The sequence below is a fragment of the Oncorhynchus kisutch genome, linkage group LG21, assembly GCF_002021735.2.
Source record: "Oncorhynchus kisutch isolate 150728-3 linkage group LG21, Okis_V2, whole genome shotgun sequence".
Taxonomy (NCBI): Eukaryota; Metazoa; Chordata; class Actinopteri; order Salmoniformes; family Salmonidae; genus Oncorhynchus; species Oncorhynchus kisutch.
In genome coordinates, this window is record NC_034194.2 from 20,915,067 (window position 1) to 21,059,245 (window position 144,179).

The window sequence follows — 144,179 nt, forward strand, 5'->3', positions numbered from 1 at the left end:
CATTTTCTCTGATGAATCCCTTCCGATTGTTTGGGGCATCCGGAAAAAAGCTTGTCCGGAGAAGACGAGGTGAGCGCTACCCTCAGTCCTGTGTCATGCCAACAGTAAAGCATCCTGAGACCATTCATGTGTGGGGTTGCTTCTCAGCCAAGGGAGTGGGCTCACTTACAATTTTGCCTCAGAACACAGCCATGAATAAAGAATGGTACCAACACATCCTCCGAGAGCAACTTCTCCCAACCGACCAGGAACAGTTTGGTGACGAACAATGCCTTTTCCAGCATGATGGAGCACCATGCCATAAGGCAAAGGTGATAACTAAGTGGCTCGAGGAACAAAACATCGATATTTTGGGTCAATGGTCAGGAAACTCCCCAGACCATAATCCCATTGAGAACTTGTGGTCAATCCTCAAGAGGCTGGTTGACAAACAAAAACCCAGAAATTCTGACAAACTCCCAGCATTGATTATGCAAGAATGGGCTGCCATCAGTCAGGATGTGGCCCAGAAGTTAATTGACAGCATGCCAGGGCTGATTGCAGAGGTCTTGAAAAAGAAGGGTCAACACTGCAAATATTGACTCTTTGCATCAACTTCATGTAATTGTCAATGAAAGCATTTGACACTTGAAATGCTTGTAATTATACTTCAGTATTCCATAGTAACACTGAAGCAGCAAACTTTGTGGAAATGAATGTGTGTGTCATTCTCAAAACTTTTGGCCCCGACTGTACATAGGAGGAGCGGCTTCTATGGAGGAACTTTGAATGTCCTTTGAGCTAGCTAGCTAACTATGCCTATAGCATCCTTTACTAGCTCTGAAATGTGAATCCATTCTTCTCTAGCTAATATAAAAAAATGTCCCTATCTTCTGTATTATGCTCGTAACATCAGTACAGTAGCCTGACGTTCAGAGGGGGGAGTGGCAGGTAGCGTAAACATGCCCGCGCACACACTGGCAAAGATTTTTAGCTTGCAGGCAGACACTGGAATATGTTTCTGAGTGTCAGAGTGAGGGCTTTGCATGGGCGCGTTGTTGCGTTTTTTTTTGGGGGGGGGGGGGCTAGAAAGAAAAGCCTGGGACATAAAATAATGTTATTAACCGGTTCCCATGCTTTTAAAATAAGTTATTGTCCGGTACACTAAAGATCACTTTCATTCACGATTCTGTTCCTTGGAAGAATGTCATCCTGGTGATCTGCAAGGCCCTGTGCCCTCCCTCCCTCTGCAAGGTTAATAGACTTGGCCTACAGTGAGCTGTGTTTAATACCAACCCACCAGACTACTGACCTGGGCTGGACCGGGTCTTCATTCTGTGTTTTTAGCAGAGCAGGATGTTTTTAACCCAGGACAAAAGGACACACACACAATGTGTCTGAGAGGCAGAAGGATGTCTCCCTAATCCTGAAAATCCACTGGCCCATTTCCCTGCGTTGGAATGAAAGGGCCACGTCACCATAGAAACAGGATCAATGGACCATAAGGATAAAATGTTAACTGGGGAGGGAGAGAGCTCTTTTTATTAAGTAGTGATATATTTGATCGCGGTCTTAAGACAGTGACTTGTTTATTGTGTTGGTGGGTTTTTGTTTCAGTCACAGTTGCCAGTTTCTCCTCCTCTTATTCTCTTCAGTCCACTCTCATGGTGTTGCCGTCTTCCCCATGGATACAGGAGAAAGGAGGGTGGGTGGGGGGGGGGGGGGGGGGGTCAAAATCTACCCTTAGATCACTGTCTATGGGCAACTTCATCCTTCTCTGGCAAGGATGCCACAATAATTTCAACTTCTGCAGTCTGAGGGTCAGCAAATGACAACGTATTAATGAATCCTCTTACAATAGTTGTGAAGGTTTAGGATGGGGGGCCAGTGGCCTGCCCTGCTGAGGGTTCAGTGAGTATGGATTCTATTTAGGACCCCAGTGTTCCTGTAAACTCCTCCTAGCCCTGGCGGTCTGGAAAGGAACCTTGTGACCTTTTGGTCCTTGACATATAACACACTAAAGTCTTGACCCACATTTCCTATTTGAATTAGGTTGGCCTTTCAGAATGGAGTCTGATGAATCAATACGATGAGGCAGTGCTTCACACTCTGTATGATAAGACCTATATCATGTCTCTCTGTGAGGTCAAGGGTCTATCATTGTCACATGGTTCCATTGATTTAGCTAGAGACTTGGACTAAGTTGGGTGATACTGTATGGCCAAACTGATACTCCATGGTGATACAGCTTTTCTGACAAATATACATTGGCTTGTCCGTCAGTCATATCTAAAATGTCCTCCTTGCTCACCGGACCAACATATCAGAGCGCTGTACTGCGAGTGCTAAAGGGTTGTTGGGCAGGGGGTAGGATGGGTTTGGAGCAAGGGAGGAGCCCTGAGAGGTGAGAGGTGAGGTGGTGGGGTGCTCTCTCTCAGAAAAGCCCCTGGACAAAACCGTCCCAATGACGCCTTTCAGTCAGCATGTTTATTCCTGGGGTGAGGGATTCATTCTGTGGGGGGCTGCCTGAGCGCCCGATTTAGCCCCCTGGAGGAGGGGTCATAGTGACAGCAGGCCCGTTGGAGCCTCTAGTCTACACAGTCGCCTCACTGTGCTGTCGGGCAGTTCTTTGGGCACCTCTCTGGACCTCGCAGGACACACACGAAGGCAGACCCTCTCAGACAGACAGACGTTTCTCAGTTGTTGTTGCTGGATACACCTGTTGCTGCCTCCACCGCCATGACACGTGACTCGTAAGTCCTTGCTGTGGCGATTCTGTCGAGCAGGGGAAGAGTGGGAAGGAAACGTAGTGGGTTTGAAATGTTAGCAAGCGGTTTCCTTTGAGTCCTCTTCCTCCATATGTCTCTGTTTTAAGATGGCTCTAGAGTTGACCTAGTCAGTGACTACATTATTCCCAGTTTGGATTAGGGCAGAGTCTGTCTGTGCTGATTTCATAGCTGCTGACTGGTGAGCCTCTCTACTCTCCATCCCAGAACTGATTCATTAATAGAGCCTAGTCTAATAGGGGCTTCTTTCTACCAGCAGAATAGCTCATATTAATAGACCATGTCCTCCTAGAATCTATTCAGATCTAGTTCCTGTCCAGTTACAGGACAGTATTTCTCCTGTGATGAAGTGACTGGAGCATTCAGCTGCTTGCTGCTGTGGGTCTATATTTATTGATGCACACTCGGTACGAGTTCATAAAAAGCCTTTTAGTTAAGTCCTACCCTGGGGGTGTGCATGAGTGTTCATGTATGTACTGTAAATATGTATGTACACTGCTGTTCAAAAGTTTGGGATCACTTAGAAATGTCCTTGTTTTTGAATTATTTATTTTTTTGTCTGTTAAAATAACATCAAATTGATCAGAAATACAGTGTAGACATTGTTAATGTTGTAAATGACTAATGTAGCTGGAAACGGCTGATTATTAATGGAATATCTACATAGGCGTACAGAGGCCCATTATCAGCAACCATCACTCCTGTGTTCCAATGGCATGTTGTGTTACCTAATCCAAGTTTGTAATTTTAAAAGGCTAATTGATCATGAGAAAACCCTTTTGCAATTATGTTAGCGCAGCTGAAAACTGATGTTCTGATTAAAGACTAGTTGAGTATCTGGAGCATCAGCATTTGTGGGTTCGATTACAGGCTCAAAATGGCCAGAAACAAAGACCTTTCTTTTAAAACTCGTTAATCTATTCTTGTTCTGAGAAAGGAAGGCTATTCCATGCGAGGAATTTCCAAGAAACTGAAGATCCCGTACAACACTGTGTACTACTCCCTTCACAGAACAGCGCAAACTGGCTTTAACCAGAATAGAAAGAGGAGTGGGAGGCACCGGTGCACAACTGAGGAAGAGGACAAGTACATTAGAGTGTCTAGTTTGAGAAACAAACGCCTCACAAGTCCTCAACTTGCAGCTTCATTAAGTATTTCCCACAAAACACCAGTATCCACGTCAACAGTGAAGGGGTGACTCCGGGACACTGGCCTTCTAGGCAGAGTTGCAAAGAAAAAGCTATATCTCAGACTGGCCAATAAAAAGAAAATATTAAGATGGGCAAAAGAACACAGACACTGGACAGAGGAACTCTGCCTAGAAGGCCAGCATTCTGGAGTCGTCTCTTCATTGTTGACATTGAGACTGGTGTTTTGTGGGTACTATTTAATGAAGCTGCCAGTTGAGGACTTGTGAGGCGTCTGTTTCTCAAACTAGACACTCTAATGTACTTGTCTTCTTGCTCGTACAAATTAAGGTGTGTTTATCCCTATTTCGTCCCGTTCGCTTCATTTAAGAATTTTTTTCCCCAACCGAATTGCCGGAATGAATACACCCCATATCACACGCAAACACAGTTCACTTTCATAGCAGCCACATATAAACAGTATGATAATTTTGCTTGTTGTGGAATTCCTTCTCACATGTACACTCTTCTCACCTTTTCCCTTCACGTGTGGATAGCTGTAGCCAGTTCGCTAACATAGCATCCCTCTCTGTTTGAGCCATATGTTTGAGTAGGCCAAACTAACTAGCTGCATTGGCTACACCATGGTGCTACCCTGCAGAGTTCTATTGAGGCAACTGTAGACCTTCATTGGAAAACAGTGTTTTAATACATTATTTGGTGATGTTAATATATCTAGTATAGTTTTATCTAAAAAAAGATCACTTTAAAAAAAAAAAATCACTATTTTTATGATACTCTTCCTCCTCTGAGAAGCCTCCACTGATGTATATGTACTGTATGTTCAGCCATGTGTTCTATATGTAGGTGTTTTACATTCGTGTACAGGACAATGGGACGTGGTATAATGTGTATATTGCCTTTTGTTGTGTGCTGTGCTGTTCTACAGAACACGTGTATCAGCTGCTGAAGTGTAGCTGTAGCCTCCCCCGGGTTTGTGGAATCAATTTGACTTAATTGCCTTAGCTGTGTGTTTTGTCTCGCTCCCCCGATGGTCATGTTCCTAACCAGCTGCACTTTAGAGAGCCCTCCCCGGTTGCCTCTGAGGAGATGCAGCTACAGAAAATGGGACACATTGCCATATGTCAAAGGCATGAACAGATGGCGTTAGGGTGGTAGTCCATTTAATCAAGAGTTAGCATATAGATCACCGTAGTTTTATGGAACTGGTGTGACAGTCAACTTCTTGTTATTGAGGGACTGGTTGGGCCATTTTCTCAAGACACGTTTTTAGGGGGGTTTTATTCCTGGTTGAGATGGTTATGAACTTGTTCGGCATGGTTGTTTTTCTTCTTGCATCGCTATAATTGTTTATCTCTTCATGGCCACACCATAGTGAGAACTTTGTTGTTTTTTTTCTTCCCCCACAGACACTTGTTTCAAAGCAGTCTCTGGCTTATGACAACAGTACCTAGCAACAATGACATCATCGATCAGACTGGAGCTGGAGAGGATGCCAATAGAACAACAACAACCTCAGGAGTTCGATATTGAGCTAAACATTAGCACTAGCGATGTGGGGTGTGGTAGTAGTCCTGTCCACCAGCCAGCTCTCTAGCAAATAGCCTGGGGACAAGGTTATGTAGCTAGGGCATTAAAACTGAGCCTTCTCTTCACATCAGGTGAAGGTTCCTCACCACCGTCATCATTCTGACAGTTCCCATACACAGGTAACAGAGCTAGCCCGTTGGCAATAGCGGGTTCTGTTGGGTGACACACCTGTGTACATAGCTGTCGCCTTGCATCAATGTTGGCAAGAGACGAGAGTCGAGACATACCCATTAGGTTCCATCACTCTGGATTGGCTCGGAGATGCTCACACCAAAGTCGCTGCGTTAACAAGCTTTGGCTGAATAACAATAAAGTTGAATGAATAAACAACATTACTATGCAGATCTGTCTCTGTTGGGCGACCTTGTCAGAAATGAGGAAAGTTATTGCTGAAATGAGAGAGACTCTTTATAGCACTCCACGCCCGCTATTCAACAGATTTGTGCAATTTCTTTGTACTTTTTCTGCATTTGTTGTCATTGATCCAGAGAATATTATTTGTCTCAAAGGTCCCTGGGGGAAATGTGTGAAAGGAGAAAGACTGCTTCCTGTTCCTTTAGGTCAAAGGCTGGAACTCAGTCTGCATAATAAACTATATGTGCCCAGGCTATGACAGATGTCTTGTTGTCTGTCTGAATGCTGCCCTCATTGTCTCTTTTTCCAAAGGCCTAATTTTGGCCTTCATTTAAGCAAATTGATGACAGAGTGTAATTGATGTACACCTACAGTACCAGTCAAAAGTTTGGACACACCTAATCATTCCAGAGTTTTTCTAAACTTTTTTTATTTACTTTTTTTTCTATTTCCTAAATAGTGAAGACATCAAAACTATGAAACAACACATATGGGATGATGTAGTAACCAATTTTTTTTTAAACAAATCAAAAATGGATTCTTCAAAGTAGCCACCCTTTGCCTTGATGGCAGCTTTGCACACTCTTGGCTTTCTCTCAACCAGCTTCATGAGGTAGTCACCTGGAATGCATTTTAATTAACAGGTGTGCCTTGTTAAGTTAATTTGTGGAATTTCTTTCCTTCTTAATGCGTTTGAGCCAATCAGTTGTGTTGTGACATGATAGGGGTGGTATACAGAAGATAGCCCTATGTGGTAAAAGACCAAGTTCATATATTGGCAAGAACAACTCAAATAAGCAAAGACAAACGACAGTCCATCATTACTTTAAGACATGAAGGTCAGTCAATCCGGAAAATTTCAAAAACTTTGAAAGTTTCTTCAAGTGCAGTCGCAAAAACCATCAAGCGCTATGATGAAACTGGCTCATAAGGACCGTCACAGGAAAGGAAGACCCAGAGTTACTTCTGCTGCAGAGGATAAGTTCAGTAGTTATTAGCCTCAGAAATTGCAGCCCAAATAAATGCTTCACAGAGTTCAAGTAACAGACACATCTTAACATAAACTGTTCAGAGGAGACTGCGTGAATGAGGTCTTCATGGTTGAATTGCTACAAAGAAACCACTACTAAACGACACCAATAAGAAGAAGACACTTGCTTGAGCCAAGAAACACGAGCAATGGACATTAGATCAGTGGTCCAGATTTTTGGTTCCAACTGCCGTGTCTTTGTGAGACGCAGAGTAGGTGAATGTGTAGTTTCCACCGTGAAGCATGGAGGGGGAGATGTGATGGTGTGGGGGTGCTTTGCCCGTGACACTGTCAGTGATTTATTTAGAATTCAAGGCAAACTTAACCAGCATAGCTACCACAGCATTCTGCAGGGAGTCGCCATCCTATCTGCTTTGCACTTAGTCTCGCTATCATTTGTTTTTCAACAGGACAATGACCCAACACACCTTCAGGCTGTGTAAGGGCTATTTGACCAAGAAGGAGAGTGATGGAGTGCTGCATCAAATGACCTGGTCTCCACAATCACCTGACCTCAACCCAATTGAGATGGTTTGGGATGAGTTGGACCGCAGAGTGATGGAAAAGCAGCCAACATGTGCTCAGCATACAGTGGGGAAAAAAAGTATTTAGTCAGCCATCAATTGTGCAAGTTCTCCCACTTAAAAAGATGAGAGGCCTGTAATTTTCTGGGTGAACTTGCACAATTGGTGTCTGACTAAATACTTTTTTGCCCCACTGTAAATGTAAAAACCGTTGCAGCACAAATGTCTGCAGAGCTGTTAAAGGCATCTGGTGGAGCAGGGAGTCTTTTCCATGTGTTGGTTATCCATTACCTCTGTCTGGGCGTGTGACAGCCCTAATACTTTGAACGGTGTCGCTAAACCAGCTTGGCGAGCTCCTTTTAAAACCCAGCCTTGGCAGAACTTCTACCTCAACTCTCTCTCACTCTCACACTCTATCTCTGTCTTTACCTCTCAAACCCTTCTCTCTTTCACTTTCCCCACCTTGCTCTTTCTGATCATTCTTGATATCATGAATTGTCTCATGCGTTCTGGCCCTTTCTATCCTCCTTCCTAACTTCTCCCCCTTTTTTTGTTGCTCCTGTCTCCACACTCTCTCTTCTTCTCTCCCTCCCTTCCCTTCTCACTCTGGTTATGATGTCCTGTAGTGAGGTGACAGTGTAGGCGTCTCTAGCTTTCGTGGTGATTTGCTCTACTGATTTGATTGATGCTGAAGCTCAATATAGTCTCCTCCATATAGTCTCTTCTGTGTCCGGGAGGCCTAGGCTTCAGGGGAGCTTCAGGGAGGCCTGGGGTCTGATGTTACACTGCAGCAGGGCTACGTTCGCCACCAGCGTGGCCACTGACACAGTAATGTTTAACAGCTGTATGTACTGTAACACAAGACCCCACTTCTCCTCCTTCCCTTGCTCCCTCTTTCCCTCCATCTTTTCCTCATCTACATGTTTCCTCCTCTTGGTTGTGCCTTCCTAAAGTGCAGCAGAGATGTTGATCTGATCTCCTAAGGCCCCTGGACACCTGGCGCATCTCATTTGATATATAATGAATAGTCCCGGTGCTTTGAAGTCAGTGATGCCATGATGCAGTGCATTGCGTTGCCTGGCGAAGTGGCAAAGTTAAAGGCAGACGACTGGAGAATTGCCTAACACTTTCCTGATTCACTCTTTTTATCACCCTTTTCCTCCCCAATCTGTTTTGTTATTCAGGCCGGGGTCCCACAAGGCTCGGTAGCACTGCCACACATTACTGTTTTTGCCAGTGTGATCTGAACAGCGACTGACTTGGCTTGTCTGTACAGAGAAATCACAAGTGAACGAGAAGAGCATTTGGGCAGCTGGGTGTCGTCCTTAGTTTAGCAACAAAAGACACATTTATTCAGCACTCTGTAGTTTCCCTGCCGTTCTCTCTCTGTTATACATTTCCTTGTGAACTGCCTCGGTTGCCTGTCACTGGTCAAACTCAGCCGTGACCCCTTTCCCACCCCGTGGGCAGAAGAATGCTGACTTACTGCTTGATTACTCATTCTACTCTTAGTTTCTCAGCTTTCATCCAGACATGCTCAGATGCTGGACAGATAGCGGGGAAGACAGAGGGGATTCTGGTATATCAGTCCTGATGTATGTCCCTTCAGTGGGCTAGGGTTGAAGGGCTCCTTTAAAGGGGTATTGATTTCCGGGCATTCGGATGTCATGTAGTCATGGAGCGCAGCTGGAAAGGGTGAAGGTGATCTAAGCAAGGTGTCGGTGGTCCTGTACAGTTGAGTGATGAATGGCTCCTCGTCAAGCCTCGCCCACAAAGTGATAACGCTGAAGTAGATCATGTGTTCATCTGCCGCCTGCATGGTATTGGTGCTTCTGGAAATAAGAGCCTCCTCAAAGTCCCTTTGGGATTCTTTACTTAAGATCCAGGAAGATCTATGATGTTGTCATCCTCAGCTGCCTGCGCCATTCATTTGACTGAACAATTGGTTCCTGTCAGTGATGTCATGCTTGTCTGAATGTGTTTAGCTATGCCTTCCCCCTATCTGTGAGGTACTGGAGTCTAAATGGCTGTGATTATTGTGAACATGACCAATGGAAAAACACTCATTTGTTTGTGCTTTTAGTAAGGACCACCATCTTCTTTGTGACTCTTGTATGGTCAAGGAAGGAGGAAAATCTTAATACTCCATCACTGTTTCAGGCCCTGAATCCCAAGGTGAATATAATGTTCAATTTCAGCTTTTCTGACTGGCCACAAAGCTTTTCTGACTGTCTGGCATTGTGGCTGTGTCTTAGCTGCAGGCTGTAGAAGTGAAAAACGGAATCATTCATGCCTCCTTGATAGTGGTCTTATCTCTCTACACTTTGTTTTGCCTCCGTCTTTCTTTCACTCTTTCTCTCTCTTCCTTTCTCTTCCTGTTCTCGTTTGCTTCTCTCTCTCTCTCTCTCTCTCTCTCTCTCTCTCTCTCTCTCTCTCTCTCTCTCTCTCACACACACCTCTCACCTCAGTCTCTCTCTCTCTCTCTCTCTCTCTCTCACACACCTCTCTCACCTCAGTCTCTCTCTCTCTCTCTCTCTCTCTCTCTCTCTCTCTCTCTCTCTCCCTCTCTCTCTCTCTCTCTCACACACACCTCTCTCACCTCAGTCTCTCGCCTCTTTCTCTCCCTCTCTCGCACTCTGTCTCTCGGTCTGGCATATTAGCTGCAGGCTGTAGAAGTGAAGAACTGAATCATTCATGCCTCCTTGAGTGGTCTTATCTTTCTCTACACCTCCCTCCTTTTTCTCCCTTTCTCTTACTATCGCTCTCTATTTCTATTCTTCATCTCCTCTCTCTCTCGCTCTCTCTTTCTTTCAAGGCTGTGGAGAGATAGATGGCTTTGACTGAGTAACCTGCCAAGCATGCCCCAGCCACCTGTTGTGGCACTAAACTCAAAATACCATCACATACCCAGGAGGTTGGCACAGAGGAGTCTCACCCCCCCCCCCCCCCCTCCCTCGCACCATGTGTGCTCCCGAGAGGTGGTGGGGGAGTGAGGGGAGGCAGGGGTGGGAGAAGGCAGAACTCCTTCTCACATATGGTCAGCCTGGCTTGCCTAGCTTTAGGGGCTTGGCATTACACAGGTGAATATCACTGCCTGCTGTCAGTTTATGGCTGTGGTGGTTGGGGTACCAAACATATGTGTGTTGCGTTTCATTTATAGATCATCTGCACACACTTTTTTTGGCATTCTGTGACAGTAAACGTGTCTGTTGTCAGTACATGTTTGGTACTCCTTTGTGAGTGCAGGCCCTAATTGAATCGTACAGCTCTTAATGTGAGACCAGTGTTTTGACAGTTATTGCCTTTGCAGGTTGCTGAACGTGTGAGGAGTAGCTCTCATGTAAGTGCTTGTATTCATCTTTGAAATGAATTCCCAGGGCAGATGTATTTTTTTCTCAACCGGGGTTTTATACTGTCCCCACGAGGAAACAGAAACCGAGGTGGACAATATTGTCACAATTCATTGTCTTTTTTTGTTTAGCATGTAAACACACTCTGTGCTGCTCAGTGATTTAGTAATCTATAGATCACTGGTTCTCAGTCCTAGTCCTGGGGACCCAAAGGGGGGCACATTTGAGTTTTTACCCTACCAAAAGACTTTGATGATTTGAATCAGGTGTGTAGTGGTAGGGTAAAAACTAAAATGTGCCCCCCTTTGGGTCCCCAGGATCAGGACTGAGAACCAGTGATCTATAGTGAGATGAGTCTCATAAACGAGGTATGGAAATGTTTCTGGAAATGGAAATGCCCAATCAACACTCAGATTAACAGCAGTGTTTATGGGTGCAAGGGTGACTGGGGTCCTGATTAACGACTGTGCATCTGCTGGGCCAGCCCTGCTCTGTCCTGTGACCGACTGGGTCCTTATCCTGCAGCTGATTTAACACTCACTCCCGTTCCCATGGCGAACCAACAGCCGCTTCACATGCGGTGAGGTCTGGAATCCCTCCTCTCTCTGCCGCCCACCCTCGCCTCACGCCATGACCAGAATGCATCTGTTCTGTCAGACCTCCTGGGGCCTTATGGACAGGGGAAGTAGAATCTTTGGAGTTGGTAGACGTTGTCTCAGACCACTGATACAGGGCCAGATATTTTTCACCCCTCTAATGCTTAGACTAAGATTAGGATTATGGGTCTGGTAATCTGATCCTAAATCTGTGGTTAAAGACAACTTTGACCTCAAGCTGTTAAAGCGACGGTGAGCAAGTGGTAGGGTTCTATGGTTTAATCAGCCAGGGTTAAAAATATCCCCCCTGTTGTAGGGGCTACGACATGGTTAATCCTGTCCTCTCTCACTGTGCTGACAGACTGTTTATAACAAACATGGAGTAGCCCGTATGTAGCCTTTCTTTAACTAGGCAAGTCAGTTAAGAACAAATTCTTACTTACAATGATGGCCTACAGGAGGAGAAGTGTGTGTGTGTGTGTGTGTGTGTGTGTGTGTGTGTGTGTGTGTGTGTGTGTGTGTGTGTGTGTGTGTGTGTGTGTGTGTGTGTCCAGGTGAATGTTGTTGGCTGAAGGTTGTGTGTGGGAGAATGTTTGCTCAAGGGTGTGTGTTGACGTGCAGAGAAAGGCCAGTTTCCCGACCCCAGGAGCAATGCCTTACCCTTAGTGTTCTTTCTATACTGGAGCCTACATGCAGACATGTTACATAAGCCTATAACACAGATGATTCTGGTCAGGTGCATTCATTTTCAGACAACGGCTCCTCCTTAGCTTTGTAGTTTTATAATCATTATCACCTGCAGGAAGGGAGAATTCCTCCCCGTCAAACGTGTCATGACAACGCTTGGTTCAGGCTCGTTAAGACGCTACGAAAAACAGATAATTCTGCCTGGTTATTATGGTGAGTGTATTCTGGAGGGAGACGCAGATGAGAGAGGAAAGACTGGGTTGGGATAGAGAGAGAGGGGGGGAGGAGAAGAAATCTCTGCTGAACCAGTGTGTGTGTGTGTGTCGTGATTTCATCTTCTCCAAACGTGATCTTCCTTTAACAACTGGCTGCCTGCGAGGGATGGAGAGGAGAGCGCCTGTTGCCAGGTTACCCCTCTACCACTGTGAAAAGCCGGATTCAGCATCAGCAGCCGTTCACATCACAACGCTAGGCTAGCATGGAGGAGCATCACTGACTGGCTGGTTGACTGGCTGACTGGCTGACTGGCTGACTTGCAGCACCCATGCATCGCTTCATCATGACTCACGGATGCCTTTTTAAGAAGTGGGCATCAACATGAATCAGACAGGGTGGTAGAGCGGAAGGTGGAGGGAGGGACGGACTGCATCACAGAGCGTCTGGCAGCAGTAACAACCGTTGGGCACTGAGTCTTGGGGAGCGTGGAGGGGGGGTGGAGGGGGGCCTGGGGGAGAACCATGCAGCTCCACACACTGCAAGGCTTCCAGCTTCATCCTCAATGAAAGAGCATGCGTCTTGTCTTCCAAAATGGACATCTACCGGTAGGTACTGTAGCCTGCCTGCCTGCCTGCCTGCTGTACTGTCTAATATAGTACTAGATGGGTTGTCTCTCAGTACAGAATGTGTCTTGTCTTCCTCATCAAAGCAACTGTTGCATATTCATGCCAAGCAGAGCCTCTTGGCTTTTGTTGTCTTGAACACATCTTCATGGGTTAGACAGGAGTGGCTTCACATGAAGCCTTGATGTATGATAGAGATATAGGCGAAGGAAGAGTTTGGGCCGTTAATGTCTATTGTGAAATGATTCCCCTGGCATGATGTTGGATATCTTTTTTTGACGCGGATGTTGTTACTGTTACAATGAGTGGTTACCAGATGCTGCGGTTTCTCTGTTCATCGTATCATTCTGCTGCATCGCTCCCTAAGGAGCTGCGGACATGTACTCTACTGCATGTGGCCGCCGGAACATTAAGCAATACATCATGGTAAGCAAAGGAGGATCCTCGTCAAATATTTATATCAGTTTATTCACATATCAGCCCAATGTGCGCTGACACAAAGTCCTCGTTTGTAACTAGGCATATACATTTGGGATTGTCACTTCAGGCCTGTTTTCAAGTGACATTTTTCAGGCCTCACCAGTGTTCTCTCCCTTTCATTTGAACGTTCCACTGTGGATTGATGCATTAGGAACGAGTCTAGCTTTCGAAATCCCATGTTCAGTAACAACAACATCAACAAACAACTTGACTCTGAGCCTAATGAAAACCAGTAGTTCCCAGCCAGTTCCCATGCAGCCCAACAGGGCCTGCTCTGTTAGCCCACGGGGTGACGGGAGATTGATTGCTGTCTTCCATGTGAATCCCTCTCTGTGACTGGCTGAATGGCCAGTCTCGTCCAGTGAAAAAACTCCAGAAGAGGAACTGCTCACCTGCTACTTTCTCACCACCCCGCCAGCCACCCTGTAAACACCTGATGAGGTTGGCGGGTTCACAAACACAGTGCTGCTGCTGTCACTCACACACGCTAGCAGTGTGCTCACAAGGTCAAAGCTTCCGGTGGGTTGTGGCAGCATGCAAACTAAGTTTCCCCCTCAAACACCTTCTGTATGACGACATGTTTTTCTTTGGGTTGCAATTGTCTCTGTCATCATTTTGTTGATGTGGAACCTGTTTTGGGTTGTTTTTTTTGCTTTGTGATTTGAGTTATGATTCCGTCACACCTGGTGAACGCAGAGGAGGACAGTTTTGGTATGACAAGAATGGATTATGATGTCTCTCCCACGCCTCACCACTAGTCCCTTTCTGGTATTCAGAACCCAGAACGACACAGTGTTTCCTCCGCCACTCCCCAGGGGGTCTTTCTGGCGCTCGTTGGCATGGTGCTGTCGAAGGTCAGACCAATTACAGCCAATGAGAGCCGTCTGTCTACCTGTTGATCACACCAGGGAAGGACCCCAGTAATCTTGTGCTCCTCTGGGTCCTATGGTGAATGGCTTCATTAGGGTGGAACTGAATCCACAGGAATGTTTTCAGTGTTCTTCACATGATGTTTTTTCCCTGAAAAGGTCCATTTGAATTTGACTAGCTTCCTTGGACCTGACGCAGTTACTTGAATCCAGTGTTACTCTGTGTTGTAAGTGTTGAGGTTCCACTCAACAAGCTTGCTCAGGTGAACAAGAGAAGGTACTGACTCTTGTCATCTGGCCTGAAGATGCACTGAGAATATCACATGTTCAGAACGAAGCTTCACAGAAGCGAATCAAGTTGAGTCCCATTTCCACTAATCTCCTGAAAGCAAGCAAGGGCCTCCTGTTCCAGCTGAGCTACATTTCACATGTTAATTGTGCCCAAGTACTTTGCGCTCGCCTCTACTGCATGAGGCCTAGTGTGAACAGCCCACAAAGTCATCGTTATGAAGGTATTAGCGCTCAGTCAGTCGCCTCCCAACGGTCCCTTTTTTAGAGTGTGTTCCTGTCTGTGTGCCAGTTGACTAAGAGCTGCCTCCCCTGGCTCGTCAACACAGCCCATCTACTGGAGCTGTGGCCCCAGCATGCCAGCTAGAAGAGATCACCTAAGGGGCCCGCCCGCCTGTTTTTACAGTGATCATGCCTCACATTGTCCTGCCTAGTGAGCAGCATGAATGAACACTGGCTCTCGCTATCTCTCCCTTTCCATCTTTGTCTATCTATCCCTCTCTTCCCACCAAATCTGCTGGTGTTATGGATGACTCATGGCAGTGAGTGTTTTTAAGCCGTCAGCTCCCTCTGTGCTGTACTGGGTTGGGTAGGGTTGGTGGTGGGGAGGAGTGGGCTGCCTGTGTATGGCTGTCGTGGAGGATAATCAGACTGCATTGTGTAATGATAGAGTCCAGGCTGTGGCCATAAGTCTTACTCGCTGTGCGTAGTAACAGTTGTTTTACATTCTCTCAATTCTTCACTCTCCCTCCCCACCTGTGGACATAGTGACACACACACACTGTCACACACAAAGGCAATAGGTCAGTCCCTCCTGTCTGATATTCATCAGGTGTGTGTGTGTGTGTGTGTGTGTGTGTGTGTGTGTGTGTGTGTGTGTGTGTGTGTGTGTGTGTGTGTGTGTGTGTGTGTGTGTGTGTGTGTGTGTGTGTGAGTGAGTGAAATAGTGAGAGATTAATGGTTAAGTCTAGGAGTGTCTCACTCTCACAGCTATGTGGAAGCAGCCAGGGATCCACATTAAAAACCCACCCACATACACACAGTGTTGCTAAGGCGATGGCTGTAGTTTCTCTCAGCCTATTAAAAGACTGGAGGAAATGTCAATGAAGGATTGTGACTAGTGTAGCAGGGCTGAGGGGAGGGGACTCACTACATATTTCTACAACATGCAATTAGACGATGAGGAACTGACATTTATCACGCATAGTCTACCCCCCTACCCCAATAGTCTACCCCCCTACCCCAATAGTCTACCCCCCTATCCCCATAGTCTACCCCCCTACCCCAATAGTCTACCCCCATAGTCTACCCCCCTACCCCCATAGTCTACCTCCATAGTCTACCCCCATAGTCTACCCCCATACCCCCATTGTCTACCCCCATAGTCTACCCCCCCTACCCCAATAGTCTACCCCCCTACCCCCATAGTCTACCCCCCTACCCCCATAGTCTACCCCCATACCCCCATTGTCTACCCCCATAGTCTACCCCCCCTACCCCAATAGTCTACCCCCCTACCCACATAGTCTACCCCCCTACCCACATAGTCTACCCCCCTACCCCCATAGTCTACCCCCTACCCCCATTGTCTACCCCCCTACCCCCATAGTCTACCCCCCCCTACCCCCCTACCCCCATTGTCTACCCCCATAGTCTACCCCCCTACCCCCATAGTCTACCCCCCTACCCCCATAGTCTACCCCCCTACCCCCATAGTCTACCTCCCTACCCCAATAGTCTACCCCCATAGTCTACCTCCCTACCCCAATAGTCTACCCCCCTACCCCCATAGTCTACCCCCCTACCCCCATAGTCTACCCCCCTACCCCAATAGTCTACCCCCCTACCCCCATAGTCTACCCCCTAACCCAATAGTCTATCCCCCTACCCCCATAGTCTACCCCCCCATCCTCGTTACTAGTTTCACCTGGTGAGATTGAATGGCGTGCAGTGAAAACTCAGAGGGGGATATTATGGGAATGAAAAGGAATTTATTTTCTGCTCTCTCTTTCCACTGGGAATGTTCCCCCTGCACTCTGACATGCTGTGGAGGGGATGGAGAGCAACACACATGCGTAGGCACACACACACACACACACAACCTTGTCTTTTAGGGACCAGTCAAAGTTGTCAGTATAAATTGTAACCATTTTAAGGCAACAGCTTGGACTCAAACTCCTGAATCTGCTGTTGAGTAATGCTACTCCTGATGACCAAGGCTATTCTTTCTATTTCTGTTACATTATTTAGTCAGTTCCAAAAAATGTAGTGTATTCATGGTATTTCTTTCTTACACTGGGACTGACAGTGCTAACAAGACCACAAAGTGCTCCAATGCTCCTGCTAGAAACGATCCTGGCTACAGATCGCTATGTTGTCTAGCCAACTCTTATAACGATCTGCCACGGACTGTTGTCATGCCAGACATGTTTGCTAGAGCACATACAGATGGGACCAGACTATCGATGAACCGTTTCACGAAGCAAATGAATTCCTTATTGATGACATCGTCACTCGGGTGTCTTAAGTTGTATACACGTCGAAGCGGAGGGAGAGGGCACGATGTTTCCGTGATTAGCCTGCTGGCGTCAGCCTTGATACTTGATCTCCCATATATTTCTCAGCAGAGGCCAGGTGCTGTTGGTCCTACTTCTAGCTGAGGGGAACACCTCCACCTGACTGGGACTCTACTAAGACCTGTGTGTCACCACTGTTTTATGTCAATGTGAACTCTAGTGTTGTTGTGTTTCCATCAGGAGTGGGACTCTAAAGACTTGTGGTGAGCAGAATGAACTACCTCTGCATCAACACTGTTGCTTTGTGAGAAGGTGTTAAAGTTCACAGACATGGTTTGTTATGTAAACGCCACTGAAGAGCACCAGTGGCCCGGCATTGGCCCAAGTCAGAGCAGGTCCACCCGGAGCCATGGTCCAATGAGACAGGCGTGCCGGCCCGCGTAGATGGAAGAATACAAGTCTGAGCCTTTTGGGTTAAACACTAGGGTGATAGAAACCCAACATTATGTTGAGGCTCTGAAACCCAACACCTCCACCTACAATGGGCCTCTATCAGTTTGAGGACCAGCAGGCTTCTGGCACCTCAATCATCACTGAGTTTTCAGCAGTGGCATTTCTCACTTTCTCGCTTCCCTTCTGCTCTTCTACTATATGCTGAGAGGAATGTAGAGTGTTGTCTGCTCCAGGTTTGTAGGTGGTGAACCGGAGGAGTGTATAAACTACCTCTGTGGATGTTTGCTGAGCAAACAATCGTGCCACATTCTGTGATCTGTTGAAGGAAGAGCTCTTGAAATGGAACAGTCCACTATCTGCACACATGATAAGTTGTAAGGCTAAAGTGTTGTCCCATCTCTAGCCAGCAGTACTCTGGTGTCAAGCTAGCCCTGAGCTTCTGCTCCTCCTCACTCCTGTGTGATTGACACTAGCCAGGGGCCAACTGAAAGGGTCTGGTTGTAAGGCAAAGTGGGGACTAGTACTGTACTGGCATTCTCACTCTGCTGCACTGAATGCCCATGTGGGGAGGTGTGCTGTCCTGCTGCACACTACAGTTGCGGTGTGTATGCGTTTGCACTTTCTGGGTTTGGGAAATATCTTGGCAACCAGCCGTTGGTGGATCAAAGCGTTCTAGGCTCGCCCCAGTGGTGTTTGTCTACAATCTACCGTGCATTGGGAAAGTGCTCAGACCTTTTCCACATTTTGTTACATTACATCCTTATTCTAAAATGGATTAACATTTTTTCCCCTCATCAATCTACACACAATACCCCATAATGGCAATGGAAAAACAGGTTTAGATTTGTTTGCAAATTTATAAAAATAAAATAAAAATATCACATTTAGATAAGTATTCAGACCCTTTACTTTGTTGAAGCACCTTTGGTAGCGATTACAGCCTTGACTCTTCTTGGGTATGACACTACAAGCTTGGCACATCTGTATTTGGGTTGATTCTACCATTCTTCTCTGCAGATCCTCTCAAGCTCTGTCAGGTTGGATGGGGAGCATTGCTGCACAGCTATTTTCAGGTCTTTCCAGAGATGTTCGATTGGCTTCAAGTCCGGGCTCTGGCTGGGCCACTCAAGGACATTCAGAGACTTGTCCGGAAGCCACTCCTGCGTTGTCTTGGCTGTTTGCTTAGGGTCGTTGTCATCTTTCCCTCGATCCTGACTAGTCTCCCAGTCCCTGCCACTAAAAAACATCCCCACAGAATGATGTTGCCACCACCATGCTTCACCGTAGGGATGGTGCCAGGTTTCCTCAGACCAGATCAGTAAAAGGCTGTCGTGCCTTTTACTGAGGAGTGGCTTCCGTCTGGCCACTCTACCATAAAGGCCGGATTTGGTGGAGTGCTGCAGAGATGGTTGTCCTTCTGGAAGATTCTTCCATCTCAACAGAGGAAATCTGGAGCTCTGTCAGAGTGACCATCGAGTTCTTCCCTGATCAAGACCCTTGTTCCCCCGATTGCCAGACAGCCAGCTCTAGGAAGAGAGTTGGGAGTTCAAAACGTTTTCCATTTAAAATGATGGAGTCCATTGTGTTCTTGGGGACCATCAATGCCGCAGACATTTTTTGGTACTCTTCCCCAGATCTGTGCCTCGACACAGTCCTGTCTTGAAGCTCTGTGGACAATTCCTTCGAACTCATGGCTTGGTTTTTGCTCTGACATGAACTGTCAACTGTGGGATCTTATATAGACAGGTGTGTGCCTTTCCAAATCATGTCCAATCAATTGAATTTACGACAGGTAAAAACATCTCAAGGATGATCAATGGAAACAGGATGCCACTGAGCTCAATTTCGAGTCTGATAGCAAAGGGTCTGAATACTTATGCAAATAAGGTATTTCTGTTTTTATTTGTAATAAATTTGCAAACAATTCTAAAAACCTGTTTTCGCTTTGTCATTACAGGGTATTGTATGTAGACTGATGAGGGAAAAAATATAAATTTTAGAATAAGGCTGTAATGTAGAAAAATGTGGAAAAGGGGAAGGAGTCTGAATACTTTCCGAATGCACTGTATGTGTCAGTGTGTCCCGTAGGAGTCCTCACTCAGACTCTACTGGAATTTCTGCGTCCAGTTGGAGTCTTCAGCCCTAACTTTGAACCAGGCCCTCAATATGTCTACGACTGCCTGTCGGCCTCCCCTACATCCTTTCCCATCCCCTAATGCCTTACAGATGGACTGGCTGGCTGGAAGAAGGCTCTTGTTTCCCCTCACTGACATGTGGTTGACATGTAATCATGTCAGGCAGAATGCTGAACTGACACATCCATATTGTGTTGGTTCACTGTGGAGATGATAAATCCCCCTGGCGTGTTTCATGAGACCCTCTCCAGGTAAATGAGCCCTCATTAGATGACTGAGATACTCTGACTACTTATCTGACTGTTTCTAGGTAGCGTCTAGTAGGGTTGTACAGCCTCCCTGTGTTTATTTCTGGATGCTACTACGCCCTTGCCATCTCTGTCTGCAGTGGGCAGTGAATCTGCCCCAGTGTTGAGTGTTCTGTGGACGGGTTGGAGCCGGATGCGCCTGTCTCTCATCACTGCTCCATGAACAGCCCCCCAGCCCTCAACCCTGGTCCTCTCATCCAGCCACAGGAGCCACATAGATGTGGTCCCCAGCATCCTCTGTGAGTCAGAGCAGACACCATGGAAATTCCATTCTCTTCTGTCTTCGGGCCTCAGAGCTGAGTCAAAGCCCAAAACAACCATGTTCTATCGAAATCTACTCAGAGCCTCAACATTAGTTGTGGGGGAAAAACACTGTCCTTCGTGTTTCTTTGTCTTACTTTGTTTTGTTTATATTTTTAGGGTTTGTCCTCTTTTTTTCAGCTTGGAAACGGGCCTCTGCCCAGACTATGAGTGTAGAGCCTAGTTCAGCCTCTTATTAAAGCCAACAATAGCCATGGCATTAAAACTGCGAACAGATACCTATGCCAACATTCCTGTTTGTTAAATCCTAACCACTGCATGCAAGTACACAATTTAGAGATCAGGATTTCCTCTGCTCTCTCTGTGGCCATGTGGAAAATACACAGCCGTCGACCAAGGCCTCTCTTTGGTGTTGCGCCTACAGGGGACAGAGGAAGCGGTGTAGGGAGTGATGTCTGTCTGCTGATGAACTTCCATGGGGTCTGTTCATTCGACTGTGTTGAAGAAAATAATGATTTGGAGCCTTTTACAAACCTAAATATTGGAGTGTTACTTCAAAAAGTATTTGCCTTCCTGTTCTTAGCAATAACAATCAGAGCGGTGATCCATTTGCCATCTATTCTTTGGTAGGGATATAGAAGGCAGGCGCTGTATTGCATAAGCAGGCCTAGCTAGTCCCTGGAGCGCCTCTCACAGCTCTGCTGGCTCTGACGTCAAGAGGCGCTAACTGCCTGCTCTCTCACAGCTCTGCTGGAGGCGCTAGCTGGCTGCTCTCTCACAGCTCTGCTGGAGGCGCTAGCTGGCTGCTCTCTCACAGCTCTGCTGGAGGCGCTAGCTGGCTGCTCTCTCACAGCTCTGCTGGAGGCGCTAGCTGGCTGCTCTCTCACAGCTCTGCTGGAGGCGCTAGCTGCCTGCTCTCTCACAGCTCTGCTGGAGGCGCTAGCTGCCTGCTCTCTCACAGCTCTGCTGGAGGCGCTAGCTGCCTGCTCTCTCACAGCTCTCCTGGGGCGCTAGCTGGCTGCTCTCTCACAGCTCTGCTGGAGGCGCTAGCTGCCTGCTCTCTCACAGCCAAACCCTTTGTTATATTTTGATAGAGAGACATTAGCATTAATGAAGGAAGAGAAACCCTCTGCTATACCTGTTCCAATTCCACCGCCTCAACGTTACAGCTTCATGTGTGTGTTTATACATGTGTGTGTGTCCTGTACTGTACGTGTGTGTGTGTGTGTGTGTGTGTATAAGGGGATGGTGTTAGTGGTACTCAGAGTGGAGTACTCCACTACCTTGTCCTTCAGAGAGCCCAGAGGCAGCTGTATAGGTGTACTGAGAGCAGACTGAGAGGAACTAATGGGGAGAAGAGAGGCTCTGAATGGGATCAGGACTTTAATGAGGGAGTCTGGGTCATTAAGGCAACACGATACGAGAGAGAGAGAGAGAGACAGGCCACTGTCCTTTCGCTTTGTTTTCCTACACAGCTAGCGACACATCTACTAGGTAGGCAGGACTCCACAACAACCTCCATTGAGAAGCTAGCTTCTTTTCTTTACATTTGCTTGGCTTTACAGCCATTCTTCCTATTCCCATTAGCTTCACAGTGATGTGAAGAGCCTTTTGGGGTCTCTCAGTCTCTGTGTTATGACAACAGTAAGCCGTGGTACACTAACACGCATTACTCAACCCATATGTGTTTGGGAGGGTGGTCAGCCAATGGCAGCCATTGCTTAGATGACTGTGCAGATTTTGGGGTGAAAGAAGTGAAAATTAAGGGGTAATGAGCAACCTCTGATCCGACCGCTGATTTTTATGGGGAAGGGCAGTCCACCACCAATGCCATGTTGCTGCCTCAAGCTCACTCACTCGGAGGGCTGAGAATGCACTAGAAGGCATGTTCCCCCTGCCTTGGACACTTGGTTTGGGGTTGGATTCCTCTGGGTTTCAGTTTCCTGTGGTTGGAAAGTGGTGGTGGATCGGAGCCAAAGGCCTTAGTTAGGTTCCAGATTCTCTCTGGTGGTTTAGAAGAGAGCACTATACTTTATTACACGACTCCTACAAGAGTCCCGTGAAACAAGGAAACCGGTGGAAATGTGGAACAAGGGAATCTTGATATAAGAGCTTGGTTATCAAATGTATTTGAGTACTGATTAGAGCAGTAGCCCATGAATAAATAAGTGTTTTATTTCCATTGTTCTTCTCCATTCATTTGCATTGTATATTATGCCCCAGTTCGTGGTCGACGTGAGAGTATAACTGATTTTGACCATGTCCTTTACTATTCCATGTCACCATTATGTGTTATTCACCAGTTCTACTGAAGACTGTAGGGTTTCTATTGTTGTCCATTAGGAGCATATTAAGGTGCGCTGTAGTGTCAGGTGTGTTCACACTGGGAAGGTGACTGTCGTGTGTGTGTGTGTGTGTGTGTGTGTGTGTGTGTGTGTGTGTGTGTGTGTGTGTGTGTGTGTGTGTGTGAGAGACTAGGACGCTGGCTGTGTATTGGGATAAGTGGGTTCATGTCTCTTGGCAGGTTATCAGTACTCTGTCACTACAGACAGACTACAGCAGGCAGGCAGATATAGAACTGCCTGGCGAAAGCAATTCAGGTCTGAAGATAGTCAGGGTAGCTAATGGAAAGCAAAAATGGAATGATGATTTTCTCGGATGAAAGAGCATAGATCACCTAGCGCCGCCACGAATATAATGCGCTTTAGTTACAATACTGTTTTTTTTATAAAAAAAACAACAATCTGTGAGTGTTCTTAAAGAGTAATTGGTGCTGAGATTCAGGTTCCCTGTTGTTGACAAAGCAATTTGCTTGTTGCAATTACCTTTTAATGGACAGCCAGTAACCACAGCTGTTATTATGTCTGTGCCTACCCTGCTTACATGGGTCATCGTGTCGTAGATGGAGTGAATCTTGTCTCAGTGAGCAAGAGGTTGCTTTGTGTTTATAGCTGTTTTCCTTTGAAGAGAGAGGCTGGTGACCTTCATGGCTATGTCTGTTTGGCAGGGCATAGTTCATTTGTTATACTGCTATATGCTGATGGGTGCTGACAGTGAGGCGTGGGTTGGGTTCTCCCTTGCAGAGGGAGTGAGATGACAAAGGTACTGCTGAGTAAGAGACCCTCCCTCTTCCATTCCAAAGCATCCGCTTCCCACATCAAGTCTGGGAGCTCTGCGCCTCCCTCTAGGGCCTGTTCGTGTTTCGCCAGCTTTGCAATTCCTCTTATTCTCTTCTTTTCTACCTTCGAGAGCAATTCCACAAAGTCTCAGGTCTCTCTGCCATCCCCGGTCTGACTAGAGATCAATAATCAGGAAACGACCGCTAGATGAAATTGAGTCTGATGTATCACGCTGCGGAGAGGAGATGCATGTTTCAAGCCTCTTTCAAAGACAAATGTGGAAAACAGGCTTTCCCCTGCATGGTTTAGTGTTGTCGAACAACACTCCCTCCTCCCATGCTGACACTCACCTGAGAGAGGTTATGTGGCGGTTCTCTTCCCCAGGGCCTCTACCCTCTCTCTTTTTCGCTCTCTCTTCGCTCTCTCTCTCCTCTGTCTTTCTTTCTCTTTGCCTCTCTCTCTTCACATTCTGCCCCTCTCTCTCCTGTCTGTCTCCTCCTGTTGGAGTAGTTGCTATGGAGTGGGAGGGAGGGTGAAGGATGTTGGTGAATAATTTACTGCCTGACAGGGCCTTGGCCTAATTGTTTTGTTCTGCTGGTCGGTAACAGAGTTGGCCAAGTCTCAAATGACACCCACTACTGCAGCCTATATAGTGCATTAGTTGTGACCAGAGCCCTTGTGGGGATGCAGGAGTGTGGTGGTGTGTGTAGTTACCAAGACTCTGTTAAATACTAGGCCTAGGCTGAATTTGACAAACATTGGCAGTAGAATGGTCTTAGTGAAGAGCTCAGGGACTTAAAATGTGGCACTGTCATAGGGTGTCACCTTCCCAACAAGTCAGTTTGTCAAATTTCTGCCCTGCTAGAGCTCTCCGGTCAACTGTAAGTGCTGTTGTTATGGTGAAGTGAAAACGCCTAGGAGCAACAGCAGTGGTAGGCCACACAAGCTCACTGCTGAAACGCGTAAAAATGTACTGTCCTCGGTTGCAACACTCACTACCAAACTACCTTTGGAGCAACGTCAACACAAGAACTGTTCGTCAGGAGTTTCATGAAATGGGTTTCCATGGCCGAGCAGCCGCACACAAGCCTAAGATCAACATGCGCAATGCCAAGCATCGGTTGGAGTGGTGTAAAGATCGCCGCCATTGGACTCTGGAGCAGTAGAAACGCAGTAGAAACGCGTTCTCTGGAGTGATGAATCACACTCCGATGGACTAATCTGGGTTTAGTGGGTGCCAGGAGAATGCTACCTGTCCCAATGCATAGTGTCAACTACCAACTATAAAGTTTGGTGGAGGATAAATAATGGTCTGGGGTTTGGGCTAGGCCCCTTAGTTCCAGTGAAGAGACTTCTTAATGCTACAGCATACAATGACATTCTAGACGATTTTGTACCTCCAACTTTGGGGAAACAGTCCATTTCCTCTTTCAGAATGACAATGCCCCCGTTCACAAAGCGAGGTCCATACAGAAATGGTTTGTCGATCGGTGTGGAAGAACTTGACTGGTCTGGAACCTGACCTCAACCCCATGTAACACCTTCGGAATGAATTGTAACGCCGACTGCGAGCCAGGCCCAATCGCCCAATATCAGTGCCCGACCTCACTAATGCTCTTGTGGCTGAATGGAAGCAAGTCCCCGCAGCAATGTTCCAACATCTAGTGGACAGCCTTCCCAGAAGAGCTGTTATAGCAGCAAAGGGGGACCGACTCCATATTAATGCCCATGATTTTGGAATGAGATGTTTGACTAGCAAGTGTCCACATACTTTTGGTCCTTGTAGTGTATCTTAATGGATAGTTGACACCCCCTTAGACCATTCTCCTTTTAATCATTTCAGATCCCATCATGTAAACGACTCCTCCAATACCATTATCCTCTCAGACACCCACTCTTCCAGTTCCTGACTTTCAGGAGACCACAAATGTTGTTGTACTGGACAGGCTTTATTAACTCTGATCAACTGTTTGGGCTAGAAACCAATATCCCCTTGGTGTACTGCTGTTTAACGTGTGCCCCCCTGTTTCTCTCTCCTCTCTGCAGTGAACAGAGTATCTGTCAGGCGCGGGCCGCTGTCATGGTGTATGACGATGCCAATAAGAAATGGGTTCCAGCCGGCGGCTCCACGGGCTTCAGCAGAGTGCACATATACCACCACACGGGCAACAACGCCTTCCGGGTGGTGGGACGCAAAATACAGGACCATCAGGTGAGTCAGTGGGGACAGCACAGGACTGGGTGATTTGAGGAGTATGTAGTGCTTGAGAAGACTTTCTGAATGCAATAGAAATACTGTAGAAGTTGTCGTTTGTTTGAAGTGGGACCAGGATTTCACATGGCTGAACCCTGCGCTGGTTCTTTACGTTATTCCGTCTCTGACGTGTTTCATTTGGGGTAGTAGCCTGGCAGCCATCTTGCTTGTCTCAGTGTCTCTCAGGAATGATCCAGCTCTGTAAACAGATAGGAGAGCTCTGCTGCTCCACTAGTCACCGTCACATCACTGCCGTGACTGGACTGCTAGAGCCAAGCTCTCACAAACATACACCTGTCAGTGTGTTTGTCCCTTGTCCTAGAGTAAAGCCCACGGTCAGCTAAAGCGTCAACAGACAACAACAGCAATATAGATCCATGCCAGAGAGGAAACGTAACAGTCTCCTGTATTCCTCTCCTCTCTCTGACTGGTTTACTGCTTTTACTCTGTACGATATGATCTGGCCAGGCAGCCAGAGATACACATCTGCATTTAATGAAGGGAACATTTATGTGGAAAATGAGTGGATGGCCTGTTTTTTAGGAAAAATAGGATACATATTTGGAGAAACAAGACACTACTAGGTGCTGCTGAATTGTTTCCACGGTACCAGACTACACCTCTCCGATTGGATTAGTGTTGGCGCTGATTGTTGTCTGTTTGGTGTTTGTTTGGTATTTGGTAGCCCTCTGTGTGTGTTGCTAGCTTACACAATGCAGCTGACCCTTGCCCAAACCCATCTCCTGGGTTTTTAACTGATTTCGCCTCTAAATTCAGTTATGTCAGCGGGATCTCTTGTTTTCCCTCTTTGACGCCTGTTATTCTCATTACAAACATATGGGTTTCCCTTAGAGTGGTTTCCCTGAAATAGACTTAAAGGAAGCCATGATGGGCTGTTTTCAGCATTGAGAGTGAATAGGTTTTAGTAGAGGTTTATTATACTGCCTGGGTTGGGACTGAACAGATGGTTAGCTTGGTCTGATGGATCCTGCGTGTGTCCTGTAAGAGTTAACTCTACATGTCTGGGAGTATCTCTCTGTCAGTGCATCAGACTGTTGGGATTTAGTAGATTTCACTGTAACGGTGCTAGCGGATAAACTTGCACAGAGAGCACTTCTGCCAGTCCATTAGTTGGGGGATGATCACTATAGGATCCAGTCTGTTGCATCCCAGAACATCAGTGCTGTTTCCCAGGGCCTCATTGCCATGCAAGAAGAGTGTTTGTGGAGATGGCTGAGTGCAGTACTAGTGTAGTCCACTGAGGCGCTGTCTACATCCAGAGCCACTGCAGGCCAGGGGCCTTTTCTGCAGTAGCAGATCCTGTTAAAAACTCCTGTCTCAGGAGAGGCCAATGGAGAGATGGAGCAGCGTAGGACAGGTCAGACGAGTGGAGAATAGAGGCACTGTTTGTTGGCCGGTTAACTCTAAAAGCATATTTTCTTCTGGGTCTAATATCCTTGTTTATTAGGATTATCTTACTATCCCAGAAGCATTATGAACTGAAATAAATATTTGTATGAACATAACAAGATTCAACAACTGAGATGTAAATAGAACAAGTTTCACAGACATTTGACTAACAGAAATGGAATAATGTGTCCCTAAGCAAAGGGGGGGGGGGGGGGGGGGTCAAAATCAAAAGTAACAGTCATTATCTGGTGTGGCCACCAGCTACATTAAGTACTGCAGTGCATCTCTTCCTCATGGACTGCACCAGATTTGCCAGTTCTCGCTGTGAGATGTTACCCCACTCTTCCACCAAGGTACCTGCAAGTTCCCAGACATTTCTGGGGGGGAATGGCCCTAGCCCGCACCCAGGTCCCAGACGTGCTCAATGTGATTGAGAACCGGACTCATCGCTGGCCATGGCAGAACACTGACATGTCTTGCAGGAAATCACACACAGAACGAGCAGTATGTCTGGTGGCATTGTCATGCTGGAAGGTCATGTCAGGATGAGCCTGCAGGAGGGAGGAGGATGTCTTCCCTGTAACACACAGCGTTGAGATTGCCTGCAAAGACAAGCTCAGTCCGATGATGCTGTTACACACAGCCCCAGACCATGACAGACCCTCTACCTCTAAATGGATCCTACTCCAGAGTACAGGCCTCGGTGTAACACTCATTCCTTCGACGATAAACGCGAATCCGACCATCACCCCTGGAGAGAAAACTGCGACTCGACAGTGAAGAGCACATTTTGCCAGTCCTGTCTGGTCCACGCCCATAGGCGACGTTGTTGCCGGTGATGTCTGGCGAGGACCTGCCTTACAACAGGCCTACAAGTCCTCAGTCCAGCCCCTCTCAGCCTATTGCGGACAGTCTGAGCACTGATGGAGGGGTTGTGCGTTCCTGGTGCAACTCAGGCACTTGTTGTTGCCATCCCATACCTGTCTTGCAGGTGTGATGTGTGAAGTCATTTAGATTTTTTATTAATTATCTTTGAAAGACAGGGTCCTGAAAAAGGGCCGTGTATTTTTTTTGCTGAGTTAGATAGCTACTGGACTCCGTTTAGTCCCTCTGACGTGTTTCTGGTCAGGACCATGCAGTGATCAAGACAGAGCTGTTGGAGCGTAGTGGTCAGAAATGAACATGCAGGTCACAGTGGGCCTCTTGGTGCACAGAACTTCCAACAGAACCTCCATTCTGCGGGACTTGCGGGCCCTGACGGAGATCATTGCAGTGCAGTCTGCATTTTTCATGCTGCGGACGGTCAGACGACTTTGAGATGAAAATAGTTTTTTTGTGTCCCGCAGATTGTTTGGAAACGGTCTTCTTACTGCTTTGCTATTATGTGTTATCCTAGGCTTGCCTATTGTATTAAAACCACCTCTTTGTCATGTTATTCACACACTCAGTAGCCTACCTCCTCTCCTAGTTAGGCGTGATCAACATCAAGTGTGCCTATACAGTATTTGTGGTCTCCTTGAAATGGAGTAGGCTGCCTATGCATGGGCGGAGAGCCAGGTGGCAGTTGTCTTTCCAAGGAAATGAACTTCCTAAATATGATTTAGGCTAAAGTTTACTAAATTGCCTGGAATGAAATATTGTATATTTGTCTTCGTCTGAAAACCGCCCCACTCCTAAAAGGTAGGCTATATTCTAAATTTAGCTTGAGAGAAAGTGCAGAAGTGTCCTCTCTCTCACCCACTCTGCGCTCTACGTCTATCCTATTGGCTGATGTAGCCCAGTAGTACCGATAGCCTAATATAATGGGCCACATGAGAATTGCTGGTAATTGAACAACTCTTGATATTGCCTATAGGGTGCAAAATTCCTGGAAACTGGCTGGCAAGTTAGCTTCGTTACATATGTCTAAGATAACATTGTGGGACTGCGGTTGGGTTCGGGACCAGTTCTTCCGGGAGCGGGTGGGAGTCGGACAGAAAGCCTGAGGGAGCGGGTGGGAGTTGGACAGAAAGCCAGTGGGTGGGAGTCGGACAGAAAGCCAGTGGGTGGGAGTCGGACAGAAAGCCAGTGGGAGCGGGTGGGAGTCGGACAGAAAGCCAGTGGGAGCGGGTGGGAGTCGGACAGAAAGCCAGTGGGAGCGGGTGGGAGTCGGACAGAAAGCCAGTGGGAGCGGGTGGGAGTCGGACAGAAAGCCAGTGGGAGCGGGTGGGAGTCGGACAGAAAGCCGGTGAGAGCGGGTGGGAGTCGGACAGAAAGCCAGCGGGTGGGAGTCGGACAGAAAGCCAGTGGGTGAGAGTTGGACAGAAAGCCAGTGGGAGCGGGTGGGAGTCGGACAGAAAGCCAGTGGGAGCGGGTGGGAGTCGGACAGAAAGCCAGCGGGTGGGAGTCGGACAGAAAGCCAGTGGGTGGGAGTTGGACAGAAAGCCAGTGGGAGCGGGTGGGAGTCGGACAGAAAGCCAGCGGGTGGGAGTCGGACAGAAAGCCAGCGGGTGGGAGTTGGACAGAAAGCCAGCGGGTGGGAGTCGGACAGAAAGCCAGCGGGTGGGAGTCGGACAGAAAGCCAGCGGGTGGGAGTCGGACAGAAAGCCAGCGGGAGCGGGTGGGAGTTGGACAGAAAGCCAGTGGGAGCGGGTGGGAGTCGGACAGAAAGCCAGCGGGTGGGAGTCGGCCAGAAAGCCAGCGGGAGCGGGTGGGAGTTGGACAGAAAGCCAGTGGGAGCGGGTGGGAGTCAGACAGAAAGCCAGTGGGAGCGGGTGGGAGTCGGACAGAAAGCCAGCGGGTGGGAGTCGGACAGAAAGCCAGCGGGTGGGAGTCGGACAGAAAGCCAGCGGGAGCGGGTGGGAGTCAGACAGAAAGCCTGTGGGAGCGGGTGGGAGTCGGACAGAAAGCCAGTGGGAGCGGGCTGGTGCGGTATGAAAAGCTGAGCGTGGGATGAAGAAATCAGTCCCGTGCAGACCACTGAGTGGCGCAACACTCTAAGGCACTGCATCTCAGTGCTAGAGGCGCCACTACAGACCTTGGTTCGATTCCAGGCTGTATCACACGTGATTGGGAGTCCCATTGGGTGGCGCACAATTGGCCCAGCGTCGTTAGGGTTTGACCAGGGGTAGGCCGTCATTGTAAATGAGAATTTGCTCTTAACTGACTTGCCTAGTTAAATCAATCTTTTTTTTTTTAAATAAGTACTTTCTACCATAATGCCAGTAAATCCAGGAGGTTTGGAATCCCAGTGCAGCACCTCGCTCCCCTCAGAACTTACACCACAGAGGCCAGTTAAGGATGACATCAAACCCGGCCCTGATGCAGGGTGTCAAGTAATATTTCACTCTGGGATGGTTTTCTTTCTTTGAAAACTTTATTTTTTTTAAACTCAGTAGTCGCTATTTGTTCCCCCTGAAGCAATAAACCCTGACCACTTTTTAAGAATCTAATTTAGAGTTCCATTAACTTTGAAGGCCTTATTTCTGTAATGCCCGACCCTGTTCCGCCTGTCTATTACTTAATGTAGAGCAGCAATCTGGAGCAGAAGGATTTAACGCAGTGGAAAAACCTCAACGTTATTGATTTAATTTGACCAATCCAATAAAAAGCTATTGCTGGCCCCCTCCTTCTCTTGGTCTCACACTTGTCCTTACAATTGCTGTAGACCTATACTGTGTGTGAAGGACAATTTGATGTAGATATCAAAAACAGACGCCACAGTTTCTAAATACTGATCCAATAGTCTCATTCCTGTGATGAGTGAAGTGTCTATAGTGTTTATAGTGCAGTGTCTTCAGAGTAGGAAGGTCTTGCTGTTGTCTCTACAGCCGCTAAGCGTCGCAGAATCCATACCCTCAAGGCCCTGCAATGTCTTGTGATGGATGAGTAAGGTGACCAAGGTGCAGCATGGTGAGCATACATTTCTGTTTATTTAGGTAAATGTCGCCAACAAAACAAAGACACGACCGTGAAGCTTAACATAGGCTATGTTGCCTCTAACAAAGTCAACTACCCACACTGAAGGAGGGGAAAAAGGGCTACCTAAGTATGATTCCCAATCAGAGACAACTATAGACAGCTGTCCCTGATTGAGAACCATACCCAGCCAAAACATAGAAATAAAGAAAAATAGAAAACAAAACATAGAATGCCCACCCCACATCACACCCTGACCTAACCAAATAGAGAAATAAAATGGCTTTCTAAGGTCAGGGCGTGACACCAGGAGTGTGTGTGTGTGTGTGTGTGTGTGTGTGTGTGTGTGTGTGTGTGTGTGTGTGTGTGTGTGTGTGTGTGTGTGTGTGTGTGTGTGTGTGCGCGCACAGACATGGAAGGCTGTTTGTCCGCTGACACTGTATGACGGCGAGGCGGGACTGAGAATCCATCTAACACACAGCATTCCTCCTGTAGGAGAGGGCGAGGGAGGGCGAGGGAGTGCTCGCCGGTCGGCATGTGCTTCATCAGCAATCCCAGAAAAATAGAATAGAGAAATAAAACGGCTTTCTAAGGTCAGGGCGTGACACCAGGAGTGTGTGTGTGTGCGCACACAGTCACGGAAGGCTGTTTGTCCGCTGACACTGTATGACGGCGAGGCGGGACTGAGAATCCATCTAACACACAGCATTCCTCCTGTAGGGGAGGGCGAGGGAGTGCTCGCCGGTCGGCATGTGCTTCATCAGCAATCCCAGAACCCTTCTCCCTGACGTCTCCCATCCCGTGGGAAGAGAGGAGGATAGGTCATTACGAGGCCCCGCTCTCCTGCTGTTGTTGTTTGTTTCAACACAATGGGAAAGGTCCTTCACGCCACCCCTATAGACACTCACAGTGACATTTGTGTCCTCAACATGTAGGAGCGACTTGACTGCTCTTAGAACTGGGTACAGATGATCCTTGGACTCCATTGAAAGGTCATGTTGACACCCTGTTATGGGTTCAAGGCAGCAAACTGGTTAGTAGCCCAAGGACCACTAAAGGCTTAACGAACACGGACCTGATGTAGGATTTCTGTTGTCACAGATGTAATGTCGTCACTCTCTACTTAGTAAGTCAATAAGCTGATCATGAATGGAGATGTTTTTTATATTTCTTCATAACTCTTTTATAAGACTTTAATCCGACAGCAATCCAGATGCATGTTAATTAGGCCCAAGGATTAGGATTTCTGGTTTCTAATTATTATGAGCAGAGATTTGCAACACTACACACACTGCACTGTGTGATTAATATTGATTCATATCAATAACATGTGATTATTGACTTATCTGAAATGAGACGGTATGGAGGCAAGACGTGTGAAGACTTGATGCTGCTTATTATTATTCGACTGATACAGCCACCTGTCTGCGTCTGTCTAGTGCAGAGAATCGATCACAGGAAGATGGACTGTCTATCTGGAGTGTGGCTTTGGCTTGTCGAGGTCATTTCAAGCAATCTATATGAAACACACTTATGACGGCTGAAGTTGAAACTAGTTGGTTTAAAATCATTTTAGAAAATCAAAAGATGATGAATAGGTACTTTGCACATTTCAGATTATTCTTCAATTGATGCGTCTTTATTAGACTGTAAGGTAGCAATATACTGTGGCATACTTTCCCCTTTGCACTGACTCTTTCAACTGGTGACTGCAGCAGTGAGATCTGTAACCTCGGCCTTGAATACCACTCAGACCCTGACTAGGCTGAAGAACTAACAGAGTTCCTGAGTGTTTCTTGGCCGGGGTACAGTACTGCTGGTTTCTGATAGGGGCTCGATGAACTATATTTGTTATGCACCGTTCCTCTACTGTTCCTCTGTCTCTAACTGGAGTTGAACCAACAGCCTGTTTTCTCTGCTCCGTTGTGTGCCTCAGTGTGCTCATCAACAAGAAATGAGAGAACAGATTATGTAAATCTCTGGCCTGGCAGCCCAGAGGGGGAAAAAAAAGCTAGTAACCAACACATCTTCACTTTCAAGAGGCAAAGGATAATTCAATTCTAGATATTTAAAATAAACGTGGTGGGGATATTATAGGTATTTTTTCCACAGCTTTCGCCAACCCTAACATTCTAGAACTGAAGAACTATCTTGATCCTCACGCTTTGAATGATTGCTTGGGAGCTAAACGCAGCTCATTTGATTCCCTCCATTTATTTATGAAAGGTGTGCTCATGTTTCTCTGACCTGAAGACTGACACAGCGTTTCTTCTTGGTCATGTGCCAAAGTGATTAAATAACCACACATATAACATTTCAAGGTGGCTCGTACTTTACTGTAGTGAGTTTGGCAGCTCTTAGGTGCTTTTAGACTGACTGAGGTGTATTGGCTGTAATGTGTGACTCACTTTATAGAGTAGACCTATTATGTGCTCTAGAAAGCTGCATTTCCTGTTATCATGATAAACGCATTCTGAGCAACACAGTTCTTTCTGTGCTTCAGAAAAGCTGTCTCAAAACCATCTCACCTCTCCTTCTCCCTGTAAGTGAGAGAAACTTGTTTTGAGTAACACAAATAGTCCTTTCAGTACTTCAGAATAACCCCCCCCCCCTCTCCTTCTCCAGGTGGTAATAAACTGTGCCATTCCCAAGGGGCTCAAGTACAACCAGGCCACACAGACCTTCCACCAGTGGCGCGATGCCAGGCAGGTCTACGGACTCAACTTTGGCAGTAAGGAGGATGCCAACGTATTCGCCAGTGCCATGATGCATGCCCTGGAGGTGCTCAACTCTCAGGACACAGGTGTAGGTAAGCTCCATTGACTGGCAGGAAGACTGCTGTAAAGACCTGAGTCATCCAATCAGCTGTTTGTTGGGTTTTAACAAATGAGAGGTGGTCTTGCCTGTTGCCATCCTGTTGCCTCACTCACTGCAGTGGTTGGAGTGAGAGGTGTCCTGCATGGTAAGTAGGCAGGCATGCAAACCTTATAGCTGATCTAGGAGATGGGTATGGGTTAGGCTAGGAGGACTTTGCTCAGACGAACAGCTGCTTAACCCCTTACGCTTGTGGAAAGTGGCCTATATGGACGGGGCCAAATTGAAATGATTCTAACAGAAGAAGTATAAAAAGCATATGCATGACCATGGTAGCAAATGAAAGAGAACACTTTGGAGTTCATGGGGAAATGATCAGGCCGACGGTGAGGACAAAACACAAGACTGAATCCAAACACTAAACCGTTGATTTGATGTGCCTTTTTAAGTTCACTGTGCTTTTCACAGCGTTTGTCAATGACGAAATCTGCAAATACTGGATACATTCAGTAACATAATAAGAATATGAATTGACATTTTGGAGTAGGTGCAAGATCAGAATAAATGATTACAGAGAGGTCACGTCTCCCCACCCTCACACAAATGCTGTCTACGCAATCACAAAACGTTCCGTTATAAATCTGGGTCAGGTGGGCTTCATTTGAAAGCCTATTCTATTGCCAACATGGCTAGCTAAGTTAGATTATCTTGCCGTGTTAGGCTTTCGAAAGGCACTTCAGACAAACCGAATGTAATTTTGGTGCACATAGAATGGAGTCACGAGTGCCTTCAAGTGTGTGTTGCTCGGCTCATTTTCTTCACAACACCACAAACACTCATTCTGTTTAGGAAAACCCAGGGTATAACACGTGTCATCCTTATAACTCTGGATCAAACATAAACGTTGATAACAAATTACGTGAGTTTTCAAATATAGAAATGTGAAGTGCACATTTGGACTCATGGATGTCTGGTTTGCTTGTATGACATCAATGCAGTATTAATTATAATGCTCAACGTCTCTTCTTTCAGAACACATCAACTCCTCTCGATTTACAGCATTTCCCACTCGGTCAACAACTATGTGCAAAAGTAGCCCAATCAGTGGGAGGGATGGGGGGCATCTTGTCGCGCGCTGCTCAACTTTATAACGTCTGTCAGTTAAAAAGTGTGATCGAATCAACGCAATATTGGCCACTTTCAAATCAAATGTATTTATAAAGCCCTTCTTACATCAGCTGATATCTCAAAGTGCTGTACAGAAACCCAGCCTAAAATCCCAAACAGCAAGCACGGTGGCTAGGAAAAACTCCCTAGAAAGGCCAGAACCTAGGAAGAAACCTAGAGGAACCAGGCTATGAGGGGTGGCAAATCCTCTTCTGGCTGTGCCGGGTGGAGATTATAACAGAACATGGCCAAGATGTTCAAATGTTCATAGATGACCAGCAGGGTCAAATAATAATAATCACAGTGGTTGTCGAGGGTGAAACAGGTCAGCACCTCAGGAGTAAATGTCAGTTGGCTTTTCATAGCCAATCATTCAGAGTATCTCTACCGCTCCTGCTGTCTCTAGAGAGTTGAAAACAGCCGGTCTGGGACAGGTAGCACGTCCGGTGAACAGGTCAGGGTTCCATAGCTGCAGGAGCAGCAGCACGGCCAGGTGGACTGGGGACAGCAAGGAGTCATCGGGCCAGGTGGTCCTGAGGCATGGTCCTAGGGCTCAGGTCCTCAGAGTGAGAGATAGAGAATACTTAAATTCACACAGGACACCGGATAAAAGCATGGATTCCGGCAAAAGCATGGATTAATTTTTCTGCATCATTTTTGGTCAGCAAGGTTCTGATTTTTGCAATGTTACGTAGATGGAAAATAGCTGTCCTTGGAAACAGTCTTCATATGTTCGTCAAAAGAGAGATCAGGGTCCAGAGTAACGCTGAGGTCCTTCACAGTTTTATTTGAGACGACTGTACAACCATCAATATTAATTGTCAGATTCAACAGACAATCTTTTTGTTTCTTGGGACCTAGAACAAGCATCTCTGTTTTGTCCGAGTTTAAAAGTAGAACATTTGCAGCCATCCACTTCCTTATGTCTGAAACACAGGCTTCCAGCGAGGGCAATTTTGAGGCTTCACCATGTTTCATAGAAATGTAGTGAAAACAATTGTGGTCCTAAAACGGAAGCTTGAGGAACACCGAAATTTACAGTTGATTTGTCAGAGGACAAACCATCCACAGAGACAAACTGATATCTTTCCGATAGCTTTCTCGACATCTATGAAAAGCGTCAGGTAAAGAGTTTTTTTGATTTCTTAATGGGGTAGTGTTGTATTTTGAGACAGTCTTGTATAAGCTAAGAAGCCAATAGGCAGAGGGTAGCATATGGAATGTAGGCCTACATTGAACACCACACATTGGCTGATACTGTAGGCTGAACGATAGAACAGCTATTTCCATGTTACATGTTATGGGATGTATTTTCTCCATTGTTTTTCATGGTAGGCCACTCTGATAGGCCTTCAATATGATCAACTAGCCACAGTAGCCTATTGGCCACTGTTAAAACTGTAACTTAAACAGGTACAGCTTCCGTGTTCACAGTAAACGAGCGTTGGAAGTTGCACAGAATGTTCACAACATTGAAGTTTGCACGCAGCAGACCTACAATTTGCTCAATGCCGAGAAAGATTTGAGTGAACATTGGCTCTAATGTCATGTGTAGCATGTTACTGTACAGCAACTGGGTTAAAATTGTAGGCGTTTATCACTGACAATCTGCCATTTTCAACCTGTATATAGTGGAATGGGTGAACGTGACTAGGTATTTGAGCAGGACCCAAGAGTCAGAGATATGCCGGAACCCTCTATTTGTGTGTTATCAAACACTGTTTATCATTCATATCACACTTGAGCATAACACTAAAACTGCAGTACTTGGCCAGACATTTTCCAAAGGCACTTTAATGTTTGAGTGTTTAAAGTATAAATGACTCATCAAGGTTTTACCTGACTTTGCAGATTTCTTTTTTCTTCACTAAGCTGAAAAAATTACATTTGCGTATATTTCTCTTTGAACCACTGTTTATATTGGTTTGGCAGAATAACTCTTTTGTCCTCAGTAGAGTGAGGTCATATGTTAAGTGAGGACCTGCTCTTGTAGAATTTGATGTAATTAGTCGTTCTGATGTATGTCTTGTGATGTATGTCTTGGCTGATAGTGGTCAGTGTGTGATAGGGGAACTCTGGTATGTTTCAAGTTTTGTCACGTGCACAAGTACTAGAGCCGGGATGATACCAATATCACTGTTGTGGCAAGGAAAGAAAACACGAAGTGGATTTAACTTCTTTAGGAAAACAGCCATAAGGGGTGGAAACAAACATAATTATGTAGTCACATGTATTTTCCAAGATATAGAATGCAATATTTTACATACAGTAGCTTTTTAAAGTACCAAAGAGTTTAGTCTACTTGGTGTTTTTGTTTTGGCCATGGAAAAAAATATTGCGTCCCGTGAAATGCCTTTCTTGCAAGTTCTGTCCCAACAATGCATTAATCAATATCAGTAGTACTATAAAATAAAGTAGAACATAAACGCACGAGAAATAAGAATTGGACGACTAAGTAAGCTATACTATATATACAAAAGTATTAGGACACCCCTTCAAATGGGTGGAGTCGGCTATTTCAGCCACAGCCGTTGCTGACAGGTGTATGAAATCAAGCACAAAACCATGCAATCTCCACAGACAAACATTGGCAGTAGAATGGCCTTACTGAAGAGCTCAGTGACTTTTGACGTGACACTGTCATAGGATGCCACCTTTCCAACAAGTCAGTTCTTCATATGTCTGCCCTGCTAGAGCTGCCCCGGTCAAGTGCTGTTATTGTGAAGTGGAAGGCGCAACAATCTCATTTGATTCCATATGTTATTTCATAGTTTTGATTTCTTCACTATTATTGTACAATGTAGAAACTAGTAAAAATGAATAAAAACCATTGAATGAGTAGGTGTGTACAAACTGTTGACTGGTACTGTAGATCCTCTCCATGTCACCTGGAGGGAGCGGCCTGCCAGATAGGATGCAATCCAAGAGTGTACAGAGCCTGAGACATCCAGCCCTTAGAGGGTAGAGAGGAGGATCTAATGGTTCACGGTGTCGAAAGCAGCGAATAGATCAAGGACAGCCTCTGTGACAGAGGACAGGAGTCTCGGTTGAGTGACCCATCTTGAAGCATGATTGGTTAGAGTTAAGAAGATGGTTCTGAAAGAGATGAGAGAGTTTGTCAGAGAATGCATGCTATAGGGCCTCCAGTGTGGCGCAGCGGTCTTAGGCACTGCGGGGCTTGAGGCGTCACTACAGATCCGGGTTTGATCCAGGACTTTGTTGCAGCCGGCCTTAACCGGGAGACACATTTTGCCCAGCATCGTCTGGGTTAGGCGAGGGTTTGGACGGCCGGGATGTCCTTGTCCCATTTAGCGACTCCTGTGACAAGCCGGGTGCATGCATGCTGACGTGGTCGCCAGTTTTATGGGGTCTACTCCGACACATTGGTACTGCTGGCTTCCAGGTTAAGCGAGCAGTATGTCAAGAAGCAGTGCGGCTTGGTGGGTTGTGTTTCGGAGGACGCATGGCTCTCGACCTTTGCCTCTCCCTCTCGTCCATACCAGGAGTTGCAGCGATGGGACAAGACTGTAGCTACCATTTGGATATCACGAAATTGGGGATAAAAAGTCAAACAAAAAAAGACTGCATGCTCAAGTGTTTTGGAAAGAAGGGTTACCAGTCTGTAGGTGACCTCAGAGGGGTCGATTGTTGGTTTCTTGAGGAGGGGAGCAACTCTGGCTATTTTGAAGTCAGAGTGCACGCAGCCAATGGTCCGGAATGGGAGAAGATCTCCAAAGATGGTCTGGATAAGGGGATGGGGTTGAGCGAGCAGGTTTATCGGGCAGCCGGACAAGGTGTCAAGCCCATTGAGGAAGACTCTACCGTTATGGGTTTCATATTTATATATCACATTTAATATGAATAACCAGGCCTTGAATCTTGAGCCTTGTTAGTCTATGTACCTTAACGGGTTGGCTGAGATATAGTGTAACGGGTTGTAGTCTACTACCCATAAAGGGTTATCTGAGGTATTGTGCTTTGGACATGCTTTTATGATCATATAATCAAGGTCCTTGTGAATCAGATGTAAAATGAACTGGAATAAAATGCGAGTTTCACCTAAGGTCCTTGGCTCCCGCTGAGACTTTCACCTCAGCCGCCGTGATCGAAGTTAACAGACGTGAACGTGGCAACCTTGAATCGGGTGTAGTTTCTTCCCTCTAAAGTTTCCACTTAATGGTTTCCACCTCAGCAACTTATCTTCCATTTCCAGCAGTCTGTGCTGTGCCAAGCCCATAGAGTGACCTCAGACAAAGAGGCCTTAGAACAAACTGAGATTATGCTGCTTGTCTGCACTCCCTTAGCTTCATTTGTGGACTAGCCTGAGTAATATCCACACAGTGGATTTGGTGCTCTTTCTCAATGAGGGCTGGCTGTTTTGGACAGAGGGAGGGATGTGTGTTTTTGTTGTAGAGAGGCTTGGTAATATGATTGCAGAGCAGGCTTGGTAGGATGGTTGCAGAGCAGGCTTGGTAGGATGCTTGCAGAGCAGGCTTGGTAGGATGGTTGCAGAGCAGGCTTGGTAGGATGGTTGCAGAGCAGGCTTGGTAGGATGGTTGCAGAGCAGACTTGGTAATATGGTTGCAGAGCAAGCTTGGTAATATGGTTGCAGAGCAGGCTTGGTAGGATGGTTGCAGAGCAGGCTTGGTAATATGGTTGCAGAGCAGGCTTGGTAATATGGTTGCAGAGCAGGCTTGGTAGGATGGTTACAGAGCAGGCTTGGTAGGAAGTTTGCAGAGTAGGCTTGGTAGGAAGTTTGCAGAGAAGGCATGGTAGGATGGTTGCAGAGAATGCATGGTAGGATGGTTGCAGAGCAGGCTTGGTAGGATGGTTGCAGAGCAGGCTTGGTAGGAAGTTTGCAGAGAAGGCTTGGTAATATGGTTGCAGAGCAGGCTTGGTAGGATGGTTGCAGAGCAGGCTTGGTAGGATGGTTGCAGAGCAGGCTTGGCAATATGGTTGCAGAGCAGGCTTGGTAATATGGTTGCAGAGCAAGCTTGGTAATATGGTTGCAGAGCAGGCTTGGTAGGAAGTTTGCAGAGTAGGCTTGGTAGGAGGTTTGCAGAGAAGGCATGGTAGGATGGTTGCAGAGAAAGCATGGTAGGATGGTTGCAGAGAAGGCTTGGTAATATGGTTGCAGAGCAGGCTTGGTAGGATGGTTGCAGAGCAGGCTTGGTAGGATGGTTGCAGAGCAGGCTTGGTAATATGGTTGCAGAGCAGACTTGGTAATATGGTTGCAGAGCAAGCTTGGTAATATGTTTGCAGAGCAGGCTTGGTAGGATGGTTGCAGAGCAGGCTTGGTAATATGGTTGCAGAGCAGGCTTGGTAATATGGTTGCAGAGTAGGCTTGGTAATATGGTTGCAGAGCAGGCATGGTAATATGGTTGCAGAGCAGGCTTGGTAAAATGGTTGCAGAGCAGGCTTGGTAAAATGGTTGCAGAGCAGGCTTGGTAAAATGGTTGCAGAGCAGGCTTGGTAGGATGGTTGCAGAGCAGGCTTGGTAGGATGATATCAGAGCAGGCTTGGTAGGATAGTTGCAGAGCAGGCTTGGTAGGATGGTTGCAGAGCAGGCTTGGTAGGATGGTTGCAGAGCAGGCTTGGTAGGATGGTTGCAGAGCAGGCTTGGATCTTCTGCCATTTGAAAGGATCCGACGGTGGTTGTGTTTCAAAGTGTGTTTTCAGTTCAGAGTCACTGTCATGAACGTATTGCAGCAGCCACAGCTCTGAGTGCAGTCACTCTATTTCAGTGTCCTTGTCAAAGTGTTTGGAACAAGACTGACTGGTCAGAAGATTGCTTGACCAACTGTGTATGAATTAATCCAGGTTTAACACAGTTGATAAGGGAACGCTGAACATTGAATAGCCTAGCTGCTGATAACATTATGCCCCTCTGCCTCTCTCCCTGTCCTTCATCTCTTTGTTCCTGACTAGACCATTTCCTGTTTACCCCAGTGACTTCTAGCCCTTATCTCTCTCTGAGGCTGGATGCTTGGTTCTCACTGCTCTCTAATAGCCTGTGATAATAAACTGATAGTGATGTGCTTGGTTATGGAAATGGTTTTAATGAGGCATTCTCCAGTGGTGTGGGTGTTATCACACTATCAGAGCCTGGTGCAGCCTGCTGCTGACAGGAGGAGACCCTGGGGGCTGCTGGAACTTTTACGGAGTCTATAAGGATATCCTCAATGTGTGTGAGAGAGTGGGGATATTTCTGCCTTCTCCATTTCCCCTGTCTGTCTGTTTGCAACAATGTTTGTAATGTGAGCTGTCTTAACCAAGAACCTTTTGCCTCATCAGGCCTCCCCCGGGCTAGGCTTTGGGATACAGAGCGTGTTAGCCTGGCCTTAACAAAGCCCTACCTGGCGGACAGAGGGGAGGCGAAGCCCGATTGGACACTTTAATTGGCCCTGCCTCAGTCAAAGTTCCATTGTGTTAAGTAAGCTGTTTACAGCAGCATACTCCAGCACGGGGCTGGGACTGACTAGATGGGGCTACAGCGACCACTGAGGGCTGGAACAGGTTACAGCTGAGGTACAGCAACCCTGTGTGTGAGCAACTTTGTTTGAGGACTGTGGTTGAGATATGGATCTGATTCTCTACTCTTCTCTACCCCCTGTTGGTCGTACATAGAACTGCACCCAGAAGCGATTACTACCAGAGGGTTTAACACCCCAGTGTTTTCTACAGTATATTCTTATCATCCTAGGTGATGATACTGCTATTCTAATAGGTGTCCCTTTTAGACATGATAAGCCTTCAATGACACATGCGACTCAACATCATTCACTCCCAGACTGGGTGATCATCACCGGACAAGAGAGGAATGGAGTCACTAGTCAATCTTTTTATGAGACTTGTTATTTATTTCACAGCTGGCTAAATCCAGTATTGACGTGGTTGACTGAGGCCTGCTGTGGTCTGTGTTTGGGTCTCTGGTCATGCAGGCTGAATGTAGATGCAGCTGCTGTCTGTTCTGTTGCATACGCTGCACTAATGCCATTAATTAGTAACCTGCCTAAATTACTACTGACCCGTAGCTCTCACGTCTGTAGCCATGAAGTGCTTTGAAAGGCAGGTCATGGCTCACATCAACACCATTATCCCATAAACCCTAGACCCACTCCAATTTGCATACCGCCCCAACAGATCCACAGATGATGCCATTTATATTGCACTCCACACTGCCCTTTCCCACCTGGACAAAAGGAACACCTATGTGAGAATGCTGTTCATTGACTGCAGCTCAGCGTTCAACACCATAGTGCCCTCAAAGCTCATCAATAAGCTAAGGGACCTTAACACTGGGACTAAACACCTCCCTCTGCAACTAGATCCTGGACTTCCTGACAAGCCGCCCCAGGTCGTAAGGGTAGGTAACAACACATTAGAGGTTGACCGATTATGATTTTTTATTTTTTTTGTAATAATGACAATTACAACAATACTGAATGAACGCTTATTTTAACTTAATATAATACATCAATAAAATCAATTTAGCCTCAAATAAATAATGAAACATGTTTAATTTGGTTTAAATAATCCAAAAACAAAGTGTTGGAGAAGAAAGTAAACGTGCAATATGTGCCATGTAAAAAGCTAACGTTTAAGTTCCTTGCTCTGAACATGAGAACATATGAAAGCTGGTGGTTCCTTTTGACATGAGTCTTCAATGTTCCCAGGTAAGAAGTTTTAGGTTGTAGTTATTATAGGAATTATAGGACTATTTCTCTCTATACGATTTGTATTCCATATACCTTTGACTATTGGATGTTCTTATAGGCACTTTAGTATTGCCAGTGTAACAGTATAGCTTCTGTCCCTCTCCTCGCTCCTACCTGGGCTCGAACCAGTAACACATCGACAACAGCCACCCTCGAAGCAGCGTTACCCATGCAGAGCAAGGGGAACAACCACTCCAAGTCTCAGAGCGCAAAAAAAATTGTAATCTGCCAAATCGACGTCCAAAAATACAGATTACCGATTTTTATGAAAACTTGAAATCGTCCCTAATTAATCACCCGTTCCGATTAATCGGTCGACCTCTACAACACATCCCCCACGCTGATCCTCAACACAGGGGCCCCTCAGGGGTGCGTGCTCAGTCCCCTCCTGTATTCCCTGTTTACTCATGACTGCACGGCCAGGCACAACTCCAACACCACCATTAAGTTTGCAGATGACACAACAGTGGTAGGCCTGATCACCGACAATGACAAGACAGCTACTACAGGAAAAGGAGGACCGAGCACGCCCCCATTCCCATCGACGGAGCTGTAGTGGAGCAGGTTGAGACCTTCAAGTTCCCTGGAGTCCACATCACCAACAAACTAATGTTCCAATCACGCCAAGACAGTCGTGAAGAGGGCACGACACAACCTATTCCCCTCAGGAGACTGAAAAGATTTGACATGGGTCCTCAGAGCCTCAAAAGGTTCTACAGCTGCACCATCGAGAGCATCCTAACTGGTTGCATCACTGCCTGGTATGGCAACTGCTCAGCCTTTGACCGCAAGGCGCTACAGAGTTTAGTATGTACTGTCCAGTACATCACTGGGGCCAAGCTGGGGCCAATCACTATACCAGGCGGCCCTCAAAGACTCCAGCCAAGGGGCCTCCCGGGTGGCGCAATGTTCTAGGGCACTGCATCGCAATGCTAGCTGGGCCACCAGAGACTCTGGGTTCGCGCCCAGGCTCTGTCGCAGCCGGCCGTGACCGGGAGGTCCGTGGGGCGACACACAAGTGGTTAGGGAGGGTTTGGCCGGTAGGGATATGCTTGTCTCATCGCGCACTAGCGACTATTGTGACTATTGTGGCGGGCCGGGCGCAGTGCACGCTAACCAGGTTGCCAGGGGCACGGTGTTTCCTCTGACACATTGGTACTGCTGGCTTCCGGGTTGGATGCTGTGGGGTTGGATGCTGTGTTAAGAAGCAGTGCGGCTTGGTTGGGTTATGTTTCGGAGGACGCATGGCTTTCGACCTTCGTCTCTCCAGAGCCCCGTACGGGAATTGTGGCGATGAGACAAGATACTAACAATTGGATACCACGAAATTGGTGAGAAGGAGGGGGTAAAATTAATTTTAATAAAACTCTTTTTTTTTTAAAGACTCCAGCCACCCTAGTCATAGACTGTTCTCTTTGCTACCGCATGGCAAGCGGTACCAGAGCACCAAGTCTAGGTCCAAGAGGCTTCTAAACAGCATCTACCCCCAAGCCATAAGACTCCTGAACATCAGAGTGAAAAGAAGGAAGCCTGTACAGAATAAAAATATTTCAAAACATGCATCCTGTTTGCAACAAGGCACTTAATTAATACAGGAAAAAATGCTTTTTTGTCCTGAATAGAAAGCGTTATGTTTGGGGCCAACACAACACATTACTGAGTACCACTCTTCATATTTTAAAGCATGGTGGTGGCTGCATCATGTTATGGGTATGCTTGTCATCGGCAAGGACAAGGGAGTTTTTTTAGGATAAAAATAAACAGAATGGAGCTGAGCACAGGCAAAATCCTATTGGAAAACCTGGTTCACTCTGCTTTCCAACACACTGAGTGATGTATTCACATTTCAGCAGCACAATAACCTAAAACACAAGGCCAAATCTACACTGGGGTTGCTTACCAAGATGACATGAAATATTCCTGAGTGGCCTATTTAGTTTTGACTTACAAATCTATGGTAAGTCTTGAAAATGGATGTCTTAGAAATGATCAACAATCAACTTGACAGATCTTAAAGAATTTTGGGCATGTACAATCCAGGTATGCAAAGCTCTTAGAGACGTACCCAGAAAGACTATTTCTGTAATCACCTCCAAAGGAGAGTCTACAAAGTATTTACTCAGGAGTGTGAATACTAGTGTGATTGAGATATTTCTGTATTTCGTTTTCAATAAATGTGCTAAAATATGTAAAAACATGTTTTCTCTTTGATTACGGGGTTTGTTTGTAGATGGGAGAGAAGAAAAATGATATTGAATCCATTTTGATTTCAGGCTGTGAAATAAGTCAAGAGGTAATGAATACTTCCTGAAGGCTCTGTATATCCCTGGAGTCTCTACAGTAGCTTGTCTAATTTTAGCAGAGTGAAATGTGTGCCTTGGAATCACATGGCAGGCAGTCGGCGCTAGGCTGGTTAGTGTGACGCTGACACAGGAGCTGTGTGCTCACCGTGCTGCTACTGCCTGAGACTCAGGCATGTGGGCTTTTCTAAAATGTCTGTTGCCACCTTCCCTCCCAGTCAGATAACACACTGGACCACTGGGCAGAGAAGGGATGGAGGTCAGGGTCAGGGAGGTTGGGGGTTAAATGTAATGTTTGCTCTGTATAAGGCCTGTGACAAGGTGGTGTAGCCTGCTGACAGAAATGAGTGCATAATCTAAATATGAGCTGTCTGACAGTCTGTGTGGAAATACTTAAAGGCCCACTGCAGTCAAAAACGAGATTCTTCTGTGTTTTATATATTTTTCCACACTGAGGTTGGAATAATACTGTGAAATTGTGAAAATGATGATAATTCCCTTTTAGTTTAAGAGCTGTTTTGAAGACTGCCTGAAATTTTTGCCTGTTTTGGTTGGATGTAGACTTGCCTGGTGAATTAGTTAATAGACCAATAAGAAAGAGTTCCACACCTCTCTGCCAATAACGGCTAGTTTTCAGTTTTCCCCTCCCCATTCGAACCACTCCCAGACAGTCCGAGAAAAGAATCTTGCTTGAGCAAATGCTCTTTGCTAAGAAGCTATTTTTGTTTCTTTTTGACCATTTTAATTTAAAACTATCGCAGTAAGGAACTTAATTGTTAGCCAGAAATGATTTGATATCAAGTTAAAAATGGTCGTATTGGACATTTTTTAATGTGGGATTTGGTTTACACAGAAACCAGCTAGACCACACCTTGGCAGACCTCACCTATTCTGCTTCTCGAGTCCCAGGTGCTGTGAATCGAACCGTTGTCAGAACAGGACAGAAACAGCATTGGTGTGGTTTTTTTCTCTCTTCCTCTTTGCCAGGAAGGAATGTGTGTGTGTGTGTACCAGGACAAAGGAGCGATCGGTTACCATCGGAGACAAGGCGGTGGTTGTGGTCTGGGGAGGCCATGTGAAGTTTGGTAATACACGTCAGTCAGGTGACTGGTGAGGGGTTAAGTCTGATGGAGGTCTGTGACCCTCCTCCAGTCACACCAAAGCAACCTTCTTCTCCCCATGTCTAGGTCCAACATTAAACCCTAACTTCAAAGCTGGAATCCTTAGCGTGGAAACCACCACGCTACTTCAAACAACATTATTTCCCCCCTCGAACATCACTGAACATCATTGAACATCACTGAACATCATTGAACATCATTGAACATCACTGAACATCACTGAACATCACTGAACATCATTGAACATCACTGAACATCACTGAACATCATTGAACATCACTGAACATCATTGAACATCACTGAACATCATTGCACACATGATAGAACAGCAGACTATGTACCCCGATTTTCTTTTTTACCATGAAGCTCATCTCCTCGGTTTAAAAAACAAAACAATAACAACTGCACCTGGGTCAATCAGGGGCGCTGTTTCACCTTATGCAGATCTCAGCTTTAACATGCCTGACCATCCCTATGTATAAAGTCAGAGAGGCAGTCTGCTGGTGAATGTTTTGGGCAGTAGCGGACCTTAGTTCTGGGCTGTGACCTGAGGTCACTCTGTGATTGGTCAGTCATGTCCAGTAACCCATACAGACAGACATACAGCCGTCCTCCGTCGGACTCCTCTCTGTTCTCCTAAAATGGGTAAAAGAGGACTGGACTGAAGGGATGGTCAGGCCGCTGGACGCCTGTCGGTGTTGTGGTCTGGCTGTAATCCCTCCTTTTCTTCTGGTTGTGGACAGATTGATATAGAGAGAGAAGAGAAAGGAGGCAGTGTGTGAGAGAAAGGGCCATGTAAGGCTACAAAACACAAGTTAGAAGGCGGAGGGACAGTGCTTTTCAGACGTGTTTCAGTCAACTCCACAGCTTCTGTTTGGACCTTCATTTTGACAGACGCCGGTCTGTGCCCTGGGACAAACAGCTGAACACACTGACTCTACACAGTGGGGTCCCTCTCTTTATGGTTCCCCTGGCCCCCCTCAACCACCACCCCGTTCTGCCCTCTACAGCCCTAGCAACACAACCCAGCATGGTGTCAGGGATCAGGGGTAGATTTATCAACGTGCATCTTTGTGGTATTAATACCATGTTGTGATGGCCTGTTGACAGAGAAGAATACAGAGCGAGTATGCCTGTTACCATGACCTCATCAGTGTGTGAGAACAACACAGGAGCAGGGCTGACTGATAGTCTGTCATGTTGGTCCCGGGTCCCTGTCGTCTCCTTTTGTGTCTGGACCTTGAAGTTGTGTTTTCCTTGGACAATGGCAAAATGTTGTTTAGTATTTTGAGCCTTTATCTCGGTGGCATGTGAAAGTCTTTCAAGTAGTTGAATATTGGAATGTATTTGAAAATACTCAAATACTTTCAAGTACAATTTGGTCGAATATTTGGTTTTTACAAATAACCATTCAAATACAAATAAAACAAGATTTATATAACAAATACTCAAATATACATATTTATACCCAGGTCTGGGATGTGTTTGTGTGTGTGTGTGTGTGGCCTACCCTTGCCAGGGACTCTGTCATAGAAACAAGCTGCATTCCTAAGCCAAAATGAGTTTGTTTTTGCAGCCCCAGGGACTGGCTTTGAGGGTTGCAGACAGACAGAGAAGGGGAGGGGGGTGCAGACACCGACACCTAACACAGTGTCTCAGGATGTCTGGCATGTGTTTGTTTCTTAACTCATACCACCATGTGATCCCCATTGCATCATTCGGCCAGTAGATATGGAGGTTGGTGTGACGTGACGCCCGACTGCCTGCCACACTTTTTATTGACGAGCTCATGCTCTTTGGCACCAGACTGCCATAGCCCACGCTGCTGCGAGGTTCTCCGCTAGCAGCCAGCTTGCTACTACTACTATTACTACTAACAAAACTGACAGAACAGCTGCCCTGCACAGACCAGCACAGCCCAGAGAGAGAAACTCCAGCACTGTGCCTACCAGAGACTACAACTCTGTACTTATCAGGGAAGGAGACTAGAGAGGGAGAGAACAGACATCAGGAGCAGTGAGAACCAGAGGGCGAGGGCCCCTGGTGTGATCTAGCCCAGGGTTGGTGCTGTGCTGTTTGGTGCTCTACTCCCTAAGACTGCTGCCTCTAGCTCTTCTGTGAGGTGGAGAGACTGCTGCTTCTTGGTGTAGGGCTGTAGAGACCGAGGAGGAGAAGGCCTCCCAGGCATCCACAGACATGCCTGCTCCCAGAGTGAGCCGCTTCCAGCCGCAGCAGAAGATCAGTCGCGCTCAGATCATCCTCAGCAGTAAGTAGAGCTGCACTGGTAGGGTGGTGGGTGAAGGGGTTGCAGATTTGGTTGGGTATTGGTGCCATAAGGTGGGGTAGGGTGTTGTTGTATAGTGGTACAGCTGATTGGCGTAATGGGTAGGCCAGTGATGGAGGGTAAGGCTACCAAACCGCCGACAGCCTGCTCTGGATCATTGCAGTAGTTGAAGAGTGCCTCTCTTATCAAGTAGTGCGAACAAAAGTCTTTATGTAAATTGTATAACATTAATTTGTTATGCTCTATCCGAGGTTTTAGTTGCCTGTAGTGTAATCTACTCTAAATGCACTGATGGACACAGTTCTGCCAGAAGGAACATGAGTCCTCTTATGGTTGGTCACAGATCAGTTGCTCTTTCTCCTGATTGGCTAAGCTGTATTCCATATGTTGGTGCCCTGTAGCAACCAACAGTAAGCCTCTGGCAGAGAGAGGGCAGCCTTGACCTCTGCGTGGCTGATCTTTGAAAGAAAAAAAAATCACATCAACTTTGTCACTGAGTTTCCAAGCTGCAAAGTCAGCGACGCACAGGCTCTGTCGAGTCCACACAACCAGTACAACCCTCCAGTACTGACAGAACAGATACAGATAGGCATCGTCCTGAATGCTAGAGTGAAATTCACACACCGTTTCAAAGACTGAATCAGTAGACTGACAAACGGTGCCTGGCTGCTCCATCTCATACTCATCTCTTCAGCACCGGTGTTCAGTTAGCTCAGTTCAGCTAACTCGGAGTGTTCAGTGCAAGCTGAGTATTTCCGATAGACGGCGTGCCCTGTGGAAAGCTTTGTCTCTAAATGCATGGTTACTAATCAAATTGGGAATGTCCTAACAATGCAAAACAGTTGCATTTGGGGTTATCCCATGGGTGCTGGATCTTTGTGGCTAGGGTCTAGTGCTCTGCAGGGGCTGCTAGTTCCGAGACTGGGGTCTATAGTGCTCCGTAGCGGCTGCTAGTTCCGAGGCTGGGGTCTAGTGCGCCGTAGGGGCTGTTAGTTCCGAGGCTGGGGTCTAGTGCTCCGTAGGGGCTGTTAGTTCCGAGACTGGGGTCTAGTGCTCCGTAGCGGCTTAGTTCTGAGGCTGGGGTCTAGTGCTCCGTAGCGGCTTAGTTCTGAGGCTGGGGTCTAGTGCTCCGTAGCGGCTTAGTTCTGAGGCTGGGGTCTAGTGCTCCGTAGCGGCTTAGTTCCGAGGCTGGGGTCTAGTGCGCCGTAGGGGCTGTTAGTTCCGAGGCGTTGGCAGAGCTCCATGATGACCTCATCCACAGGTGCCAGCTGGCCTGGCCTGGTCTGGGGCTCTATAGCCCTGGTTGCCTCCCCTAACGTTGTGGCTGAGCCAGAAATACAATGTTTACCTTCTCCTATGGAGGGAGGGGATATGCGCTGCGTCTGCTTATGGCCGTAGTGTTTCCAAGCAGAGCGGCTTTTATTAGGAGATGTTACCTCAGACCTGAGCTGAGGCATCCGGCCACCTGAGCTGGCCTGGTGTGGTGTGCTGCGTCTGTATCAGTGGCCCTCCCTGGGGTAATGGAGATGGCAAGCTCTGCTGCTGACATCCCTGTTAAGGACAGGGGGAAGGGGGAGTAGAGGGGAGAGGTCACTGTCCTACCGTCACCTAGACTCCCTGTCTCCCCCTCTGCCCCAGAATAAGACCCCACCTTGGAAAGGTGCAAGGGTTTGTGGGTAATGTATATGGCCTGTCCCGTCATTACATTTGTCTACATGTCTGTACTGTGTGTCTGTCTTCCTATGGGAGACAGGAATGCTTGCACTGCAGTCATTAATATTCTATCACAGGCCGCCTGCCATCGCAGACAGCTAGACTCCTCTAAAGCTGTTTCTGTTACCGTAAAGGAAGATGTTCTGACATGCAGCACCTAGCATCATCCATCACAGCTGCTTAACCTGATTGGCAGCCCAAACTACAGTGAAACTCTTATAGCCTAGGGCTTGCGAACCTGGGGAGTCAGGAGGGCCAATCATCTGTACCCTGACGACTCTTCGTTTTTCTCCCAGCGCCCTATCATACATCTGTCAGCCTGTTAACAGTAGCAGCACTCCATTTCACAAATGGGGAAGCCATTGTTTAGACACTGCATGTTTGTGAGTGTTAAGCTGCGAGACTCTCCTGACTCGTCTGGGGGGATTCATGTGCGGGTTGCACGCAGTGTTACAGCAGTAGTGTTGGGGTTGAAGTAATGAGACAGGCAGCCAGAAGGTGTTAATGTCACTCTGGGAAAGTGATGGAACACTTGGGGATGCATTAGGTTTCTGTTGTTGACACATATAAGTGGCTTACATCTGTATGGTGAGACGGAGAGAATCAGCTGATGTTTTGGTGGCGATTAAGACTTGTTTTGGTCCTCTTGCTGTTACTTAGATTATTGATTGGTGGAATTAGATTAGTTGGAAATGAGCAGGAGCTTCTCAGCACATGATACTATAATGACTTACTACTGGTCACTAGAGAAAATAACTAATGGTTCAACATGTATTTGCCACTCTGATACCGAAGCGCACTGAAGAGTAAACACTATTAACAGCCCACATTTCTATCAGTATATTTGACCAGAAAATGCATGTGGAGTGGAATGGTAATTGTTCGTTTTGCCAAGTCATGTGTAATTTCACTCTGAGTGCCTCCTGCCTTGAGCCTGTCAGCAGAATGTAGAGGACTGTGGGTAATTAGACTGGGCCTGTGGTCTCTCAGGTCAGTGGGGAGCCGGCCTCCCGTCTCTCAACATGATTGATCAATAACCATTACCCGAGATGGCCTCCCAAAAAGTAATTTTAGCTCACCTAAAGTACATCAGTCATAATTTCCCCTCCAACTTTTTCCTGGTCCTCTTCATCAGCACTATGTATAGGGCTCTACCTGGTCCTCTTCATCAGCACTATGTATAGGGCTCTACCTGGTCCTCTTCATCAGCACTATGTATAGGGCTCTACTTGGTCCTCTTCATCAGCACTATGTATAGGGCTCTACCTGGTCCTCTTCATCAGCACTATGTATAGGGCTCTACCTGGTCCTCTTCATCAGCAGTATGTATAGGCTCTACCTGGTCATCTTCATCAGCACTATGTATAGGGCTCTACCTGGTCCTCTTCATCAGCACTATGTATAGGGCTCTACCTGGTCCTCTTCATCTGCACTATGTATAGGGCTCTACCTGGTCCTCTTCATCAGCACTATGTATAGGGCTCTACCTGGTCCTCTTCATCTGCACTATGTATAGGGCTCTACCTGGTCCTCTTCTTCAGCAGTATGTATGGGCTCTACCTGGTCCTCTTCATCAGCACTATGTATAGGGCTCTACCTGGTCCTCTTCATCAGCACTATGTATAGGGCTCTACCTGGTCCTCTTCATCAGCACTATGTATAGGACTCTACCTGGTCCTCTTCATCAGCAGTATGACAGAGCCCCATCACACAGGTCCCAGGTCAGCAGTCCAGGGAACAGACCGGGGCAGTGATTTACGTCTTCCTGACCCAGAAACAGTGAAGTAGGAATAGAGAGACACTACAGGGGTTGGAAGGGGCTGTTTCACAGAAAGAGGAAAACCTCCGAGACCACCCTCATCTCTTCCTCTCTTCCCTTCATCTCCTCTGTAGACCTGTGTGATGTAACAGGGAGGAAACCAACACATGTTGTTAATTAGAAAATAACACATTAGAAGAGAGCCCATCAGGCTGTTTGTACAATACCTTCACGGTCCGGTGGGGAAACGCACCAAGGCAGTGTGATCAAAGGAAAGCTCTGGTTTGTTGTTTGTAGCTGTTTCTCTCGTATACATCTCTCTTCTTACTCTGTGTGCCACTTTCTGTGTCTCTGTTTCCATTTCTTCATGTCTTCCCTCTGGGTTTTTGACTTGGTTTGTCTCTAGAATTGATACACACATGGTGTGATGAGGTGAAGGGCGATGGGGGGTGGGGGGCAGTTCTCTGCCCTTCACCCATGAATAATTGATCAAGACCAGGAAGTGTGCCGCGCGGAGCAACTGGAGCGTGGGACTACATCCTGTAAATACCCCCCTCCTCCTCTCTCTCTCTCTCTCTCTCTCTCTCTCGCTCTCTCTACTCCCTTCCTCCTCTCCTCCCTGCCTATCGGCTGTGTGTCTTATTGACCTGAGCATCCGCGTAGCCCTGGCTCCAGGCGTGGCGTACTGTTAGTAGCAGCTCGGGACGCTGTGTGTGTCCAGAAACATGGTGCTCTATCTGAGCTCCCAGGACTCTGCAGATGGGGTGGCTGCCAGCGGAGCCATGATGCCTGGGACTGAGTTTGGGACTGGATCTGGTGTTTTAGTTGGTACTGTGTCTATGGTTAAGACTAGGTCCAGGGCTGTGGTCGGAGCACGTAAAGACTGCCTGAATGATGGACTGTGGCAGTATATCTGCTGTCAGAAGAGGCCTGCAGTCTCCTTGCCATCATGTAGGTGTGATGATGCTCTCTCTGCTCCCTGGCTCAATGGGACTTCTACTGTTACACTGGATTTGTGTGTTTGTGTGCATTTGTTTTGTGAGGTGTAGCGATCTTACCATTTGTTTCTCAGTCCAGTGACACATTCTCGGGCATTCATCAGAGAATCATGTATGGTCTGTATTTCAGTAACGGGGAAGTCTTGATTAAACATGGTTTATTTAACTGTGGATGCACTGTTGTCGGTCTTTAGCCATAGAAAATGTTGTTAGGATGGATTGTAAAGCCATGCAGCAGAAGTATTTCAGTCCCAGTATGGGATCTAATGATGTGAGAGGATTGAAAAGAGGCGGAAAACTCAGTGCCTATCTTTACAGAGACTAAGTGCTGTTGGGTGCCGGCCAGCCAGGAGTGCTTTGTCTTACCTGGCTCTGGATACCCTGAATACGGCTACAGAAGCGTTTGGGGGGGGGGGGGGGGGTTACATAAAGGGGTAGGAAGGTGGTGAAGCCTGTTGGTTCCATTTTGAGGAGTGAATTGTTGACTGTAGAGTACACACACACACACACACAAACACACACCGTGGCTGTGTTGATGGAGGGTGCGGTCATCCTGGATGCATGGGCTGTGTCAACATATAAACAGAAGCAGGGCTGACTGTAATTCAGTAATGCTGTGGACAGAGGATGGAGCAAACCTCACCCACACCACCCTGCCTGATGCTATCTGCTCCAGATGGCTAGCTACTAACTTAATACTGCTTGATTTAGTGGTTGGAAAAGGAAACTGCTTTGTTATTAGGTTTGGGTGATTTGTTCCACAACATAAATCGAGACATTGTAGATGAGAGCTGGAGTTTCTTTACTGTTCAGTGCTGGTGTTCAGGAAAAAAACACATTTCCCCATGTAGCTACTTATTGTTTCTCATTACATAACGTGATTATCTGAATGCATTGCTCCTAGTCCCATGTCCAAAATTAATTTAGCTCCATTTCTAACTCTCTGCGAGGGGAGTGGCCCTTTCACAACACTGTTACTGTCCAGACAGACGCCCCATCTCAGGCCTGCTGCCGGTCATGCTCTGGGGGACTGGTGTTGTTTACACTGGGATCTATGAGATACTACTTTATCATCGGCCAGGAGACCATTTCCGCTGTTTGGTGAGAGTGACCACAGCGCTGAGACTGTCCGTCACACATTTCATTTCCCCTCTCGTTATAACAGGCCTGGGATCCGTTTCTGACTATTTCCCTGCTCACACAAAGCACCACTGGCAGTCATTGTGCTGCAGCCATCATTACCCAGACAACAGCCCTACCTGGAAAAGATTGTTATGGAGTGAGTGGTGTCTCTCGCTGTCTTCCATCTGTCTTCCTCTCAAACCCATTGCCACTGTTTCCTGCTGTTTAGTGTAGGCGAAGAAAACAGACAAAATGTCAGTTCAGCTCAGCTCCATCACATAATTGTCTATACTCTGTACCTCCATACCTGGTAAACAGGGCCCCTCTGAGCTTCAAGGGCCCCCACATCACCTGTTGAATGCTGCATTGATCCAGAGGCCCATGCCAAAGAGGCCAGGCTGGGTCTATATGAGCCTTTTAAAGGATACGTTTTCTTTTTGTATGACCAAATCTCTATTTTGATGTAAATAGCATGTTGTTGAAGGGTCCAGACACCTTTTTTGTGATTTCACTTGTTTTTGATCAACTTACCAAAAAACCACACCAATAAAGGCTCCAAAATACGGTGTAGTGATGCAGGTCTTTAGACGTTGTACACATGCAATTGTCATTTCGAACTTTATCCACAACATTATATTCCATTTTGTAGCAGTTCATAGGTGGTATATGCTTGTTCAGCAGATCGGCTTGTGGCTGAGGACTGCAGAGGCCTGTACCTGGTGGTTGTGATGGACTGTCACTAGCAGGTCTGGTGTATGGACAGAAGGTTTTATAGGAGTCACTGCTGCCAAACCGTTCCAGATCAAATCCATATTCTTCGCTCAGATCTGGAGCCCTCCCTCTACTCCTCGTTGTCCCGCTCTCTGTCTGTCTGGAATAGCATATCAATGTTTCACTGCTCGACATAGACACTAGTCAGCCAGAATACTGACAGCCTCTGACGATTCTTCTCTTTTGGGCAGATCCAAGCCCTCCAACTTCCGTCGATACACTCTTAGTCTGGCCACCCCCGTGGAGGCTTTTCACCTATCGAACGTAGGCTTCAGTGAATCACTTAAAACCACTTTAGCATGTATACCTTTTGTCAACAGCAATATATATTTGGTCCCTGACATGTGGAGCTCTCTCACTGATTGATTGTGTGTGTTTGTGTTTTCTTTCGATGGCCTTGTCTCTCTCTACAATCCCCAGATAATCAATGGTTTTGTCACTCCATGACCCTTTGGCAGCGGTCCAGTGCCGTCAGTGGATATGATTGCTGATTGGTTGGAGTACCTTTGAGAGAAGGCTGATGGACAGCTCTGGGAGTGGATCAGACATTAGGTCACAACCCAGCCAGCCGACAGTGAATTATGCTTGAAAGGATCGGTTTGGCCTGAAAAGGAGAAGGAAAGAGAGTTTAGGAGGAGGTAGTTGAAGTGCGGTTTGGGTTTGATTTTAAAATCTATCCTGATTTTGAAAGAAATGCTGAGAAATTACTTGGTGGAATAGAAATCAGACTACATTGACGTCAATGTTTAGGAGTTGAGATTTAAGTTAAAAGCGACGAGTCCAGAGGCCATTTTCTCCGAGCAGATGTGTGACCATCTCTGTGTTCTCTCTACAGGCCCCACGTTGCCAAGACAGAGCCCCCAGAGCCCCCAGGTTCAGAATGGACCTTCGCCAGAGGACCTGGAGATGCAGAGAAGGTAAGATCTAGGCCTACAACGCCAATGAACACAAGAACACTAAACACAACACTATTCCTCAGCCCAGTGACGTTACACACACTTCTGAGTAGAATTCCCTGTTTGAGTTCAGTGTTTCAATCAAATATGAGCCAATTGGACAGTTGCCCTGCTCGACTAAATATATTGATCCAAGTACTTTAGAGTGGATATGGACGGTCTATTGATCCCAAAGCATGTAATCTCTCCAGCCTCGCCACTCCCTCAGTCCCCTCCCATATTAACCAGGCAGGCGGTGGAGAGTTTGGTTGCCTGCAGGCGGTGGAGAGTCTGGTTGCCTGCAGGCGGTGGAGAGTTTGGTTGCCTGCAGGCGGTGGAGAGTCTGGTTGCCTGCAGGCGGTGGAGAGTCTGGTTGCCTGCAGGCGGTGGAGAGTCTGGTTGCCTGCAGGAAACTGGATTCGAACCAGGGTGTCTGTAGTGACACCTATAGCACTGAAATGCAGTGTCTTAGACCGCTGCGCCACTTGGGAGCCCAACATTCTTGTACCGGGAGAGGCTGATGGTTGCCAGTTTGTGTTCAGGCACAACGGCAGACACCCCTGGAGTAGAGCAAAGCAGGGCTGGGTGGGAGGATGATGGGGGGCTGTGACTAGCAGGCTGTAGCAAACAGGCACCACATCAGCATGTCCGGTGGAATCACAAAACACTTATCCCCTGCTGAGTACAATGGTAAACTTACAGCACAAGGTTAGGAGCTGGCTTAATACACACACACACACAAAGAGAGAGCGAGGATCTGAAATGGACTGATAATCAGAGACCTTCTTAATGAAAAGCTATTCTACAGCGAGCCCCTATCACTCTCAGGAGACCTCGGCTAAGGCTTTCTCTCCACTTCTAAAAACCCACTGCTCTAAATCCTCTGAGCCTCCCTCCTGCTACACGCATGCACACTCAATAACGCTTGGCATGAGATCTCTTCCGTATTCATATTCAGCTTTTACAGAAGGTTAAGTGTGTTGTGTTTTCTCGTGGTTAATGCAGTCCGTTCTGCTTTGCGGGTCTTAGAGGGGATATTGTACCTGTAATTGTTTTTCCTTCTCCTTAAACTGTCAGACTTCTATTCCCCCGTAGGTAATAGTAATGAGTGTATGCTGATAACTCTGTATTCTTCTGTGTGGAAAAGAGGCCCCCTATTCGTCAGTGGGGGCAGTGCAGTGTAGCATTGTAGCAGCAGTATTAATCTGAGCCAGCTGCTCTCTCACCTGATCACAGAAACCTGTAACATGTTATTTAATTCGATGCAGCCTAATTTCACAGGCCCACACAGGGACTGCCTCCTGTGCTGTCCCTGTGTACACGAAGACGTGGCATCGTGACAATATGACCACCCGGATTGAAGGTGACTGAGGTCAACTCCCTTTCCTCCCATTACCATATCCTGCGTCACAGCAGTTCAGTAGTGAGTGTTGGGAGGTTGGATTGGCCCTGGCCTTCTCTCCTTGTTCTCCAGCCGGTTACAGAGAAATATGCTGTGGATTTAGATATTCTGGCTGACTGACAGGTAGTATAGGGGGAGAGTGTGTGTGATGGTTGTAGTGTCAGCGGCTGGTGGTGGTCAAGGTGCTGTACTGTGTTATGAATGATGAACAGAGTTCTGAATCCTGGGATGGCAGCAGGCAGCAGTATACAGTGCCTTGCGAAAGTATTCGGCCCCCTTGAACTTTGCGACCTTTTGCCACATTTCAGGCTTCAAACATAAAGATATAAAACTGTATTTTGTTGTGAAGAATCAACAACAAGTGGGACACAATCATGAAGTGGAACGACATTTATTGGATATTTCAAACTTTTTTAACAAATCAAAAACTGAAAAATTGGGCGTGCAAAATTATTCAGCCCCTTTACTTTCAGTGCAGCAAACTCTCTCCAGAAGTTCAGTGAGGATCTCTGAATGATCCAATGTTGACCTAAATGACTAATGATGATAAATACAATCCACCTGTGTGTAATCAAGTCTCCGTATAAATGCACCTGCACTGTGATAGTCTCAGAGGTCCGTTAAAAGCGCAGAGAGCATCATGAAGAACAAGGAACACACCAGGCAGGTCCGAGATACTGTTGTGAAGAAGTTTAAAGCCGGATTTGGATACAAAAAGATTTCCCAAGCTTTAAACATCCCAAGGAGCACTGTGCAAGCGATAATATTGAAATGGAAGGAGTATCAGACCACTGCAAATCTACCAAGACCTGGCCGTCCCTCTAAACTTTCAGCTCATACAAGGAGAAGACTGATCAGAGATGCAGCCAAGAGGCCCATGATCACTCTGGATGAACTGCAGAGATCTACAGCTGAGGTGGGAGACTCTGTCCATAGGACAACAATCAGTCGTATATTGCACAAATCTGGCCTTTATGGAAGAGTGGCAAGAAGAGAGCCATTTCTTAAAGATATCCATAAAAAGTGTTGTTTAAAGTTTGCCACAAGCCACCTGGGAGACACACCAAACATGTGGAAGAAGGTGCTCTGGTCAGATGAAACCAAAATTGAACTTTTTGGCAACAATGCAAAACGTTATGTTTGGCGTAAAAGCAACACAGCTCATCACCTAGAACACACCATCCCCACAGTCAAACATGGTGGTGGCAGCATCATGGTTTGGGCCTGCTTTTCTTCAGCAGGGACAGGGAAGATGGTTAAAATTGATGGGAAGATGGATGGAGCCAAATACAGGACCATTCTGGAAGAAAACCTGATGGAGTCTGCAAAAGACCTGAGACTGGGACGGAGATTTGTCTTCCAACAAGACAATGATCCAAAACATAAAGCAAAATCTACAATGGAATGGTTCAAAAATAAACATATCCAGGTGTTAGAATGGCCAAGTCAAAGTCCAGACCTAAATCCAATCGAGAATCTGTGGAAAGAACTGAAAACTGCTGTTCACAAATGCTCTCCATCCAACCTCACTGAGCTCGAGCTGTTTTGCAAGGAGGAATGGGAAAAAATGTCAGTCTCTCGATGTGCAAAACTGATAGAGACATACCCCAAGCGACTTACAGCTGTAATCGCAGCAAAAGGTAGCGCTACAAAGTATTAACTTAAGGGGGCTGAATAATTTTGCACGCTCAATTTTTCTGTTTTTGATTTGTTAAAAAAGTTTGAAATATCCAACAAATGTCGTTCCACTTCATGATTGTGTCCCACTTGTTGTTGATTCTTCACAAAAAAATACAGTTTTATATCTTTATGTTTGAAGCCTGAAATGTGGCAAAAGGTCGCAAAGTTCAAGGGGGCTGAATACTTTCGCAAGGCACTGTATATCGTCTGCATCTCAGACTGTAAAGGTACTGCAGTGATTTGAAGTTAAGACGGAGAGACAAGGTTCTCATTATGGTAACTGGTTCTATGTGAGTCAGGGACGTTTCAATCCCAGATACCATGCCCATGGGATTTTTAATTTAACAGCTTTACAGTCGAAAGATAAATCATACATTACATTTTTTTGTCAATGGGCCTAGATTTGGTTTCTTTAGTAGCCACTAGTCGTTTTGGACAATTCACCGTGACGATTGTTCAGTGAGTAAGAAAGAATTAGAAGATTCTGTGTGTTTGTGTACGTCTGTTTGCGTGCGTGTGTCAGTCCGGTCGTTGTGTATCTGGCCTTTTTGGTCTCTTTGTGGTCCCTTCCTGTCCCCTAATGAAACCTGCCACCATTGTCCAATCATTTATGACTCCGCCAACACATACACTTTGAATGAAATGAATCATCTCGTTTCAGCAGACTCACTGAGACACCAAGGCCTGCTGTAAGGCCACTTGATCATTTAGTTGGCCACAGTTTATTGGTAGCGACTGCCTTGGGAATGTGTCGTCGTATTGTATGTTTGTAAAATCTCTCATCATTCATACCAATCCAGGTTCGACTCAGATGCAGTTACATAGAGTATATCGCATCTCTGGTTCATATCCTGTACTTTAGCCATTTTTAATGGCCTTGTTCTTAGTGTTACACAGGTGTGCGTGGGTGTGCGTGGGTGTGCGTGGTTGTGTGTGGTTGTGCGCGAGTTTGTACTGGAGAACAAATTCATGAAGTGACTTGTTTATGATGGAGCCTCGTAAAGTCGACCCGGCCCGCTCTCTGCCACCTGAAAGTCGTGAACTTGTTTCCTGACACGGATTTGATATTAACCCTGTCATTAACAAGCTGGATTATTGCTCCATGCTAACATGCGGCGCACACACACAGGGGGGGGGGGGTTTGAGAGGTGGTCCTAATAGGCTTGCTGAGTGATTACCTTGTCTAAAATACTTACAGTACACATTCAGACATATGCCTCAGGGGGAAAACATTTTCACCGTATTCTCCCGGTAAAGAATGTCCCTGGACCGTTCCAAATGTTCTGAATGTTCCCTGGCTGGTGTATGACATCATACAGAGACTATCCTGACATAGCAATGTGTCGGTCTGTGCCATAGCGCCCTACTCTAGTGTTAGAGGAAGCATTCCTTTACTGTGAGTAGTAGGACAACTCCTTGTAAGGATATCTGACCCAATCTTTGATTCTCTTCCAGAAACACAAAAGGCCTGAATGTGTTCAAAGGAGTTATTTTAGTGTGTGTAATGGATCTGGCCCTGAGCCTCCCCCTCATTCTGACTCTTCTGTTCTGGTCCGGCCCTCATCTATATTTAGCTGTTGCAGTCAATGTAACTGGCCTGGGTGCTTAATGCCTGATGTCATCCCGGTGACGCAAACTCACTACAATCCTGCCCGACCAACCCTGGAGAGATGGAGTGGAGAGGGTTGATTATAGGCTACACCCGCGCAGGCTCACACACTCATCTGTACTCTCTCAAAAACATGCACGTGCAGAAACACCTCCACACCAGGATGCAAGCACGCACTGGTGAACACACACACACACACACACTTTCATTGAGAGGTCTGTTTACTATCAGGGGACAGCCTACCGACCCCGACCCTGAAAGTGCTTTATTTTTGCTAACAATTTTGTTGGTCTATAATTCCGCCTTAGATTTAGCCTGAAGGTCAGGCATGCTTAACCATGAGCTCACACTCTAATCTTTAGTGATAGGTGTCTTTTAAAGGTCACTGTTGTTTTCTTTCCTTTTATAAATAACCCCAATGATTAAATGACTGTCTATTCATAGTAGCTTTCCAATACACCCATCCCATCATCGAGCCTTGTCGTGGAATAGCCGAACACCACCAGGGTTAAGAACTGTTCTGTGGTCAGTGCTGGTGACCCTTCAGTAATGCAGAGGTCCAGTTTGTTCTTGGTGCAGAGCTGATCTCTGCTCTGTGTGCCTCTGCTCTGTCTACAGTTAAAACGAGTACTGTCTGCAACACCCCACCTGGCTGCTTCCTCTCTGCTTGGAATATCTTAATAAAAGATTGGTTGCCAAGGGAACAGATGTCAAATTAAAAGGAGGAAAGGGGTGAGAGAGGGATAGCGAGCAAAAGGCCCAGCTGTTGACTCGTAGCTCCAGCTGGACAGACTAGTGGCGTGGACTCAGCCAAACAGCTCTCTCACTACTCAGCTATGGCCTCAGGGCAGCACATGGTATCCCAGGGATCAGTGTGTGTGATTGAGTGTACAACACATTAGGAACACTTTCCTAATACTAAGCTGCACCCTCTTTTTCCCTCAGAACAGTCTCAATTCGTCGAGGCAGGGACTCTACAAGGTGTCCAAAGGGTTCCACAGGGATGCTGGCCCATGTTGACTCCAATGCTTCGCACAGTTGTGTTAAGTTGGCTGGATGTCCTTTGGATGGTGGACCATTCTTGGGAAAACTGTTGAGCTTGAAAAACCCAGCAGCGTTGCAGTTCTTGACACACTCAAACCGGGGCGCCTGGCACCTACCCTGTTCAAAGGCACTTAAATCTTGTCTTTCCCATTCACGTGCACAATCCATATCTCAATCCATATCTCAATCCATATCTCAATTGTCTCAAGGCTTAAAAATCCTTCTTTAACATGTCTCCTTCCCTTCATCTACACTGATTGAAGTGGATTTAACAGGTGACATCAATAAGGGATCAGCTGTCAGCTGGATTCACCTGGTCAGTCTGTGTCATGGAAAGAGCAGGTGTTCCTAATGTTTTGTACACAGTGTATGTGTGTGAGGAGAAAGAGCAATAATGTTGAAACTCCATTGACATTACGTCCCACCATGACACACAATTCTTGAATGACCACATGAATTCAGCCCTGCTTGTTTGTATATCCATCTCTTAAATCCATTCTGTGCTCTGTCGTGCATTGCTACGACTATTTCTGTCATTTAAAAAAAAAAAATCACCACACAATAAATAAATATTCCGATTTCTCTCCTTGGTCAGAATGTTGCTGGTTGTGGTTTCCAGAGGATTACAAAGATGTGGATTTTGTTTTTCTCCTTACCCCCCAATCCTCAATCCCAGTCCGTCTGAAGACGCCACAGACACCACAGCCATGGGAAGACTGTTAGGCGCCTCTTTCAACGTACCGGGGATTCCCAGTATTAACCTGCCGTTAGATGAAAAAGACATGAGCTGGAATAATGGGGCATATAAATAACTGGTGTGAACCATTCTTGATACACACAGAAAACTGTTGAGTGTGAAAAACCCAGTAGCGTTGCAGTTGTTGACACACTCAAACCGGTGTGCCTGGCACCTACTACTATACGCTGTTCAAAGGCACTTACTGTGCATTCGGAAAGTATTCAGACCCCTTGACTTTTTCCATAATTTACAGCCTTATTCTAAAATGTATTAAATTGTTGTTTCCCGTCATCAATCTACACACGATACCCCATAATGACAAAACAAAACCAGTTTTTTTTTTATTTAGACCCTTTACTCAGTACTTTTGGCAGCAACCTATAGCCTTGAGTCTTCTTGGGTATGACGGTACAAGCTTGGCACACCTGTATTTGAGGAGTTTCTCCCATTCTTCTCTGCAGATCCTCTCAAGCTTTGTCAGGTTGGATGGGGAGTGTCACTGCACAGCTATTTCCAGGTCTCTCCAGAGATATTTGATCAGGTTCAAGTCTGGTCTCTGGCTGGGCCACTCAAGGACATTCAGAGACTTGTCCCGAAGCCACTCCTGAGTTGTCTTGGCTATGTGCTTAGGGTCGTTGTCCTGTTGGAAGGTGAACCTTTGCCCCAGTCGGAGGTCCTGAGCACTCTGGAGCAGGTTTTCATCAAGGATCTCTCTGTACTTTGCTCCGTTCATCTTTCCCTCAATCCTGACTAGTCTCCCAGTCCCTGCTACTGAAAAACATCCCCACAGCATGATGCTGCCACCACAATTTACTACATGTGGACTCCAATCAAGTTGTAGAAACATCTCAATGGAAACAGGATGCACCTGAGCTTAATGTCACGTCTCATAACAAAGGGTCTGAAATCGTATGTAAATAAGGTATTTCTGTTTTTTCTTTTTACTACATTTGCAAAAATGTCTAAAGCTGTTTTCGCTTTGTCATTAGGGGTTATTGTGTGTAGATTGATGAGGGGAATTTAAAATATATTTATTTTTAGAATAAGGCTGGAACGTAACAAAATGTAAAAGTCAAGGGGTCTGAATACTTTCCGAATGCACTGTAAACATTTTCTCCTGCCCATTCACCCTATGAATGGCACACACACAATCCATGTCTCAATTGTCTCCAGGCTTAAAAATCCCACTTTAATCTGTCTCCTCCCCTTCATCATCACTGATTTTAAAGTGGATATAGCAAGTGACATCAATAAGGAATCATAGCTTTCACCTGGATTCACCTGTTCAATCCATGTTTCTAATGTTTTGTACAGTGTACAGTGGGGCAAAAAACGTATTTAGTCAGCCACCAATTGTGCAAGTTCTCCCACTTAAAAAGATGAGAGAGGCCTGTAATTTTCATCATAGGTACACTTCAACTATGACAGACAAAATGAGAAAACAAATCCTGAAAATCACATTGTAGGATTTTTTATGAATTTATTTGCAAATTATGGTGGAAAATAAGTATTTGGTCACCTATAAACAAGCAAGAAAACTTGCACAATTGGTGCTGACTAAATACTTTTTTTCCCCACTGTATGTATTTGTGTTCTGTTAGTGTCCAACACACACAGGGCTGCTGTTGGACAAAAACGAATTCCCCTCCTTGACTAGTGTTCTGATCTGGTCTCCTGCACTTGGCTAGGGGGACACGTGGTAGTGACTGTGAGCTGTAGATTTGGACTGAGTCCTTTACAGAGTAGCTCCATATGGACTAACTGGGCATCAGTCCACACAGACAAAACTGTTCAGGCCTCTGAGCCAATGAGGAAAGCTGCTCTGACTGACTGGACTGTGGGCTTTCCAGGCTTTGTGATTCTGCAGCTTTGCTTTCCTTGGCTGTCGGAATAAAGGATAACAGCATCACACTGTTGCTACACCCAAAAGCTTGGACTGTTTGCAATTTGTTCTCATACCACTCCAAAGACGCTTACTCGTCAATGCAGAATTTTCACTGCTTGTGAAAAGGATGTTCTGTAACTGTATACCATGTTGCCTAACATCTGCTTGTGAAAAGGATGTTCTGTAACTGTATACCATGTTGCCTAACATCTGCTTGTGAAAAGGATGTTCTGTAACTGTATACCATGTTGCCTAACATCTGCTTGTGAAAAGGATGTTCTGTAACTGTATACCATGTTGCCTAACATCTGCTCTTGCCCCAACCTTGGTTCTAATTTGGTCTTAATATGTATTCTGCCCTCGTCCTGAGGCATTCATACTGTCAGGTTTCCTACTGTCTAAATAAGTCATTTGTCAAACACATTCGTGATTCTTTTTTTCTTGTCAAATAGAGCCCAAGCTTCTTTTTTCTTTTTCTTTTTTGGTCAATAGTAGTAAGTTGTTGGAAAACGTTCGGATTCAGGCCGTGTTCCGCCTACACTCCCTTAGCAACCGTTCCCCAGGCAACGCATGTCGGGAACTGAGACACCAGTAAATGGATCAGCAAGGTTTTTCACATCTTTGAAGCCTTCATTCCCTAAAGTGGGAGAGAGGCAAAGTCCGAGACAAATCCAGCCTTTTTCCACTGGGCTCGTTGTGTATGTTGGTCTCCTGTGAGGAAGTGAGGGAAATTCTGTGTTTGTGTGTTGACATGCGGTGAGGCATCCTTTGATCATTTCTCATCTGGTTCCATTCTTCTATTCAATAGGACCTGCAGGGAGCTGCCTTCTCTCTCAGCAAGACTGAGATGTATTGTTAATTCTCTGTTTTGGCCCACTATGATAATATATTGTATTGTTAATTCTCCGTTTTGGCCCACTATGATAATATATTGTATTGTTAATTCTCCGTTTTGGCCCACTATGATAATACATTGTATTGTTAATTCTCCATTTTAGCCCACTATGATAATATATTGTATTGTTAATTCTCCATTTTGGCCCACTATGATAATATATTGTATTGTTAATTCTCCGTTTTGGCCCACTATGATAATACATTGTATTGTTAATTCTCCATTTTAGCCCACTATGATAATATATTGTATTGTTAATTCTCCATTTTAGCCCACTATGATAATATATTGTATTGTTAATTCTCCGTTTTGGCCCACTATGATAATACATTGTATTGTTAATTCTCCATTTTAGCCCACTATGATAATATATTATATTGTTAATTCTCCGTTTTGGCCCACTATGATAATATATTGTATTGTTAATTCTCAGTTTTGGCCCACTATGATAATATATTGTATTGTTAATTCTCAGTTTTGGCCCACTATGATAATACATTGTATTGTTAATTCTCTGTTTTGGCCCACTATGATAATATATTGTATTGTTAATTCTCAGTTTTAGCCCACTATGATAATATATTGTATTGTTAATTCTCAGTTTTGGCCCACTATGATAATACATTGTATTGTTAATTCTCTGTTTTGGCCCACTATGATAATACATTGTATTGTTAATTCTCTGTTTTGGCCCACTATGATAATATATTGTATTGTTAATTCTCTGTTTTTGCCCACTATGATAATATATTGTATTGTTAATTCTCCATTTTGGCCCACTATGATAATACATTGTATGGTTCAACAGTCTGAGAGATATAGTTGTCATATCCCAAAAAGCTTCTATATTGGAATGAACTTGGTCGTTCAGTTAATGGGTACATTATACACTAGTACTCAAACTGACATCCCTGTTTTCTTAATGATCCCTCATCTGAGAAGGCTGATGACCTTACTGCTTCAGAATATCCATGTTTAACTCAAAGAGAACATTGCTCCAACATGACGTCCCTCCCTTGAAAGTTACACTGGATGTAAACTAATCGCTGTCCCCTTGGGCGGACTACCTGCCATTCACCATCTCAGCTTCTCTGTCTTAACTCCCCTCCCCTCCATCTCCCCCTCTCCTTCCCTCTCTCCCCTCCATCTCCCTCTCTCCTTCCCTCTCTCCCCTCCATCTCCCTCTCTCCTTCCCTCTCTCCCCTCCATCTCCCTCTCTCCTTCCCTCTCTCCCCTCCATCTCCATCTCCCCCTCTCCTTCCCTCTCTCCCCTCCATCTCCCCTCTCCTTCCCTCTCTCCCCTCCATCTCCCGCTCTCATTCCCTCTCTCCCCTCCATCTCTCTATCTCCTTCCCTCTCTCCCCTCCATCTCCCCTCTCCTTCCCTCTCTCCCCTCCATCTCCCCCTCTCCTTCCCTCTCTCCCCTCCATCTCCCCCTCTCCTTCCCTCTCTCCCCTCCATCTCCCCCTCTCCTTCCCTCTCTCCCCTCCATCTCCCTCTCTCCTTCCCTCTCTCCCCTCCATCTCCCCCTCTCCTTCCCTCTCTCCCCTCCATCTCCCTCTCTCCCCTCCATCTCCCCCTCTCCTTCCCTCTCTCCCCTCCATCTCCCCTCTCCTTCCCTCTCTCCCCTCCATCTCCCCCTCTCCTTCCCTCTCTCCCCTCCATCTCTCTATCTCCTTCCCTCTCTCCCCTCCATCTCCCTCTCTCCTTCCCTCTCTCCCCTCCATCTCCCCCTCTCCTTCCCTCTCTCCCCTCCATCTCCCTCTCTCCCCTCCATCTCCCCTCTCCTTCCCTCTCTCCCCTCCATCTCCCCTCTCCTTCCCTCTCTCCCCTCCATCTCCCCCTCTCCTTCCCTCTCTCCCCTCCATCTCTCTATCTCCTTCCCTCTCTCCCCTCCATCTCTCTATCTCCTTCCCTCTCTCCCCTCCATCTCTCTATCTCCTTCCCTCTCTCCCCTCCATCTCCCCCTCTCCTTCCCTCTCTCCCCTCCATTTCCCCCTCTCCTTCCCTCTCTCCCCTCCATTTCCCCCTCTCCTTCCCTCTCTCCCCTCCATCTCCCCCTCTCCTTCCCTCTCTCCCCTCCATTTCCCCCTCTCCTTCCCTCTCTCCCCTCCATCTCCCCCTCTCCTTCCCTCTCTCCCCTCCATCTCCCTCTCTCCTTCCCTCTCTCCCCTCCATCTCCCTCTCTCCTTCCCTCTCTCCCCTCCATCTCCCTCTCTCCTTCCCTCTCTCCCCTCCATCTCCCCCTCTCCTTCCCTCTCTCCACGCCATCTCTCCTGACAGACAGGGTGAGACCTGGTGCCTATTTAATTTGATTTAAACTATATTTCAAATGTTGACAATTATTCCCACACAGGGAGATACTGTACAGTTGAACAGTAATTCATCCAAGGTTATTTATTTTCTTTCCCAACCCACTTTTACCCCCTTCCCTCACCCTGGTGCTTATTTGAACTGTTCTCCATGCGTGTTGTGTAGGAATGTTATGATCTCGTATGCCAGGGAATGCAGTACGTGTCAGATAGCATTGCACATAAAAATAAATAAATATACGCTGTAGGGAATTAGTCTGATCCATGGCTGTGGACAGATGGAATGTCATGCCACTATAACCCAAGTTAATCAAATGTCTATGTTTGTAAAACGTAGTCCCTTTATGGTGAAGCAAGTCTTGTTTTATATAGAGTGTGTAGCATGAAAATGTACCATACACTATCCCCTGGTATTAGGCTATTCCTATACAGTTGACCTCTGTTTTGTATGCTGTAACTCCTCCCCATATATGATGGGTCATTGGGATATTGCACGACAGGTGCATTATCCCCCACTGACCTTCTCCAACCATGTCTGTCTTTCTAGTGGTGTTGCGTAATAACCCCTTCCTGCTGCTCTCAACAGCATCCTGCCAAATGTAACCTCTGACATTCTTATATTAGATATCACTGCTGCCCCTCATATTTTTTTATCGTGGTGTTTAAAGGCTTGTGCAGTGGTCTCCAGTAGCCTGTCAGCACTCCTGTCACAGTTTGACGATCATCTAGTTGGTGGAGCTACCGCCCCACTGCTCCCAGACTGCCCCTGGGTGGAGTATATGTTCATCTCTAGAGCACACCTTATCTTAGCGCTGATATACACTACATTATACAGTAGACTCTCTGCTGTACTCTCTACTGTACCTACATCACTGTGGTGATCAGGGGATGTTATCCTATAGAGAAACTCCTGGGAATGGTCCTTTGAGCCTCGTACTCTAGTGGCCCAGCGCCTAATGAACAGTAGGACACTCCTCACTCCTGCTCTCTTTAATTAACTCAGTGAGGGAGAGAGGGAGGAGGTGAGGGAGGAGGTGAGGGAGGAGGGTGTTGAGGTTAAGGGAGGGAGGGAGGGAGGGTGTTGAGGTTAAGGGAGGGAGGGAGGGAGGGAGGGAGGAGGGTGTTGAGGTTAAGGGAGTGAGAAGAGAGGGAGGAGGTGAGGGAGGAGGGTGTTGAGGTTAAGGGAGGGAGGGAGGGAGGAGGGTGTTGAGGTTAAGGGAGTGAGGGGAGAGGGAGGAGGGTGTTGAGGTTAAGGGAGGGAGGGAGGGAGGGAGGAGGGTGTTGAGGTTAAGGGAGTGAGGGGAGAGGGAGGAGGGTGTTGAGGTTAAGGGAGGGAGGGGAGAGGGAGGAGGTGAGGGAGGAGGTTAAGGGAGGGAGGGAGGAGAGTGTTGAGGTTAAGGGAGGGAGGGAGGAGGGTGTTGAGGTTAAGGGAGTGAGGGGAGAGGGAGCAGGGTGTTGAGGTTAAGGGAGGGAGGGGAGAGGGAGGAGGTGAGGGAGGAGGGTGTTAAGGGAGGGAGGGAGGGAGGGAGGAGGGTGTTGAGGTTAAGGGAGTGAGGGGAGAGGGAGGAGGGTGTTGAGGTTAAGGGAGGGAGGGGTGAGGGAGGAGGGTGTTGAGGTTAAGGGAGGGAGGGAGGGAGGGAGGAGGGTGTTGAGGTTAAGGGAGTGAGGGGAGAGGGAGGAGGGTGTTGAGGTTAAGGGAGGGAGGGGAGAGGGAGGAGGTGAGGGAGGAGGGTGTTGAGGTTAAGGGAGGGAGGGAGGGAGGGAGGGAGGGAGGGAGGGAGGGAGGGAGGGAGGGAGGAGGGTGTTGAGGTTAAGGGAGTGAGGGGAGAGGGAGGAGGGTGTTGAGGTTAAGGGAGGGAGGGAGGAGGTGAGGGAGGAGGGTGTTGAGGTTAAGGGAGTGAGGGGAGAGGGAGGAGGGTGTTGAGGTTAAGGGAGGAGGTGAGGGAGGAGGGTGTTGAGGTTAAGGGAGTGAGGGGAGAGGGAGGAGGGTGTTGAGGTTAAGGGAGGGAGGAGGGTGTTGAGGTTAAGGGAGGGAGGGAGGGAGGGAGGAGGGTGTTGAGGTTAAGGGAGTGAGGGGAGAGGGAGGAGGGTGTTGAGGTTAAGGGAGGGAGGGGAGAGGGAGGAGGTGAGGGAGGAGGGTGTTGAGGTTAAGGGAGGGAGGGAGGGAGGGAGGAGGGTGTTGAGGTTAAGGGAGAGAGGGAGGAGGGTGTTGAGGTTAAGGGAGGGAGGGAGGGAGTAGGTGAGGGAGGAGGGTGTTGAGGTTAAGGGAGGGAGGGGAGAGGGAGGAGGGTGTTGAGGTTAAGGGAGGGAGGGGAGAGGGAGGAGGGTGTTGAGGTTGAGGGAGGGAGGGGAGAGAGAGGAGATGAGGGAGGGAGGGGAGAGGGAGGAGGGTGTTGAGGTTAAGGGAGGGAGGGGAGAGGGAGATGAGGACTAAACTGGAACAGTAGTCCTCTGCTCTCAATAATCCCTTTCTTACTGTAATGAGGCTGTCATTATGAAGTGCTCCAGGAGAGAGGAGTTGGGCCTTCCTCTGGGAGCCTGCTGGGCACAGCTACGGTTCGGTGACATTGCAGTGTGATATGAGGACACTTTGTAGAGTGAGACTGGTGAATATGTAGAATGGGGTCAGTGGTACTGGGGGAAGGGGGACTGAGGGAAGCCTTGCTGAGGCGACAGCGAGTGAAAGCCTTCTCAGCCTCCTCCACACTGGTCCTGGGAGAGAGAGGATATCCACCAGCTGACTCTGACTTCCTCTCTTCCTCTGGCTAATCCAGCCTACAGAATGGATTGGAGCCGCGGCCTGTAATACTGTCCCTGTAATACTGTCCCTGTAATACTGTCTCTGTAAAACTAGCTACAGCTTTAGTCTTAAGTAACATTCAAATCATTCTCATGTGGTTCCTAAACTATGTATGTTAATGATGGATTATATGTCACTGGTGATATTAGTCAAGGGTCATCATTTCAGTCAATATAAGGCATTTCAAGGCTTTTTAGAGCTCCATCAGGAAAAGAGGTTTGCCTTCCATTAAATCCCCTGCCTTAGGTCACTGGAGTTCATTAAGTCATTGTGGATGGATTGATCCTGCAGTTCCCTGAGTTGGCACATTGAGGGTTTATTGATGTCCAGCTTCCACTCTGACTGGTCTCACTGCTTCTCTCAGCACATAGTGTAGAACAGATTCAGCTACAGATGAGTCCTATTCTACTGGGTATCGCTGGGTGGAAAATGTGCTGCATGAGTAGTTCAGGGGCAGGCGGGCGGGAGGGGGGGCTTTTTTTCATAAACAGGTGTATCGTAGGTTGTTTACACCCCAGGTGATCTGACATCATTCTCCTCCAGGCCGATAATGGACATGGAAGCGATTGGTTCCCATCATGTTCCTCTCTGAAGGGTGTGTGGAGACTTGATGTTGCCTTACCAGGGGATGCAGAGCCAGTGATGTAGGAGGGGTTCAATGACAAGCTGGCTGGTAACAGGTGGTGACAGGTGTGATTCAGGGGGCGTACCTGGAGGGAGGGAGGGGGCAGGTGTCTGTTTGTGACATCATCATTGCAGAACAAGTGTGTGTGTGTGTTTAGCTAGGTCCAGGCCAGATGGAGAGAAGGGGAGATGTGACGTCACACCAGATAGGACCCACGTTGAGCTGGTGATTCAACCCGAACTGGGTTTGGTTTACAGCAACAAGAGAGGGGAGGGAACAATTGTCTGAGGGAAAAGGGCATGCATACTGTTCGTTTAAGCAATAAGGCCAGAGGAGGTGTGGTATATGGCCAATATACCACGGCTAAGGGCTGTTCTTATGTATGACGCATGGCAGAGTGCCTGGATACAGCCCTTAGCCGTGGTATATTGGCCATATACCACAAACCCCAGAGGTGCCTTATTGCTATTATAAACTGGTCACCAACATAATTAGAACAGTAAAAATAAATGTTTTGTCATACACATGGTATACTGTCTAATATACCATGGCTGTCAGCCAATCAGCACCACAGATTATTTTGTCATGCCAGTGGAGTTCTTTCCTTGACATTTGGTCAAAACAGGTAAGGGAATCAGGTTGGCACATACTGTACACTGATTGTACAAAACACCTGCTCTTTTTAAGCCTTGAGACAATTGAGACATTAATTGTATATGTGTGTCATTCAGAGGGTGAATGGGCAAGACAAAAGATTTAAGTGCCATTGAACGGGATATGGTAGTAGGTGCCAGGTGCACCGGTTTGTGTCAAGAACTGCAACGCTGCTGGGTTTTTCACGCTCAACAGTTTCCCGTGTGTTTAAAGAATGGTCCACCACCCAAAGGACATCCAACTAACTGTGAGAAGCATCTCTGAGGAACGCTTTTGACACCTTGTAGAGTCCATGCTCTGACGTGTTGAGGCTGTTCTGAGGGCAAAAGGTGGTGTAACTCAATATTAGGAAGGTGTTCCTGAGGTTTTATACACTCAGTGTATGATCCAAATTGTGACCAAATCCAAGATGTTTCAAACTCCCTCCCAACCCCCACATCATTGACATTACACACACTCCCTGATATCTGCGTCATCCATCTGTCCTCTCCACACCTCAACACTGAGCTGTAGCGGTCTGTATGTACAGGAGATTGATAGGGTTCTCCAGTATCATTATGACATTCTGGGTAATGTTGGACAGAGGCCTGGCTGAGGCAGATGAAGCCCCACAGAATGGCAAGATACATCAGTCACAGCCTCCATGGCAGAGAGATGGGGAGAGAGAGAACAGTCTGTGAAATGGTTTGGAGCCTGACTCTACTACAACACAGTTAGCGACAGTAGACTATGCCAGGAGGCAGCCTGCCTCACCTTTTATTGGAGAATGCTGCCCTCTAGTGGTGAGAGACAGTGAGCTCCAAAAGTATTGGGACAGTGACACATTTGTTGTTGTTTTGGCTCTGTACTCCAGCACTTTGGATTTCAAATGATACAATGATGATGAGGTTAAATTACAGCTTTGATTTGAGGGCATTGCCATATCGGGTGAACCATTTAGAAATTACAACACTTTTTGTCTCCCCGTTTTAGGGGACCAAAAGTATTGGGACAAATTCACTTATGTATTAAAGTAGTCAAATGTTTTTAGTCTCATATTCCTTGCATGCAATGATTACATCAAGCTTGTGACTGAAGGAATGAATACAATTTTATTTTCGTGTGTCAAATCTCCAGTTGGCAACCCAGCCCCAATGGGATTAATTGACAAATAAACAAACATTACAATAATTCACTGTGATAATTCTTCTTCCGGTGTTCTCTGCAGTACGCATCGCATAAAGAGTGAAACAATTTAAGCTAAAAAAATCTATACATAATAGTAAATAAGGTTATCCAAACAATAATATTCCTAGAGCAGTAAAACATTTACATGCATACATACATGCATGCATGCATGCATGCATGCATGCATGCATGCATACATACATACATACATACATACATACATACATACATACATACATACATACATACATACATACATACAGTACCAGTCAAAAGTTTGGACACACCTACTCATTCCATTTTTTATTTTACAATGTAGAATAACTATCAAAACTATGAAAATAACACAAATGGAATCATGTAGTAACCAAAAAGTGTTAAACAAATCAAAATATATTTTATATTTGAGATTCTTCAAGGCTGTTGGAAAAGCATTCCAGGTGAAGCTGGTTGAGAGAATGCCAAGAGTGTGCAAAGCTGTCATCAAGGCAAAGGGTGGCTACTTTGAAGAATCTCAAATGTAACATATATGTTGATTTGTGAAACACTTTTTTGGTTACTTCATGATTCCATATGCGTTATTTCATAGTTTTGATGTCTTCACTATTACTCTACAATGTAGGAAATTGTCAAAATAAAGAAAAACCCTGGAATGAGTAGGTGTCCAAACTCTTGACTGGTTCTGTACATAACATATAATATAACGTATAAAGATACAGAAAAAATGAAACAGAAGGCATTTGAACCCAGTCTGGCACAGAGAAGATTCATGTGGGAGACAAGCCTATATACAATCTATGTACATACGTACCATTTACCACATAGAAGATTCATATGGGAGACAAGCCTATACACAATCTATGTACATACGTACCATTTACCACATAGAAGATTAATGTGGGAGACAAGCCTATACACAATCTATGTACATACGTACCATTTACCACAGAGAAGATTCATAGGGGAGACAAGCCTATACACAATCTATGTACATACGTACCATTTACCACAGAGAAGATTCATGTGGGAGACAAGCCTATACACAATCTATGTACATACGTACCATTTACCACAGAGAAGATTCATGTGGGAGACAAGCCTATACACAATCTATGTACATACGTACCATTTACCACAGAGAAGATTCATGTGGGAGACAAGCCTATACACAATCTATGTACATACGTACCATTTACCACAGAGAAGATTCATGTGGGAGACAAGCCTATACACAATCTATGTACATACGTACCATTTACCACATAGACGCTAAATATTTTCTTATTTAGTTATAGGTAGCCCTGTTATATTCTGCAATATTCTGCAAACGGAAATACACAATGGACAAAAAACCCATTTCAGTTTCTCCTCCTCGCTCAGCCACATAATGCCAGGGAATATCTGGTGTGCTTTCTGGAGTAAGAGCATGGTAGGAAGGGGAAAGAGGATCAAATTAGTTTCATTCTCTATTTCTTAGAGGTCACCATTTTTTTAAATGTAACCTTCATTTAACTAGGTAAGTCATATCCTTATTTACAATGACGGCCTACCCCGGCCAAACCCGGACGATGTTGGTCCAATTGTGCGCCACTCTATGGGACTCCCAATCACAGACGGATGTGATCCAGCCTGGATACGAACCAGTGACTGTAGTGACGTCTCTTGCACTGAGATGCAGTGCCTTAGCCCAATAGATACATAGTCTTTCCTCTCCCATTTAACCACAATACTGTTTCAATACGCAGAGGCAATATCCCTGATCTGACCTGTTTCAATACGCAGAGGCAATATCCCTGATCTGACCTGTTTCAATACACAGAGGCAATATCCCTGATCTGATCTGTTTCAATACGCAGAGGCAATATCCCTGATCTGACCTGCTTCAATATGCAGAGGCAATATCCCTGACCTGATCTGTTTCAATACGCAGAGGCAATATCCCTGATCTGACCTGTTTCAATACGCAGAGGCAATATCCCTGATCTGATCTGTTTCAATACGCAGAGGCAATATCTCTGATCTGACCTGCTTCAATACGCAGAGGCAATATCCCTGACCTGTTTCAATACGCAGAGGCAATATCCCTGATCTGACCTGTTTCAATACGCAGAGGCAATATCCCTGATCTGACCTGTTTCAATACGCAGAGGCAATATCCCTGATCTGATCTGTTTCAATACGCAGAAGCAATATCCCTGATCTGACCTGCTTCAATACGCAGAGGCAATATCCCTGATCTTACCTGCTTCAATACGCAGAGGCAAAATCCCTGATCTGACCTGCTTCAATACGCAGAGACAATATCCCTGATCTGATCTGTTTCAATACGCAGAGGCAATATCCCTGACCCGATCTGTTTCAATACGCAGAGGCAATATCCCTGATCTGACCTGCTTCAATACGCAGAGGCAATATCCCTGATCTGACCTGTTTCAATACGCAGAGGCAATATCCCTGATCTGACCTGCTTCAATACGCAGAGACAATATCCCTGATCTGACCTGCTTCAACTTGCAGAGGCAATATCCCTGATCTGACCTGCTTCAATACGCAGAGGCAATATCCCTGATCTGACCTGCTTCAATACGCAGAGGCAATATCCCTGACCTGTTTCAATATGCAGAGGCAATATCCCTGATCTGACCTGTTTCAATACGCAGAGGCAATATCCCTGATCTGACCTGTTTCAATACGCAGAGGCAATATCCCTGATCTGATCTGTTTCAATACGCAGAGGCAATATCCCTGATCTGACCTGCTTCAATACGCAGAGGCAATATCCCTGATCTGACCTGTTTCAATACGCAGAGGCAATATCCCTGATCTGACCTGTTTCAATACGCAGAGGCAATATCCCTGATCTGATCTGTTTCAATACGCAGAGGCAATATCCCTGATCTGACCTGCTTCAATACGCAGAGGCAATATCCCTGATCTGACCTGCTTCAATACGCAGAGGCAATATCCCTGATCTGACCTGCTTCAATACGCAGAGGCAATATCCCTGATCTGACCTGCTTCAATACGCAGAGGCAATATCCCTGATCTGACCTGCTTCAATACGCAGAGGCAATATCCCTGATCTGACCTGCTTCAATACACAGAGGCAATATCCCTGATCTGACCTGTTTCAATACGCAGAGGCAATAACCCTGATCTGATCTGTTTCAATACGCAGAGGCAATAACCCTGATCTGACCTGCTTCAATATGCAGAGGCAATAACCCTGACCTGTTTCAATACGCAGAGGCAATATCCCTGATCTGACCTGTTTCAATACGCAGAGGCAATAACCCTGATCTGATCTGTTTCAATACGCAGAGGCAATAACCCTGATCTGACCTGCTTCAATACGCAGAGGAAATATCCCTGATCTGACCTGCTTCAATACGCAGAGGCAATATCCCTGACCTGACCTGCTTCAATACACAGAGGCAATATCCCTGATCTGACCTGTTTCAATACGCAGAGGCAATATCCCTGATCTGATCTGTTTCAATACGCAGAGGCAATATCCCTGATCTGACCTGCTTCAATATGCAGAGGCAATATCCCTGATCTGACCTGCTTCAATACGCAGAGGCAATAACCCTGATCTGATCTGTTTCAATACGCAGAGGCAATATCTCTGATCTGACCTGCTTCAATACGTAGAGGCAATATCCCTGATCTGACCTGCTTCAATACGCAGAAGCAATACCCCTGATCTGACCTGTTTCAATACGCAGAGGCAATATCCCTGATCTGACCTGTTTCAATACGCAGAGGCAATATCCCTGATCTGACCTGCTTCAATACGCAGAGGCAATATCCCTGATCTGACCTGCTTCAATACGCAGAGGCAATATCCCTGATCTGACCTGTTTCAATACGCAGAGGCAATATCCCTGATCTGACCTGTTTCAATACGCAGAGGCAATATCCCTGATCTGACCTGCTTCAATACGCAGAGGCAATATCCCTGATCTGACCTGTTTCAATTCAGAGGCAATATCCCTGATCTGACCTGTTTCAATACGCAGAGGCAATATCCCTGATCTGACCTGTTTCAATACGCAGAGGCAATATCCCTAATCTGACCTGTTTCAATTCGCAGAGGCAATAACCCTGATCTGATCTGTTTCAATACGCAGAGGCAATATCCTTGATCTGACCTGCTTCAATACGCAGAGGCAATATCCCTGATCTGACCTGCTTCAATACGCAGAGGCAATATCCCTGATCTGACCTGTTTCAATACGCAGAGGCAATATCCCTGATCTTACCTGTTTCAATACGCAGAGGCAATATCCCTGATCTTACCTGTGCACATAGCGACTCTACAAACTTGTTGGATGCATTTGCTGTTTGTTTTGGTTGTGTTTCAGATCCTTTTGTGGCCAATACAAATTAATGGTAAATCATGTATTGCGTCATTTTGGCGTCACTTTTATTGTGAATAAGAATATAATTTGTTTCTAAACACTTCTACATTGATGTGGATGGTCCTGAATGAGTCGTGAATAATAATGATGAGTGAGAAAGTTACAGACGCACAAACATCATACCCCCAAGACATGCTAACCTCTCACCATTATAATAACAGGGGAGGTCAGCATTTTTTGAGGTGGTTTGATATTTATGCTTCTAAAATTCTCACTCATCTTAATTCACGATTCGTTCAGGATGATGTGTAGTCATGGTAGCATCCACATGAATGTAGAAGTGTTTAGAAACATATCTATTTTTATTTACAATAAAAGTGACACAAAATAAACTCACCATTCCTTTCTATTGGGCACAAAATAATCAGAAACACAACCAAAACCAACAGGAAATGCATCCAACAAGTGTGTAGAGTCACATGCATGATGTAGTCATCGTGTGCTAGGAACATGAAGAATACACTTTTGACTACTTTAACAATCATAGAAGTGAATTTATCCATCCTAACACGGGGGGGGACTATGCACAAAAAGTGGTGTAATTTCTAAATCGTTCACCTGATATGAATGTCAATATCCTCAAATCATAGCTGACATTCTGCACTTACTTCATAGTCATTGTATAGTTTCTAAAGTGCTGGAGTCCAGAGCCAAAACAACAACATGTGTCACTGTCTCAATACGTTTTGGAGCTCACTGTCTGTGCCTGTAGAAACGCATCATTGCCAATCATGAGTTCATATCAGACCTCTGCAGCTATGTGTTTTGTTGGACTGAACAAGCTGATATTGAATGTGTTTACGTACAGTGTTCTTGGTGATTGTTATGCAGACCATAAGTACACTCTGGATACAGATGACTTGTTCTATTGTTATTTCCTACAGATTCTCTCCGTATCAGTACAGAAAGAGAGGCTGTAGCCAGAAGCAGACTAGCTACGTTGTTGTGTTTAACAACAGAAACGTGCAGAGCTAGCTGTGATTGCGTAACGGCTTGTCTTGTACAGTAATTACATAATGACAACAAGCTTATATAATGATAACAAGAAGGCCTGTCCGAGTGAAAGCGCTGCCTGTGGGTCTGCATGGTGCATTAGGCCAGCGTGGAAAACCAGGTCAAAGCCTCGTCGGCTCATCTTCTCCACTCTGTTTTTTCCCCATCTTTGGTCTCTCTGTTCTTCTCCTCCCTTTGCTCATCTCTCCCTCTTTCCTACACTATATGAGCTCCTTTCCCATCGCTCCTCATCAAACCTGTTCTCTTCCTCCCTCTTGTATCTCCTCTTTCCTCACCCCTCTGGTGTCTTCTCTCTCCTCCTCACCTCCTCTTCTCTCCTCTCTTCCCTTGGCAGGCAGCTGCTGGAGCTGCAGCGGCTGAAGGAGGTGGAGCGGGAGCGACTGGAGAGGGAACGTCAGGAGAGGGAGCGGCTGGAGCGGGAGATGCAGGAGAGGGAGCGTGAACGTGAACGCCAGGACCGGGAGCGCCAGGAGCGAGAGAGGGAGCGCTCAGAGAGGGAGCGCTCAGAGAGGGAGCGCTCAGAGAGGGAGCGCTCAGAGAGGGAGCGCTCAGAGAGGGAGCGCTCAGAGAGGGAGCGCACTGAACGGGATCGCCTGGAGCGCGAGCGTCAGGAGAAGGAGAGAGAGCAGCTGGAGAGAGAGAGGGCGGAGAGAGAGAGGGAGCTGATGGAGAGAGAGAAGCAGGAGAAGGAGAGGATGGAGAACGAGACGCGGCAGGAGCAGCAGTTGGACAGCGAGCAGTTGGACTGGGAGAGAGGGAGACACATCTCCAACGCCAGTGAGTAGCCAAGGCTTTTTATTTACCACCTACACACACCTAAAACACACTCACACACATGCATGCACATACGTACACATTTACACACACAAACACACACCAATACACATCTGATGTCCAGGACATAGACACTGAAGTCACAGGACCGAACAAGATGACAGATCAGAATAGTCACCAACAGGTGAGTGTGTTTAGCTCTCACTTCCTTTAGCAGTAGTTCCTCCAAAGAGCCGTCTTGGGTGTAAAATCCCAGCGTGGCATTTAACTGGAGTCTGAAGCGAATGTTGACTATACTCAGCCATCCCTGGCCTCTCGTTACTTAATGTGACTTGTAGCCAGGCTCCTGTCCAATCTCTCTCTGCCCATATGCCTGTGTGTTGGACAGGCACGGGGAACAGCTTGAGTGGCCCTAGGGCATGGGGGGAGTGTTTGTGTTGTCTCAGCGAGCAGGCAAACACGCGCACACACACACACTCCCCCCTCTCTTCCTACTTATGTTTGACCAGGGATGGCTATGTCTACTGTATGTGTTGGTGGATAGTAGGCTACCCAAGCCAGCCTGCCCAGCAAAGCATAGGCAGGTGAGGGACTCAGGTTCTAGGAGTTGGTTGGGGGAGGATCAAGGATGAGAGATGGTCATTGCTGCCAGTGTTGGCATGGTTCAGTGCCACACTCATCACATTAGCTGGGCTAGATTCTCCATGTTAGTCAGAGGCTAAAAATACATCAACAAGGCTAACATGCTGCCTGCCTACCCAGGGGGAGGGGCCATCATATTAACATTACCATGAACATGTCTAAGGCATTATGATGTCGAGTAGATTTTATTTTTCCTCTCGCATTTTGTGCAATAAATGTGTACACGACACAATTTCCACAGGACATGACAAGACAAACACCATCATTAATGTTGCACTGCATGTTAACGTTTGAGGTGCTTTTGAAGTGTGCGAATGCACTTCATATGCTTCTTGTTGTCTTTCCTGCAGGAAAAACATACATGTGTGCTATTGGCCTACTGTACATAGCCTCGCAAAAACTTTGGGTTGGATTTCCAATTGCATTCATAGTATGTGTAGTATCCCATTGGATGTCTGTGGAAGTCATGCTGTGTGTTGATCACCATGCTCGACCTCTAACTGAACACTTAAACCAACCCGGTGTTGTGGAGGAGGGGTCTGCTAGTAGGGCATGTGCAGATTGGCTTCTTGATGTGTCTGTAACTCTGTAGAGTCTGTCTCATGTCACATTAGAAACAACAAGGAGTTCCTTGTGCGTCGACCTCATTAATCCAGCCATTCCTAACGGTCTGATGGAAATCCCTGCTAAAAAGTGGTGCTTTTAAGCCCGCCCCTCACTCCACTGGTCTCCCTCTTCTTTAGGCCACTCTAGTTAGTGTGTATGTCCATTTTGGGCTTTAGTGAGAGGTGTGTGTGTGTCTTTATGGGTTACTACTCTGGGATCACAGGGCAAAGCTGGGGCCTGCCTGTGGCCACTAACCACCCAGAGAGGGGGAGTAAAAGGGGAACAAGAGGGAAGGGGAGTGGAGAAATGAAAAGAGGGAGAGAGGCAGAAAGAGTGGGGGGGGGGATTGGGAGAAGAGTTAGTCTTCTGTTTGGAGCAACAGAAGGAGGAGAGGTGTGGTAGAGAGATGGGGTGGGAGAATCATACATGAGCAATGTTTCCAGTTAGTGGAGTTGTATCAGAAACACAATGAGCATTCAGAACGACTCAACAACAGCCAATCAGGACATGGTCTGTAAGAAAGTGACATGACATAGAGTGAAGTGGTTTGGAATGGAGGACAAGAATGTTGGTGTGTGTGTGTGTGTGTGTGTGTGTGTGTGTGTGTGTGTGTGTGTGTGTGTGTGTGTGTGTGTGTGTGTGTGTGTGTGTGTGTGTGTGTATTCACCACATGAGTATATGTGAACGAGTGTGTCTATATGCTGTAATGTGTGGAGGTGTGCCTAGTGCATCTCTCAGCAAGAGCCCAGGCTTCCCATACGGCGTAGGTAGGTGTGTGTGTGTGTGTGTGCGCGTGCACGTACGCAGCCTACCACCGAGGGTCAGTGGAGCAGAATGAGGCCGACACAAAGGATTAGCAGCATTAGCCCTCAGTAAACATATGGCGGGAGCGGCCTCAGCTCTAGGCTCCCTCTAGGCTCCCTCTAGACTAACTCTAGGCTCACTCTAGGCTCACTCTAGGCTAACACTAGGCTAATTCTAGGCTCACTCTAGGCTCACTCTAGGCTAACACTAGGCTCACTCTAGGCTCACTCTAGGCTAACTCTAGACTCACTCTAGGCTCAATCTAGGCTAACACTAGGCTAACACTAGGCTAACACTAGGCTAACACTAGGCTAACACTAGGCTAACTCTAGGCTAACTCTAGGCTAACTCTAGGCTAACTCTAGGCTAACTCTAGGCTCACTCTAGGCTCACTCTAGGGCTATACTGGCTGGGGCCCCACAACAAAACAGAGCATGGATCATTTGGAGCATGCAGTCAAACTCTGGCAACGTGACCACCCAGTGATACTACCCCCACGTCTCCTCACTGGTTATGTATATGAGAGATGAGGGGACACTACTGATGGGGGTATTGACTAAAAAGCACCATGATAAACTTTATTATGGGGTTTTTTTCTGGGTGGTTCAGTAAGACTTTATGCAAACTCCTTGTCAATTCAAAATAGTTTCTTTAGTAAAGGTTCCTGGCTTGAAATCATTACTATATGGTAGTGTTTTTTTTAATCTATTTTTGGGTAATTTATCAGATGCTCTTTTCCAGAGCGACTTACAGGAGCAATTATGGTTAAGTGCCTTACTCAAGGGCACGACGACTGATTTTTCACCTCGTTGGCTCAAGGATTCAAACCAACAACCTTTCGGTTACTGGCCCAATAGCTTTCTATCAGAATGATAGAAAGCTAGGTAATGGAGAATTGCAAGTGATTGAAACTGTGTAGTCACCCAAATATTGAAGCATTTTATTATCTTGGGATAAGTTTCTACCAGAGTCTGTGCAATCAGTCAATTACTGAAACCAAACATGTCCAAATTGGTTAAATCTCTCAATTGTGGTGCCTTGACTTCCAAATGTATAGAATACAACTGTTCTGCTTGCCCAGTCCTGGTATGGACGATCTATGGTTTTCTGCTGCTTCTCTATCCATGTGTACACATTATGACACATTGTCTCTAGAGTCTGCCTCTGGTTTGGTCTAACCCTGTGTACTAATAGTAGCATATTTTCTGTCAGAGAAAGACATCAAGAAAAAGGAGATTTAGGTCTGCTAGTTACCTGCTTCATTTACCCCTTCTCTATCCTTTCTGTTTTCCCCTTTCTCTCTCTCCTCTTCTGTGTTCTTTCCCTCTTGTGTGGCTGCATGGTGGCTGCTTCTCCCCTCCTGTCCTGTCCATCTGATGTGTGTAGCATTTGAAAGTACCCTCTACACCCCTCCACCTCCAGAGTACTCCTCCAAGACCTCCTCTACGTCTGTGTCTCCCACCACCCCCAACTACCCTCCACCCACCCCGTCACCCTCCTCTGCAACACCCCCCACCCCACCTCTACGACACTCTGCCTCCCGATTCGCCACCTCACTCGGCTCCGCCTTCCATCCGGTCCTGCCCCACTACGCCACAGTCCCCAGGCGACAGCCTGTCCCTCCCACGCCCCCTGCCCCAGCCCCGGCAACCCCTTCCAAGTCAGTGGTGTGGTCAGCAACCAACTTCAGCCCCCTGCCTCCCTCACCCCCCGTCATGATCAGTAGCCCGCCGGGCAAGGCCACTGGCCCACGCCCCGTCATCGCCATCCCGGCCCCCAGCCCCCTGTCACAGAAACACCCCTCTCCCTCCCCCAACGGGCCCCCCATGTTCCCCGCTCCTTCACCTGTCACCATCGGCAACAGCAGCAACCCCACCCCACCTCCTCCGACCCCACCTCCCCCTCCACCGCTGCCCCCTCTCTCCCTGTCCCTGTCGTCGTCCTGCCAGCAGTCGCCCGTCGTCTCCCACATCGCTCCCCTTGTGTCCTCTCCCTCATCCCAGCCTGCTATTGTCCCTTCTCCTTCCACAGCTCCCCCTGCATCTGCTGACCTCTCTGTAAACCTCTCTGTGCTGGGAGACTCCTGCTCCGTGGCTCCAGAGGCCTCTCAGCCTGCAGACCCTCTGGCCCAGCAGGGTAAGGCCTCACCTCTCTCAGCCTCTCCTCTACCTCCACCTCCGCTCACCCACTAATGGGGTGCCAGGGAGCAGGGGGCTGCCCTAACCAACTGGGCGCCAATACTGGCTGCAGCTGTGACTAGCATGGCTAATGTGGTTTTGGCTGGGTTCTATGTGGCTGTTGAGAATGGTCTGTAGGTGCTTGTCAATCTATGTTGGTCATGTGTGTCTGTCTGACTCACCTTGGTCAAAATGCTCCTACCATGCATGTCCATGCTGTTGCTTTTATGGTCTTGAGGTGTCTGGTGATCTCTCGTGGGTGTGAATGGGGTCTGGTTGTTGGGCATGGCGTGTATGTTTGTTTGCCCTCTTACAGACAGGGGGTTCTGATCCATCTAGAGATCACTCCAGTCCGGAAGGATCATTGTCTCATTGTTTCTCTTTTGCTTGTTTATTTTCTCACCTCAAATGATTATTTTTCAGCAATTTGTCATGACCTTGCCATGACTTTTCAACCTCACTTGTCATGTCAGTGTTAATCAAGGATTGTATGCGTGTTACGAACAGTAAGGGACTGACGGGTGGAGAGTTTACTTGTCTGAACAGCTCTTTTATTTCTACTCCCATCCTTGTTCACTTGATTAGGTTTGTTATCATGATGCTACTGTACGTTTCAGGGGATGGAGAGGGTCGCCAATGCAGAGATATTAACAGAAATCTTGGTTATATTTCGATTATGAAATGACTTAATTGGCCAAACTCAGCTGCAGTTTTTTAGAGTGTCACAAGTTATCCAGGGTACGATTAGCGGCTGGAATCAATAATATGTAAATGATCATTTGTCTCTCTGCTGAATAGAAGTATTAGCAGATAAATCACATCTGTGTCCTCTCCATTTGATATGTATCATTCATTTGTTATCCAAGCCACCACTACACTGTCTGTGTTTACTGATAGAGGATTCTCTATTTACCTATTTGCGTGTCAAATGAGGACAAGCTATTTATTATTCTCCCTAAACCTGCCCTCACATTGCTCTGATTACCTTACCAACTTTATTGGAAATAACATTTAATTCAATAGTAGTTCTTTTAAATCTTTCTGAAAACCAATGCAGTTTAAAATGTTCCGATTCACATAATTCTAATACTGCGTTAGCATTAATGATACAATATATTTTTTGGTTGATAAAGGGCCATATTTGTATGTATTAAAACTCCCCCTTGAGTAACTCTTTAGTAGCGTTTATATGTAGATTCAGTCTGACTATTTCCACCACTTGGACTGAACCTCATTGACAGGAGCTCAACATGGGCACATTCCACAATGGCTTATTGATCCAATCATCTGTCTGTGTTGAGGAATGATTTCATAATGATGATGATGATCATAATGATTTTCTACAAGCTAATTATTAGAGTTGATACTTCTCTATGTGGTTCAGTGGTTTCGGGCTGCTCTTATGAAGATATTGACCTAACTTAGACCGCTCGAGATCCTGTTTCCAATGCATTTTTCACTGTGTGTCTGTGTGTACATTTTTCGCCTTGTTTGTGTGGGATGTCTCCATTTGCTTCCATCAAATGGATACATTTAGGCCATAACTCACTAATGTGCATGTTGTATGACAAACAACACGTGGATGTAGCATGTTCATACCGTGTATAAAGTTGACCAATAAATGGTCAAGCCTGATAATGTTAGTATTGATGGTGAGTATAGAATGGGTACTTTAGGAAGCCTGAGTTTTGTGTGTGAGGAGAACACTAAACAGGAGAGAACTCCTGACTCTGCTCTTTCTGTCCCAAAGTTTGATAATGACCATTTACTCTTCTTCTTCTCCCCCCCCCCCCCCCCCCACACACCCAAACAGACACAGCGTTGACTCTTGTGCTACCCACCCCTCCTCCCCCTCCCCCCCCTGCCTCCCGGCTCCACTGTGACCCCCACGGCCGCTGCCCCCCCAGCCCCACCAGGCCCTCCTCCCCCTCCCCCCTTGCCCCCCACACTCACTCCTACCAGCGGCGGGCCTCCTTCCCCACCTGAACCGCCACCTCTCCCCGGTGGCCAGGCCCACCCTCCCCCTCCCCCAGCCCCTCCCCTGCCACCTGGTCTCTTCTCCCCGTCCGAGGACCGCCCCCTGTCCGGGCTGGCTGCTGCCCTCGCTGGAGCCAAGCTGCGTAAAGTGCCACGGGTGAGAGGCTAACACACACAGAAACACAAACATCTCTACCCTTGCACAGACACACACTGTTTGTCACATCCCATATCCTCATCCCAGGATAGGGGGCTTATCCAACACCAGTCACAGTGATCATGTAGCCAAACAGTGCTTCACTCCACCATGTACTGTACTCCACCATACCTGACCTCCAGTTATGTGCCTCTGTAACATGGCCTGCCACCACAACACTATCATGTCCTTCTCTCTGTCCCCTCAGAGTGATAGTGGTGGTGATGCCGCAGCTGCTCTGGCTGCAGCCATGGCTGGGGGTTTGTCTGGCTCTGCAGGGGCCAAACCTGGAGGGAACGGCCCTCTGGGTGGAGCACCTGGAGGAGGGGGGCTGATGGAGGAGATGAGCGCCCTGCTGGCCAGGAGGTGACATTACATTACATCCCCATCTACAACATGAGAGGACAATATTGAGGATGGGGGAGGAAATATCACAATAAATCTGTGAATTCCATGAGTGCAATATCATTGCAGACCATGTAGCTGTCGGGTCAGCCAAAACATTATTTAAAGTTAGAAGTTAGATTATTTTTGTTTAGGCATACAGTACAGCCTGTTATGAGGTTGGGAATATATCTTAATATTCTGTATTGTTTTTCAGGAGAAGAATTGCAGAGAAGGGATCATCCCCTGAGCCAGAGCAACGAGCTGTGAGTATGACTGACTGACTGGCTGACTGACTGACTGACTGACTGGCTGGCTGACTGGCTGGCTGACGCACTGGCTGACTGACTGACATGTTAAACACTATTAATGCACACACAGTTAGTCCATGCAACTTATTATGTGACTTATAATTTACCCATCTATATTTCAGTAGCCTGGTGTTTGTTTTCCCTCTCCTGGATGTCTTTTGGGCTTCATATGTTTCTCTTTGATGGTCATTTGTGACATCGAAGAGGATCAATGGATTTCCTTTAGCGGATGATTTACTTAAAAACAGGTCATATATTCACAGCTGTTTATCTGAAGCTGCCTGACCTATATCTTCTGACCTTTCAATGCCCTGTGCTTCTCTCCAATAGGATGAGAGCGGCGAGGGCAACACAACTCCCAAAGTGTCAGCCTGTAGTACACCTGGTGAGTATAGTATACAGTACAGGACTGTAGTGGTCAGAGATATATGAAGGACCAGAACAGCAACATGCACCTTCCACATTCAGATCACCAAGATCCTAGTTAGTTTTAGCCAGCAGTTCATGTAGTTGGACAGATCTATTTATGTCTGTAGTTTAGCTCATATTTTTCAGTCTGTGGTTTGTTTGTATTATTTTGTTTGTCTCCTGATAGTGGTTCAGTTCTATCAGTGTAGTATGTCCAATGCTTTTTTTGTTTCCTCCTCAGACATGCCCAGAAAACCTTGGGAGAGGACTAACACTATGAATGGTAGCAAATCCCCGGTCATTGGAAGGTAAATACCAGCATTCCATCCCATAAATGGGCTTAGATTTCAACCGTGTGCTTTCATGTGCAAATGTCTATATTACATAGTCACTGAGTCTAAAGCTATAACTGGGTCAAACACGACTACGTCCAAATATCCTCTCCCTATCTGAATCACTGAGCGCCTCAGCATTGCCGCTCATCATCACGTGACTAAAGAAGGTGCACAGGACATAGCATGTCACACTGCTGGGGTCCGACCCCTGGGCTTGCTGGTTTATGACTGGTTAATAACATGACTAAAGAAGGAGCACAGAGCATAGCATGTCACACTGCTGGGGTCCGACCCCTGGGCTTGCTGGTTTATGACTGGTTAATAACATGACTAAAGAAGGAGCACAGAGCATAGCATGTCACACTGCTGGGGTCCGACCCCTGGGCTTGCTGGTTTATGACTGGTTAATAACATGACTAAAGAAGGAGCACAGAGCATAGCATGTCACACTGCTGGGGTCCGACCCCTGGGCTTGCTGGTTTATGACTGGTTAATAACATGACTAAAGAAGGAGCACAGATCATAGCATGTCACACTGCTGGGGTCCGACCCCTGGGCTTGCTGGTTTATAACTGGTTAATAACATGACTAAAACATGCTTGCCGCTAGGCTACCGCTAGCTAGGCTGTCCGTAGCAGTGAGTGTTCCTGGGATGTGTCAATCAAAGCCTACAATTCCAGGTTTAATTGCAGGGATTTAAATGAGGGTTTGTCGACGAGAAAGTCTTCTGGAAATACACTTCTAGTATGTGCAAAACAGAATGCTGCCCTCCCCACAAGTCCTTTTTTGTTTTCATCCTCTGAGAATGTATGATATTTTTTAGATGAACTTCATTATAAAGAGGCCGGTGTAGCATTTTAGCATATTAGCAGGAAAAGACAATTACCGGATCCTTAGAAAATTCCAAAGCTTTATCAATGTAAAGTTAACTGAAAACAAATCAATGTATCATCAGTAGCTGTTGTTTTTCCAGATTCCCTGGTAGCTATACTCAGTCTGCTGTCTGGAGCCTGTATGTTTGGTGTGGGTTTGATTAGGGAGGGGACCTGGGGTTATAGGACAGCACTTTTAAAAGCTAGTCTCTCTCTCACAGACGGGGGGTGGTGGGGGGGGGGTTGTGACTTGTAATTCCCATATCTCTATTTTGCCAACAAAGTAATCACCTGATTGCTAATGAACACTAGGTATAAAAATGGTTTATTGTTTATACATGAAGAACCAATCTAAGTATCTACGAATACATGTAAACTCTTCCAATTGCTTTGCTTTAGTATACACACATACTCAACACTGACTCTGTGGCTGTGTGCTACTATATAGTGAGCAAGATAGAGGAGACCCCTCCCAGTGCTGTGAATATTCACATCCGTGCCAACTGTCTCAGAAGAACCCCATAGATAAGGCCACACAGCCCTGCATTCGCAGATGGTCGTAAGTAATTCCTCCCCCATAAACTGGTATTCATATCTGACCTATAGAGGAGGCCAGAGGACCAGAGACCACTACAGCAGACATACAGACGCAAACATACACACACACACATACACACACTACAGAAAGACAGCTGTTGGGAATCGTAACAAGCTAACATTCTTGTAACCTAATGTTACACCTTTCCTACTCTCTTGGCTTCCACTTTCTCCCTGGCAAGCTGTTGGCTGTTCACGGAATTCATTTCCTCACCGCTTTCACACTCGGAAAGTGTGTCATTTTCTTTAATCATTTCCTGCAGTTGTAGCCCATGGTGATTTTCTTGTTGGCAATGGTTTCCTGTCACAGCTGATCCAGTAGCGGAGATGCATGGCTGTGTGTGGCTGCTGCACTGTTTGTGCATGCTCTAACTATAGCTGCCTTTTTCTGAACTCTGACACACAACGTCAACCTGATTGTGTTTGAATTGGGCTGAACTACTCAATGTTAGCTGTGTGAACTCATACGGCTGGTGTGTGTGTAACATGTTTGCTTTGGTCTGGCTTTACCTAAGGCATTAAGCTATTCTACTCATGATTCCAGTCATAGGACAGATTTCCAGTTCATTTACTGGTTCACTTTGCCTAAATCGACACTGAACAAAAACATAAACGCAATGTAAAGTGTTGTTCCCATGTTTCATGAGCTGAAATAAAAGATCCCAGAAATGTTCCATATGCACAAAAAGCGTATTTCTCTCAAATTTTGCGCACACATTTTTTGCATCCCTGTAAAATGTGAAGTTTTATCACACAACACAATGCCACATACAGTTGAAGTCGGAAGTTTACATACACAAAGTTGACTGTGCTTTTAAACAGCTTGGAAAATTCCAGAAAATTATGTCATGGCTTTAGAAGCTTCTGATAGGCTAATTGACATACTTTGAGTCAATTGGAGGTGTACCTGTGGATGTATTTCAAGGCCTGCCTTCAATCTCAGTGCCTCTTTGCTTGACATCATGGGAAAATCAATAGAAATCAGCCAAGACCTCAGAAGAAAATGGTAGACCTCCACAAGTCTGGTTCATCCCTGGGAGCAATTTCCAAATGCCTGAAGGTACCACGTTCATCTGTACAAACAATGGTACGCAAGTATAAACACCATGGGACCTTACAGCCGTCATACTGCTCAGGAAGGAGATGCGTTCTGTCTCCTAGAGATGAACGTACTTTGGTGCGAAAAGTGCAAATCAATCCCAGAACAACAGCAAAGGACATTGTGAAGATGCTGGAGGAAACAGGTACAAATGTATCTATATCCACAGTCAAACGAGTCCTATATCGACATAACCTGTAAAGCCACTCAGCAAGGAAGAAGCCACTGCTCCAAAACCGCCATTAAAAAAGCAAGACTACGGTTTGCAACTGCACATGGGGACAAAGATCGTACTTTTTGGAGAAATGTCCTCTGGTCTGATGAAACAAAAATAGAACTGTTTGGCCATAATGACCATCTTTATGTTTGGAGGAAAAAGGGGGAGGCTTGCAAGCCAAAGAACACCACCTCAACCGTGAAGCACAGGGGTGGCAGCAGCATGTTGTGGGGGTGGCAGCAACATGTTGTGGGGTTGCTTTGCTGCAGGAGAGACTGGTGCACTTCACAAAATAGATGGCATCACGAGGAAGCAAAATTACGTGGATATATTGAAGCAACATCTCAAGACATCAGTCAGGATGTTAAAGCTTGGTCGCAAATGGGTCTTCCAAATGGACAATGACCCCAAGCATACATCCAAAGTTGTGGCAAAATGGCTTAAGGACAACAAAGTCAAGGTATTGGAGTGGCCAACACAAAGCCCTGACCTCAATCCTATAGAACATTTGTGGGCAGAACTGAAAAAGTGTGTGCGAGCAAGGAGGCCTACAAACCTGACTCAGTTACACCAGCTCTGTCAAGAGGAATGAGCCACAATTCACCCAACTTATTGTGGGAAGCTTGTGGAAGGATACCCGAAACGTTTGACCCATGTTAAACAATTTAAAGGCAATGCTACTAAATACTAATTGAGTGTATGTAAACTTCTGACCCACTGGGAATGTGATGAAAGAAATAAAAACTGAAATAAATAATTCACCCTGCTATTATTCTGACATTTCACATTCTTAAAATAAAGTGGTGATCCTAACTGACCTAAGACAGGGAATTTTTACTAGGATTAAATGTCAGGAATGGTGAAAAACTGAGTTTCAATTTATTTGGCTACGGTCTATGTAAACTTCAGACTTCAACTGTATGTTTCAAGTTTTGAGAATTATACAATTACTTCCAGCCGGCCTCACAACCGCGTATGGCGTTGTGTGGGTGAGCGGTTTGCTGATGTCAACGTTGTGAACAGAGAGCCCCATGATGGTAGGGTTATGGTATGGGCAAGCATAAGCTACGTATAACAAACTCAATTGCATTTCATTAGCTGCAATTTGAATGCACAGAGATACTGTGACGAGATCCTGAGGCCCATTGTTGTGCCATTCATCCGCCGCCATCACCTCATGTTTCAGCACGGTAATGCACGGCCCCATGTCGCAAGGATCTGTACACAATTCCTAGATGCTGAAAATGTCCCAGTTCTTCCATGACCTGCATACTCACCAGACATGTCACCCGTTGTGCATGTTTGGGATGCTCTGGATCGATGTGTACAGCATGATAAAATCTATACAAAGGAGTTGTCACGCTGCATGAGGCAAATGCTGGTCACAGCAGATACTGACTCGTTTTCTGATCCACACCCCTAAAATTATTTTAAGGTATCTGTGACCAACATATGTGTATCTGTATTCCTTGTCATGTGAAATCCATAGATTAGGGCCTAATGAATCAATTTCAATTGACTGATTTCCTTATATGAACTGTAACTCAGTAAAATCTTTGAAATTGTTGAATGTTGCGTAATTTACAGTGCATTAGGAAAGTATTCAGACCCCTTGACTTTTTCCACATTTTTTTACGTTACAGCCTTATTCTAAAATTGATTAAATTTGGTGGGTTTTCCTCATCAATCTACACACAATACTCCATAATGTATGAATAAAAAAATTAAATAGCACATTTCCATAAGTATTCAGACCCTTTACTTTGTCGAAGCACCTTTGGCAGAAAATACAGCCTACAAGCTTGGCACACCTGTATTTGAGGGAGTTTCTCCCATTCTTCTCTGCAGATCCTCTCAAGTTCTGTCAGGTTGAATGAGGAGAGTCGCTGCACGGCTATTTTAAGGTCTCTCCGGAGATGTTTGATCAGTTTCACTCATGGATATTCAGAGACTTCTCCCGAAGCCACTCCTGCATTGTCTTGGCTGTGTGCTTAGGGTCGTTGTCCTGTTGGAAGGTGAACCTTCGCCCCCAGTCTGAGGTCCTGAGCACTCTGGAGCAAGTTTTCATCAAGGATCTGTCTGCTCTGTTAGTCTTTCCCTTGATCCTGACTAGTCTCCCAGTCCCTGCCACTGAAAAACATCCCCACAGCATGATGCAGCCACCACCATGCTTCACCGTAGGGATGGTGCCAGGTTTCCTCCAGACGTGACGATTGGCATTCAGGCCAAAGAGTTCAATCTCGGTTTCATTTGACCAGAGAATCTTTTGTTCAGTATAGATTCAGTTTGCTCAGAGCATAATGATACACAAACTAACAAATCAAGTTCATGAAAGGACCTTATACTGAATGTGGGCAAAGGGTTAGGTACCCTGTCAAATGCGCTCAGCTGTTTTCAACTAGTGTAGTTATCAATTTTGACACATGGATATGAAAATCATTATGGTACATTATTCTCTACCATGCCAGATTTGTAGATCAATTTCTCAATACTGAATTTTAAAGAATGAATGTTGGAGTATGATGACAATTTTCTCTGTGTGTTAAATTCTTTAACTTCCTATGTTTCTTGCTGTGTTTTGAAATCAAACTGTCAATTTGAATGAATTTGTACTTTCTTTCAAGTTGTTTACGTTTGTAACTTTTTTTTTTAAGTGATTGAAGTGTGATGAGTGAATGCAGAATGTAGAGAGGAATAACCCAGCCACAGTAGATACTTTTCTGTCTGGTTTTCCTCCAAGAGTGACTTCTGGACTCCCCCTCGACTACAGCCCCAATTTAGGTATACTACTGTAACTTTTTCTGTTTATCCCGTCTACAGACCGAAGTCCACAACCACACCGACTGGATCCCTAAGTGCCAACGGGGTGCCAACAGAAGGTCTCGACTACGACAGATTGAAACAGGTATTCAGAGGACAGACTTGCTATTTGCTGGCAGAACAGTGGAGCTATAGTATTTTACACAGCATACTACAGAGCCCTGAGAGGGTGTGCCCAATGACTGTGTCCCATGCTGGGGCAATCCCTCCCTCCTCCCCTATGAATGAGCCTGTTAGATAAGTGCAGATTCTCCTTATACCCTCCCTATCTGTGCCCACAGCAGCAGCCTCAGTCAGAGACAGAGGAGTAACACAGAGTGGTAACACTATGGGCTTACTAACACTCATTCAGCTCTCTGGGACAGTATCTCTCACTGATGCTAATGTCACTGTTCCGTCCCTCTGCTTTGGTGCAAGTTTCAATCCATTTCACAAGTTCAAAGTGCCTGTTTGAAACAAATGCTTTGTTTTTCCACTGTCTCTAATTGTCTTTGCAACCTTATTTTCAGGACATTCTGGACGAGATGAGGAAGGAGTTGTCGAAGCTGAAAGAGGAACTTATTGATGGTAACTGATTGCTTGAGCAACCTGATGCACATACAGAGGGCGCTTTATATTTGTCCTGTTCCACTGCATGTACAAGTGGGTAACCTGTACGAGTGTGAGGTGTGAATTGGAAACGTGTTTTCTGCATGTCCCAACCCCCCATATGACGCCCTCGGAGAGTGGGGTCACGGCCAGGGCTTCTGCCGCGTAATAAGTGACAGGGCGTGAAATAAGTTCCTCAAAGCACAGGAAGATCTTGCGTTCAGTTGAGGCCCACTGTACCTTTGTCATCAGAGAATTAGCATTGCACCTTTCACGCCACTGCATATCACACCAAAGACAACACAAAATACCATATAACTGACATGTTGTTTGTCTGTCCACAGCCATCAGGGAGGAGCTGGGAAAGTCGAACACGGCGTAGAAGGATCTCACCTGCCTGTGCATTACATCCATTACCGGACATCTGCGACAGGTCAACTTCAGATAGGACAATCTTATAAAGAACCGAAAAAGGAAAACAAAAAAAGTCTAAAAAGGTAGCGACGATAACAATAATAACCGTATTAATAAAGAAGACAGTGTTTTGTCGGCAGAACAGCGTCAGACACAGCTGGGGACGAGGGAGAGCAGGAGGCCGAGGGAGAGCAGGAGGCCGAGGGAGAGCGGGAGGCGTGTAGCATGGGAAGCACTGCTGGCGTCCATCTTGTGAAGCCTGGCCGTTCCTGCCATTTTCCCGCAGCCTCACCTGGAGGACAGGACACAGTCTTAAAAGAGGAGTGACTGTCATTATGCAAAGATTTCTCCCTTTGTCGATAACACAAGAAAACAAGGAAAATCAACAAATAAAAAACTAACTAATATTGAACTGTATACTGTACTAACCATTGAAGTGTGAGAAATCAAACAGACAGCATTTACACTAAGAATTGGAACAGTTAGCGTGCAATTGTGATTTCATAGTGAAAAGACACATTTAGTGGGTGAGTGTGAAGTTTGGAGGCAGGAGGATAAGGGAAGTAGGACTCAGTTCCCCATAGGGCCATAGGAGGGAGCCTCTGGGTGTGAATGAAGGACTGACTGATGGACTTGGTATAGTCTACTGCTGCAGGACTCTGTAAAGCTAGTCTTCCTTAAATACTATTTTAACCTGAATATGTACAAATGAAGAAAAAACGATATCTAGAAGTCTTTCAATCATGTCTGTTTTAATGTAAACTATGGCCATATCAAGTAGCTTAATCAACTCTTTACATGATGGTCTGTCTCTTGGTCTGTTTGGCTTCGTATCCGAATATCATTATCTTCTTTTTTCTATAACGAGCTACTGTTCTGCATTTCTGTGTGTTGCAGGCTGATGAGACAGTCACAAAGGGTATGCCTTTCGTAATGTAGCTCTTTACCAAACAACCTCTGTCAATTAGTGATGGTTAATAATGCTAAAATCACCATGACCAGATCTGGAGATGGAGCTATTTGAAATCTCTGTACTGTTATTATGAGCTGAACTTTTTTCTCTCTCTCCCTCGCAATTTCTGGACGATTTTTGGTGCATGTAAGGTTTTGTACGGTGAGGGTCGTGAGGCTGCCACGAAATTGAACTATTGTCCATTGGTTTATAAGCAATAAGTGTAGCATCTGGGTTGAATTTCCCCCACATTATTCCTTTTAAATGTTTGTGTTCTTTTAACTCCATTCTGAACGGATTCATTCTAAGGATGTGACTGTGACAGTATCTCCTCCTTTCCACTATATCCACCTCCTCCATAGATTCTAACTGTGTGAAACAGATGGGTTGAGAAGAGATGGTTGAACAGACCCTCCCTGTTTATAGCCATTTATGTACTGAATTTACTGAGGAATGCCATTATTTTTTCAATTCATGGTATTTTGTTTAATATCTTTTAATTGATATTGCAGCTAAATTCTATATTCTATTTTTTTTGTTGCTGCATTTGAAAGAACTAGTAATGAAGAAGGGCGTGAGGGACACCCCAGAAATAGGTTTGTCTGCATGATGTATCCATGGACATGCTTGTGCCATTAAGTTAAGTGTTTCACTTGCGCTTAATGATGATTTATTTTTATTTTTTGAATGCCTTTATTTCCTCCCCTATAATTTGAAGTTCTGATAATGGCCCACCTTGTTTGACTCATTTGGTCATAGGAATGGCAACAACTTTTTATTGGGAAAAAAAAGTACAGTACAGTTCCTAATAATCTCGATGTACAATCAACTGAGAGAAACCAAGTCAACCTGAGACTGGTGTGAAAGAAAGAACTGTCTTCAATGTAAAACTCTATTGCTTCTATTCTCTTGATTTGCTGGTAAGGGGATCGACTTTGATCAGGGTTATATCATGGCAACAGCTGAGGTGTGGTGGTGAGCATTATTCAAAACACTCCCCTTGTGTGTATTTTGCTCAAACACAACTCATTTCATTCTCTCTGGATCAAAGCATAGGAAGGTTTGCACACGAGTGTTTACAGCATCGATTGCACTTTATAAACCCATCGAAATTCATGATACTATGATGAACCTGCTTACAAGATGCAGCCATCGCCAAGAGTGTGACTATCGCACCAAAGGTTTCAGCTACAATCTCCTCCTACGCACGTCACGCTCTACTGAGTCGCCTTTTGTTTCATCATTGTCAAGAGAAGGATACATATCTATATATCGATTTCTTTGGATTGAGTAGTGAAACGTTCTGATCAAGGATCATTCGTATCTACGGATAATTCTGTTTGTAATCTTCATGGTTTGTGCCTTGTTCTGTATTTGCATTTAATATGTAAAAGATTTAAAGACCAGTAATAATACTAGGAACTGTCAAAATCTTCTTCTTCTTTTTTGCATCCTGGTATAGTTATTTTAAAGGGAGAATAATATCCGTTTCAAAGTACAGACATGGTGTATTTTCCTCATGCCATTTGTATGTTGCAGAGCGGTTTAGGTTCTTGGCGCTTGGAAATCTGAAAATAAATATATCCTCTAAATTGAAAACATTTGATATCAAATTGTTGATTTTTGACCCCAAACTCAGATTTTGCCATCTACTGAGGGAACTGAAGCTGGTGGACATAATAAAAAACATGCGGGAGAAATTAAACTGAATGTCTCAGAAATGTATTTATCAGCTTCCTTTATTTTTTATTTTATTCAAATTGTACCATACCATTCTCATGTTAATTACAATTTTCTTACATGCTAACATTGTTTTGTTTGAGCGAGTAAAATAAAAAATTGCAATACATGATCAAAAAGTACATTTGAATTGTGTGGTGTTAAATGAACATTGTTTCAATAACTAATTCCTACAACTTTTTAATCTGGATAATTCTCTCCTGTGGGACAGAATATGATGCACAGGATCTCTGAGACTGATCTAAAAACTTGTGCTGCATCAGCAGTTTCTCTGAGTTCTTCCCGGCCTTTGAAAATAACCTGTTTAGATCTGCACCAAAGAGAATGTGTGGGAGAGCATACCTGCTTTATATGCAGGGCATTCATCAAATATTAAAAAGCTTGATAACGATGATTCAGCAGAAATACTGAAATTGAGCTTCGGTGAGCACCTTGGACTCTTCTTGTCACATGGTTATTATCAGCCTTGTTTTACTCTTCGTTTCAGTGTTGAATACTTTGCAGATGTTGAGTATAAAGAGGTCATTACTGTATAGGGATTGTCATAAAACTGAACCAGCATTACAATTCAGTCCGATGTGTTAGTCACTCCCTTGCCACTTGTTCCTTGAGTAGGTCTAGGGAATTTTCAGCAGGCCTACTCCAATCACATCGGCCCTTACATCACTATTTCACACCCCATTAACAGAAACAGTTTCTGTCTGAGACCGAGCCCATCACAATTGCTAAGCGCAACCAGTTATCTGCATCTGGTCTTACTGCTTCTTTTCACATGGGTGACAAGATCTCACAGTGGGAGTCTACTACTGTGTGCAGTTGTTTTCAACATAATGAACAGTATAAAGACACTTCCTGGAGGAGGGCTGAGAAGTCTCATTTGAGGTTTTGGTGTTGCAGCCGGAGTAGAGCGAATGCTCTGCAAGGGCGGAAACTGCTGTAAAACAGGAAGACCCTAAGCGGCTGCTTGGCTTCATGAACTCAGAGGGAGAGAGAGGGCTGAGAAAACGCTGTAATTGGGCAGTAGAGATAATTTTAATTTTTTTCTAAATCTTTACGTAGTCATGAACTGTGAATGATTTGACACCTCTGCTCCGTTGTTTTCACTCTCCATGCAATCATTGCTTTTGATGCACAAGATAATGTTTCATGCAGTGGTGGGAAAAGTCCCCAATTGTCATACTTGAGTAAAAGTAAAGATACCTTAATAGAAAATGACTCAAGTGAAAGTCACCCAGTAAAATACTACATGAGTAAAAGTAAAAAAATATTTGGTTTTAAATATACTTAAGTATCAAAAGTAGAGGGCCTCCCGAGTGACACAGTGGTCTAAGGCACTGCATTGCAGTGTTAGAGGCGTCACTAAAGACCCAGGCTGTGTCACAACCGGCTGTGATCAGGTGTCCCATAGGGCGGTGCACAATTGGCCCAGCGTCGTCCGGGTTAGGGGAGTGTTTGGCTGGGGGGCTTTTCTTGGCTCTTCGCGCTCTAGTGACTCCTTGTGGTAGCCCGGGAGCTTGCAGGCTGACCTCGGTCATCAGTTGAACGGCGTTTCTTCCAACACATTGATGTGGTTGGCATCCGGGTTGAGCAGGCGGGTGTTAAGAAGCGCGGCTTGGCGGGTCATGTTTTGGAGGACGCATGACTCGTCCTTCAACTCACGAGCTGGTTGGGGAGTTGGAGCGATGAGACAAGATCGAAAAGGGGCTTAAAAAATATATCAAAAGTAAATGTAATTGCTGAAATACACTTAAGTATCAAAAGTAAAAATCTTTTCAAATTACTTTTATGTAGTTAACCAGATGGTGCCATTTTCTTGTTTTTTTTAATTGACAGAAAGTCAAGGGCACTCTACAACACTCAGACATAATTTACAAACAAAGCATGCATGTTTAGTGAATCCACCAGATCAGAGGCAGTAGGGATGGCCAGGGATGTTCTCTTGATAAGCAAGTGAACTGGACCCTTTTCCTGTCCTGCTATGCATTCAAAATGTAACATGTTATTTTGGGTGTCAGGGGAAATTATTTTATTTAGGAATGTAGGGAAGTGAGAAAAAAGAAGGAACCCTTGCACTGCTCTTGATAGTATCAATGCTCTTTAATAATCTTTACGTATCGGCCTCAAGGCCTTCATCAGAACTTTTGTTCTGTTCAGTTTTTTTTAGGAATGTAGTGAAGTAAAAGTAGTCAAATATATAAATCGTAAAGTACAGATACCAAAAAAGCTACTTAAGTAGTACTTTAAAGTATTTTTACTTAAGTACTTTACACCACTGGTTTCATGATAATCATCCTTCATAATCAGCATGTCTCAACATTTTCTTGCAATGTCTGATTCCTTGAATGTGGTTTTGCAATCATTCTAAGCCTATAAAGCGACATCTAAATTAAAAACACAGTTGTACAGTCAGTCAGAGCAATGTGTTGAAATTGAAGATTAATCAGAGCTTCATATTGTGAGGATAACACCAGCTGGTTTGTAAAGTTGAAAGCAACCCTGCAAAAATATGTGAATGTGAACTTGATCTCGTATAGACATTATTTGGTTGATAGAGGTATACCCCACTGGTTCTGCACTGTTTCTTCTAATTTAGTTTCAGCTAGATGAAATAACAAGCACTATATACCCTGGGCTTGAATTAGATTAAACATTTGCTCTGGTCTAGAATGCATGAGTACAATAGAAAGTTGGGAAATTATGTGTTGGTGACCTGTGCCATCTAATGCTAAGATCTTTCAACAGGTGTTTGTTTCATGAGTAATCAACAGCCTGTAACAAAGCTACCTGAGACATTTCTTTACAAATTTGGGGATGTTTAATTGTGGATTGTTACTGTTTAAACTCAAAATACTAATATGCTTTTATTTTGTATTAAATAAAACATGTATATGCTTTACAATTTACTACAAATCCAGAAAGTATGGTGTCATAGTATTTTCCATGCATACATTATGCTGCTGTCATGAACAATTCATCTAATTAAACATGAGTTAATATTTGTTGTAGTAAAAAAGTATATCTCCCACAGATTAAAACATAATTTCCTCCATTTTGTCCGGCGCTGGTAGACGTCTGACACCATAAACAAAGAAAACCGTAGGACACGCCGGTTACTACCAATCCGCACTCTGTTAAAATCCTCTGGCGACCAATCAGAAAATTTAATAATTTAAAAAGAATAGCGTTGTAGCCAATCAGCGGGCTTCGCGCCATCCTATTGAGTGGTGGGCTTGGCGGATAGAGGGAGGGAGAATTGGCTCGACATTTAGCTGCAGTTTTTGAACGTACGTTAGCGTGCGATTCACTTTCCTTCCAGGTTTTAAAGGGATATCTATGTTATTTTCCTAATTTGAGTTGTACGTGTTATCTGAGGGTAAGGGCGTTAATTAATTCTATAATTGATTGTGCATGAATGTGGCCACTTTAAATGTTTTTCCTGAGAACTTGGCCGCTGAACGTTATGGTATTGACTTTGTTTTGGGCTGCGTGGCTATGGGATCAGAACAGTAACACCTGCGCTGCAGCTGAGCAATTTCGCTAATAACCTAACTGCTTATAATGAATAGGCTAGCTAACTACCTATCTATCTATTGTCTGCACATATTAAAGCGTCGGTGCAATGATTACAATTGCAAAAATGTAAACATGCCCTGATACGTTAGCTAGCCAACGTTATCTAACATACCCGACTTACCACTAAGCAGCCTGCTAGTTTACGTTGCGTAGCTAGCCAGCATTAGCCGGGATTTGAATGCATGGCATTTTCCCTCCACCCGCTGTCACTTGAAGCTATTACAATGAACTTTAACGGAGTAGAGACGGCTAACATTAACGCGAACGTTAGCTAGCTATCCGTCTTGCGAGCGGTTATTTATTTTCACATTGCCTCATATTTTGGAGTACGGTTAGTTGCAGTCCCGGTAGTTAGCTACAACCTGTAGCTACCGTTTGGGACTGCTCTTCCAACCCAACCGTGTTGCTAGGTAACGCTAGTTTTTGGTTACTCAAATCACTCTGGTGTGCTGGTTAATGTTATATATTCAACTGTCTCCATGTTTTCATTTAATTGTTTTAATTTAGGCTAAATCTCCGGAATATCTTAACAACTGACTTGCGTGCACCATCATTTAGGGCGCTTTCACAAATCCCCTACGACCCGGTGTCCTGTAGTGTTTGGCACCCCGATTTCGGGCTATAAATCATGTGTGAAACGCAAACGGATCCTGGAGCTGCGCGGGTCCAGGATCCACAACCACCGAGCACGGGGTTATTGTGACTCGGCAGCGCGAGTCGCATGGAGCTTTTCTGCGGGTTGGACACAAGCGCGCTCGCTAGAAGAAGGAGAAGGCGTCTTGCTAATCACGCTTTAAAACGGTGGTTTTCAGGTCTTGTGAAAGCTAAACGTATTCCGTCAAACGCTCCAGGAAACCGAACCAGGGTACCGAATGTCATATGTGAAAACGCCCCTAACTGTTAGCTGACATTAAGATGGATGGCAAAAAAAACAACTAATTGGACGGTTGAACCACAGACAAGTCTTTGGTTAAACTTCTCTAATGAACACCTGGCGGTGGTTTGGTGAACTTTCTATAAAACCAATTACAAACACCATTACATTATTGTAAACGATTAGTTAGGACTGTTTTACGTTCTTCATAAAGTGATTGAAACGGCTTTAATTTACAATGTATTTTTAAAGGGCTGTGTCTGAGGTATGGCACAAAACAAAAGACGAGGGGCTGACTTTCGAAGCTCCCACCACATCAAACCTGGCATCTTTCCTGGAGTAGGGTATCCTGTCCGCATCGTTTAGCTAGCTAGACCTTTAACCATATGGAGGAATTCAACAGGGACGCCAGGACAGCAGGGTGTGTCGGGTTTTGCATTCATTAAATTGTATATATTTCAGCAGCTGTGATGTAACGTACCTTTTGACTTTTATTTGATGAAAAATGACACATACCAGTGAATAGTTGCTTGTGGTCATTACAAGGACTGAGTTGTCTAAGTATGTCAGGCACAGTTTTCTCCCTCTATTTAATATTTATATTCACAGGGACTATGTTTTCATAGTGTGTATGTGTTTTAAATAGTCCGTGGCAAGAACAGTTGTATAACCACTCAACCGCTTTCACTTGTTGATTAGACATGGGAGCACAACCTCTGTTAAACTTCTAAAATGCAGTTTCTGATGTTACCTGAACATTACTAGAATTCTGTGTACAAAGGCTATTGAGAGAGTGATAAAGGGGACTGGAATGGCAATGACTAGTTTTAAAACTACAGAGTTAACCCTAGTGGGGATGGGAACGTCAGCAATTCTGTGAGCTCTGCATCCCCTTCCATACCGCTGACCTCACTGCTCCATTGTGTCAAGTCTTCTGTCCCCCATTTGCATGTTCTTAATGCACACTGTGAATGTCTCATCTAGCCTAATCTGCCTAAATCTAGTGTGATTGGGGAAATGTCTGGAAGAAAAGTTGTCCCCGTCGTAGACCGTTTTGATACGCACACCCAATTCATCTGAAAAAGTGGATCATTGTAATTAGGGATGTTAACGTTTAGCTATTACATACATTTGACCGCGGTTGCTTATCAGTCTATGGGTTAATTTGCATAATTTGGTGGAATTAAATTGGCTCGTGTATTTTCCTTAGTCGTCATGTATTATTTATCACATGAGCACAGCATACAGATCCTAGTTTGAGGAGTGGAATAGCCTATCACCTGTCAGACAGCACGAGAGCAGCTCCTCAGAAATCTGGTACTGGAGTGAAACTTATATAAGCCCAGTCATGAAAACAGAAGTTTGAGCGAGACTGCAGTTTCAAAACCCTCTTGTATTTCAACGGGAGAGAAACATCCCTGATTTGAACCCATCCTGGCAGCGCTACATTATACATGTGGCAGTGGCTTAGACCACCCCATGATACTCCCCTGGTTTTTAACATGCTCTCTCTCTCTCCGTCAGGTAAATGAGGATGCCGGGTACTAGGTTTCAGAGTGGGGACATGGTGATGGGCCGCTGGCCTGGTAGCAGCCTGTTCTACGAAGTCAAGGTGCTGAGCTACGATGCCAAGATTCAGCTCTACACGGTCGTCTACAAGGATGGCACTGAGCTGGAGCTCAGAGAGGCTGACATGAAGGTAGGAGCACTCTCTATCTCCATGGCAACCATGTCACTGATGACATGACACAGATGGATGGAATTTCTCTATCTTGACAAGATTCAGGAATTTATTTTACTCAAATATTATCTTATTATATGTTGATTGCGCCATTGGTGCTGGCCTTTATAAATTCAGCTATGTAATAACAAGTTTGTAACCTTGCTAAATGCGACAACTTATGTTCCAGAATCCAACTGGCTTTAAACCAAGCCGTCGTTCTCGCTCCCGCTCTCCATCGCGGCGGCGCAGTCGTTCCCGTTCTCCAGCCAGGACCACCCGGCGCTCCTCGTCTCGCACCTTTGCCACGGAGACGCCTGCTGCACGCAAGGAGCCCAAAATGAAAGAAGTGCTGGAGATCAGACTCAGCCCTGTGGTGAGGAACACATGTCACACACACTGCTGGGATTTAGAATGGCTTTTTGTTTTTGAGTGTTTCTCTGCTGCATGTGTGTTGTATTCAGAATGCACTGTAAAACGCATGACCTCAGAGATGGCATTATTTGATAGTAGATCAAGCGTTGGCTAATAAAATGTAATAAATATTTTTAAACTTTTTGTGTATGTGTGACCAGTGGGTCCGTCTTTACATAGTGACACGTCTGCCTCTTTTTCCGTATTTTGTCATCGCGTTCCTTTTTCCTCATGTTGACGTTTTGCTTCCCTCACTCCATTTACCACAGGCTAGGCCAGTTGAGAACAATGGCCACAAGCATGAAAACAAAGAGAATGATACTGCTGACAAAGTCAATGAGGTGAGACTTTAGATAAAGTACATATTTTTATGTTAACGTTTGCATATATCAATAATGATGTCAATGCACCTAGAACAAAATTACATGTTTTTTGGGCTGTAAGCAAGTTTGGCATTAGACTTGTAACTAGGGACGCACGATATATCGAACATATCGTAATCGGACAATATTAGGTAAAAAAGCCAACATGGGTATCGGCCGATGTCTAGTTTAACACCGATGTGCAAAACCGATGTCAAAGCTGACGTTCATACCTATATAACGTAGGTACATGGCGTAATGATGACGCGTCAAATTTTGCGCTATACGTGCAACACAGCATTCATATACTAGCCCATAATGTCTGCTGTGTGGATCGAGCAACAAGTCGAGCAGTCATTTGAAAGAGTAACAAAATTTCAGTGAGACAACTCGAAGGTGAAATCCATTAAAGCCAAGATAATGGAATTTATTGCCCTTGATAATCAACCGTTCTCTGTCGTGGGTGGTGTTGGCTTTCGCCAACTGGTTGAGCACCGGTTAACACTACCAAGAACGCTATTTTTCCAACGTTGCCCTACCGGAGTTACACAGTAATAGCGTCACTGCTATTAGCTTCATGACATACATACGAAGGCGTGCCGTTTTGGGTCTTTGCGTGTCAAAAAAGATATAGTAGCACTCAAAGTTGTACAAAAAAAGTCTGCAAACACCGGTCATGTGTTTACAGTACTGCGTTGGTAATAAAGCATAATAATTAGTTCAACCTTAACTTCTGGGGTAGCTAGCTTTAGCTTGGTACCTAGCTTGCACCAATACAACCAGCCTGAAAACAATGACCAGTAGAAACTGCAGTCATTTTCATTATTCTTAGCAATTATTTAGGAATCCTTGTAAGTATTGTTGTTCGCCTATTGAAATTGAACTTTAGTTCATGAAAATAAATAGCAAGTCAGCTACGTAACCCTGTTGCCCAAAGCTAATGTTATAAGCAGCCAGCTAACTTCATCTGGCTAGTGAGGCTTGATCTGACTGTGTTGTGTTGTGAAGCTAGCCACAATAAGGATTAGGCACAATGGTAGAATTTGCTGTTTGCCTTCAAAATAAAAGTATGTCATTGACAGTGATGCAAATAGTATAATTATGCTATACTTTTATTATGAAGGCTAACCACAAAGTCCACTATTGTGGCTAATCCTTATTGTGGCTAGCTTCACATAGATGAGTCTGCCCATTAATCAAATAAGAACTGTCTTATAAATTAGCGTTATTTTAGATGACAGCTAGCTAACTATATAGCTAGTTAACTAGCTACTGAAACAGATTGTCGTTTTGCTGTTTTTGGGGAAGAACATTGTTTGCATCCATGAGCTAGCTAGCTTTTTTTTTTAAATGACCAGCACTGTAGATGCTCGAGACAACTTCTCCAGCATCATAGCATACGTATTGATGAATCATTGTGACATATGAGTGAGAGTGTAACCGATGTGTGATAACTATGTAAAAAAATGTATGAATGTGTTAAATTATTATGTGACGTGCAGTCATATTCAGGTCCTGATTGGTCAACAAGCTTATTTGACACGCAAAGACCCAAATGCCGTTTCATAAAAATCCTGGTTGAGATGGAAACGACTGAACAAATTATCAACTGAACAGCACAGCGAGTAAGTGAAAGAAATAGGTTTTGATTAGATTTTACTGGTAATGGGGACACAAAATAAACTTTTTTTTTTTTTTTTAAAGAAAGACCAAAGTTAAGACTGTAGATTCTCTCACTCTCAATGCCAACAAAATAACTTTTTTTGTGTGTGTGTAACCTTTATTTAACTAGGCTAGTCAGTTTAGAACAAATTCTTATTTATTTAGCTTGTTTGTGAATGGGCTTTTATATGTAGGAATGTCATGATTCATGTTGTACCTCCTGTGTGTTGGGAGGACTCTGCATGGGAGACTCAAACCTGTACCAAGCCCCAGCTGACTGAGCCACACACCACTTAGGGTCCTGCTAATGTTCCATAAGTCAGTCACATGCTGTTTGAACATGTGCTACCTCTTTTCTCTGCTCTATTCAGAGGCTCTGAGAACTTCTCATTGCAGTTTGCTCATAGTTTGTTAAATTAATACTTAGAATGCCCATATAACGCTGCCAACCTTGTAGTAAAAACAAACAATGGTTTATGGTGGTATTTCCTGCTATAACAAGTGTTCACGTTTCCTTAAGAGATGCACATCTACAGATAATTTGTGTGGCAAATAGAATGGATGTGCATTATGTTCCCTATGAGCTTAAGTCACTGAGGGTTAGCCATGTCTGTGTAAGTGAGTACCACCACTCAGCCTGACTGTCTAACCATGTCTACCTCCAGAAACCTGCAGAGGCGGAGCAAGAGAAGGTATTAGAGAGCCGCTACAACCTCAGACGCAGAAAGGATGACGGTGACGCCAAGCCAGCCGAGCAGACAGAGGAGGAAGCTGAGCCGAAGCCTGCAGCAGCCACAGCCCCCATCACCACTGAGCTGGAGTTTGGAGGGAGGCTAGGTGAGAGGAGGAACAGAGAAATGTGGCTGCTGTGCCTCTCCCAGCTTGTCATGTGCTGGATAGAGAATGTGAGGGGGGGATGGTGCTAGTCTGCAAACTGTTATGCCAATCAAATAGCACTAGGATGCACATTGTTTGACAAGAATGCATTTCGGGAGGGACAGTAACTGGTTAAATAAAGAAGACAGACAGACTACCTTATGGCTCCAGTCACTCAGTGTCTTTCCCCCCTGTGTTTGCAGGAGTGTCCTGCATGATGCTGTTCCTGCCTGTGGCCGTGTTGGGACTGATGGTGGTTTGTAGTCAGGAGGATGCTAGCCTGATGAGCCCCCCCCCTCTGCCTGCCCTGGACTCCCTGTTGGATCCACATGTGTTTGGCATGGTGGTCCTCTGGTTCCTCTTCCAGGCCCTGCTCTACGTGCTGCCTGTCGGAAAGGTAACGTGATCACCAATAACCTCACTGCTCTTCTGGCACGCATGTAGGATCAGCTTACTCTGTTCTAGTCATTGTGGAGAAAACACAGAACTGAACTATAGATGATCGTCTAGTGGGCCAACCATATTCTCAGAATTCTACTCCCACCATGATTGAAGACTACACACACACCAACCCCCCTAGAGTACAGGCCATACACATGACACCCATCCGTGACCTGGACAGAGCACATGACTGGCGCCTCGTTTCTGCTCATTAGCCAGGGCAGAAATGAGAGGAATCAGCAGTAGTAGGCTACTGTCCACGCTGGAACACTACAGGGAAGAATGGAAGGTTTTGTTCAGTTTCCTCTCCTGCTCATCTGCCTTCTGAATACAGTTGAAGCACACTTGCCTTTTTGAGAATGTAGGAAACGTTCATCACATGGCTCCCATGAAATCCTGTTCTCTAGGTCTGGGGAGTGTTTACATTAGTGAAAGGGGATAATGTAAGCTTTTAACATGTACAAAAAGTCCCCTGTCCCAGCTACATTATCCCTCTCATAATGTATTTCCTGTAAGGTTGAATGATGGTCCAACCTGTGTTTATGTCCCCAGGTTGTAGAAGGAATCCCCCTGAAGAATGGAGAGTGGCTGAAGTACAGAATGAACAGTGAGACATTCTCCTGTGTTTCATGTCTTCTTGTTTGTCATTTTGAAGGAATTAACTGGTCAGTTACTCCCAGCACATTGAGATCTCTAGTAAAGCACTATGCCAATGTATTTCATTAACATATAAGTCATGTAAGGAAAGACCCTTTGGTTGAAGAACTTCCTGTGTATTAACCCTGCATGTCTCCTCTGCCACCACCAGCCCTCCATGCCTTTGTGCTGACGGTGGCTGCCCTGGGGGCTGCAGTCCATCAGGGGGTGGACCTCGGCTACATCCACAGCCACTTCCTCCAGCTGGCTGTGTCTTCCCTGCTCTTCTCTGTCCTGCTCAGTGTCTATCTGTACGTCCGCTCTCGCTGGGCACCCCAGGACCAGCTGGCCCCTGGAGGAAACTCTGGTGAGTGGGTGTGTTTGTGTAGTTATCACTGGTAGAGAAAAGCTTCTACAATCTAGGCCTGATTTATTACATGACATCGGTATATTATGGCATGGGCCAGCATAAGGTTAAGGGCAAAGATTACTGTACTGCCTATTGGCATGATGCCTCCCAAATGGGTAACGTAATATGATTAATCTGCTCTTCTCACCTCAGGGAGTGTGATTTATGACTTCTTCATGGGAAGTGAACTCAACCCCCGGATCAAGGGCTTTGATCTCAAATACTTCTGTGAGCTGCGCCCAGGATTGATGGGTTGGGTAAGTTTAGTGTACCTAAACATGTTTCCATTTAGAGTACTTTTCAGCTGTATATTAGCCATTTAGTGTAGATTAAGCTGTTTTTATTTCCTCACACACAACTGCAAAAAAAAACAAGCTCAGTGTTCAGTTTCCCATTATGTGTTAAATGTGAACAACACAGAATAAATCCTAAAATCATACTACAGTACATTTCAGCGCTAGTTTGTCTGAGGTGCACTATACATACACAAGTATGTGGATACCCCTTTAAATGAGTGGATTCTGCTATTTCAGCCACACCCGTTGCTGACAGGTACAGTACTCATTCAAGGGTTTTCCTCTTTTTTTTAACCATTTAGTACATTGTATTATAACAATAATAATAATAGTGAAGACATTAAAACTATGAAATAACACAAACCATGTAGTAACCAAAAAAGTGTTAAACAAATCAAAATATATATTTGAGATTCTTCAAAGTAGCCACCCTTTGCCTTGATGATAGCTTTGCACACTCTTGTTCTCTCAACCAGCTTCATGAAGTAGTCACCTGGAATGTAGAAAATAGTAAAAAAAAAAGGAAAACCCTTGAATGAGTTGGTGTGTCCAAACTTTTGCAATCTACATAGACAGACAAACATTGGCAGTAGAATGGCCTTACTGAAGAGCTCAGTGACTTAACATGGCAGCGTCATAGGATGCCACCTTTCCAACAAGTCAGTTTGTCAAATGTCTGCCCTGCTAGCGATGCCCCGGTTAACTGTAAGTGCTGTTATTGATAAGTGGAAACGTCTAGGAGCAACAGCGGCCACACAAGCTCACACACTATAGAAGCTCACTGTAGTGTGTTAAACTGCCCCTGGAAGCAATGTCAGCACAAGAACTGCTCCTCTGGAACTTCATGAAATATGTTGTCATGGCCGAGCAGCCGCACACAAGCCTAAGATCACCATGCGCAATGCCAAGTGTCGACTGGAGTGGTGTAAAGCGCTACCTGCCCCAATGCATAGTGCCAACTATAACTTTTGATGCAGGCTGAATAATGGTCTGGGGCTTTTTTTGGTTTGGACTAAGCCCGTTACTTCCAGTGAAGGGAAATCTTAACGCTACAGCATACAATGACATTCTAGACCATTCTGTGCTTCCAACTTTGGCAACAGTTTGGGGAAGGCCCTTTCTTGTTTCAGCATCTCAATGCCCCTGTGCACAAAGCGAGGTCCATACAGAAATGGTTTGTTGAGATCGGTGTGGAAGAACTTGACTGGTCTGTATAGAGCCCTGACCTCAACCCCATGTAACACCTTTGGGATTAATTGAAACACCGACTGCGAGCCAGGCCTAATTGGCCAATATCAGTGCCTGACCTCACTAATGCTCTTGTTGCTGAATGGAAGCAAGTCCCCGCAGCAATGTTCCAACATCTAGTGGACAGCCTTCCCAGAAGAGCTGTTATAGCAGCAAAGGGGGACCAACTGCATATTAATGCCCATGATTTGGAAAAGTGATGTTCGATGAGCAGGTGTCCACATACCTTTGGTCATGTAGTGTATGGATTGTTTTGCTGTCTGTTTAATCAGGCTTGTGACGTCTGTGTTCTGTCCAGCTGGTGATCAACGCTGCCATGGCTCTGGCTGAGATGAAACTCCATAACCTGGACTACCCTTCACCAGCCATGATCCTGGTCAACTGCTTCCACCTGTTCTATGTGCTTGATGCCTACTGGCATGAGGTACAGAAACTAATGTTTTATTTGGTCTCTATTTATTTGGTTGTAGGATGTAATCTAATGGTTGACTGTTACTCCCCAGGAGGCTGTCCTGGGCTATATGGATACAACCCATGCTGGATTTGGCTTCATGCTGGTGTTTGGAGACTTGATGTGGGTTCCCTTCACCTTCAGTCTCCAGTCCTACTACCTGGTTTACCACCCCAGCCACCTCTCTCTGCCCTGGATCGTAGGCATCGTTACTCTCAATGGTTAGTCAGTACTGGGATTTTTTTCGTTTGGGCATTTGGCATACGTTTATATAAATCCTACATGTAATCTGTAATATACTTTTTGTTGTATGAGTAACAGTAGGATGTTGTCTTCACGTGTTAGTCATTGGATTTAGCATCTTCCGTAAAGCAAACTCGCAGAAAAATGCCTTCAGAAGAAATCCTTCAGACCCTACATTATCCCGTAAGTCCTCAATCCCAGTACGTCTTATTCCTGTATAAACATTAACAGGCCACCTGCCTTGATGAAGTTATTCTCTGTCATGTTGTTGGACTCGCTGTAACGCTGTGTTTTCCAGATCTGAAGACCATCCCTACTGCCACGGGGAAGAGTCTCCTGGTGTCTGGTCTATGGGGGCTCGTCCGTCACCCCAACTACCTGGGTGACCTCATCATGGCTCTGGCATGGTCACTACCCTGTGGTGAGTGATGGCTACTTAGTTAGTCATAGCTGGTTAGTTACCAGGTGCTGGTTAATTTGTTTGATTTGTTTTTCTGAGCTGTGCTGACCATGCACCAGAAACAGACCAGTAAATCTACACGTCTTGATATGTGTGTAGTGATATGAGGAGACGCTGAAGTGTGTGTTGTCTGTGGTCGTCCTGTAGGGTTCACCCACATCCTGCCATACTTCTATGTGATCTACCTAACCACCCTGCTGGTCCACCGGGAGGCCCGGGATGAGGCCCAGTGCAGGAGGAAGTACGGCTCGGCGTGGGACGACTACTGCCGAGAGGTCCGCTACCGCATCATCCCCAGAGTCTATTGAAACCTTCGCCACCCCGACCTCCAACCAACTCCACGGCCTCCAATTCTGCAAGCTCACAACTCAGCGCATGGCTACATGAGTTTGTAAACAACCAGTTGTTTGGAAATGAGAATTTAAAGACATTGGGACACTTGAATTTCAAAAAGGGAGAAGCTTGATTCTTGGAAGTTCTGCAGGAGCAGCTTTCTTTGAAGTGTGATGGTTTTATGAAGGTACACTAATTAGCTGGCTGAATTTGATTAATGCCCTTTAAGAGCGAAAAGGTTTCAAAATTGAAGAAAGAAGAAGCCTCAGTCTGTGGAAGGGATGTATATATTTTTGTACATAATTATTTGTATTTGTTTTAAACTTTAAGATGCCTGTTAACATTGCATATTTGATCTGTTTTTAAGTTTTCACTCCCATATCTAATTACAATATTTGCTTGGCTTTAATTTTGAAGTATTTTGTAATGATACCTTTGGTATACATTGCTTTTTGTGTATATTGTCAATGATGGGATTTAAATGCTCTTTTTATCTGTACAGTTAAAATGGGATTAACGATCTTCCTCAGGACTACAACATTCACAAAATAGCATTTAGACATATTTTTATATAGAGCTGTAGCCTAGTGTTAACTGAGTGTAAAATAAAAAGTATTTGGTTGTTTTAAATGCACTATGAAAGATTGTATTTTATACCAAAAGTCTATGATTTGACTTTGCTTACTCTGGTTCACTGTCAAATTCCTCCCCAGTCTTCTGGATCGTAGTATTGTTTAGCTCCTGTTATAGTCAGTCCCCTTTCCAGAGGGAAGACAACCAGTCTGTTGATCAAATCCACAGTATCTTATTTAAAACCATTACCATCTGCAAGGGCACTTAGACAGTATCCATGTTAAGCACCTTAAGTTATTCAAGACCTTACTTTTCAAAAAAGGCATCACAACCATATTTTTCATTTAGTGTTCAATTTTTAGTTTGTCACGGTGAAAACAGTCATACTTTCTGTACGTGCAATGAATGCTGTGTCGTGTGGTAACCACCTGGCAACGGTGTTTAATCCTGTGCAAGTATTTTCTGACCCAGCTGTAGATGAGCAGTATAGCAGCAATAGAATAACTAGAATAGGTTGCATTTTATGCAACTGAATGCAATGTAAATACTAGATTTCTTTGTTTTATTTTAAGTACAAAATATACAAGTGATGTTAGATCTTGTTTTACAATAGATATTTAAAGCTGCATTTGATTTAAACTGTTAATTGCCTAAATTACCACTAGCCATTTTTGTTTACAGCTAGATCTGCTGTTCTCTAGACAATATTACCATGTAATCTTAGAACATAACTTGTGATTTGTCTAACTATTTGTCATTGAGACCCATTCTGTATTCAACCTTTGTTTTGACTGATGGGACTGGCAACAATTTCCTGTTTGGGTCAGCTGTCTGTTTGTTGAAGCTAAAACAAGTTGGCTGTAACTAGGACAGTGGAAGAAGACCCAATGTTCATGATTTGTTCAATGTCCGTCTCCAACGGAAAATGTGACAATGGCTGGAAATCTCGCCTTGTACAAAGGTTTTGGAAAAAAATAAAGGTTTACACTTACAGTATCCATGTTATTCAGACATGTCTAACGATTCAAAACACAATGCACTGAGACTCCTAGAAAGAGCAGACAAGTGAAACAATGGAAGGTCAAGCAAACAATTCAACACTTCTGCGATGCAGCCAGAGGTCAGAGGATGGGGCTGGCTGCTGCTGCAGATCTGAACAGGACTAGAGATCATCCCCCAGCCCCCTGCTGCAGACACATAATCAATTTGAGATGCTCTAATTCATGTGACCCTTCACACTGACTGCAGTGTGAAGGGTAGATCCCCAAAATAATGTGTCTGTTTTGCTCTCAGCACATGTCACCAGAGAGATGTGAAAGTCTTCTCTGCAGGTGTTTGGTAGCCTGGTCTAACGTCTCTTACTCTTGCCAACTCCATTGCTCATTGTCAAGCCCAAGGAGTTTGCATGATAGTAATCAGAATGGCACTCGGGCTAGGTTGTTTGGTTATACTGTACCTTATTTCTATTCTCACGAGCAGATAATGTATTGCTGCAGCACTTCTACATAATACCTTTCACTTTTTCCAATTTCCAAGTTTGAATATTGTATAACAATAGTCCAGTTACAGGTTTTGGAGCATCGTTTTGAATCCGAGATATTAAAAGGTTTTCATTGAGACTATACATTGTATAATCCTGCCTGTGAGCATAGTCCTCCTCACCTTGCTCCCCAGCAGGGCTGAATCATCGCTTTGGTGAAGGGTACAAGCGGGCAACATTTGAACTCTTGCAGTAAAGCAACGGAATAGGAAGCAGTGGTGGTCTCAGGACTAAAGTTTAGCAGATCAGCTCCCCTACCCAGTAGTCTACCCTGCAGTCAGCCTCTGTCTCTACTCTAGGCTCTCTTCCACCCCTCACAGTTCTGCCACAGACACCATCCCAACATCTAGCTAAGGTCAAGAAACAAACAAGGTCACTGACATGGGGTAGCAAAGAGTTCAGGAAGTAACCGGAGAGATAAACATTTTGTACTTAGTAAAGCACCGGATTTACTTTTTGCTAGGTTTAATACTGTCTGCAATCTTTCCTTTTTAGTGGTATATTTCCATACCAGATCCTAGGATTGTAGAGCGATCATTATGGTATGTTAATGAGCCTATAAATAATTTGGACAATTCTATTTGAATAATTGCATGAACGTAGAGAATGGGATGGTAATGGAATCACATAAACAGCACTGGTAAGCACCTGTAAAGTACTATCCCCTTTTTAAACTTTAAACCTACCTTGCATTATGGTAAAGGATATGTGCAGTCTTGCCATAAGGCCAATGCATGAGGAAGATGTGTGTATTGTCCTTGCAGACATCCTTCGAGTCCAAGTCGACCTGACCTGTACTCTTAGACGTAATTCTATTGCCAAAGCTAATTCCTATGGAATACCATTCCCACCATCAATTTTATGTCAATACTATCTCAAAATGTTGAGATATGTAAGTCAAAAGATCATATAGGTTATGTTTCTTCATTTGTGGCGATTTCCATATATCCACGTTGCAGAGATCAATCAGCACAGCAGGCCCGCTGGAAAATGTGTGGCAAGCTGACATTTGCCTCAGCACTTTTTTTTTCTTTCATACCAAATACTGACACAAAAGCATGGAAAAGAGGGACAATACTGTTATTTTTATTGGTATTTACACATTACAGTGTAAACAATGGTTGAAATAATATATTGCACTTCGTTTTATACTTAATAAGGCACGAGGGGGTGTGGTATATGTTCAATATACCACGGCTAAGGGCTGTGCTTATGCACACGCATTGCGGAGTGCTGGACACAGCCCTTAGCCGTGGTATATTGGCCATATATCACAATCCCCCGAGGTTCCTTATTGCTATAATAAACTGGTTACCAATGTAACAAGAGCAGTAAAAATAAATGTTTAAAAAAATTAACGGCTGTCAGCCAATCAGCATCCAGTTTATAAATTAAAATATAACATGGAAACATGTTTTTTAGAAGCTGGATTGTATATGCCCATACACAAATATTAAATAATACTTTAATTGATCTACTAGTGTTTCATATTAACCTGACTTATAATTGTTCTATTCATTTAGAAGACTAACTGTGTTTTTGTTTTACTTTGTTTTAATGTATGTTTTGTTGAAATACAAAACTAGTACAGGCAGTTTACCGTGGAGTACGTTGAAATTGCAGTGTCTCTACGTAAGTAAACATTTGTCCGAAGAAGTATATTTTATTTCTCTAATTTACTTAAAGTGTAAAATGTCTTTAATCCACACAAAATGAGGAGAAGAGGGCATTTTCCACCGAAGTAAAATCAACCTTCTTGCCAACAAACTCAAAAAGGCTATAAAGTCAGATTTATAATTTGCCAGTATCAAAGTATCTGGTATTACCCCAAATAATGTTATGGCAGTAGGAACAAAAAGCGCCTGTGATACTTTAGATATGGTATAAAAAAGGGCAGACCAATAGTTATGTAGAGGAGGTGCTGACTGACACCTGTCACAAACAGGGTCAACGTCAGGATAGATCTTAGAGAGTCTGAGTTTAGTCCAATGAGTGCGGTGGAGGATTTTGCATTGGATTAAACCATGTTTGGCACAAATAGAAGAGGAGTGGACACGGTGCAGAATATCTTCCCGTGTCATCAGTAAACTCATCACCTAGACCTTGTTCCCATAACATTGTAATAGCTGTGAATGAAGGATTGTGAAGAGAGTACGTTTGATCATAGCTATAAGAGATAATACCTTTTACAGTTGGGGATGGTGTCAAAAAGACATCAGTGAAAGGGCCCACGGGAAGAGTGAGGAATTGAAAGGTCATGTCACGGACAAAGCTACACACTTGTAAATGTCTAAAGAAATTACTATTCAAAAGGTGGAATTTATCTGAGAGTTGTTGGGATAAGGCTCCATCTACTAAGGAAGAGCTTTTCAAAGTGACGTCTAAACTGGTTCCAGGTCTTGAGTGTTTTTTACCAAAATATTTTTGGTATAACCTGAAGTAGCAGAGTTAATAGGAGTGTGCCAAAGTAGCCAGTGAAGATGGCATACAGGACCAAACCATGCTGGAATGATAGTTTCTTCACAAAGTATTCACACTCCTTGATTTGTGCAATGATTTGTTGTGTTACAGCCTGGATTTAAAATGGATTAAATTGAGATTTTTGGCACTGGCCTACACACAATACCCCATAGTATCAAAGTGGAAATATGTTTTTATAATTTCTTGCAAATTCATAAAAAATGTAAAGGTGAAATGTCTTGCGTCAACAAGGATTCAACCCCTTTGTTATGGCAAGCTTAAATACATTCAGCAGTAAATATTTGCTTAACAAGTTACATAAGTTGCATTAACATGATTGTTTAATGACTAATTCATCTCTGTACCCCACACATGCAATTAGGTCCCCCAGTCAAGCAGTGAATTTCAAACACAGATTCAACCACAAAGACCAGGGAGGTTTTCCAATTCCTTCCAAAGAAGGGCACCTATTGGTAAATGGATAAAAAAACAGACATTGAATATCACTTTGATCCTGGTGAAGTTATTAAAATACACATTGGATGGTGTATCAACACAACCAGTCACTACAAAAATACAGGCATCATTTCTAACTAATTTGCCGGACAGGAAGTAAACCCCTCAGGGATTTTACAATGAGGCCAATGGTTAGGCCTACTTGAAAATCTATGGCAAGACTTAAAAATGGTTGTTTAGCATTGATCAACAACCAATTTGAGATAGCTTGGAGAATTTTGGAAATAATATTGGGCAAAGGTTGCACAATTTAGCTCTGGAAAGCTCTTAAAGACTCACAGCGGAGGAGCTTCTACAAAGTATTGACTCAGTGGTGTGAATATTTAGGGCCATTATATATTTCTGTATTTCAGTTTCAATACATTTGCAAAAATTCCTAAAAATGTGTTTTCCCTTTGTCATTATTGGGCATTGTATGTAGATGGGTGAGAAAAATATATATTTCAGCAATTTTGAATTCAGGCTCTGACACAAGAAAATGTGGAATAAATCAAGGGGTAAGAATACTTTCTGAAGGCAATGTATGTGGGGTATCAGCACAGATCAAGTACTGAGTTAAATGGATAATAATAGAACTGGAAATTAGGGGGCATTATCTCAGACTTTCAAATGAAGTCTGAGATAATCCCATCGAGTTTGAAGAAAAAAATATTTTGGAATAAAAATTTGTATACATTGAAAAAGGTAGGAGAATTTAGGAATGATATTCATTTTAACGGAGTTAATTTGACCAGCTAATGATAGCGGGAGTGACCATCGTTCAAAATCGTGCTCCACCCTAGTAGGAGAGGTGTAAAATGAGCCTTTAAAAGTTTTTCAAGTTTGTCTGTAACATGCACCCCCAAGTATGTACATTTGTTGAGAACTACTCTGAAAGGCTGCAGCATTTAAATGGGAAAGCTAGCTCTTATTCAGATGTAACTTTTAACCAGAGACTAGATCAAATGCATTAAAGATAGCACAATGGGTAAAGATACATACATTAGGGTTTGAGAAATAGAGAAGCAAGTCATCAGCAAGTGAGACCCTTTGTTTGATGCCACCTTTGATCCCTCCCTTTATATGTGGGTTGGATCGAAATGCAGCGAGGGGCTCTATAGCGATGGCAAAAAGGAAGGGAGGTATTGGACATCCCTGTATCGTGCCTCTGAAGATGGAAATAGTCTGAGTGGGTGTTATTTGGTTTGACAGATGCAAGTGGAGAAGTGTAAAGTAACTTGATCTAAGCAATAGATTTTTTTTGCCAAAGCCAAATTTCTCTAAAGTATAAAAAAAAGTTAGCCCATCTCCACTATCAAAAGCCTTCTCAGCATCTAAAGAGATTATAATCTCTGGGAGCTTTGAGATAGAAGCATTATACATAACATTCGTCTGATATTTGAGAAAGAATGTCTATTTTTTATAAAAACCTGTCTGGTCAAAGGAAATAACAGATGGTAAAACCGACTCCAAACGAATAGCCAATAGTTTAGCTAAAAGTTTAACATACACATTGAGCAGTGCGATTGAGCAATAGGACCCGCAGGAGAGAGGATCTTTATTATTTTTTTTATATCAATGAGATGGAGGCCAAAGTACTGTTGTTTTGACTAATTTGCCAACTCGTGCACAATTAGTCTGTGTTTCTGTCTGATCAAGTGTAACCTACTGATTGACAAGCACAGCTGCAGGTAGCCTAGAGAAGTGCTCTGATCCTATCTGGGCCAGGGGAAACGAATCATCATGTATTTAAAGCCTAAAATATGCCCAGTTATTTGTGCTAAGAGAAAATCAGAATGTGATCAAATTTGGTTTATATTCAAACTTCGGGTGACTAGGCTACCTAGGCCTTTTTAATAAAATATTAGTGACTGGAATGAATCAGTCAACACAATAGTGATGACATACTGTATGAGTCACTTTTTAATTCCAGATGCAGTCTGCTTTGAGTGTGTATAAGATTTTGAGAAGGGTTCAGATTATATACTTTGACTCCACCACTTTCCTGACAGTTTCTAGGCATACAGTAGGTCACAGATGTGTTGCATGCCGTCAGCAGTAGCGTTGCGTGGGTAAAATCACTTGGGAAGACAAGCCAGGGGGAAAAAAAGTCATATTACAACCCATGTCAAATCAAATGAAAGTTTATTTGTCATGTGCGCCGAATACAACAGGTGTAGACCTTACAGTGAAATGCTTACTTACAGGCTCTAACCAATAGTGCAAAAAAAGGTGTTAGGTGAACAATAGGTAAGTAAAATAAATAAAACAACTATGTGTTGTGGTAATTGAGTTGTTTGCTCTATAACCTGTTAGTTCATATGCCTTTCCACTGTGATATATAGGCCTAAAGGCCGAGACAAGAAGAAGACACAGTAACGTTAGCAGAATAAATTCAACCATCTCTTTGTTCCATCAGAAAAGCGGAGAGCAACATCTGTCTGGTGAAGTCCACAAAGCATTTGGCATGTAAATAACAGTTACATGACCTACAGCAGGGTCGAACAAGGTTAATGTTGACAACATTTTTTGGACTACTAAACAACCATTGATTTAGAACCACAGAGAGTTACCGCAAGTCAAACAGACAAAAGGAGCTGCCTCCACTATTCCAGCACCATTTCCATGGTACTGATTTTGTGTGTGTACTGTATGCGCGCGCATAAATGCAAGTAGAAAAAACCGGTTGACCCTACTTGTAGAGAAACGCCAACGCCATCCTCGTCTCTTTCATGTTGCCGAAACGGTCTATGACGCTGTCTTACAGTACACACTTTTAGTTTCTACTGTCCCAGACTATCTGGCTAAAATGCTTGCTCACTAGCCTAACTTCCTTTCATGGGCAAAGATGGGCAAGGCCAGCTAGTCTACTACATCTAGTTACATATGTAACTTCCATCCTCTCAAGCCAGGATCACAACAAAATGTATGAATTTATGGTTGGATCAGAATCGCCTTTATAATCATTGGCCAGTACGGAGAATGAAGTAAAACTACAAGTCCAAATCCCTATCTCCATCCATGGCTAATTTAGGAAAGGGATGATTTTAGCTAGCTAGCTAGTCACTGGAGGACAACAAGATGCAACAATGTTTTATTCTTCTGTAAATGATGCTCTGATTTTGATGTGATTGGTGTGAATCCAAATCCAAAGTTGCTTCCCTTGTGACTTTTTTTTTGGTGCGCCGGGACCATTTACAGTTGAGCTCACTCAGTTTGGCTCAACACTGATTCACTATTATTTTATTTAACAAACGTATCAAGGGAGGCCAAATGCTCACTGGCTTCCCTTGCATTCAATGCTACGGGCGGAAACAGTGTCATACTCTTTTTGTCCAGACAGCATCAGACAGATGGGCTATATGTGGCTATATGTTGAGAAAGAGGGGAGCTGTTTCACTCGCTTGGATGCTTTCTCAAAGCACAGAGAGCCGAAATATACATTATTATTATTTTTTATATTTTTTTATATCGGTCAATTTTTTTGTGAAGTCTGGCTTACCTTGGCATCCATCAGTACACACCACCGGCCACCAGTGAAACACCAGTAGTGAGGGAATGGGAGGCCCATAGTAAACTGTCCATTTGTTCCTAAGGCGACACGTTTCCTGTGCATATATGGTCCCCAGACAAATCTAAAGTGTGCCGCATAGCAACAGAGATTTACTCACTTTTTTAAATGACATATATATTCAGTAAAAGGTCAGCCTCATTATGTTGCCCAATAGTATTTTATAACATCAAAGTAAAGCAGCACTGCTTTGCATTCAGCAGTGTTTACTCAGAATCACAACATGGAGGTCAAGGTTTGTGGAATACAGCAGGGAGAATCTTCCACTAGAACACAGAAAGGCTGTTATTTTGACAAGGCTAATTGCTTCTAAGAACACTTTGAAGTGAGAAGTAATGAATCATAGAACGCTCAGTGATTTTTTTCTCCTTCACGGTTTGATCTTCCCTTACATAAAATACCTTTTCCCCCCTTTCCTGGCTGCTGCCAATTTACAGCAGAGCCAGCGCCTTCACGAGTGATTATAAAGAGTAAAACATGATATTATGAAAAGGACTGGAGTTGCTGTAATGTTTGTGGAATATATTTGAAAACTCTCTTGGGGAAAAACTATTGGTTGAAAAATATCACCTTTATAATAAAGTATTTGCAGGCTAAGAATAAAATACAATTCCTAATGTGATGAGTAGCCTAAGCATAGGATAAGATTCGGTAACAGTAGTCACTGCATCCTAAAGTAAATTGAAATAAATGTGCCTAAATGATATAATTACTCCTGTCTATACAGAAATAATCAGAGCATTCAAAATACTGCACCAGAGACCATGGCTTAGCCACAGAGAATCATTCGCTTATTGTAAAGCTGTGGATTGTTTCAAATCACAAGTGTGTAGACCTATAAGACTATAGTTGGAAAGCTCACAATCTGGGTAGTGTTGGGCAATAAGCCTAGGTGATTATTCAGATGCATCTGTCAGTGAAAAGCAATGCATCTAAAATATGTGTGAACATAATGTATCATTGTATAATTGAACATGTTGAAACAAGAAGAAGGGGAGAGGGGTGAAGATATGAACATATCTCTCTCCAGAATGTGCTAAGCAGCCTGTCTCCCACCAATTCAGGTGAAATAAAAATAAATCAAATAAATTCTTGCACATTCACTGTTTATTGTGTTAATTGTTTGCCCTTTTATTTGTTTATATATTTTTTGCAATTCCTTATTACATGTCACCAGTAGTAAATGTTTATCCCTTTCATTTGGTTACATTCATTTCTGTTAATGCATGGGTTAATTAGGCCTACAGTGAAGTTTACTGTGAAGCCGGAGTGGAGCAGCAGAAGAGGGACCAACTCCATATTAATGCCCATGATTTTGGAATGAGATGTTTGGAGCAGGTGTCCACATACTTTTGGTAATGTAAGTGTACATGTTTGACATGGGCAGGAGCAGGCCTTCGAGCCGAGGGCGAGAGAAAGCCATGTTCCTTATTTGATATTGTTCCCATTCCCTTGTCGCCAAGTTTAGAATTGTAAACTAATATCAAATATAAGTGAAGTAATTGCGAGCACTGCTCCACATCACTTGATATCAACCACAAGTGGGAGAAAAGGGAAAGAGAGGGGAGAGGGACAGAGAGGGGGAGAGACCCAACTTAACCAAACGAAACTCTCTGTTGTACAGCAGAGCGTGTACGACTCCAAACCCCCACAGCTGAATAGATAAGAACTGAATAGATAAGAGCACACTGCTTACAAAACAGAACTGAGAGCTCTCCATGTAGAATGGGCTCCATATGTAAATATCCCATGTTTTTCTCTCTCTCCTACCTCTACACCAATCCCATTATCATTTATATGAAAAAAAATGCTAAAGAAAAAGTGTTTTACAGTTTGTTATTGCAACAACACAAATTCTTACAGTTTTACCATCTCACCAGAAGGGTGTACTGCAGGACCATAAGCACTCGTACTTCCAACGGCTATGACCTATGGTGTGATATGTGGCGCTATCATCCCCCAAAAAAGCAAATAGAATATTAATGATAGATTAAAGTGTTGAAATAATTAATATTTCAGGCTTTAGTGGCGAATGTCTCTTTGTAGTCTGTTTGTTTCAAGTCACCCAAATCCGCTTTCAATTAATCTAGACCACCTCCCTGTTGAAGTAATTGACAATTGAGTGTTCCATTACTCCTGACCTAGTATAATGTTTGGAAGTGGCCTGTTTTAAGCATGTCTGTAAATGTTTGTAAATGTCTAAAGAAATTACTATTCAAAAGGTGGAATTTATCTGAGAGTTGTTGGGATAAGGCTCCATCTACTAAGGAAGAGCTTTTCAAAGTGACGTCTAAACTGGTTCCAGGTCTTGAGTGTTTTTTACCAAAATATTTTTGGTATAACCTGAAGTAGCAGAGTTAATAGGAGTGTGCCAAAGTAGCCAGTGAAGATGGCATACAGGACCAAACCATGCTGGAATGATAGTTTCTTCACAAAGTATTCACACTCCTTGATTTGTGCAATGATTTGTTGTGTTACAGCCTGGATTTAAAATGGATTAAATTGAGATTTTTGGCACTGGCCTACACACAATACCCCATAGTATCAAAGTGGAAATATGTTTTTATAATTTCTTGCAAATTCATAAAAAATGTAAAGGTGAAATGTCTTGCGTCAACAAGGATTCAACCCCTTTGTTATGGCAAGCTTAAATACATTCAGCAGTAAATATTTGCTTAACAAGTTACATAAGTTGCATTAACATGATTGTTTAATGACTAATTCATCTCTGTACCCCACACATGCAATTAGGTCCCCCAGTCAAGCAGTGAATTTCAAACACAGATTCAACCACAAAGACCAGGGAGGTTTTCCAATTCCTTCCAAAGAAGGGCACCTATTGGTAAATGGATAAAAAAACAGACATTGAATATCACTTTGATCCTGGTGAAGTTATTAAAATACACATTGGATGGTGTATCAACACAACCAGTCACTACAAAAATACAGGCATCATTTCTAACTAATTTGCCGGACAGGAAGTAAACCCCTCAGGGATTTTACAATGAGGCCAATGGTTAGGCCTACTTGAAAATCTATGGCAAGACTTAAAAATGGTTGTTTAGCATTGATCAACAACCAATTTGAGATAGCTTGGAGAATTTTGGAAATAATATTGGGCAAAGGTTGCACAATTTAGCTCTGGAAAGCTCTTAAAGACTCACAGCGGAGGAGCTTCTACAAAGTATTGACTCAGTGGTGTGAATATTTAGGGCCATTATATATTTCTGTATTTCAGTTTCAATACATTTGCAAAAATTCCTAAAAATGTGTTTTCCCTTTGTCATTATTGGGCATTGTATGTAGATGGGTGAGAAAAATATATATTTCAGCAATTTTGAATTCAGGCTCTGACACAAGAAAATGTGGAATAAATCAAGGGGTAAGAATACTTTCTGAAGGCAATGTATGTGGGGTATCAGCACAGATCAAGTACTGAGTTAAATGGATAATAATAGAACTGGAAATTAGGGGGCATTATCTCAGACTTTCAAATGAAGTCTGAGATAATCCCATCGAGTTTGAAGAAAAAAATATTTTGGAATAAAAATTTGTATACATTGAAAAAGGTAGGAGAATTTAGGAATGATATTCATTTTAACGGAGTTAATTTGACCAGCTAATGATAGCGGGAGTGACCATCGTTCAAAATCGTGCTCCACCCTAGTAGGAGAGGTGTAAAATGAGCCTTTAAAAGTTTTTCAAGTTTGTCTGTAACATGCACCCCCAAGTATGTACATTTGTTGAGAACTACTCTGAAAGGCTGCAGCATTTAAATGGGAAAGCTAGCTCTTATTCAGATGTAACTTTTAACCAGAGACTAGATCAAATGCATTAAAGATAGCACAATGGGTAAAGATACATACATTAGGGTTTGAGAAATAGAGAAGCAAGTCATCAGCAAGTGAGACCCTTTGTTTGATGCCACCTTTGATCCCTCCCTTTATATGTGGGTTGGATCGAAATGCAGCGAGGGGCTCTATAGCGATGGCAAAAAGGAAGGGAGGTATTGGACATCCCTGTATCGTGCCTCTGAAGATGGAAATAGTCTGAGTGGGTGTTATTTGGTTTGACAGATGCAAGTGGAGAAGTGTAAAGTAACTTGATCTAAGCAATAGATTTTTTTTGCCAAAGCCAAATTTCTCTAAAGTATAAAAAAAAGTTAGCCCATCTCCACTATCAAAAGCCTTCTCAGCATCTAAAGAGATTATAATCTCTGGGAGCTTTGAGATAGAAGCATTATACATAACATTCGTCTGATATTTGAGAAAGAATGTCTATTTTTTATAAAAACCTGTCTGGTCAAAGGAAATAACAGATGGTAAAACCGACTCCAAACGAATAGCCAATAGTTTAGCTAAAAGTTTAACATACACATTGAGCAGTGCGATTGAGCAATAGGACCCGCAGGAGAGAGGATCTTTATTATTTTTTTTATATCAATGAGATGGAGGCCAAAGTACTGTTGTTTTGACTAATTTGCCAACTCGTGCACAATTAGTCTGTGTTTCTGTCTGATCAAGTGTAACCTACTGATTGACAAGCACAGCTGCAGGTAGCCTAGAGAAGTGCTCTGATCCTATCTGGGCCAGGGGAAACGAATCATCATGTATTTAAAGCCTAAAATATGCCCAGTTATTTGTGCTAAGAGAAAATCAGAATGTGATCAAATTTGGTTTATATTCAAACTTCGGGTGACTAGGCTACCTAGGCCTTTTTAATAAAATATTAGTGACTGGAATGAATCAGTCAACACAATAGTGATGACATACTGTATGAGTCACTTTTTAATTCCAGATGCAGTCTGCTTTGAGTGTGTATAAGATTTTGAGAAGGGTTCAGATTATATACTTTGACTCCACCACTTTCCTGACAGTTTCTAGGCATACAGTAGGTCACAGATGTGTTGCATGCCGTCAGCAGTAGCGTTGCGTGGGTAAAATCACTTGGGAAGACAAGCCAGGGGGAAAAAAAGTCATATTACAACCCATGTCAAATCAAATGAAAGTTTATTTGTCATGTGCGCCGAATACAACAGGTGTAGACCTTACAGTGAAATGCTTACTTACAGGCTCTAACCAATAGTGCAAAAAAAGGTGTTAGGTGAACAATAGGTAAGTAAAATAAATAAAACAACTATGTGTTGTGGTAATTGAGTTGTTTGCTCTATAACCTGTTAGTTCATATGCCTTTCCACTGTGATATATAGGCCTAAAGGCCGAGACAAGAAGAAGACACAGTAACGTTAGCAGAATAAATTCAACCATCTCTTTGTTCCATCAGAAAAGCGGAGAGCAACATCTGTCTGGTGAAGTCCACAAAGCATTTGGCATGTAAATAACAGTTACATGACCTACAGCAGGGTCGAACAAGGTTAATGTTGACAACATTTTTTGGACTACTAAACAACCATTGATTTAGAACCACAGAGAGTTACCGCAAGTCAAACAGACAAAAGGAGCTGCCTCCACTATTCCAGCACCATTTCCATGGTACTGATTTTGTGTGTGTACTGTATGCGCGCGCATAAATGCAAGTAGAAAAAACCGGTTGACCCTACTTGTAGAGAAACGCCAACGCCATCCTCGTCTCTTTCATGTTGCCGAAACGGTCTATGACGCTGTCTTACAGTACACACTTTTAGTTTCTACTGTCCCAGACTATCTGGCTAAAATGCTTGCTCACTAGCCTAACTTCCTTTCATGGGCAAAGATGGGCAAGGCCAGCTAGTCTACTACATCTAGTTACATATGTAACTTCCATCCTCTCAAGCCAGGATCACAACAAAATGTATGAATTTATGGTTGGATCAGAATCGCCTTTATAATCATTGGCCAGTACGGAGAATGAAGTAAAACTACAAGTCCAAATCCCTATCTCCATCCATGGCTAATTTAGGAAAGGGATGATTTTAGCTAGCTAGCTAGTCACTGGAGGACAACAAGATGCAACAATGTTTTATTCTTCTGTAAATGATGCTCTGATTTTGATGTGATTGGTGTGAATCCAAATCCAAAGTTGCTTCCCTTGTGACTTTTTTTTTGGTGCGCCGGGACCATTTACAGTTGAGCTCACTCAGTTTGGCTCAACACTGATTCACTATTATTTTATTTAACAAACGTATCAAGGGAGGCCAAATGCTCACTGGCTTCCCTTGCATTCAATGCTACGGGCGGAAACAGTGTCATACTCTTTTTGTCCAGACAGCATCAGACAGATGGGCTATATGTGGCTATATGTTGAGAAAGAGGGGAGCTGTTTCACTCGCTTGGATGCTTTCTCAAAGCACAGAGAGCCGAAATATACATTATTATTATTTTTTATATTTTTTTATATCGGTCAATTTTTTTGTGAAGTCTGGCTTACCTTGGCATCCATCAGTACACACCACCGGCCACCAGTGAAACACCAGTAGTGAGGGAATGGGAGGCCCATAGTAAACTGTCCATTTGTTCCTAAGGCGACACGTTTCCTGTGCATATATGGTCCCCAGACAAATCTAAAGTGTGCCGCATAGCAACAGAGATTTACTCACTTTTTTAAATGACATATATATTCAGTAAAAGGTCAGCCTCATTATGTTGCCCAATAGTATTTTATAACATCAAAGTAAAGCAGCACTGCTTTGCATTCAGCAGTGTTTACTCAGAATCACAACATGGAGGTCAAGGTTTGTGGAATACAGCAGGGAGAATCTTCCACTAGAACACAGAAAGGCTGTTATTTTGACAAGGCTAATTGCTTCTAAGAACACTTTGAAGTGAGAAGTAATGAATCATAGAACGCTCAGTGATTTTTTTCTCCTTCACGGTTTGATCTTCCCTTACATAAAATACCTTTTCCCCCCTTTCCTGGCTGCTGCCAATTTACAGCAGAGCCAGCGCCTTCACGAGTGATTATAAAGAGTAAAACATGATATTATGAAAAGGACTGGAGTTGCTGTAATGTTTGTGGAATATATTTGAAAACTCTCTTGGGGAAAAACTATTGGTTGAAAAATATCACCTTTATAATAAAGTATTTGCAGGCTAAGAATAAAATACAATTCCTAATGTGATGAGTAGCCTAAGCATAGGATAAGATTCGGTAACAGTAGTCACTGCATCCTAAAGTAAATTGAAATAAATGTGCCTAAATGATATAATTACTCCTGTCTATACAGAAATAATCAGAGCATTCAAAATACTGCACCAGAGACCATGGCTTAGCCACAGAGAATCATTCGCTTATTGTAAAGCTGTGGATTGTTTCAAATCACAAGTGTGTAGACCTATAAGACTATAGTTGGAAAGCTCACAATCTGGGTAGTGTTGGGCAATAAGCCTAGGTGATTATTCAGATGCATCTGTCAGTGAAAAGCAATGCATCTAAAATATGTGTGAACATAATGTATCATTGTATAATTGAACATGTTGAAACAAGAAGAAGGGGAGAGGGGTGAAGATATGAACATATCTCTCTCCAGAATGTGCTAAGCAGCCTGTCTCCCACCAATTCAGGTGAAATAAAAATAAATCAAATAAATTCTTGCACATTCACTGTTTATTGTGTTAATTGTTTGCCCTTTTATTTGTTTATATATTTTTTGCAATTCCTTATTACATGTCACCAGTAGTAAATGTTTATCCCTTTCATTTGGTTACATTCATTTCTGTTAATGCATGGGTTAATTAGGCCTACAGTGAAGTTTACTGTGAAGCCGGAGTGGAGCAGCAGAAGAGGGACCAACTCCATATTAATGCCCATGATTTTGGAATGAGATGTTTGGAGCAGGTGTCCACATACTTTTGGTAATGTAAGTGTACATGTTTGACATGGGCAGGAGCAGGCCTTCGAGCCGAGGGCGAGAGAAAGCCATGTTCCTTATTTGATATTGTTCCCATTCCCTTGTCGCCAAGTTTAGAATTGTAAACTAATATCAAATATAAGTGAAGTAATTGCGAGCACTGCTCCACATCACTTGATATCAACCACAAGTGGGAGAAAAGGGAAAGAGAGGGGAGAGGGACAGAGAGGGGGAGAGACCCAACTTAACCAAACGAAACTCTCTGTTGTACAGCAGAGCGTGTACGACTCCAAACCCCCACAGCTGAATAGATAAGAACTGAATAGATAAGAGCACACTGCTTACAAAACAGAACTGAGAGCTCTCCATGTAGAATGGGCTCCATATGTAAATATCCCATGTTTTTCTCTCTCTCCTACCTCTACACCAATCCCATTATCATTTATATGAAAAAAAATGCTAAAGAAAAAGTGTTTTACAGTTTGTTATTGCAACAACACAAATTCTTACAGTTTTACCATCTCACCAGAAGGGTGTACTGCAGGACCATAAGCACTCGTACTTCCAACGGCTATGACCTATGGTGTGATATGTGGCGCTATCATCCCCCAAAAAAGCAAATAGAATATTAATGATAGATTAAAGTGTTGAAATAATTAATATTTCAGGCTTTAGTGGCGAATGTCTCTTTGTAGTCTGTTTGTTTCAAGTCACCCAAATCCGCTTTCAATTAATCTAGACCACCTCCCTGTTGAAGTAATTGACAATTGAGTGTTCCATTACTCCTGACCTAGTATAATGTTTGGAAGTGGCCTGTTTTAAGCAATTCTTATAAACGCATAGATTGTCTTAGAATAGGCTCAGATGATGACGAGAGAAAAGAAAGAAAGCGAGAGATGGAGAGAGAGCAAAAGAAAGAAAGCGAGAGATAGAGAGAGATGGAGAGAGAGCAAAAGAAAGAAGGCAGTTTAAGAATCCAGTTAAAATCCCTTTCTATTCGACCACAAGCTGCGAGTCCTTTAAATTCACTCCAAACGCCAAACAGACTTCTGCTACTGAGCAGGGTCAGAAATACTTAAACAACCAGCTATGTATCTATTAACAGCAGGAAGCTTAATCCAAACAAGGTCAAGAATACAGTTCTCTAGGAGGGAATTATAGGTAGGGCCAGGCGATTTTTAAAATGTATTTGATATATATATACAACAACAAAAAATACCCTGCATTTTGATTATCCGACCTCAAGAGGTCGATATATAGCACCTTCTCACACCACATGTGAATTGTCACTTGTGCATATCATGACCATCTAACATAATTATCTAATTAGCCCAAAATAAATTCCCAACCTTGTGGATTGACGTTAAATTAACAAAGTAGACATTTTCATTCGCTATAGAAATACATGTAAAAACGTAAATGCTGAGGATATGGCTTTTGCAAGCGCCAACAACAACACCTCTCGAAAAAGTTGACAAACCCCAAAATGCGCGCATTCCTTAAAACACGTCCAAAATATTTGAGGCAGTCTGTTAAAAACCTGAAAGTATCTCTATAATAACGGACGAATCCAGTGACACACAAAACCAATAGACTATTCTCCATCTTTGTAGGAGAGCTAGGTGAAGACGTTAAAGTTGTTCTGGTTGATACAGTGCATTTACAAGCATTGAATTATTCAACAGTCTCAGATTATCATTCCAAGTACCTGCGCTTTGTGGAGGCGGAGAAGCGCATCTCTCCAAATACTGCGTTTTTTAAACAGAGTTGAAGGAGTAGTTGGGTTGGTTTTTCTATAGAAAATGAAAATAGGCATTTATGTTCTGAAAATAGTCTACATTTCCCTCTACATTTTCTGATATAAAAAGGCCTATCATACTCATATTTTAAGAACAGACGAATACGTTGTGAAATATTTGTGTTGGTTGATGTCTTGTTATGTAAAGATGAGACTATAGCTTCCACAACCTTCTAAGGTAGAAGCATTCTACTGAGACAACATAATGTGTTTTTTAAAATGTATTTCAGATGGCTGTCTAACCTGTATCCGTTTATAATCTAAATGCTAAACTGCATTTTTTGTATATTGTTCTCTGCAAAGAGCGACCCAGTGGGTATTGTCTCTTTTTTAAGCCATAGCCTATTTAGATTTGGAATTGTTTATATTTTCTGGTTGGATTCATAGTCTCTCCCTTTTAACGGTCCTTATTGCCCCATTTGTATAACCTCCAATGATAAGGAATTGAGTCTGTTGAGCCTTGTTCAGACTGCAGGTCTTAATGATCAAATCAGTTTTGTTTTTCATATCCTTTGGAATAGGGCTACTGACTGTCCAAACAACACGTTACAAGTGACCAAATCGGATTTGTGTGTGTTCAGACTGCGGTCTTTTGCTGACATGGCTATGCTAATTATCATAGTCATGGTGGGTGTGTGCACAATAGTGCAGGCCAGGGTTTCCCAAACTCGGCCCTGGGTCCCCATTTTGTTTTTTGCCCTAGCACGTCACATTTGATTCAAATAATCAAAACTTTTTTGGCTAGCCTAAGGCAGTCAACTAGCTAGCTAGCCAGCCTAAGGCAGTCAACTAGCTAGCTAGCCAGCCTAAGGCAGTCAACTAGCTAGCTAGCCAGCCTAAGGCAGTCAACTAGCTAGCTAGCCAGCCTAAGGCAGTCAACTAGCTAGCTAGCCAACCTAAGGCAGTCAACTAGCTAGCTAGCCAGCCCAAGGCAGTCAACTAGCTAGCCAGCTTAAGGGAGTCAACTAGCTAGCTAGCCTAAGGCAGTCAACTAGCTAGCTAGCCTAAGGCAGTCAACTAGCTAGCTAGCCTAAGGCAGTCAACTAGCTAGCTTAACCATTTAGTCACATGGTCAGGAATCAGATTTGTATCTGACTTGAAATATCCAATTACATGTGCTTTTTGGCTGTTCAGACTGCAGGAAAAGAACAGATTTAAAACAGAATTGCATTTTTTATTTTTATTTGAGTCACTGCCAATGTGGAGAGGATCAGGTTGAGCAAAGTGAGGTGCAGAATCCCTGATCTACAAATAGTATTTCCTGCCAAATAATAGGCTTTGTTCGATTAATTAAGATTCGTATGCAACGCCTCCCCTGGTTTAGGAGATCCAAACACTCACCCACTGCCAGGCATTGAATGATTGATTGGAGACAGCTTGTGCCAATTAAAGAGCCTTTCCTAGTATTTTGTGCCTGCAGCAAACCCAGTGAATAATACTGGAAACACCGGTTAAACCCCCCCCCCCCCCCCCCCCCCCCCCCCTTGCCCCCTTGCCCTAATAGCAATATATACTGTAGGGTATAGGACGGTTCTGAGTGACTGGGTTAATATAATGCTATAGTGATAATACACTTAGCCACCAGATGATGCAAGTGAGCCACAATCACTCCTGAGCTGCAGATGCTTATATTGCCATGGTAATTGTATTCAATAGGGGTCCTATGTCAGATCCAGGGGACTCAAATTGTAGAGCGAAAGATAATTTGAACTTGAGTGTGAGAGTAGTAAGGAGGATAATGAGGAAGATCCATTAGTGATAGCAGCGCTTGATTTCTCTGTTAAGTAGACAACGGTTGACTCTCTCAGCCATCTAAATGTCGTACATAGGGAATAAGGGCTGCCACGCTTAAGTGAGTATCATTAGACACAACAGCTGTCCACTGAGAACCTAAATAGCTGTCATTAGGAAAGTTATCTCACGTCTTCTAATATGAGAACCAAGGCTTTTGTCTTTCAAGCATCTACAGGAAGACTAGAACAATGAAGAACTCAGATGTATCACACCTCACTTTTAGCATAATGCATATTTCATGCAAATACTGAGAATGGTCCAATGGTCTCTTAGACTCCTACTTCTCTGACTCCTACTGCTATGTCAGGTGAAATAAAAATGAAGTGTTTGACAGTGAAGAGTGGTTTGGAGCATGTTGCTGAGACAATGTTCTTTATTATGTATTGCGTTTTGTGACAAACCACTTTTCACTGTAGTTTGTAAGAGAGCAGAGCTCTCTCAGAGATAGTGTGAAGGATGGCATTACCTTAGAGACACAAAGGGGTTTAGGGCAATCTATAATAAAACCATGAACAAACAATGATTTATTTTACAAAGTAAAACTTGAACAGAACCTTAAGGGCACTGCGACAAAGTCATGAGCAAGATGACAAAGACGAATGTTTTAAGAATTGCTATTGTGAAATCTGGTTGGTTAAACCCTCAAGCTGAAACCAGCAGTGAAAACAATCATTTTCTGAGATGTTTGAAGTGTGGCTGTATCCAAACAGAAGGCATTATTATGTGTGCATTAGAGCCTACAGGTGTGCAGTGGAGAAGAAATATAGTCAGAGTACTTGACACTTTATATGGAGCTGGCTATTAGAGCAACAAAGAAATGGGAGAGAAATCAATGCCACTCCATTAATTGGATGTAAAGACAGCTAGCTTTCTGTTCAATAGAGACTTCTCTCATCTACGCCTTTACAAGACCTTACACATGGCTGTTAACATCTTACTCCTATCAGTATGCACTAGAAACAGAGGCGGACCACTTGATAGAAACAGCATTTGATCAGAATTGGCTGTGATTGGGATACTTCAGGCGTTGATTTCAGCCATGCCAAGTGATTGCCCAGCCCACCACATTGAGTTGAGTAGAGTTTGTGAATGACATCATATTGCAGTAAAAGTTATTGTGTGTTCCGCAAAACTCAGTGTGTTAGCTGGGCTTCTCTCTCTCTCCTCCAGTGAAGAAGAGCTGAGTTGTGTGACTGCTTATCTGAGCCTTCAGTCAGAACAAAATAATTATGCTGCCGCAGATGGCTTGTGTTGTTGTTGGCCAGGCTTGAAAAGAGCTTCATCCTTATCATACAATAAAATCGTCTCAGTCAGCAGACATGTCAATCTGAAGCTTTTCTTAACATGTGTCTCTGTAATCCCTCATCACTACCGAGGGAGCTTGGCCTCTCTCTCTCTCTCTCTCTCTCTCTCTCTCTCTCTCTCTCCCTCTCTCTCTCTCTCTCTCTCTCTCTCTCTCTCTCTCTCTCTCTCTCTCTCTCTGATACACAGGTCCCAGTGCTGAGGGGGGAGCAGCAATAGAACACCCCCCCCCCCCCCCGGGGTGCATGTTTAGTTTTTTGCCCTAGCACTACACAGCTGATTAAGCTGCTCTATTGCTCCCCCCCCTCTCTCTCTCTCTCAGCACTGGGCCCTATGTATCAGAGAGTGACATAGGTGATGGCTCCTCTCCTCTCTCCCTTCATAAGGAATTACAGTTGAGAGAGTGACACATTTTCTGTTTGTGTGATGCTGCTGGGCTCCTCACGAGTCACATAACCTCAGTATAATCTCCATGACGTTGGCTGTCAGGGTGGCAGGGAGCCATGCCTTCTGAGATACCCACCATCCTCTCTCTATGTCTTTGACACCCCAGAAGCTCCATGACATCACTCTGTGCGTATTTTGTATATCACTCCTCTTGGCTCCCAGGCCAAGTCAAACACACTTTACGCTAGGCCCATGACTCTTCTCAAACACACACACCCACGCACAAATGCAAACATGCACACAAATACAAATGCACTGGCACACACACTCACTGGCACATAGTGACTGGGATGTATGTTTTCTCACACGCCCCCATGCACTCCTCTGGGCCATGGGGGAGTTCACTTGGCGGAGACTTCTCCGTTTGTGTGATGTGGCTCACATCCATAATCTGTGAATGCCATTTTTCTCCAGGGACTGTGACATTGCAGATGTGCTGAGTTGGTAGGTTTACAGGCTGGCTGCTGGGCAGACGTCTGGGCTAATTCACTCTGACTAGCAGGTAGTTACACGACAGCCGAACAGGCAGCTTAAGAAAATCTGACACTCACTTTGAGAGGCAAAACAAAGTAGACGTCTTAAAGAAGCGGTTTATACTCCAACAAGTTGCACCAACTGTTCAGGTATGTGCTGATGAGAAAATATTGATCGGTCTCTTCTAGCTAACATAAACTGTAGGTGTGTAGCCGTTCACTCTGCACTTGGATATTTTTTAGAGCGTGTCTAAAAAAGTTGTTCATTCTTAAAACTCTCGTCTAATTTCAATGGGATTATCTTAAATTGAATTTCTAATCATCCTTCCAACACAAACTAAATCTTCAAACTTAATCACTCTGCAAGTGCTGAATACCTTCTTTTCCCTGTGGGGGTAGTAGGCATGCAGCTGGTAGCCTGCTTAGCGGTGCTGGTGCTCTGTGTGGCAGAGGCTGTAGAGAATTGTCCCGATGTATGTAAATGCACCAAGCAAACCAGCCCTGAAAGGTCAGAGGTCAACTGCCACAAGAAGGGGATGAGGAAGTTCCCCTCCAAACTGCCCCCGGATTCCTGGATTCTTAAAATGGGTGAGTCCATTGTTTGCAATTGTGGGAAAAACCCCTTCCCGCAATTTTGTTGAAAATAGCCTCAAGTATTAAACTGAAACTCTCATTGAAATGTAGAACTTTGTGATCAATATGCCCCCTGATGGTGTTTTGCCAATATCCTGAAACTAAATATAAACTTTTTAAAGTATGTGCCAGCTGTCTGTCTCGGAATCGATAGGCTCTTTTATTGACGTAACCACAAGAAATAGGCTGGTCTTACCATTTTCTGTTGTGATTTCTTTCTCATACTATTTCTGTGGTCGATGTCCCAGGCGAGAACAGAATAGTAGACCTCCCGCCAAACGTTCTGAAACCCATCCCCAAGATCGAAAGCATCAACTTGGAACGCAACGTCATCAAATCAATACACCCCCAGGCCTTCTCTGGAGCCCGGAGGCTGATGCTGCTCAACCTGTATGGGAATCAGATCAACAAACTCCCCCTGAAGGGCTTCCAGGATCTGCTCAACCTCCGCTTCCTCATGCTGGGCCAGAACCAGATTTCCAGTGTCAAACCAGACATGTTCACTGGCATGAGGAACCTCTCAGACCTGGACCTGCCTCTCAACTCTCTGACTGCCCTCCCTTCCAACGCCTTCAAGCCTCTGATCGCCCTCAAGGTCCTGGACCTGGCCCTCAACCGCATCCAGAGAATCTCCACAAAGGGCTTTGTGGGCTTGACGGAGTTGCTGTTCCTCAACCTGGACAACAACAGCCTAAAGAGTATCCCGGCTGGGGCCTTCAAGCCTCTGGCCTCCCTGGAGATGCTGGTGCTGGATAACAACCTGCTGTCCACGCTGACCTCAGCCACTCTGGAGGGCTTGTCCAACCTGCAGGAGCTCTACCTCAGGAACAATGAGCTGGAGAGGCTGCCTCAGGACCTGTTCAGACACACACCCAAGCTTTCCCAGCTGGCCCTCAGTGGGAACAGGCTGAAGACTGTGGATGGAAGCATGTTCACCCAGCTGTCTGGTAAGAGACTGACTGTTCACCAAACTATTCTATGCCTTTTTTAAATTTGTGAAATAAATATGATTTGTCATATGTGTTCTTCATGTGTACCATAGATAGACAAAGGCCCAATGCACCCATTTTTATCTCAATATCAAACCATTTCTGGGTAACAATAAAGTAGCTTACAGTCATTGTTTTCATTTAAAAGGGTCAAAAAGAAACAAAAATAGCTTCTCAAGCTATAATTTTGCTAAGAGTGGTCTGAGTGCTGGAAGTGACACCTGAAAAAAATGTGCTGTTATTAGCAGAGAGGTTTGGAACTCTTTCTTATTGGTCTATTAACTCATTTAGCGCATGGTGATGTCATCATGGAAGACCAAAACTCCATCCCACCAAAACAGGCTGAAACAGCTCTTACAATAAAAGGGCATTATGATCATTTTCACAATTTCACAGTATTATTCCTACCTCATAGTGTGGAAATATACAGGCAATTGCCAAAATAAAGGAAACACAAACATAAAGTGTCTTAATAGGGTGTTCAGTCAGAACAGCTTCAATGCACCTTGGCATTGATTGTATAAGTGTCTACAACTCTATTGGAGGGATGCAACACCATTTTTTCACAAGAAATTCCATAATTTGGTGTTTGTTGATGGTGGTGGAAAATACAGTCTCAGGCGCTATTCCACAATCTCCCAAGTGTTCAATTGGGTTGAGATCTGGTGACTGAGAAGGCCATGGCTTATGATTTACATAGTTTTCATGCTCATCAAACCATTCATTGACCATTCGTGCCCTGTGGATGGGGGAATTGTCATCCTTTGGGGGCATAGGATGGAAGCCAAAATAATTGCCTGCCCAGCATTTTTTATACATAACCCTAAGCATGATGGGATGTTAATTGCTTAATTAACTCAGGAACCACACCTGTGTGGAAGCGCCTTATTTCAATATACTTTGTATCCTTCACTTACTCAAGTGTGTCCATAATTTTGTTACCAGTATATAAAACGCAGATACATTAAGTTTCTGACTGCACTGGGCCTTTAAGTTACATTTGGTAATGCAACGTTATATCCATTTGGATTATGCAGAAAGATGAAAGATGTCACAATAAGCATCTAATCTGACTGTGATTCTGCTCTGCCTCCTACCAGGCCTGAAGGAGGTGTATCTCCACGACAACCCCTGGACGTGTGACTGCAACATCAACAACCTGGTGCGCTGGATGTCCCAGACCAAGGCCAACCTCTCCCCTTTGGAGTCCCTGAGGTGTGTTGCCCCAGCAGGTTACCGTGACAAAGCCCTCAATAGCCTCAAAGACCAGAATCTGCGCTGCCGGGCCTAGACTGAAGACACGCCAACCCTTACAACGTGCTGCCAAGACTGAAGCCAAACCAACCTTTACTCTACTCCAGCATCCCGCATTAGCCACGGTCCTGCTACAGAGTTACCTGTTATACAACACCTACTACTCAGTTATGGTCGAACGACAGCACAGTTACCCATTTCTGTATAACACCTAAACTCTTAGAAGAAAGGGTTCCAAAAGGGTTCTTTGTGAAGACAATGGTTCTTTGTGAGGCAAAGGGTTCTACCTAGAACCTTTAAAAGCATAAGAACTGTTTTTGGAAGAAAGGGTTCTTTGATGATTCTTTGGAAGGCAAGAAGAGTTATACATAGAATCATATACTGTATCATATATCCCACCATTCTCTATTGCAGGGGGATTTTCAGTATTGTTTGTTTTAATATCTGTGTTTTTGCATGTGCATTGTTTGATTGATATATTTGATGCTACACTTTTTTTGAAATAAATCCAATCTGTCCGTAGTTATTTATTTCATCTGTTACTTAGATGGTTGTTCCAGTTTAGATGATTGAGGTGGTCTCAGTATTCTATCTTCCCTACCCTGGCAGTCAGTCATTTTAAATGCTGGTTGAGGGTGATAAAGAATTCCACTTGTTGTTTATCCTAACTCTGGCTGGATTCCAATAGGAATTAAACATCACTTTGCAAGCCAGCATAATGTGACTTGCAGGCCTGGTGTTGCCTGTAAACTAGGAGTTTCCTAACACAATTGTGTTAGGGTATAACTCTGAAAGAAAGGCTATATGATATTTGTAATGTATTGTCATAAATAATACAATTTTGAAGGCTAATAAGGCCGGTGGGACCATTTGTAGAGGGTTCTAGGAAGAACCTCCAAAGATAAAAGGATTCTCTGTAGAACTCTTCAAAGAGGGTTCTAGGAAGAACCTTTAGATGATAAAGTGGTTATTGGTAGAACCCTTCATAGAGGGTTGTAGGCAGAACCTTTCATATATGGTTCAAGGTAAAACCAAACAGGAGGTTCTATGAAGAACCATACATAAAGGGCTATACAGGGAGAACCCTCTGCAAAAAGAGTTCCCTTATGGGGACAAACTGAAGAACCCTACATGGTTCTACTTAGCACCATTTTTTCGAAGAGTGTACTGCAACCATCGTCCAACAACACTGTTACCTATTACTGTGTAACACCCACACTAGCCATGGCCCAGCCACAGAATGACCTGTCATTGTGCAACACCCACACTAGCCATGGCCCAGCCACAGTATGACCTGTCATTGTGCAACACCCACACTAGCCATGGCCCAGCCACAGAATGACCTGCCATTGTGCAACACCCACACTAGCCATGGCCCAGCCACAGAATGACCTGTCATTGTGCAACACCCACACTAGCCATGGCCCAGCCACAGAATGACCTGTCATTGTGCAACACCCACACTAGCCATGGCCCAGCCACAGAATGACCTGTCATTGTGCAACACCCACACTAGCCATGGCCCAGCCACAGAATGACCTGTCATTGTGCAACACCCACACTAGCCATGGCCCAGCCACAGAATGACCTGTCATTGTGCAACACCCACACTAGCCATGGCCCAGCCACAGAATGACCTGTCATTGTGCAACACCCACACTAGCCATGGCCCAGCCACAGAATGACCTGTCATTGTGCAACACCCACACTAGCCATGGCCCAGCCACAGAATGACCTGTCATTGTGCAACACCCACACTAGCCATGGCCCAGCCACAGAATGACCTGTCATTGTGCAACACCCACACTAGCCATGACAACTGACAACTGTACAGTTAGCTATTACATTCCAACCATAAGCCAGAGATATTATAACAGTCTCACAGAAAGAGAAAGAAGAGCAAAAAGGGATATTTAATAGCTTGCCCTGAGCTTTCTGTAATTGTGGTGTTCTACTTTCCATCAACCCCAAACAAACAATTGACATCTTTGTTAAACTTGCTATTATTAAGGCAGGCTGAGAAACATGCTTCTGTAATATCCTCTGTAATAGCTCATTCATCTGTGCTCCTGTTTTAGTTTCTTAATCTTGTGTATTTTATATTATCTGAAGTAAATGTATTTCTAGCTTTTCTTTACAGTAATATCCTATGCTGATAAACCTATAACATAAGCTTATTTTCATGACACAATATGTATATAAGGCAATTATATTATTCAACAGATATGCAATCATTGTATGCTTATTAGTGTGATATCTTTGACGATTTGCCTATGTTTCTGAGCTTGTCACTGTAGATTGTAGTCAGTTGATCTCCTAATCTAAATATACAATATCTTATTGTTTCCATTGAGTGAAACATATGATATTGCACTAGTACAATCCTAAACCAGCATCAACTCAGTCTGTAGTCTAATTGTTTTCATACTGTACATTCATTTTGAAATAAAGGCAATTGTGTAATGAACAGAATGTCATCACTCACAGTGACTGTACTGCAGTGGTTCTTGTTTATACACATTATTTCACACGTCATGAGTTATTCAAGCCTTTCTTCCAATTGCAACATTTTTCAGAAGTTCTGAAAATGCCTCTATTTTCTGCTCCATCCATTTTTATGGAGAGCAGTGCTGCTTCAAAGAGGGAAAGTAGGTTAAAACGTCCTAGTTGCAACTCCCATCACCACCTGAGAAGGAATTCCTCATTGGATTGTTACAGCTGAATAAGCTTCCATGGAAATCATCGTTCCACCTCCACATTCCAGAGTCAGACAGGCTGCTGAGGCAGCACAGACCTGAGCGTCCAGGCAGGCCCTCCACCATGGCACAGTTCTGTTTCAAACTAAGCTAAACGGCTTTACCTTTAAATGGCTGCCTTTATATATTAGCAGCAACAACATAAGGTAGTGGTACAGCAGCCCTATAGTACATTGTGAAAATAGGCTATTATGTAACTGGCATTCTACAGCTCAGAATTATACTGTTCATTAAAGTATTTTTGCATCACCTGCATTGGTATAGAAAAGGACAACCAAAAACAAACAAATTATGAAGAGTGATGCATAAGAAATGAGAAATAAATGTAATTAACTAGCTTCAAATGCATCTATGGCTGAACCCTGGTTGTTCATCATCTCACAATGCTGATAGAGTAAACCAGCAGATGGTGTTGGAAGGAACAGTTGGAAAACCCTGCTAGCCAGGAGCCAACAGGTAAGCTGACTATTGATGCATACATACTCACCTGACCAATTCAAACCACATGCTCCACATTTTGGCATAGGATAGAATCGGTAACATAATCAAGAGCAGAAATACAATGCCTTGCAAAAGTATTCATCCCCCTTAGTGTTTTTCCTATTTTGTTGCATTACATCCTGAAATGTAAATGGATTTTTATTTGGAATTCAAGTAATGGACATACACAAAATAGTCAAAATTGGTGAAGTGAAATGAAAAAAATGACTTGTAAATAAAAAAAATGGAAGAGTGGTGTGTGCATATGTATTCACCCCCTTTGCTACGAAGCCCCTAAATAAGATCTGGTGCAACCAATTACCTTCAGAAATCACATAATTAGTTAAATAAAGTCCACCTGTGTGCAATCTAAGTGTCACATGATCTGTCACATGATCTCAGTATATATAATCACCTGTTCTGAAAGGCCCCAGAGTCTGCAGCACTACTAAGCAACGGGCACCACCAAGCAAGCAGCACCATGAAGACCAAGGAGCTCTCCAAACAGGTCAGGGACAAAGTTGTGGGGAAGTACAGGTCAGGGTTGGGTTATAAAAAATATCAGAAACTTTGAACATCCCACGGAGCACCATTAAATCCATTCTAAAAAAATGGAAAGAATATGGCACCACAACAAACCTGTCAAGAGAGGGGCCGCCCACCAAAACTCAGGGACCAGGCAAGGAGAGCATTAATCAAAGAGACCAAAGATAACCCTGAAGGCGCTGCAAAGCTCCACAGCGGTGGTTGGAGTATCTGTCCATAGGACCACTAAGCCGTACACTCCACAGAGCTGGGCTTTAAGGAAGAGTGTCCAGAAAAAAGCCATTGCTTAAAAAAATAAAATAAGCAAACACGTTTGGTGTTCGTCAAAAGGCATGTGGGAGACTCCCCAAACATATGGAAGAAGGTACTCTTGTCAGATGAGACAAAAATGTAGCTTTTTGGCCATCAAGGAAAATGCTATGTCTGGTGCAAACCCAACACTGCTCATCACCCCGAGAACATCATCCCTACAGTGAAGCATAGTGGTGGCAGCATCATGCTGTGGGGATGTTTTTCATCCTGGGAAACTGGTCAGAATCGAAGGAATCATGCACTAAATACAGGGAAATTCTTGAGGGAAACCTGTTTCAGTCTTCCAGAGATTTGAGACTGGGACGGCGTTTCACCTTCCAGCAGGACAATGACCCTAAGCATACTGCTAAAGCAACAGTCGAGTGGTTTGAGGGGAAACATTTACATGTCTTGGAATGGCCTAGTCAAAGCCCAGACCTCAATCCAATTGAGAATATGTGGTATGACTTAAAGATTGCTGTACACCAGCGGAACCCATCCAGCTTGAAGGAGCTGGAGCTGTTTTGCCCAGTGGCTAGATGTGGTATATTGACCATATACCACAAACCCCCGAGATGCCTTATTGCTATTAAAAACTGGTTACCAACATAATTAGGGCAGTAAAAATAAATGTTTTGTCATACCTGTGATATACGGTCTGATATATCACGGTTGTCAGCCAATCAGCATTCAGGGCTCGAACCACCCAGTTTATAATCACCAATATATGGTGCAGTAGAGTAAATATTTCATACGTGTAGATGGCTATGGCCACTGGTTATATAAGTCTTTCGAAAAAAATACAAAGGGGTTTGATCAGAAGTCAGACAAACAATCCACTATTTTTTTAATTAAATTGCTATCAGGTTGTAAATCACAGCTGACGTGGCACACTGCTTGCTGCCTCCACCCATTCGGGATGCGCTGATTCAGTTTCAATGACTCAATATATTTTTACAAAAATGGATGAACTAGCAAGGGCAATAAGTCAGTCATAATGTGACTAATAGGCTAGCACACATATGCCAAACACAAGGCCCGTGTGCCGAATAGGTTACACAAGCGAGTATAAATAAGTCAACAGTTGAGTCATTAACTTATGAAATTACAGCCTGATGATTTTCCATCGATGAATTCAACCTCAATTGCACTGCTTTGTGGGTCTTGTTTATAGCGTGCAGCAGAGGGAAGGTGTACAAATGCCACAGTTCTAGTTACACTACTAAAATGTTGCAGTCCGGCTTCGGTTTTTAAATATTGACAATGAATAACCAAAAAACATCTACTTTGTGCATGACACAAGTCATATTTCCAACAATTGTTTACAGACAGATTATTTCACTTATAACTCACTGTATCACAATTCCAGTGGATCAGAAGTTTACATACACAACGTTGACTGTGCCTTTAAACAGCTCGGAAAATTCCAGAAAATTATGTCATGGCTTTAGAAGCTTCTGATAGGCTAATTGACATAATTTGAGTCAAATGGAGGTGTACCTGTGGATATATTTCAAGGCCTACCTTCACACTCAGTGCCTTTTTGCTTGACATCATGGGAAAATCAAAATAAATCAGCCAAAACCTCAGAAAAAAATAGTAGACCTCCACAAGTCTGGTTCATCCTTGGGAGCAATTTCCAAACGCCTGAAGGTACCACGTTCATCTGTACAAACAATAGTACACAAGTATAACCACCATGGGACAACGCAGCCGCTGAGGAAGGAGATACGTTCTGTCTCCTAGAGATGAACGTACTTTGGTGCGAAAGGTGAAAATCAATCCCAGAACAACAGCAAAGGACCACAGTAAAACAAGTCCTATATTGACATAACCTGAAAGGCCACTCAGCAAGGAAGAAGCCATTTCAACAAAACCGCAATAAAAAAGCCAGACTACGAATTGCACCTGCACATGGGGACAAAGATTGTACTTTTTGGAGAATTGTCCTCTGGTCTGATGAAACAAAAATATAACTGTTTAGCCATAATGACCATCTTTATGTTTGTAGGAAAAAGGGGGAGGCTTGCAAGTCGAAGAACACCATCCCAACCGTAAAGCACGGGGGTGGCAGCATCATGTTGTGGGCGTGCTTTTCTACAGGAGGGACTGGTGCACTTCACAAAATAGATGGCGTCATGAGGGAAGAAAATTATGTGGATATATTGAAGCAACATCTCAAGACATCAGTCAGGAAGTTAAAGCTTGGTCGTAAATGGGTCTTCCAAATGAACAATGAACCCAAGCATACTTCCAAAGTTGTGGCAAAATGGCTGAAGGACAACAAAGTCAAGGTATTGGAGTGGCTAACACAAAGCCTTGACCTCAATCCCATAGAAAATTTGTGGCAGAACTGAAAAAGCGTGTGCGAGCAAGGAGGCCTACAAACCTGACTCAGTTACACCAGCTCTGTCAGGAGGAATGGGCCAAAATTCACCCAACTTATTGTGGGAAGCTTGTGGAAGGCTACCCGAAACGATTGACCCAAGTTAAACAATATAAAAGCAATGTTACTAAATATTAATTGAGTTTATGTAAACTTCTGACCCACTGGGAATGTGATGAAAGAAATAAAAGCTGAAATAAATCATTCTCTCTACTATTATTCTGACATTTCACATTTTTAAAATGAAGTGGTGATCCTAACTGACCTAAAACAGGGAATTTTTACTAGGATTAAATTGTGAAAAACTGAGATTAAACGTACTTGGCTAAGGTGTATGTAAACTTCCGACTTCAACTGTATATGTTACAACAACCTATAGCTACATTTTTCTTATTTGGAGTTCTTAAATACCTTAGGGTCACAGCATATTATTTATCTCTTCTTATGTTTTAATATGGTAAAATACTCCATACAGCATCCTATGTACATCAGTGGACATTATAAAGGGTGATATTTCTTCTAACAGAACAATGGCCTGTTTGGGTCACAGTTGCACGTAAAAAAAATAAATAATATGTCTGTCCTGCGAATTTGTTGTGTTTTTTCAATATGGCCCATGCACTGATTGATTTTGACACTCCTGGGCTAGCATATCTATTTATGTAGCTAGCTATTTATTTTGCAGAATTTTCACAAATTGCTTACTATACGTCATTCCCAAACATTCCATGAATATATGAAAATGTGAAAATGACCATGTCTAAGTGCTCGCTTGTCAGGGAATGTAAAGTTTCATATTCTTCCTGGGGATGCATATGAACAGATTTGAATAAGATTTCATGTTGCTAAAAAGCTGTCAGTTCCACTTTAAATCCAAAAGAGCTACTGCTCCAAATCACTGTGACACATTGAATCTAGAACATAAAGCTTTATGAGGTGGTTTACTCTCAAACCCATAACAAACTAGAGGTGTCAAACAGAATCTGGTGTTGTCACATTGTAGCCAATGGCGCACTTGCATTCAAAGCTGTACATTTCTTCACCCAAGAACACAAGAGACACATCACACTGTGTTGCAAATCCTTCTGTACAAGATGCTTCTGTAGCATCCCATTTTCCACATTGTTACCATGGAAACCCTTACGTATGGTTGCGACTCCAATGGCAGGGTTGCTTTTTTATGCTTCTCCTGCATAGCTGGCTGTCAGTTGTTTAACCTTCCTGCAACTACCTCTAATAAATATGTGCATGCATTGGAAAATCATTGTCAAAATCAAAATCATTGTTGAAGTGGTGGGACATACAACACTATAATATGAAGTCAACTGTGGTGAGGAAACATGTTTAACATCAAAAGGGTTTGTGAGGTCATTTCAAACCTTTATAGGACAAACACGGTTGAATAACATGCTTATCTATTGTTTAGAGGTCCCCTCTACACTCTTAGAAAAAATGGATCCAAAAGTATTATTCGGCTGTCCCATAAGAGAACCCTTTTTGGTTCCAGGCAGAACCCTTTTGGATTCCATGTAGAACCCTCTGTGGACAGTGTTCTACATGGATCTCAAGAGGGTTCTACCTGGAACCAAAAAGGGTTCTTCAAATGGTTCTCCTATGGAGACAGCTGAAGAATCCTTTTAGGTTCTAGATAGCACCTTTTTAAGAGTGTACTGTACGTAGAATTGGGCTGCAGGCCACAGCCATTGGTCCATGTTGTAATGTCTGTTTTCTGATATGCTTCACGACCCACTCTCACATTATCATCATGTGATGGGAAACATTAAAAACTGTAAACATTAAAAACGCTGAATTTAATGAGCTTAATGATTAAATGTTGACTTGTGAGTACAGAGACTGTGTTTAACTACCAGCAAACACTCTGATAGTTCAAGGGTATACCAAGGACACTTCCCTCTTTGTACATTTCGTCTATTTAAGCTAAAATCAACTCCTATGGAGGAGTGTTCTGGCTCACACTTCAATGCTTTCATGAATTTAAAACGTGCTGATAGCCCCCGTTGTGGGATTCTGAATGAATTAAATGTATACTTTTCTAAATAGTCGAAAGTTGATAGTTGAATGTTACCACATACCGCTCATCAGTACGTACCTGTACGCCAGTAGGTTGATCTGCTTCAGTGTAAGAGGCTAAAAATGTAACTTTTTAGTAATTAATTTAGGCCTGTAAATTTGAGAGACATGAGTTTAAGGAAAGGATGTTGAGGGTTGCTTAAAGTTCTTCTTGTGCAAAAACCTCAACCCAAATGTACAGGAGGAGACATCAAGCTTGTCATATTGATTTGAGACACACATTCATCTGACATGCTTATTACTGATTTAACACGACTACATAATGCAGGAGAACACAACACAACACTTCAACTGGGGATGCTCAGGACTGGGAAGCACAGTATTTAGGAAGTCTTCATGGCCACACATAAAGTATTCATCTACTAATAACGCCATGGTGTCTTGAAAATGTGCATTATTAAATGAGTTTGTCCTTCCACAATAAACCGCTTTTAGCGTGATTATTTTTGGTCTCACTTGACTTTATTGCGTGATATAAGGGTTTAGAAAACACAGTAAAAGTCGACAAAATTGCGGAGATATCGCCCCTTGATGCCAGATTACGTTAAAGTTATATCTACATCTCACTGTGAGATGAATTATGAAGCTTTTCAGTCCCACACAAAGTTATTGAATATGAAATAAACATTAAAGAATGGCAATGCAAGGGTTGGCACACCCACAACAGGGACACACTTATGACCAGGGCATCTCACCATGAGGTAAGAGATTGTAGAAAAGCAGAGACAAAACAACAAGAAATGTTAAAGTGGAAAAAGGTGTCTACCGCTACATCCTA

At 44.4% G+C, this 144,179-nt stretch overlaps 3 protein-coding genes across 3 annotated transcripts; all 3 read left to right on the top strand.

The window, feature by feature from the left end:
- The first annotated feature begins 12,762 nt into the window (after window positions 1–12,762).
- LOC109866177 (protein enabled homolog) lies at window positions 12,763–95,709 on the top strand. The gene is given in 15 exon segments (XM_031800464.1): window positions 12,763–12,865; window positions 25,359–25,524; window positions 33,499–33,682; window positions 55,476–55,557; window positions 78,160–78,602; window positions 82,038–82,787; window positions 84,642–84,682; window positions 84,684–84,962; window positions 85,210–85,367; window positions 85,603–85,651; window positions 86,027–86,081; window positions 86,346–86,412; window positions 92,045–92,129; window positions 92,554–92,611; window positions 92,977–95,709. Coding segments are annotated over 15 exon segments (2,469 nt in total). The 5' UTR covers window positions 12,763–12,851; the 3' UTR covers window positions 93,015–95,709.
- A 3,233-nt stretch (window positions 95,710–98,942) lies between these two features.
- LOC109866178 (delta(14)-sterol reductase LBR) lies at window positions 98,943–111,305 on the top strand. Its single transcript, XM_020454740.2, has 14 exons — window positions 98,943–99,111; window positions 101,710–101,884; window positions 102,096–102,281; window positions 102,589–102,660; window positions 105,009–105,180; window positions 105,423–105,616; window positions 106,213–106,267; window positions 106,469–106,663; window positions 106,859–106,962; window positions 108,548–108,673; window positions 108,753–108,921; window positions 109,046–109,126; window positions 109,242–109,364; window positions 109,551–111,305. The coding sequence occupies exons 2-14, from the start codon at window positions 101,714–101,716 to the stop codon at window positions 109,709–109,711; spliced, it is 1,809 nt and encodes a 602-aa protein (XP_020310329.1). The 5' UTR covers window positions 98,943–99,111; window positions 101,710–101,713; the 3' UTR covers window positions 109,712–111,305.
- A 20,996-nt stretch (window positions 111,306–132,301) lies between these two features.
- On the top strand, window positions 132,302–135,375 carry LOC116356239 (leucine-rich repeat-containing protein 15-like). The gene is made up of 3 exons (XM_031800874.1): window positions 132,302–132,563; window positions 132,857–133,555; window positions 134,698–135,375. Exons 1-3 carry the CDS (start codon window positions 132,380–132,382, stop codon window positions 134,886–134,888), a joined length of 1,074 nt encoding a protein of 357 aa, XP_031656734.1. The 5' UTR covers window positions 132,302–132,379; the 3' UTR covers window positions 134,889–135,375.
- Window positions 135,376–144,179: the final 8,804 nt, after the last annotated feature.

What these genes read in the sequence shown, in the direction of transcription:
- LOC109866178 (XM_020454740.2), top strand. Translation starts at nt 101,714, where the DNA reads ATGAGGATGCCGGGTACTAGGTTTCAGAGTGGGGACATGGTGATGGGC. An exon ending in TCAGAGAGGCTGACATGAAG is followed by an intron (nt 101,885 to 102,095) that starts GTAGGAGCACTC and finishes CTTATGTTCCAG; the next exon opens with AATCCAACTGGCTTTAAACC. An exon ending in TTCAGACCCTACATTATCCC is followed by an intron (nt 109,127 to 109,241) that starts GTAAGTCCTCAA and finishes TGTGTTTTCCAG; the next exon opens with ATCTGAAGACCATCCCTACT.
- LOC116356239 (XM_031800874.1), top strand. Translation starts at nt 132,380, where the DNA reads ATGCAGCTGGTAGCCTGCTTAGCGGTGCTGGTGCTCTGTGTGGCAGAG. An exon ending in TTCCTGGATTCTTAAAATGG is followed by an intron (nt 132,564 to 132,856) that starts GTGAGTCCATTG and finishes TCGATGTCCCAG; the next exon opens with GCGAGAACAGAATAGTAGAC. An exon ending in CATGTTCACCCAGCTGTCTG is followed by an intron (nt 133,556 to 134,697) that starts GTAAGAGACTGA and finishes GCCTCCTACCAG; the next exon opens with GCCTGAAGGAGGTGTATCTC.